Raw genomic sequence first — 141460 nt, forward strand, 5'->3', positions numbered from 1 at the left:
AAACTTTTTTTTTTTTGCTGGTGTGAGGAACTTTTAGTTTGTGTCGATTTTGGCGCCCCCTGTGGACAAAGCACGACCTCTTATCTCTTTGAGTTCTGTTTTCCGATTAAAACATATTCTGATCTCCTCAAACAAACTACTCATTGTTATTATTCGCTAAGAAAAACATACAAACGGCCGTCTCATCAGCGGGCTGTTCATCACCTCGTCTGACTCCTACCCCGTGGCAGCGGCTTCAAACGATAAAAAGAGGTGTCTTAAAATAGTTCATCTTCTGGATGATTGTCTTTTCTTTAACTTTGGTATCTTTTAAAGAAGCATCAGTGTTCATTTCAGTCTTTCACATAAACATTTTAAAACTCCTCTCAGGATCTTTAAGTATGTTCAGTTATTCAGCGAGTCTAAGTTTAGATTGTCTGTTTTTGATTAGATTAGGTTCTTAAGTTGATGTCTCTGTAATTTCCTTGTCGAGGAGTACATGCTGAAGACTCGGATGGCAGATGATGCTTGAAACCTTTGTAATTACCTGATGGGTTGCTGATTGGTTAACTGCTTTTCATGTATCCTCTGTATGTTAGCATGACTCTGCTGCTGTGTGTGGGTGGGGGGGGGGGGGGGGGGGGGGAGTGTTGACAGGCCTGCGGCGAGCTGCTCATTACGCCTCTGTGTGTTTTGTATGTAGGATATTGGGTTTGGTGACAGGAAGGCGCGTTCCACATGGCGTCTGACAGAGACGAGCAGAGTGGTTGGCCGATGCCCGCGCTCGCTTGTGAGTCTTTCCCAACGGTGCCAGGTGCTAACAGGTGAACACAGAGATATTGTTGCTGTTTTGTTGTGATCAGGGGGGGGGGACAAAAAGCAACCGGACACCCTCTCTGCACTCGGAGCGAGCCAGGGGTGAGGGTGAGCTCAGTGACGGCGCTGACAGCAGGAGGAGAACTCAGATGGTAGCCTGCACTCAGTGATGATGACGGTGATGATGATGATATAGGAGAATTACCCTCTAACAGAGGCTTGGGATGTCATATTATCATAGGCTCCTCATTGTGTGGCCATGGCAGCAGATGTAGGGGGTGTTAGCATGAGGATGATGACAGCAGAGGAGCAGGGGACACCGCAGCGCTAATGGAAGTAAGAGGAGCCTGACACACAAGTCCAAAAACACACGCAAACAAGCCGAGTCAGAGATGCTCACTTGTGCTTCTGTATCTTTCCGCCTCGGCTACTGCAATTTAATTTTCACCCTCCCCAACACGTCGTCGCTTAATCGACTGCAAATGAACCAAAACGCTGCTGCAAGATTGTTGATTATGGGCCCAGCTGTTTTATTTTCCATACATTGTCTTCTAATCAATTTCAGAATTATTTTTAAGATCCCTGTTTGTGTTTGTAAAGCCCTGCATGATCGGGTACCTGTCTTTATCTCTGACCTGCGTGGTCCACCTCCACATCACCAGGGGTTCTGTCCAGGGTCTTCTTGTTGTCCCTCATGTGAAAACAAAAGGTGACCTTTGAGTTTGTGGCTCCGACGCGTTGGAAAACCCTTCCACTGCAATTATGCTCTGCAGTTACCTTCAAACAGTCTAGGCCTGTGAAGACTGTTTCGTCATGAGCCGGGGATCCAGCCGAAGATTTCTGCCTTTTAATAAGGCAGTTTTTTCTTACCACTGAAACTTCTGCTGCTTTGCTAAAGTGCTCATGATGGATAGGCCGGATCTTTGTAACATAGCAATAAGTAAGGTCTTTTTACCTGCTTTTTGTAACATAACAATGAGTAAGGTATTTTTACCTGCTCTTTTGTAATGTTAACAGACAATAAGTAAGGTATTTTACCTGCTTCTTGTAAAGTGTCTCGAGATAACACTTGTTATGAGTTGACGCTATACAAATAAAAGTTGATTGATTGAAACAGCAGTTGTTAATTGACTATTTGCAAATAAGGTCAAAGGTCCCCAATAATATTAAAAACTAACTTCTCAAATATTCAAATGTCCGCAGCTGCTCTGCAACATGCTGTGACGATTCAATCTGTGACTTATCCCACAGAAGAACCTGTTAGAAGAAGACTGGTCCATGAGACACACAAAACAATTTCATTCATGCTTGAATTTTTTGATTCGTATCTATTTAGCAAGCCAAGAAAATACAATGCCATGTTAACTAATCTTCACCAGATTGCTAGTCTGCATATGTTGAATATTAAGAAGTACTGACGTGTGCTGCCTTCTGTTCTAACTTCATTGTTAAAAAAAAAAAAATTCAATGTAACAAAGAATGAGCTGACTACTTAGTAGCCTCTTCCTAGTCATTATCAGAAAGAAAATCAAAGTGACATAAAGGAAAAGTTCAACATTTGGGGCAGTAAAGTTATTTTTGTTGCTGGCAGTAATGATGCATTCATGTGGTATTGAACACATCGGAAAAAACGAGTTTCCAAGTTGGAAAATGCACGTGAACGTCTGCTCAAGTCAAAGCAAAAACGCGAAAAAAATGTGTGCATGATTTGCCGACTTGGCGTCATTTTCATCATCAACATGGCGGGCAAAAGATGTTTTGTTTATGATCAGAACATTTTATTAAGTCACATATTCTCAACTGTTTGCTCAAATATGATTTGTTACGTGTTATTACCACATATTCTTTGTAGCATCCAGGTTGTTTGTTGTTGTTACAACATTTTGAGTCGGCGAATTTAAAGCACGTAAACTCACTGAAGTCGGAAGAACGACTTCCCAACTCGTAAACTGGGACCATTAGAGGAGCACATGAATGCAGCATAAACCAGTTAGCTTAGCTTAGCTTAGCACACGATCTAGAAACTGAGGGTAAAAAGCAGGCTTTGTTCTATAACAAAATCTGAATCATCCTGACGCATCATGTTGTTGTTTTAATATTAATGTGATATGATAACATGAATAAACAACATAAAATCTGTTAACAAGCTTCAGCGGTGTCACAAGTCTTCCTTCGCTGTGCTCAGACTGACTGACTCCCCCCTGCGCCGTAACACAACGTGTATGTGTGTTTTTTGGTCTCATCTTTCAGAGCAAGAAAACCAACAAGCATATTCAAATATCACGGTTCTCCTTTGAGGCGTAACAGCTAAAATCGTCATCTCTTGATGTTTCTCATTCTCTAACCGATCACATTTTAGCCTGAACCCCAAACAAAAGAGACGGACTGTTTCAGTCATCTTTAGTTCTCTTGTCTGCTAAACATCCTCACAGAAGATGAAAGATGGAGCAGATTATTTATTATCAAAGCATTTGTCATTAAATAAAGTGCATGTGGTGTGTTTGAAGTTCAATTTAATGGGGGGAAAAACTCCTGTTAAGATCTCTATTTAGTGATAACAACTTCATTCTTGGAGAGTAACTTCTGTGAAGCAGTAATCAACGTTTCAAAAGGGACTCATTCATATTTAAGATGTATATTTCCTTTCAGTGTGTGATTCACATGGACTTCAAAAGATGTTCTGGGCAAGTTAATTATGCCTATAAATTATAGTATTTTTGTTGACCACAGAGGGGCTGAAAACTGGAACAAATGGGGGTTACATGCCTTGCTTAGGGGCTTTTCTGCACAAGCTTGAAATGGTGGGAATTGCCCTTTTGCTTTCATGCAGATTTCTCAGACCATCAGTGGATTCGAGTCAGCGCGACTGCTCTGCTCACACACCTACACCGCCGACGGGCAGATCCCTGTTCTTTCAAATGACTTATGATTGAGAAAAAAAAAAAAAAAAAAGGTTTCATTAAAATATATTTAAGGCGCTAACTTGTGTTTGTGTGAGAATGAGAGTGCAGTGCCTGTGATCTCAGCGCGGTGACAACCTGAACAAATATGCTGAGTTGATTCCTCGGAGATTACAAAAGGTTCCACGTCGTCTCCTGAAGCTCTGAAAGAGATGGGAGGGCACCGCGGAGGCCCCTGAATAAACAACCATTAAATTCTCCCTACGCCTCCCGGAGGAAAAAAATAAAAAAACCTTTAGAGTTGGCGCCGTGCTTTAAATAAACCACAACAAAAACAGAATCAAAAGTGAAATAGTTTGAATGAGGAAGCCCATTTTACCTTTACTTTTAAAAAAAAATAAAAAATCTTTGACGGTGAGGCATATTAGCGGGCAGGCAGCTAAAGCGAGGAAGATGTGTGGAGGGAGAGAAAGGGGGGATGAAGGAGATGAAGGAGAAGATGAAAGCTTTGTTGTGCTGATGCTTAATGAGCTGGAAAACACAATTGAACTTCTCTGACTGTGGAAATTGCTGTGAGGGCATCGTAAATTAGCGCCAGTGTGGGAGCTAGCCTGCTGACAGAAAAGGGGGCTTTTGTGTGTTGAAGGCTTCTTCACAGGCCCGCGGACACTGAGATCCTCACAGCGGTGTCAGAGCTCGATGTGTCGCCGGAACGAGCAGCTCTGCGTGTCGTTCTTGAACATGGACGAGGGAACGGTTCGGTAACATTGAAATGCACACCGTAAACTGAAAGTGATTCATTTCCTCACCGCCTCACCTTATGATCTGTGTTTGCTTAAAACTTCTTGAACTATTTGACCCCAATCCAACCCACCAGGAACCGCGGTCAGAATCCGATTCAAGGTTTGTTGAAATGAAGATTTACACTGAAATGTGTCTCGGTGTTTTTACTGTGAATAACCGTAAACAGAAATAGAAGAAACTTGAAGTGCAACTGCTTTACTCCCACTGTCAGGAAAACCTAAATATAATTAAGTAGACTGTATAAAATATGCACTTTTTGAAATAGCTGTAGATTTTGTACAAATACGGATTTTGTCTGTAGAAATACAGAGCCGATGTGCAATGAACAACTTGTATTTTTGCAGTCCAGGCGTTCTCTGAGTCCTGCTACCTGATGGTCATTATTGTCCCATAGACAGACAGTTAGACAAAGAACATACAGGCGGAGGTACAAGTGTCAGACAGGAGATGAGTTTGAGACTTTTCTGATATTTAGTGAACTCCAAAAGGGTGACTCTTCATTCTGTCTTTGCAGGCTTGGCACATGCCTTCTGTTACTAAGTGGCTTCACATTGAAAGGCTCCGCGGCCGCTATTCTCTCTCCCACTGGGTGCCAGCCTCTCTGCCCTGGCAGCTGCTGGGCTTCAGAATAGACCCATAGTCTCCCCTCTGCAGGTGAGCTGCACAGCCAAAACAGGGCCCCTCAAAGGCCCTTTCAGATCCTCAATAGGAAACTGACTCGGGGAGAGAGGAATGGGCACACAATGGCCGCCTTCTCTGGACACAGAGAAGATGGAGATGAGCTATTGGGGTGCCGCTTTAGTGTTTCTTATAGCCATGTCGAGGAGAGGTGATGAGAGAAGAGAGGAGTAAACTTTTTGAAGGCGTGGCTTTTTTCCCCTCAGTGTTTTTTTGTTGTTTTTTTTAAGCTCAGTTTAGGGATATCCTGTCATCCTGCGTCTCCGATGTAATTGCTCTGCCTTTGAAACCTGACGAAACAAAATGTTTTTTTTCCATGTCCTGGGGTGATGGAGCTCCTATACACTCCTCCCCCCTCTCTCTTTCCTCCCCCTTCCACTCCACTCCTCCACTCCTCCACCACCCCAATCTACTGGATCTCCCTTTCGCTCCGGCAAAAAAAAACAAAAAAAAAAAACGCTTCCCATGCAGCCAGGAAAGAATGCACCTCCCTCTGCTCCCTCTCACCTCCTTTTCATAGTTTTGCCTTTTTAACTTTTATTAGCAACAGCTTTCACTGACTTTTGAAGACTTGGCAGCGGAGGGATAGAGCGAGCGAGGGAGGGGATGAGAGATGGAGAGAGGGTTTAAAAGTAAGAGGATACAGAGGAGGAGTGATGAAGGAGAGACGGTTGTCCTCTCTCTCTTTGTTGGTTATAGCAGCATTTCCACATCACATCAAACCAGTACCAAATATAAAAAAACAGATATATAATCTGACAGACGGACTCTCTTTGTCTCTGTCTTTAATTAATGACTGTGCACTAATTCCCCAGTCATTTTTGTGAATTGGTTACTTAATGCTAATGTGACCTCCACAGTACGTTTTATCAAACAACCTGACTGTTTCTTCAGACAACTTTGCAGATCTGTAAAACTAAAATTCAACGTGCCCCAAACATTTAATCACCATGTGGACAAAGTAGCCATCTAGTAAGATTATAAAAATTCCCCAAAATGTATTAATTGCTGTTGAATTCCCTTCATTAAAACATTAAAACATCACTGTGAGTAACTTCTGCAGTGATTCTGTCACATAGTTTCATAGTGTTTCTTTTGTCTTATTGATTGATATCAAGTCAATGTGTCTCTTCTGTGAGTTCACACTCCCTGAATATCGTCTGCCCCGAGTGCTGGCTTTGTAAAAAAAAAAATGCAGCTGCCATAAGCTTGAAAAATTAAAGGCTCCACAAATAGAATCGTTAGCAAAGTTTTTCTGCATTTTTCGAATAGCATAGATCTCACCGAACACTTGTTTGGTGTCTTTTTGCCTTTATTTGATAGGACGGTGGATAGAAGGGAAACCGGTGAGAGAGAGAGAGAGAGAGTGGGAAATGACATGCGGGAAAGGAGCCACAGGTCGGACTCGAACCCAGGCCGTCCTCTTGGAGGACTTTAGCCTCTGTACAGTACAAGGGGTGTGACCAAACCATTAGGCCATCTGCGCCGCTTATCAAATATCTTTTGTCATTTATTTTCTTTCAGTGTCCTGTAGGGGGAGCATGTCTCTCCTGATTCCCACCAAAAAATAAAAATTTAAAACAATAATTTGTGATAAAAGTAACTTTCTTTTAATGGCTGTGTGGTTCTGGTTCAGTTCTTATTTGTTTGAAGAATTTGATTGTTGGACCTAATCCTTAACTAATTTATATTTTGTAAATAATAAAGCTTATGTTATCAAAAGTAAAAAAAAAAAAAAAAACATCTAGAAGAGTCAGGATGTTACACCAACATTTTTATTTTAGTTTAGTTTTCTTTTTTTTTGCAATGTAAAAACCACAATAAAATAATCCCAAGGTAAATGATCAAATGATTGAGGTAATATTTATTACTTTCCAGAGTCAAAGGGGAAATGGTTTTTAAAAAAATTGATACTGAAATACAATTACTGTCAGAATCAACAATGGTGATGTCGTTTCATTTTTTCTTCATATTTCCCGGCCTCTACTCTGAAATACAGGAACGTTTCTTCAGTGATTGTTTACATTTCACATGAGATTGTGAACTCAAAGTGGTCTGAGAGATTTTGGCGTCTTTAGCTGTCTAATATAATTACGTCGGGCATGAAGATGCTATCAGTCCCTGTCTCATTTTTCCCCTCTCTCTTCTTTCTCCATCCCTCCTTCCTCCGCCTCCTCCTCCTCCTCTAATCAGTTCCACTCTGTTATTGCTGGCCCCGGGCTGTTTACCTCTTTGCTAAACTGCTTTCACAAGCATGAGACTGAACCTGCTCAAATGTCTGAGGGACCCTTTAAAGCCCCCCCCCCCCCCCCCCCCCCCCCCCGCTCAGGCCTGCAGTCACTGTGTGGCTGACCCCGCGGCGGTCGTTGCTATCATAATGGAGTCAGTGCTCACTGATCCGGCGTTCCTCACACCTTTTTAAACCAGGAATCGTTTTTCCCTCTGAAGTTAGTCGACCACTTTTAAAAAGGTTAAGTGGTTAACGGGGGGGGGGGGGGGGGGGGGGACTCATGGCAGCACAGAGGGCTGAGCGGAGTGTGACCGCAGCCCTGGAGGACGTTAAACGCCCTGAAATCCAGGACAGACAGTTCAACATAAGTTAGTCCAGACATGCTCATGAATGCATCTCGCTTCATGTACTATTTGCTCTGAGGTTTTCAGAAGAAAGAAGCATTTCCTGCTGTCGGGCCAGCTGGGATTGATTTAGGCACATTAGTAAAATCCCATCCCGGGCCAGCGTCTTTCCTCGGGGATAAGTGCATACAGCTACGTAAACCAAGAATGTTGAAGTAACCGTCTTTAGTGAGAGTCGTTTGTGTTGGTTTGTTTGTAGAGGACACAGTGGGCTTCATTGTTGTGTTCTATTAATTTGCAAAAGGCACTGTGACTTTTGAGATTAACCTCTCCTGGTACAACATTTACTCTCTGCAAATGCTTTCTGACGTTTTCAGTACAGCGCCTCCGAGACCAAGCAGCTTCTACTGGGACGAAAAATGCTTCCTTTGGACGGGAGTGAGGCGCTTTCTGCTCTGAGGAAGTCAAAATTAGATTTGCTTCATATTAACCGTAATTAACTGTATTACTTGGTAGCCTAGTGGTTAGTGCACGCGCACCGCTTGTAGAGGCTGTAGACCTCCAAGCGGGCGGTCCCCCCCGGTTAGAATCCGAACTGTGGCTCCAAAACACACACAATAAAAAAAATAAAAAAAAGAGAAACAAACAAGAGGGGGGACTGTGGTACGATACAGTTTTGCAAGCAGATTTAGACAAAAACAAACAGACAAACAAAACAAAAGGAAAAGGGTCAGTAAATAAAATGAATGAATTAGAAAGAGGGACAAAATAAGTAAATGAGAAAACAGGACAAAGAAAAACATGGGGACAGTATCGTAACAAAATTCTGTAAAATAAAACTGGTGGGATAGGTTGTACACATGGTGACGATTTTTGGTGTTATTTGTTTGTTTTTGTTTTGAAATCTTTCCCGATTTCTGACTCTATCCACTTTCCTATATCTCTACAATAAAGGCACAAAAAGCCGGAGTATAAACCCATAAAAAGAGTTAATGTTTCCTCATTCATAAATATCAGCAACACCTACGATTCAGGTCCTGGAGGACGCTCAGCTTCTTTGATATGCAGTACCACTGGTGTAGATGATAAAAGGGAGCAACAGCTTGTGCATCAGTCAGTTTTCAATCAAATCAAGGAGTTATGTTGTTGAATGAAAACTAATTCAAGAAGTTCGTCTCAAACACTGAGAGGATTTCTGTGGTCAATGTGTCACAAGTGTCAGAGGCTTTCCTGCTTCTTCTACTCCATTTCAGTTTTTGGATTGTCTTACTGTACGATACAGGCAGTAAAGTTTTGATCACCCCTCTTTAAACATCAGCAGTAATCTTACCACAGGAGACACACTGGATGTGAAAGAGTCATACTGCTGAAGGAGAGAATCAAAGTAACTTTTATTTCTCTTTAGTTTATAACTAATCACTGATAAGGGATGTTTTTACAAGACTAACTTTTGAGTCATGTCGTTAAATAGAAGCTTAAAGAGCAGCAGGTTAAATGGCAGCAAGGGATCATACATCAGGAATGACTCTTCATTGGCATGTCTCTCTGTACTCCTCTGTTGTCTGCTTTCTGCAGGTATGTAATTATGGTGTGAAAAGGTCGGAGCCAGACTTTCCACAGGGCACAGCGTGGGAACAAAGGAAGGGTCCTGGAGGTCAGCGCAGGGAGCCCAGAGTGTGTGTGCGCGGCTCTTAAACTCCACAGAGGCAGACGTGCAGGGGACGTGTCACGATGATCAAATGAAAGTCTGTTAGCCGAGTCATTTCAGAGAGCTGACTCACATCCTCTGACTGAGCCAAGGATAGTTTACACACGGCACCGTACGGTTTGTAAAGAACGACTTTGCAATCTGACATGAATTAATCATCAGTTTTAGTATCTACAGCTGATGAAGGAAGCATTACATGTAACAAGATTCCTCTAATCCCATTACAGCTTGTGATGCAGAGCAGTTAAAGCACAGAAAAACAGAGAAAATAGATATTATAATCGACTCTGAGAGATTTTAATTCAACACAACCTGATTGTAAAGGAGCATTTTAGAATCAGAGTCAGAAATACTTTATTAATCCCCAGAGGGAAATATGCTCATTAAAGCTGCTCTTACACGATAAATCAGTAGAAATATAGTAATACACTCAGAAATATGAATAAAATAAGGATTGAAAATAAGATATAATAAAGATATACAATTCATATAATAGAAATCATAGATCACAGATTGCAAAAACAAAATAGGAACACATGAAAACCCTTATGTTACAAACTGTTTCCCCACATTTCCCAGTGAAGTGGCGTCACAGTAAAATACTTAAACAGAATTCTTCGACATGTTATTTCAAATCGAGAATCAAGAATCCCTTTTATCTCAAGTAACGCAGATTTCTAGAAGTTTTAGTCCTCATGATATTCACATTTTCCTAAAACTTTATATTTTAGGAAACAGAGCTTTTTTTTAAAGGTTTGTTTTTTGGGCTTTGTATACCTTCATTTAGAGATAGGACAGTGGATAGAGTCTGAAATCAGTTAGAGATAAAGAATGACATGTGGAAAAGGAGCCACAGGTTGGATTCAAACCCGGGCCGCCCGCCTGGAGGACTACAGCCTCCATACATGGGGCGCGAGTACTGACCAATAGGCTACCAGCGCCCCCGGAAACATCACTTTTGACGAGAAAATAAAAAACTTTTCTTATTCTCTCTATTTATAAAAAATAAGACAACATCATTGAACGTTACACTTTTACTGTTAAATCTATAAATCGCTCAGAGTCCTCTTCCAGCGTGACTCTCACCTGATCTGTTTTCTAAATAATGAGTGGTGCTGCTTTTTATTAAGAAGTTTTTTAAATGTTTCATACTGAGCAGTGTGAACCTGAATTTCCCCTTGTGTGGTATTCAGAGGCATGCTAACTCACACACATATAGGCCTTAAATACACACAGGATCCTGTGGACATGCTTTAATAAAGATATGTCAGAGGGAGGGGAGGGGGGGCTATACACAGGGGGGGGTGACCCTGAGCTGATGGGGGCTTGGATTAGTGACCTAGTACCTCTCCTGCAAACAGACTGATTTCCATACTTTGGTCCATACTGGGACCGGAACCAACGATCCATGTCCCTACTCGGACTGAACTACTGCTTTATCAATCAATTGGGAAATAGGAAATCTTTCATTCTAATTTTTGTCTTAGAATATATCCTAGATTTTCAAAATAAAAAAACTCACAGCTAACACAAGTTCCACTGAGGGGAAGTTAAAACAAACTGGTCCCTCAAACTGTTCTGAATGCAAAGCCTGCTCGTAATAAAAGCTCTCGCAGCAGCAGCAGCAGCGCTCCAATTAGTTGTGGGTAAATAATGAAGACGAAGGATTAAGTAATCATTTTATTAAACCAGCTGGCTGTGACATTCTTGGTCACCGGGGAGTCTGTAATTATCATTTTGACTGCGTAACAAAGAAACCAACGGCATGCGAAGTATTAGGATGCACACAAAGGAGGCTTTAGTTAAATTAACTCAGATACAAATAATCTTTTATTAATCCTTTTGTATCCTCGTAGGATAAGTGGGTTTTTTCGTCCCATAAATCAGCATGTAGAGGATGAGCCTTTGACCAGAACTCTATTTTATGTAGAGAAGAAAACAAAGCTAGAAGCCGACTGAAGAGTAAAACGTTGAATTTGCAGACATAACGGACACATGTTTCTTTAATAAGGATGAAAGCGCTGCTCTTTTGTAACTCGATCGCTCTGTAGCAGGCAGCTTTCCATCAAGAAACAGCAGGATTCTCTCTTGAACCCCGGGAGCGTCGGCCGTGATGGGACCGTGACATGCAAAGAACAGAGACAGCAATCAGAGCGTGACGAACACTGAGAGCATTTCCGTGGTCGTAAAGTGTGGTCAGTGTGTCACAAGTGTCAGAGGAAAGGGGCGGCGCAAAGAACATCTGTAACACCTGTCTCACGGTGAACACCTGTATTATCTGCCATCGCTGACGGTGTTTCATTGGATGTCGCCCCCCCCCCCCCTGCTGAGCGCTTTGAGCTGAAGGATCTGTGATGAATTCTGTGGTGCTGGGGGTCAAAGATTAAAGGTTAGGGGTACTCCAGCTGGCAGGCAGGGCCGCAGTGGACTCCAGTGAAGAGGCATTCAGTGGCTGGAGCAGGAGGGGGGGGGGGGGGAGAGAGGGACAAAGTAATTTATCTTTTTGTTTTCTTTGATGTTCTCCGCCCTCGAGGCGATCTTTCCCCCTCACACTTGTCAGAAGTTAGAAAAAACGCTGTACAGGAATCTTTAACTACTAAAGTTAAAGACTCTTTAATCTGGATTTTCACATCAACAGTGGATCACCTTGAGTCGTGTTATCTCTTTAGACCGAGCAGGATCAAAGTGTCTGTGGCTGAACGATGTCGGCTAACAGTGCTAGCACCTCCAGCCATCGGTCCCGCTTCCTGGTTATTGTCCACATGCCTTTGCTGAATCTGGTTGTGCATTGCTCCAGTCGTAATCTCTCTTTACAGATTCTACACAGAAAGGTATAATCTGTACACCGGGTCTGGATTTTCAGCATGGGAAGTGTTCTGGTTTCTGTCTGTGGTGCATTTGTAGTCCGAGCTGTATCGACCGATTATGTCAGCAGACAGCAAAAAGCTCTTTAAACGTATATAGAGAGATAGATTAATGTGATAGTAACATAAAAACGTGCAGCTGACCATCCATTACATTAAACATTTTAACTTGAGCCAATCAGTGTTTAGATTCCCCGACTACCAGAAATTATTGATCCAACCTCCATTCATCCATCAAGGATTTTAAAAGTTGTTTTCTTCTCCTCTAAAGGAAATCTGCATCCCATTAATTGCAAATAAATCACAAGAAAATCAGTTTTATTTTTCACCCATACTGCTGATGTAAAGCAGTTTGAAGCCGCTGTATAACTTATATTCTATTCTTGAACTGAGACTCAGCAGATGACCAGGTGCCAGTCTGGTAGATGTAATGGACCAAGAAATTAAAGTTGTCATTAATTGAAGCCAATGGGGAAGTCTGCAGTTCCTCGAGTGTCCACTTGAGGCTCGCTGCAGAAGCCCAAAACATTTTAAAGATATTTTTTTATATTGTTGTGTTTTTGGGATGTGTTCAATCTTTTCTCACTGTGTCAGGAGACGATATGTACTGCTGTGTTTAAAAGTGAGATTCCTCGGCGAGTGAGTGAATCAATTGCTGTTGTATTGTTGTTGTAAGTTGCCGCTTGTTCCAAAGTCAAGTTTCTGCAGTTCCCCGATTTCTCCTGTAGAGGGCAGATCTCTTCATGTATGAGCCACATGTGCGACGTGTTGCCATGATGTGTCTGTTCCAAAACATTAGTTCTCCTCAAGTGGAAAATGTGTTTAATGAGAAGCGTCCAAAACAGAGTAAATAGCCATTAAACGTTCTCTAACGGCTCCCACATGTTGACTGAGTTTATGAGGGGTGTGATTGAGGGAGGATGAGGGCGTAAAGTTTGTGCGTGTAAGTGTTTGTGTATGTGTAAAGAGAAAGCGAGAAAAAAAGCTTTTCCTCTCAGTTTGGGGCTTCAATATAATATATTCTATGGAAGATACCTAATCAAAGCAGCGTAATGTTCCTGCTCGAGCAGCGATAATGGCCATCTCAGATGATCTTTTCAGATTAGCTGCTTGGAACAAAAGGTCAATATTCCTCTGCGTCTCCTCTCAAACAGACAAAGGCGTCCCTGTCTTCTGTCGTCAGTTACACAACAGAGACACAGAGGAAAAAGTTCCTCTTTCCGTCCGTCTCCTGGGCTGCTGTTTAAGCTCCTGGTCAGCCTCTCTCTTCGTCTGCCTCAGCTGTCATCTGAGCTATTGTTGCTGGAAAACCATTATGGGCATTATAACCCAGTGGAGCCACAGAGTCAGATAAATCCGGGCCCCAGACCGCCTCACTCATCACACCTTTTATATTACCCCACTAAGTCCTATCTGTTCAGTGAAGAGACATTTGATTAATCTGATTAATAGAGTTGTAATGACACGGATAACAGTATCGGAAATGCTTCCAGCAGAGCCTGAAATGCAGGTGTAGGTGTCGTTGAGTACACTAGTCAGTGCTCATTCCCATACCGTTATTCCTACCCCCCGACAATGGTCTACTCTTCTCCAAAATGGTAGCCCAGACAGCAATAATAATTTTAACTGAAAGTGTAACATCATCAAGTGTAGCCTAACTTCAGCAGTCAGTGTTTTCCTGTTGAAGATCTGAAGCTGTATTTTTTATTTATTCAAAGTTACGATGATTAAAATCAGATAAACCCATTATAAATTAGTTTAATTTAAAATTAGTTTGACTCTCTTCGACAGTCATAGGGTGTTAGAGTCGCCTCCTAGCGAAAAGCAGTATCCGACACAGAAATGATGTCTGACTTTGGCAACATCCGATTTAGCAAAGAAGAGCAAATTTACAGGAAATGATCATCTGATAAACAGACAACAATGGTGCGATGCTAGGTAAATATCGTACATGCTTTTTGCAACTACAATATTCTTTAAGATCTGCAAGACAATGATTTCAGATTAGTTACCGGGTGACGTCAGCAAACATCTACAGTTTGGTGCTAGCAGAGTGTGACGTCAATCAAAGTTGGCTAAATGTCAGCAATGGGAGATTATTGAAAAATGTGATTAAAACCAGTTATAAATAATAATGCAGCATGTTCACATCATTCATCAGTGAGTCATCGGAGGCTGACTAAGATGATTCTAATGAGAACATGTTTGTAGACGCTCAGCTCATGTTTTCTTTATTATAATGAACAACGTTAGCAGTCACATCACATCTACAGAGAGTTATTATATCCAGATTTTAAAAACTATAAAGATAATCGCAGTGGTATTTATTACAAGGGTACATCTCCAATGAGCAGAGAGACATGTTGGTGTCAAAATCTGAAGTGCCTTCATGTAAGTGTGGAGAAGCTGGCTCACTTCTTCTTCTTCTTCTTCTTCTCTCTGCGGCCGCTTCACGAGTCTGACAGCTCCCCTGTTCACCAAAAACCATCGTCACAACATTTCATGTTCGTCTCCGCACTTCCACGGAGGTCCTTCCCCTCAGCCCTGTAATTCCCGCGGTTGAAGTCCTCAGTGAGATGTCTAATGTGTGTTTAATGGGTGTTGGTGAAGCAACAATTAAGTTAATTGTACATCATTGAGTTAATTTTAGTTATTAAGAAAACCCCAGCTTTCCTAAATGTTATGAGTGTGGGGGATATGACGGAAGGCAGTGAGTGAAGACAGAGGGGGCGGTTAGCCTCAAATACAGGCCTGCACTCTGAGGCGACCTTTATGGGATTTACTGATAGTAATGACGGTGATGATGAGGTTTTGGTGCTGATGATTGTTTTAGAGAACAATATGTTCATTATCACGTTTCAAACGGTGTTGAGGTTTCACCTGGAGTCAGATGTCTCCAGCTGGTAGTCGCCTCTTAAATATTCTGTTTTCTATTTGTTTCCTTGCCAGTCTCGGAAAGTCTTGATCAAGATGCCACTTTGAGTTCAAGTCGAAACATGACGGCTGGATTCCTCGCAGCCTTTACAGTAATAGGCAGTTATTGGTTTTGGGGTCGAGCCAGGACACTCTGCACGTATAAAGTCACAATTTGAAGACAGTGCTGTCATCAGTTGCAGTGACATATTAATCTACTGTAAATGACAACATATCTGAAAGTTATTGATATCGCAAACCCTGCACATATGAATTAATGCTTAGCTCCCTGCACAAAAAGAAGTAAGCAAAATGAAGCCAAAAGACTCATTTTCAAACGGGCGTTTAGCCAAATATTCCTTTTGGTGGTTTTCCTCATAAATTACTGCAGGCTGCAACATTTCGAGCATGTTTTCTACCGCAGATTTATGCTCATAAATCACGACTTAATGCTGCATTTAAATAGTTACAGACAGGCAATTTATTCTTGGCTCACTCTGTGCTTTTTGTGCAATAACATTGTTTGGCTGTGTGTGTGTGTGTGTGTGTGTGTGTGTGTGTGTGTGTGTGTGTGTGCATGTGTGTGTGTGTTTCAAGTTTTATTTGCAGCAATCATTCCCTCGCTGACAACTCACATGTGTTCTGCTCTTTATAGTCGGGCTTACATTTTTCTATAAGGCTCGTCATTCACATGAGCAATGCGTGTTCACAGACCACAACCAGCACACGTAACGGGAAAACGAGCAGACATGGTCGTTGTGACAGGAAGAGGGGAACATATTTACTCACACACTTGGCATGCTCAGAGCCAGCCTCTGATGGAACACTCTGTTCTCACCACACATCAAGATGAAATTACCCTCACGTTACCTGCAGTCAGTTTTGAGGCGTAAGGAGGCTCATTAGGGAATATTCCACCGTGTCTCGTGCTTCTTTGGCTTCAAGGCATCACAATTACACTACATTAACTTTTTCCACACCACAGTTGGAGGTAGAACTTAAATGGGCCATATATCATCCCAGTAAGATATGATATCTATTACTTTTTTTAATGCATGCCAGTGATCGTTTTTTTATGTTGATGAAGCATTTTTACGACTGCAAATTAATTGAGGGCTTTTACTGTATAATTAAAATGTGACTGTTTTAACCAAAGAGACAAAAGTGCAAGTAGCTACAAAATGAAACACTGGTTGACATAAAAAAAAAAATGGGGGGGAGGGGGAGGGTCTGCTTTTTAAGAATCAAATGAAAACAACACCACCACTTTAATTATCGGGCTGTGCAAAAAAAAAAAAAAATACAGCAAAGCACCGTGATTTTTTTCTCAAGATATTATACTGATTTTACTGCCCCACCACATGAATATCTGATATTAATTAAAAATATCCTTTTTGTTCCTTAAATGAGTCGACGCCTGTGAGCTAGTTCATGCAGACAACTCAGGCTGCACTGATTTCACATCTCTCCCTTCTGCTCTTTCATTGCCAGCTCTGACCTGCACCAGTACTCAGCCCCACCACCGCAGCATCCATAAAGACAGGAAAACAGTTGAGTCCATCCAAAGGCTATAAATTCCACCTGCCAGCGCCTCATAAAGTCTATAAGTTTTGTCTCATTTGTTGTGTATAAAAATGACAATTGGCCGTATAAATGTATTTTCTATCAGCTTTTTTCTGTCACCCACTTATTCTTTGAAAACCTTTAAAGTACCCACACAGGTAACTTAAACCTACCAGTGTTGCTCTGAAAAAAAAACAGCAGTTTCTATCTTTTTTTTAGTCGTAGTACTACTGCTTTTGAAACCTTCCAACACTTCATCACCTTCGTGGAGTGACGGAGACAAAATGCAGTCTAATGGAGAGTGGCTCATTTGCTGCGTAAACCACAGAGGAGTTTGTTTTCCTGTAAGCCTGTGGGACCATCAGACGTTCAGGGAGGAGAGTCTTGTGGTTGATCTGTGGTGGAAGCTGCTCGGCCTCAGAGCGTCACATGAAAGACGATTTTCCTGATGTGTTCGGGACACACTGGGGGCTGGATCGGTGGAAGTGTACGCGCACTTTATCCGTCAAAGCTCACTTTCAAGGCCCTGGAACAGTGAGCCCATGCTTCCCAAGGTTGTGGTTTCTGGGATCCAGACAGAGCACTTTACATGAAGGCTCCAATTCACCAGCCTCAATGTCAGTGTAGCAGCCATGTTTGATACCTGAAATGTTTCAAGTTTTCTTCAAAACTACAATTTAACTATAAGGAGTACATTGGGATATTTAGGAATATGCTGGTTAGCTTTATCGCTTTGACTAACATGGGAGGATTGAACCCACTCTCAGGCCTGTCCAATAATAAAAACATAGTGCAGAAAACAACTGGTTAGCTTAGCAGAGCATAACGACTGAGCAGGTAACAACATCAGCTAACCAGAGCCTCTAAAGCTCACATATTAACATTCTATAATTCACTCAGCAGACGCTTTTATCCAAAGCGACGTACATCAGAGAGTAAGAACAACACAAGCAAGGATCTAGAAAAAAGAGAACAATGTCAGTAAGAGCAAACGATCAGCTTTGAGTCTGATTGGACACACAGGTGCTGACAGGAAGTGACCAGAGGCAAAGCACAACATTGAGGGCAGTTCTTGAGAGCTCTAATCAGTATAGAAACCATCTTATAAGTCGTCGTTATCAAACAAAAACCATCGTCATTACCATCATCATCATCAATAATATGGAGACCATCATCATTAAGTTAGTAGGTATTCATGAAAGAGCTGGGTCTTTAGCTTTTTCTTAAAGGTGCAGAGGGACTCTGCAGATCCAATGGAGTTTGGAAGTTCATTCCACCACCGGGGGGCGACAGAGGAGAAGAGTCTAGTCAGAGACTTAGGACCCTGTTGTGAAGGTTGGATCAGACGCCACGTCAGGGCGGGAGGGGGAGTGTAGACCTGGATGAGTTAAAGTAAGGAGGAGACGTTTTTGTCGCTGTTTTGTAAGCGAGCAGCAGAGTTTTAGATTTGATGCGAGCAGTAACTGGGAGCCAGTGTGAGGAGATGAACAGCGGAGTGACATGTGCTCTTTTATATATAAAAGTTGGATGAAACCCACGTTACTCTTCTAATATATATTTCATTCTGTTGTCAATAAAGACAGTGACTCATAAAACCAAAACAAAATGGTACCAGACTGTAAACATGTTAATTCCTGCTGTCAAAACAGACATTTTAATATCGGGTTTGTAAGGGACTTCTGGGTCTTTTGGAGCCAGCACCCACAAGGAACTGCAGCTTTTTGCACTTCTGTTTTGGCTTCATTCAGAGGTTGCCGATTGGTATTTAAAGTGAGTCACAGTTGAAAGTTCACTTGCGCTCTAAGCAGCATTTTAAGCTTTAGTTGCTACAAGTATTAAGAAGGGAAAAAAAGTTGGTAGCGTACTGGAACATCTCTTCCCAATACAGAAGTGAAAGCTGAAATAAGCAGTCACTTGTTGAATACATTTCTATCTTACAGATGTCTGGCTTTTGCTTTTTTTTTTTTTTTTCGGAGAGCATTTTTAGTGTAGAAGACAGTAGGCCACTCAGTGACCTGGGGGTGGGGCTGGTCGAGGGGTAACCCTGAACTCGTACATATGGATCTGATAGAGAGGACAGGCAGACGCGGTGGAGCCATCCTTTAAACAGAGCAGGAAGTGTGGTGTTGCTGTCTGCTCCTGTTCTACTGTACCATGTGTGTGTATGTGTGCTGAATCCTGTTGTTATGAGACATTGTTAGCTTAGCCCATATGTTGACCCTCCCACTGCTGTATGAACAGAGGAGAGGAGAGGAGGGGAGAGGAGGGGAGAGGAGAGAGGAGGAGAGGGGAGGAGAGGAGAGGAGGAGAGAGGAGGGGAGAGGAGAGGAGGGGAGAGGAGAGGAGAGGAGGGGAGAGGAGTGGAGAGGAGAGGGGAGAGGAGAGGAGAGGAGAGGAGAGGGGAGGAGAGGAGAGGGGAGGAGAGGAGGGGAGAGGAGAGAGGAGGAGAAGAGAGGAGAGGAGGGGAGAGGAGAGAGGAGGAGAAGAGAGGAGAGGAGGGGAGAGGAGAGAGGAGGAGAAGAGAGGAGAAGAGAGGAGAGGAGAGGAGGAGAGGAGAGGAGGAGAGGAGAGGAGGAGAAGAGAGGAGAGGAGAGGAGAGGAGGAGCTGATTCACAGCAGCTTGATGGAGGGGGACCCCAGACACTGAGCGATAATCATATGGCATTAATTGTATAAATGTTATTTCACATCTGTTTAAATAATTCTGACTTCATTAACAAAGTCTCAGAGGGAAAGTTTTCTTTTCTCTGTCAGATACAAAGAGAGTTATTTTGTACATTAAACACAAAGGAGCTGTTTTATTTTTGAAACAACAGAGTTACGGGGGGGGGGGGGGGGTACAGGAAGTTTTGAACATATATAAGAGCTGACACTCGGTGAAGTTGCTTCTGGTGCCTGGCACTGAGATCACAGGCCGATCATCTGCCTCCAATCGGTCCTCGTGAGTGAATGTGTGTGTGTGTGTGTGGAGGTAATTAGTCTCTTTAAATGATTGAAGCTGTGCGCAGCGAGCAGCCTGTCTGCGTCTGACAAAGTTCCTGTGACAGTAAGCCGGGCACGTTGAGTTATTGTTGTGTCACAGTTCATATTTACATACACAAGACCTGATGTGTGAAACAACTTAAGATAGTTTACATTTTGATGCACAACATGTCACTTCTTTACATAAATACATAATATGATGCCATGAAGCAGAAATTTGAAAGCTATATGTTCAGCAGAATCATGTTCATAGCAACATACATCACATCAGTCTGACAGGTGTTGATGAAGTGATTGTGATTCTAAAATATAATATAGAGTTTCCCTGGAAAGTGTTGCCTGCAGGGGCGCCTGTAGTCTAGCGGTTAGTGCGCTTGCACCATGTAAAGAGGCTCGAGTGTGAGCGGCCCAGGCTCGAATCCGACCTGTGGCTCCTTTCCTGAATGTTGTTCCCCACTCTCTCTCTCTCTCTCTGTTGTCGCTCTCTTTCTCTCTCTCTCTTTCTCTCTCGTCTCTCTCACTCTCTCTCTCTCTCGTCCCTCTCTCTCTCCTCTCGCTCTCTCTCTCTCTCTTTTTCTCTCTCGCTCTCTCTCGTCCCTCTCTCTCTCCTCCCGCTCTCTCTCTTTTGTCTCTCTCTTTTTCTCTCTCTCTCGTCTCTCTCTCTGTTGTCGCTCTCTTGTCGCTCTCTTGTCGCTCTATCGTCTCTTTCTCTCTCGTCTCTCTCGCTCTCTCTCTCTTGTCCCTCTCTCTCTCGCTCCTCTCTCTCTCTCTCTTTTTTTCTCTCTCTCGTCCCTCTCTCTCTCCTCTCACTCTCTCTCTTTTGTCTCTCTCTTTTTCTCTCTCGTCTCTCTCGTCTCTCTCTCTCTCCTCTCTCTCTCGCTCTCTCTTTTTCTCTCTCTCTCGTCTCTCTCCTCTCTCTCTCGCTCTCTCTCTTTTTCTCTCTCTCTCGTCTCTCTCTCTCTCTCTCTCTCTGGTATCCTACTCTATCCACTGTCCTCTAAAATAAAAAATAAAAGGCATAACAGGGTGTAAGCTGCTTATTTATAACTGGGTTTGAAAACGAGTTAAATTGTATTAGTTTTGTTTGTTTTCATCAATTTGACATAAAAAGAGCCAACTCACTTTTCACTTTTCACTTATCACAATGTCATAGCTCTGAGATCCATATTGTGTAATAGTCAAACTTAATTGAGATTGCACTGTAGTTATGGACGCACAGGTAATAGGAAAAGCCCTTTTAAACGTGTACTGCATGTTAAAGTTTGAGTCATGATTAAATATCTCACACTCAGCTCTAAGGTCAAAGGTCGTCATAACATCAGGTTTAATCCCCACAGACGGAGTTGTCAGATGTATTTTGGCCACATCACGTGCAGTATAATAAAGCACATTCACACTTATTACACCAGACAACAGAATGCAGTTTTACCTGCTCACTGGATTAAGACACATACATGTACACTGTTACTAAAGTAGTGAATTACTTTTTTTAAATCAAAAACATTTTGTTGTGTGCAGCACAACACGGACCAGACGTGGATGATTACAGCTGACGTTTCTGTTTCCGTGGATACAAAGGTCGAGAAAATACGACTGTTTATTGCCGGGACTTTGGTCTTTAATTTCCACCACGAGTTAAAGATTTCCCATCGTTCAGATACAAAGCTGAGCTGAAAGCCGACACCATGTTCAGGTGAGAGATTTGTTTTTTTACCTGGTTTTATTTTCTACCTGTATACATACATGTTTGTTTCTTTCCCTGGATAATGATCTTTTCTCGACAGTAATCCTGAGTCTTTTCACTCGCAGGTTTTCTTTAATCGTCGGTGTTTCTCTGATTATCTGCGTCACGTCAAAGCCATATAAACCCTGGGTATGTATGAGTTCCTTTGTATGCTTTTCTCCACAAACTGAAGACTTTTTATTTTTGTATTAAAGGGAAATTTTGAATTTTGAATTCCTCAGTTGAAAAAGTATGAGTGTACCTGCATTTCAATTCACAGACAGAATGAACACAGAAACATATAAATAAAAAAATTGGGATGTTTGATATTGATGTTTCAGCCTGGCTCTTTAATAAGGCTCTAGTAGCATTAGCCTGAAAGTAAGCTTTCACCTAGATGCTACACGGTTTGAACTGTGAAGAATAAGAAAAGTAAAAAAGGAAACTAAATACAAAGTTCAACAATTCTGGACATGGATATATAATAATATATGTGACATTGCAGAGACCCAAAAATTCCATTTACCCCCAGATTATTTATTGTAGGTGACCGATCAGTTCTGTTGGGAGGGGATAAACACATTAAAAGTTGGGTCCAAACTAGCATTATGATAGGCAGGCAGATTCTTCTTTTTGTTTTGCTTTTTGATTGTTTTTGGATTTTCTTGTCTGTTTGTTTTAAGTGTATGTTTGGTGGGTATTGTATGCCTATTTTGTCATGTTATGTTTTGAAAATGCATGTTCTCTTACTTGTATTTTTCTTACTAAGTATTTTCAGTCACATAATATTTCTGCTCTCTTCTCAGAATAAATTTACAGATGAAACATTCCAGCACAGCGTTATGTAAGTTGTCATTTCCTTCAGCTAAAATAAAAGTGAATCGTTCTCTCTTTCTCTGGAGGAAATGCAGTCTCAGAGTGCTCACATTTCTTTTATCTCAGGTCCGTAGATAAGGATGGAAAAATGTCCTGGGGAGTGGAAGTGGAGCCTCCGGAGAACATGGATGAGACTGACCATGACGTCGACCCAAGTATGAAGATCTGGAAGAGCATGACGGGCGGTGGAGAAGTCAAACAGCACCTGAAGGCGGAGGAAGACTTGGACGACCTGTACCACCCCTCGATGGCCGATCTCCTCAGGGTTCAAATCCAAAACGTGGACACCCTCCCTGCGGACATCCCGGCGCATTTCATGCAGGCGGAGGAGGATAAAGACGACGTCCAGCACCCTGATTTTGAGGTGCTCCCTGTGGAACCTGAGCAGGATTGGGATGCAGTCTACTACAAAGCACGGGAGGAGCTGGCTGGATATTTGGCCCCCCTCGTGGCTGAACACCAGGCTGGTGCTGAGGTGCCTGCGTTATACTCTGAACCAGAGGAGGACATGGACGACCTGTACCACAAAGACTTCCTGCAGCCGGTCCCTCGCCAAGATGACGCTCCAGCCGCAGCTCTGGTTGATCTGCCGTTTCAGGGGAAGCACAGTGAACCAGAGGAAGACCTGGATGATATTTACCACCGGTAATCCTTCAACAACAGCCAGGTGTACGTCTCATTATAGATCAGATCATATAAAACAAAAAAGGTAAATAATCACAAGTGTCATCTGACTCATCCAACTGTCACTCAAATGTATCTTCATGATAAAAATACTTAAACAAACACTCCTAAAGACTTCATTTGTTTTATTTATTTAAATGTATGTACAATGCAGAGGATGTTAATAAAACTGACAACAAATTTCTGCTTCATGTAACCTGTAAATTCTAAATGATCGTAAATATTTACAGTATTACTTACAACAACAAATGTTTTTAATTCAGAGCTTCACCTGAAAAATGTACAAAGATAAAAAAAAATATTTCGCCTAAAAATCACCTGTCGCTGATTTTCACAAGAAGGAATTAAAGCTGTGATTGAAATGAATATTGCAACATCATTACTTTAAACGTGTAGCGTCTCAGTGTCTGTGCATCACTCCAGCCGCTCTGCAGGAATCACCCCCTTCTTCAGTATCAGGTTCCCGTACAGAGCTGTTTCCCTGCGAGGACAGAGCAGAGGGAACATCGGAAAGGGAGGAATATTTACGTTTCCCTTGCTGGTTTTCAATGACATGTTTGAACTGAAATCTAAATTGTAATCCAGTCTGATTATCAAGCAGAGAAACACGGTTATTTACCGCAAAAAAAAACACCCATTTTCATCATTTTACGACTTGATGTGATGTTTGCTTATTTCTAGAAATCTTTTTTCAAGTGATGCATTTGAAAACAATTTTCAAACACACACACACACACACACACACACACACACACACACACACACACACACAAATCAACAATTAAAAGCAAAGAAAGCACATACCCTGTTGCCACAACAGCGTAGGCTTTCTTGGCTCGTTCATAGAAAGCAAACCTTTCTATCTTTTCAAGAGATGTCTGAGTGTAAACAGAAATCCACAAGCAAACTGTCAAACATAAAGGTATTTTGAGTTACAGAAATCTTGTTTTATTGTTTGAAACTGGGTTTTTTTTTTTTATTACCAGAGGCTCAGCATCCCTAATAAGGTCAATGTAAGTGTCCCACACAATAGGGGCAGTAAAACCCCTCTCTTTGTCACTGTCCACCAGATCCATGACTGCAGCCTGTGGAGACACATCAGCACATGGTTAACAACTGATACCAAAAAAAGATGAATGAAAATGAAAGGACCGTATGGACAACTAAATGATTTGTACCGCAGAGCGGACATAGGTATCCAGGGGCAACAGCCTTAAAATGGCCTGTAAAAGCTGAGGGATTCCCAAACCTACAAGAAAATAAAATCAGGCAAAGTTGGAACAACAATCTGCAATAAAACAAATCTAAAAATGTTGTTTCCTGAAAATGTGTTTACATACCGTCAGCTCTAATCTCCTTTGGACCACAAGCACAAATGGAGGATGCTGGAAAGTTTGCATCAGCAAGAACTTAAAAAAAAAAAAAACATTATGAATGAGAATATGTTACGTTTCATTCATTTTCCAGTGAAGCTACAGGTTGATCATCCGGATTGATTCTTTTTTTTATGAGATCCCCATTAGCTTCTGTATTAAACTATGCTTCCTGGGGTCTCCAATCTTAAATGACAATGTTTCATTAGTTAGATTACATAAATACAAATCCATAACATTCAGACTCACACAGTGCAACAGAACACATGACGTAACCAATACAACACAATAAACAATACAAACTCAAAAACTGTCATACAGGAGCTTTATGAATATTATCTATATCTGCAAAAGTTGAGAAATAAAATATCCTACCTGACAGATCAAAATAACTGCATAGATAGCTCTAAATCCATGTCATGTCATCAAAAATATATATCATAAAAGGTGTTCTACACTGTCTGTCTGTCACACAGGTGTGAATATGAACCTGTAGTCTTTACCCTGCAGTGACTGTCTGTGCAAACATTGAATATTAGAACTGTCAACAATAACAACAGGATAAATTAAATTAAAGTGTGTGATTAAACTTCATACCCAGTTCATCCCCATGACCCATTTTAGCGAGAGTATACAGCAGTTCAGGTGACAGGATAGAGGGGATTCCTTTCAGGACGACCATTGCGGCGGATACACCGAAGAGAGTACAGGAAAGTATTCAAACCAAGCGAGAGCATTCTCTCCAACCTACTTCCGTTTTCGTTACGGTCTGCTTAATGTGCACGACGATCAAATCTGATTAGTAACAAAACGAGAAGACGTTTTGAGAATACGCATATTTATGTGCGGAAATCTCCTGTTTGTCCTTCAACACGTTTTCTTATTTTGAAGTTTCGGTCAGTGGGGAAGGACGTTTTTTTTTTTTTTTAGGTTAACTATCTTGTGTGAAACTTGGACGTCTTGGAGGACGTCACATGATTAGAAACCGCGCTCTGATTGGCTAGCAGGATGTTTCAACAGTTAACATTTGATTATGATTATTAAACCTACTGACTCCTCCTGGATTTTTTTTTTTTTTTTACAAAATAAGACGTTACCTTTCTCTTGTTGCCATTTTAATTATCTAGAAATGCATGAATGAAATAGATTTTTTTTTAAAAAGTAGAATAGAAAAAGTTGAAGCCCATATAGATCAGGTGAAGACAGAAGATTTTGTTAGTCTTTCAAGTGGCTCCTCAGCCAGGCAGCCAAATCAAACATCATATCAGGGAGAGAAGGTAGGACATCCCATGTGTTATTGGAATTTGAAACATGACATGTAAATATGTGGGAGGGGTGGGGGAGAATTGTGCGCTGATGTTTTTATGCTTTAATTAATGTGAATAAATAAGTGCATGTTTTTGTGATTATTTACAATTTTCAAAAATGTTCAGGCGCTTTTGTAAAAGTCATCAAGTGACTTTGAAGTATCCTGTAAAAAATGGACTTTGGTGTCATTAGTCCAGCAAACTTGCATAGTGGGTTATGCCTCGGCCTATGTTGTTCCTGACACCCTTGGGTGGGCATAATTCAAAGCAGACGCCGCTGAATGTGTTATTCTGGCACAGTCTCTGGTGCCAAGAATGTGAGATAATGAAAATATTTGTAAGATGAAAACCACTCCAGTGAAACTCTCAGCTGGATGGCTGAAAAATGCTGAGGAATCCTTTCCAAGACCGCAGATCCTGGTTGTGTAAAAAAAAAAAAGGCAGCAGATCTGCATATAAAAATGCTTTTATGGAAGTCAAGTCACCGTTTACAGCTGCAGGCTTTAGGGACTGTATAGTACATTTACAATCCTGTTACAGCTGCATTTAATAATACACATGAGAAAGATGTTTTTACTTTATTCCACGTTTTAACCTTCAGATATTTAAACATAGGCTATGTGTAGACTATAATATCCTCAACATTGATAAGTATCTTTCTTGTACTCACTAGTCTTCTACAAATTCTGCATGAAATAATCCACCCCATATATCACTTCAAAAATAGTTTATAGGGAACTTTTTTTTTTTACTGGAGTGAAGTTTCAAATTAAAAAAGGATTGCTTTCTTTTTCCATACATTACTTTTTAAGTTAAACAGATCCATGAGGAGATAAAAATTACCCTAATTGGATGCAGAAAAGTCCTGACTGAGTGTCACAGAGGCAGGGTAGTTTAAGAATATTTGAGGGGTTTTTGGAGAGGGGGGGGGGGGGGGGGGGGGGGCTGCTGGGCAGGAGAAAAGGCCCTCGCAGGAGCCAGGCCTGTCTGTCGGACTGAAAGCCCCCTTTCTCCCTCTCTGGACCCATGCTGCTCTGTCTTTATTTCAGCTTTTTTAAATGAGTTTATCACGCTATGAGGGTCCGCGCTGCCAGAATGTAACGTTTTGCCCCCTTTGTGCGTGCAGAGAGGCTCAATTGAGTCTACATTTATTATTTTGACCTTTCGGTAGCCTCAGAGAAGGAGCTTCTTTTCGCTGCCTCTCCGCAGACTTTTGTGCCTCCCCGCCGAGAGAGGAGACGAGTTTTCTTCTCTCCTCCTTTTTAAAGTTTTGTTCCAGGGGGCTGACAAGAAAAGCCAGCTCCAGGGGGAATATTGAATGAAAATAAAAATCAATTAGGCCATGGCCTTGTGGAGATATGGGGCGCCGCCGTGTGAAGATCAGAGAGAGAAAAAGGTGCCTCGCGATGATTGGAGCGGCACATGAAAGAGCACACTAACCAAATTTGTTCTGGTGTTTTCTTTGAAGTTAAAATTATGGTTTTCAGCCAATATGAGGAAAGTTTAACAGACTAAAGACCATCAAGCCGGTTTAGTGACTTAAGTCTAAGACTGAAGTTTATCTAAGTGCTTTCAGATAAACTTAAATCGTGCTGAAATAAAATCATTTTACCAATATCACAATCTAACCATTTGATTATTAATTTTTAATTAAGCTCTACGAATAACTGAGATTTTTTTTTTTGCCTAAATCAAAGTAAACATGAGAAGTCAGATTTCCTTTGTTACACTTAAAGAGGGTTTTTTTATGTAATTAACAAACACTAAAACTACAAATGTGTGTTTTTCTGATTTATTTCTAACAATATTTTAAAGACTCCACCAGTTAGTTGTCATAAACTGAGTTAATCTGAATACAACCCTGTGCTTGTCAACGCAACAGATCTATTTAATTTATGGTCTGCATGTCAACTTTCTGCACCGATGTTTGTGTAACAACACGAGGGCGCCATCTAGTGGTGGTAAGTATACACTGGTTTGAGTGTAAGGTGAACTGAACCATCACTTATGTTCATTTGATCTGTTTTAGATTTTGGAGCATTTAAATTAATTTTAATTGTTCAAATAAATAATAACCATTTGAAAACAGACTTCAAACAGGCAAATCATGTGGAATTAAAATGTGTGATAAAGGAAGACTCAAACACCTTTTCTCCTTCTCTCTCTTCATCTGTATACATTTATTCAATTCGGCTGTGGATCAGTGGTTGAGTCGGTCGTCTATTAACATAAAGGCTGAGATTTTGTTGCCCAGCTCCTGCAGGCACATGGCGAAGTGTCCTCGGGCAAGACACTGAACCCCAAATTGCTCCAGCCTCTATACGTCAGCAACGTGTGAATGTTTTTATAAATGAGATAACTGACTACATAGCATCCTCTGCCTTTAGTGTGTTAATGTGATGAGTAGTCAGAAGAGTTGAAAAGTGCCATACAAGTGGATCTACCTGACTCCTAAAGCTGAAATTATCTCTAATATCTAAAGAACATTTCAGCTTTTTATATATTTCAGTAACTATCAATGTTGGTTTTGCTTTCAGAAGTCTTCATCCTCCGTTGTTACCGCCAGTATATCTCCCTGTCTTGTAGCAGATGACTGTCCTGACCTGCTCTAAAGTTTAGTGTTTTGAGGTCCCTTTAGTTATTTTAAGTAATATTGTTGATTGATTAAGCAGTATCTTAACAAACACAGCAGACAAGACTTCTTATTTTAGTTCATGTTCCAGCTGCACAACTGAAAACCACTCTGGAGCTTTATTTGTAAAATGTCCACACAAAGTATTTGCCTACTAAAGTGCCGACCTGTTAAGAAAATGAAAATGAGAAGGCAAAGTCCGTACAAATCATCATTACTGATTCCTCTGATTCCACACACAGCGATCCAAGGTTTACACACATGAATCCACTCCTGCACATACACTGCATTTCATTTTAACACAGACCCTCTGCAGGCAGGGCGTCACGGTGACAAGGCACTCACTCAGTGCCGAATCCTAATTCAAACATATTGCATGTTCCACTACAGTCAGAATTTCTTGCATCATTCGACGTATTGCGGTTAAGGAAATGACCCACTGATATCATCTTTGTGTTCTTGTAGAGCTCTTTTTTTAATTGTCCTGGAAACTGGCTTTTCTCTTCTCCACAAATGCCGTCATGCCTTCTTTACGATCGTCCTGCAGGGATAAAAACACAGACACGTCATGACTGGACTGTGGAGATCAGAGTCGAAACCCCCCCCCCCCCCCCCCCTCACTTGCTCTAGGATGGACTCCAAGACTCACCGTGGCAAAGGTGGCGTGGAATAAACGCTTTTCCAAACGGTTACCCTCAGCCAAGGTCAGTTCAAAAGCTGTGATCACACAAAGGAACAAGTCAGAAACACATAAAAACTTATTGATATAGTAGATTTAAAAGTTTTTGTAATCAGAACACCGACCTGCATTTACAGCCTCTTTAGCCATAGCAGACACCAGCTTCGAGTTTGCAGCCATTTTCTCACCACATTTCACAGCTTCAGGCACCAACTGGTCCACGGGAAAAATTTTACTCACCAAACCTGGGAAACAAAATATTCTGAGTCAACTATATATATATAAAAAAGTATGAATTTAAGAGACACACGTCCACATTTTTATGAAAATAAATAGAGCTGATTACAGAGTGTCTCCTGTTCTAGATATATTATGAGTTATATATCATTTTTTTAAAGATTTTATTTAGGTTATTTGTCAAGTGGCTCCCAAATTACTAATCCAGTTTAGGGCCTGACTGATATGAGATTTTTCAGGCCAATATCGATAATGGGGAGAAAAATAATCAGATAACTATTAATCAGCCGATATCTTTCTTTGTAGAGATAGATACACACACATGTTGTGTTAGTCCCTCAAATGCAGATATCAAACATTTGTGGGAATATATATTTAATGAAGACAAGATGGTCATTAAACTGGAAAGTTACTGCGCATGTACATTCATCACCGCTCGACACTGGAGAGTGATAATGCTTTTTGTAATCCATACAGCAACCTCCACTGATAGACAGAGAACTGCCAGTGTAATACAATGAAACTGAAATGAAATGCTATGTGACTGGTATATAAATCTACAAATATCAGCACATATCTGCAATAAAATCTGCCAATACAATCACTGGACATGTTGATATCGGCCGATATGATCGTCTTGCCGATTGATCGGTTGGGCTCTGATCGAGTGACTTCCAGAGAGTCAGAGATTCAATCTGATGGAAAAACTGAAATACCTTCTTTCAGCTTCACACATAAACATTAAAGGAACAAAATGTAAGACGTCTACTGAATTAATTCATAAACTGACCTTACTATATGATCAGACATTAAGAAGAAGAAGAAGAAGAGATGACGTCAGAATAGAAAAGCTCAAGTTGAGTACAAATATTTAAAACTGGACTTAAGTACCAACACTTTTCAAACTCCGCTGTTACCTGACTGTTTGGCGTCCTGTGCGTTTATCTTGTCTCCTGTGAGAACCAGCTCCATAGCCAGAGACTTTCCGACAGCACGCGTCAGCCTCTGGGTGCCTCCAGAGCCTGCACAGAGACGGACGTCATCAACAGTCTGATCAAATGTGCAATAGGAAGTCTGAACTGAAAAGAAAAGAGCTTTTTTTTTTTTTTTTACCAGGAATGGTCCCCAGCAGGATCTCTGGTTGTCCAAATTGCGCCTTCTCTCCAGCATAGATGATGTCACACATCATGGCCAGCTCACAGCCTCCGCCCAGCTATACAGCAGAAAGACACAGAAAAAAAGCCGTTTTACTTAAGCCCCTCCTCTGATCTCACAAATCACTGACTCATGCCCAAACATTTTGTGCATCCCCAACTGATCAAATATTTTTTATGTATAGAGTTAAAGCTATATTATTGGTTTAAAGGTGTGAACATCCCTGTGTTTTTAATCTGGAGCTTTGTCCTTGGCCTCTTGTTACCGTTTGTTTACAGAATACCCGACACAGATTGTTATTACATGAGCGTGAGATAATGACTTAAAGTAAAGGGAAGAGCTTTAGTTCATATATGCATGAATGGGCATCGCTTAGACTCGATGTAGTTTTGCCTCGGTTGATGTTCTGTTGGTGCATCGACTTAGAATCCTTCATTAAGACTGCTCTCAGCTAAAACCAACTCAGGAGATAAGACACATCTGAGTTCAGCCCTGAATATAAAGGGAAGATGTTTAATTCACATTTGGAATCTATGCAGAAATTAAGTCTTAAATCTTGAGTAAAAACACGGGTTGCAGACTTGAATAAAGACACTCAGCGGTAGTTTATCATCTCTGTTAACTTTCTGGTTTTGCGTTCGAATCCTACACATTACCTCAAACACTTTCAGTTTGAGATTCACTGTTTTCTTCTGGCTAGACATTTTTCTTTTCTTGTTTTGTTCTTACTCATTTCCATGTGTTTTAATTTGTATATTTTTTTATCCTTATTTTGTGTAAATCAAACTACATACAGTACCATCCCCCCCTCAATTATAAAATAAATAATCCTGGGGGGGGGGGGGGGGGGCAGGGCCTTCTCCATTGCCGCTCCCACTCTCTGGAAGTCTCTCCCTAAAAACATCAGAGACTCCCCCACACTCACTTCCTTCAAGAAATCCCTAAAAACTCACATTTTCATCACCGCCTACAACCACTGACTCTCATCCTCTCCCCTTTACAAAACTTCTATGTTGTATTGTTCTCTTAGTTTTTGCTTTGATTTTTGTTGTTTCCCGTCAAAGCGTCTTTGAGTATTTAGAAAAGCGCTATATAAATCTAATTTATTATTATGATTAAGTATCAGTAATACAAAAGAAAAGAAAAAGGACACTCACAGCGAATCCATTGACAGCTGCAATCACAGGCTTCTTCACTGTGGACACTCTGTTCCAGTGAGCCAGGAAGTTTCCACCGTAACACTCCTGGAAGGTTCGATTCTGCATCTCCTTAATGTCCGCGCCCGCTGGGGAACACAAAAACCTCACACGTCACATTACTTCATACCCTCTACTCCTCGCTAAAAAGAAAAACTTCTCCATCAAACTACCTGCAAACGCTCTGTCGCTTCCTGTGATGACGATCGCTCCGACGTCCCCGTCAGCTTCGAAGGCGTCCAGGGCCTGACCCACCTCCCTCATCAGATCGTCACACAGGGCGTTAAGAGCCTTCGGCCGGTTCAGCTGGATGAAACCCACGTTACTCTTCTCACCTCGCTTTTCCACCAAAATATACTCGTACTGACCTCCTGCACGGAGAGAAAAAACCAAAGAGGTGGCTCTGAGTGTTGAGGGTTTCTGCAGGAGAGTTTAAGACTAAAACTGCAACGATAAGCAATTAATCCATTCAAAGAAAATAAATCAATTAATATGATAACAGATTCATCATGTCAATAACTAAATGGTTTATCATAAAAATAACAAGCTTACATATTGATAGTTAAATAAACATCACGTGCAGTTCTCGTTTAGACTTAACAGATCTTTTCAATCCCATAAAATGTGATAAAAAACGTGTTTAAATATCATACTGACCGAACTTTTATACAGTTCAGTCTTAAAAACCAGGTGATGAGTCATCATCTCTGTTGAGCCGTCTTATCCTCATATCACACGACAAAATGAAGTCAAGGTTAATCATTTCAGAAAGGGTGAAAGGTCAACTTTAACAGCCTGTGTGTCAAGGCCTTACTGAGACATCTGAGGCCTCTGACACCCGAGCAAAGATACAGAACCGAGACTCCTTCTTTACTCTAAGAAAATCAGGTTTTTTGGTGTTTCAAGTTCTAAGTAAAAATCTAACCAACCTCAAAAAACTATTACTCCAAGCTTGGACAAATAGTTTTTCATGTACAAGCATAAACATCTGTCTCAGGAAAACTTGAATTTAACTTAAGTGACACCTTGAGGAGAGGATTTATTGACATTAGGTCAGCCGCTCTGTTGATTAAAGACAGCATGGGCTTTTGATTGAGCAATGTTTTCACAGAACTACATAAACACATTTTCAATCACACTTCTCACTGTCAAGGAAATAATTAACTTAACTTGATCATTTTAAAATAAAAACCTTTTTAAGAGGCGCAGCTGTAATGTTTTCATTTTAGTGATGTCTTGAGGTTATCACTGCAAGCTTCAAGAAAGAACACCTGTGTGTGTGTGTGTGTGTGTGTGTGTGTGTGTGTGTGTGTGTGTGTGTGTGTGTGTGTGTGTGTGTGTGTGTGTGTGTGTACTTTATTTGACCAGAGCTGATCCTCATGTCAACAACTTGTCATGAAACTACCTTCCATCTAATTTCAGCACAACAGTAAACAAATTGTATATTTAGAGAGAGTATAAGGAACACAGGAAGTTAATTTAATTTAATAAATATTAATTATTGAGCTGTGGAAAAGGATTAAATAAGTTTTATACTTCTTCCTTTTCAGGCATATCAATTGAATATATGTAATTAGCTTTTTCTTTTTTTGTGAAATAATTTGAACATTGTTTTTTTGTTTATTGTATTTTCATGCTTTTCATTTTGTTTTGTATTTTTTATATGTTTGATTTTATTTGATACTTTTATTATTTTATTTGACGTTTTGAGGTGAACAAAGCTCATGTATGACGTAATGTCATAAAATAAACTACATAAAATAACAGTCTACCTGCTTCACCTGCGTCGCACATTCAGTGACGCAGGTTTCATGACATTGTAGCATAGCTGTGAGCTGGTGCAGAAACTGAACCTGAGCCGTTTGTTAAAACACACCTGAGCTGTAGAGACGAGCAGCAGACAGGACGGCCGGCGCTGCTCTGGAGTTCTTCAGGAGCAAAGCTGCGTTTCTGCAGAGGAAAGCCATGACGACAGAAAGAGGAGAAGAAGAAGAAGAAGGACTGCTGTCAGTGAACTTGCTCCAAGATCGCTTGCAACTCCTTCCTGTTCAGTCTTCTTCGTTGGTGTTTTCCATGAGGAGAAATGTTTGGGTGACTTGCATTAGCGCCACCTGGTGGATGCGGAGTGCACATGAGCGTGTAATTAGATTTGTCTAGTTTTTATTCTTTTCATTCTGATGCTTCAGTTATTTATTTTATTTTAACTAACACCTGCGTTCAAAGAGCACATTCATTGTGTACTCGAGTGTTTATTATTTAAAGATTAGGTCTACATAAATCCATTATCTGTTTCGAATTTTAATATTTATTTAACATACATTTTCTGTTTGAGGACGTCCACTGAGAACTGAACTCAAAATAAAAAGATTAATATTAATATGTATTTAAATGAACAACCACCAGATCAAACAGAGAAATAAGGCAAAACACAACATAACATTAACCTAATTAATACAGGCTATATTATTAGGATTATCATCTAACTGAACAGGATAACATCTTCAGTACAATGTTTATTTTTAGATTTTTTTTTAAACGGATGAACCAATACACATATTTAATCAAATGCAACAACAAAAATACCCATGTTCGATTATTAATTAAATTATTTAACAATTGTCCTTTACATGTAGATTTATTTTTGTACATAAAGCATTAAACCTACATTGTAATATTCATCAGAAGAGAAAAGAGAAACCTGTCATGTTAAACATTGTATCATCATAATAACCTGATCACAAAACGTGTGAAGGAGGTGGACAAATAAATCAGTCAGTGCATCTCTAATAATATATATATAAATAGATTTTAATAAGATTTGGACTGACAGCGGCTCATAAGAGAGACTGTTCGTGAGCGCGCTGCGCGTTCTCGTGGACATCTCTGTGAACGAGCCTACATCGTCTGTGATTATTCCCTTTTATCACCTCTCCTCCTGAAAAGACATTAGACAAGGATAAACCCAGACGGTTATAAGGTAAGCATCACCCATCAGATATGCTGATGAACACGATCGTGAGTGTTTATTCATACAGTATTTATTTTAAAGTGGTTCCTTCAGGATTCATCACAGTAACATATAAGCTAATTTATAAAATAAAAATGTATTCTAAGATATTAAGATCTTTATCATAAACATGCATGCGTTTGCTTTGTAGAGGAATTTGTAAAAAATCATAAATCATAAATAAAATGATGTTAATATTTCGTGCATTTCTACTGAATGGCCGACCTGCCTTCTAGATCTCTATAATCAAATGATGGCCTATCACATCTGAACATGGGCTGTAACAGATATTTAGCCTTTTCTTCACAATAATCCAAGAGCAAAATTTTATCTCCTTCATATTGAGGTTAAAGGCATTTTTCTCTTGTGTGCATACATATATTTTAAACTGACCTACTTTGATAGAGAGCGACAGTCTGCCTCACAGATGTTATGAAGATGATATTTTTTATGTTGTTCAGGAGAATAACCTGAGTTCTTCTTTTTGGTGAGAGGACATTATGTCACTATGGCTTAAGAGGATTTTATAGAGTATTGATCAGTGAGTAGTGAGCTCCAGTGTTCACCCACACAAAATCAAATGATTATTTCTGCAACAGCCAGATGTATAATTTCTTTATTTCACACATTTAAAGGAGCACAAACTTAAACGTGATTCTCCTTTAATTTCTTCTTCCTGCACAGATGTCAGGAATAAACCAGCTGGTTGCAACCTGCTGGACTTGCCTCCTGCTCACTGCTTTCCTGTGTGAGCCTGTGCTGTCCAAGGGCGGTCGTGGAGGCTCCCGGGGCTCCTCTCGGGGTTCCTCCTCCCGCAGCTCCACAGCGGGGAATTACAGGGGCGGGGGCGCTTACGGTGGGACGCGCTCCCGCTACAGGGCGGCAGGGCGGTCGTCCCCAGTGAGGGTCGCAGCAGCAGCAGCAGCAGGGGCAGCGGTGGCTTTATCAGCCGATAAATGGTACGCCTCTGCTTACCGCCGCAGCAAAGCTGATACCTCAGAGGAGGAGCTGGATTTCTTCAACAGGACCAATTACTTTGATGCACTAATGTCTGGCTCCACTCAAAATGGATCTTCTCTCGCTCAACTGGTTTCTATCATTATTGCAACATTTTCCCCAAAGTTTGGACTCTTATTGGACAGTTTACTGTAGACTTTCAGGTTGTATTTTTTTTTTAGGAAGAATCCCTGATTGGGTCGAAGATCTGACTACCATGTGAGGTTCTAGCTGGAATTTGTTCTGTGAAAACCAGTAAGAGGTGCAACGCAACATGTCGTGTTAAGACGAAACAATAATAACATCACTGTACTGTACATTTTTGCACATATATCATCCACACCAAACTGACCAATGCATTACCAGCAAGGTATTTTACGTGACCTTTCACCCCTCAAAGAGTGCACGTTTGTCAAACCTACGTCGGTCCCTGTGTTAGAAACGTGGGCTGAAGTCCAGAGTTAGTTTTCCCCCTTAAAGCCTCCGTCCCAAGTCGAACTGAGGAAAATGTGGAATCAGTCAAAAATGCCAATTTACCGCTTTCACATGGCGGCCTTTTTCTTTGACCTCCAGCTCAGGGTTGCACTGCTGTAGTCAAGGTTTGCAAATATTCTAAAGAAGGAAATACGACAAAGCCCTATATTCTTACTGCTTCTCGATCGATCAGCAAATGGGAAGACAAAATATGGTGAAATCAAGAGACATCAGGCCTTATCTTCAAGTAAAACAAACTTGAAACAGACAGTCAAGTCACAGCAACTAACATTAGCATTCAACCCATTATAGCTAGCTTATTGTACGATAACTAGCTCCACTGCTAACTCGTGGTTGGGGACTTTTCCTTTCTTATGATGTTGTGGGAAAGTTTTAACAGAATAAATAGCTGATTTATGAGATTCACAATGTAAAGTGAAAAAAGACAATAGGTTGTTAAAAAGAGAGGGACATTGGGCCTCAGGCTCTTCAAGACTTTATAACCCATTAGGTAACAGCTAACGTTACCTTAAAGTTAGCTTCCAAACTCTACAATTAGTTAGGAACTTGTGTATTTCCTTTCGTATTGTGTCCCTTAAACTATCAAACAGAAAAAAATGCTGATTAACCACTTTCACCAGATGAAAATGACAGATAGATAGTGATAAAGCAGGGCAATAATTGAGACAATACTGAGTTAACTTGGACCATGGTTTGAAGTGTAAATGTGGTTTTCCCAGTTAACTTGGGAAAACCACATTTACCACAAACCATTAGGTAATAGCTTAGCTAGAACAGCTAATCCTAGCTACCTTACTGTTAGCTAGCTACCTCTAGTTAGATTGCCAGTAATTTGGGCCTTCCCTTGCATATTGTCAAGATAACACTATTTGGTAATGATGAATGCTAAAGTTAGCTTATGTCCAACAGTAGCAGATGAGTTACTGAATATAATACCCTCCCAGATATTCAGATATTTGCCTGTAATTGTCTTCTTAGATGCTTGTCAACCCGGAGGCGGTGAAATGGCAAAGCTTTTTGAGATAACATTCTGTTTGGTTTTGCAAACGTTGAACACAGCAGGACGTGGTTAAAAAATAGTTTTAACTTCCCTCCCCGATTGTGACATCAGAGGAAAATTGCCGCCATGTGAATGTGAGCATTCACGATAAACTTCAATAAAATCTCTGGCTGCCAGTTTAATTGTAGTGCCAAACTCTAATGCATCCCAGAAAACGTTTATTTTTGTATGATAAAATGCAAAAGGAAATCACCATTATTGCTGCTCAGAACAGCTAGAATTATTGTTTTTGGACTTGCTGGAGGTCATGTAGACCATTAAAGTTCAGGTGACCAAGCATTCAAATATTTTCTCTTGTTGACAGAGTAAAAGTGCCAAGTTAAAACCAGCATAACCTCCTGAAACCAAACTGCCAAATCATTTAAAAAATACAAGTTCTCTATGATTTTAATGATGACAGACAAACGGTGAATCTCTGCCACAAGAATGGAACTGCATTTATCACAACCATTTCAAATATTTTGTACTATAAACACCCTTTCATAACACTTAAAATAACCCTGTGTGTGTTCTCAGACCTTGTACAAAACCCTTCATGGCTGGGGGAGGACACTAGAAAAAAAAACTGCTGCTCTCAACATTTTCCGTGTTTTTTAAGGTTTCCACAGTTTTGTCCCGGAAGGGATTTTTACCTGCAGCAGACACTCAGGAGCAACAGACTGTTCCACATCAAGTGCACTCTGTTATACGCTACAACACCTATGTACATAATAAAGAATTTGTTATAAGTGTCTATATGCTAATAAATATCCTGTTTACACCATGTCAGATGTTTGCGTCATGCATGCTCAAAGCTGAGAAAAACCTGAATCGAGGCAAAATCTTTTATTTACAAAGTGTACAGAGATTTGGAAGATCTCAAGTCGTTCATATAGAAAACAGACGTAATCTAGTCTTTATGATGTCTAAAGCACGAGGACAGAGAAAGACTATGTTCACTTTATGACACTTGTGTGTGAAATATAAATTCTTCCAGTCGAGGGCAAACCCACAAACAGTCTCTGATGATATAACCCACAAACAGTCTCTGATGATATTCGTCAAAAAGGCTCCATCAGTCCAGCATGACTTGTCCCAGCTCTCCTTTCCTGAAGGCTCGTATGAAATTGTACGCGGCTGCCGTGTAGTTTGGGACAGTGACGGTAATGTTACCTGAGGGAGATGAGGGGAAAACTGTCAGAGTGAAGTGAGAGTGCACATAAGCCTGTCTGGTTAGCATGTAAGTACTCATTAAATATGTATACATATAGTGCATAATAAGTTATGGGACAAATTATTTTAAGAAAAGTTTTGTTCTTTTAGGAAATATGTAAAAAAAAAAATACTGTGAGGATGGTTTTGAAACTTTAATTACCTCTTTTTGACTGAAAGCAAAGCAGCCACAAGATCAATATTTTCTAATTCCTCTTTCCAGCTCAGAGTCTCAGATGCAATTTATATCAAACATACATGATTTTTTAAATGAGATTATCACTTGTTTACTGGACAGCCTGTTTAGATGTACTGTTGTGTCCAGCATTTAATCATAGCAAAATTAAAGTTACTCACAGTTGATGGATTAAATCTGCTTTTTCAGGTTTAAAAATGAACATGGTTAATTGTGAAATGATGTTTAAAATAAGTTAGAAAGGGAAAGTTTTTCTTTTGACATAAACTAAGTCCAATTTAGATTTATTTATTGAAGACATCAGGCTAATTAAGATCTTCTCATCTATCTTTAAGAAAGACAGCTAAAAACGTTATTTCCCCAAATCAGAACCTTTAACTCTTAATATGAATCAAAGTGAGCCATTAACTTTGTATGTAGCAGGAGTATTTTTATAATAAGCAATTTCTTACCAACTCCAGTGATGGCTTTGACCCGTTGAGTCTTTCCAAGTTTCACAGCGATGCGTTTAAGGACATTCTGTATGTCATCGCTCGGCTCTTGGAGGTCGTATTTCTCGACATAACTGCACAAAAACACACACACACAGATTAATTAAAACAACAACAGTTATGAGAAGTAAGAGGAATACGCTTTTAATCTGAATGTGTATTTATTCATCATTCTTCATACCTGAACTTCTCAAGCCTGTTTAGAGAATAAAGTAAGTAGTCTGCAATAATGTCTTCACCCACTAAATGGTCCAGGATAGTTCCTGAAGTAAGAAAGAAAAACATATCCAAAACACCTCTTATGAAGACAAAAGTCCAAGACATTTTACAGAACACAGAACAACACGTTTTCTATAAGCTGTTTCCTGAATGACAGTAAATCATTTTTAGGAGTTAAAAAAATAACCTGTTTCTGCTCACCACATAAAGCCAGCTTCATGCCTGTTTCAATGCTCTCAATCTTAGGGGGCAAGACCCCAGGTGTGTCCAACAGGTGCATTATGGGTCGCTCACACACCTAAGGACAAAGACAGCTACAACACTGAATCCATGAACACATAAGTACACTTCAACAGAGACACTCATGTCCTCCACTCCTACCTGAATCCTAGTCAAGACTGCTTTAGTGATACCTGGTTCCCCTCCTACTCGAGATGCACGACCTAAGATGGTTACATAAGAATAATATTCATTGTTATATATTTTACCGGATCGATGTTCAACAACAGGTAACTACTTGACAACACAAACCTTTTTTCAAGTTTGTCCTTCTTAACGAGTTGATTAGAGATGATTTCCCTACGTTGGGCACCCCAATCACCATCATGCAATAATTTGTGTTCTGAAAAACACAATGACAAGCTTTGAGCAAAAATGTATTAATTAAATTACCATAAACATATGGTGAGAAAGATAAAGTAAATATCACAGTGGAGATAAACGATTGAAGATGTGTTTACATTAGTAAGTGAAATTACATTAGGTAGAATTTTTATTTGATATGTTGAATCACAGTTTGTGGAGGACATTACTTTTAAGAGGACATTTTTCTGATATTTTGATATCTTGTAATGTACGTTATGAAAGACTTAATGGTAATAGTGTATAAATATTGGGCGATATGTGACAGAAAAATAAGACTGAGGTTGTTCTGCCGTCAGCGACAAAAGTTAAATCTTCATCAAGCTGCCATTTATAGTTGTTTTTTGTCAAAGTAGAAACGAATCATGCAACAAAATAGAAAGATCAAACTGACTGGTGTAAGAATACCTCTTCTCTGTTAAATCGTGCTTCGCTCTCGATAACTTTCACGACCATTGGCACCAACTAAAACACAAATATACACAGACATGGATTGCATAATCATGCTCAGCTTTTCATCGAAGAGTAAACTTCTGCAAACGTTCAAAAGTTCAGTTTTCAGTGAAGATGAGACCTCTACCTTTTTGACGTTTTCATCTCTCTGCTTTAAACAGTCGGTGAAGAGAACATTTCTCACCCCACGTTTTTCCAGCTTCTTCAGGATGCTCTGAAAAAGTCATTGTTGAGATATTAGTTTCATTTTACTGATTTTTAAAAATCTGGTGACATGTGGCTCTTTACCTGCTTCTTGGAAAGATCAGCGAGGTCCATTTTGTTGAGAATGAGCAGATGTGGTCTGACGCTGAGACTCTCCTGAAACTCTGGGTTTCTTCCGGAGAGGGGGATGTTGCTCCATGTTAAAGAAGAAACTTTTTCCGATTTATCGCTCAAGAAAACCTCAGCATGGAAGGCAATAAAGACCCACTGGGCCTCTGATTTTTTTTTAAGCCATAACAATTCTATCTTCTATGAAGAAATTAAAACAAGAGATTGAAGCACTCTGTAAACTGAAGTCGTCTGCCTTTCCATATACTAATCAAGCCTTAAACTACACAAGGAAAAGGCATTGGTCAAGATCCCATACGTTAAATCACATTTACAAAAATGTCTGTGGTAGTAGGGCTGGGCGATATGGACCAAAACTCATATCTTGATATTGTTTAGCTGAATGGCGACACTCGATATATATCGATATGTATTTTATTAACAGTGAAAACACATGGAAAAATAAACTACCTGTTTATGAATTTAAAAAGTAATATTATAAATGTTCCTTAAATACAATAAAAGAGAGAGAGAGGAGGAGCAGGGTTAAGAGGAACAGACAGTCAGTCATCATCAGTGAGATGAGGAAAAGGCAACCTGGCACCTCGAGAACGTTATTTTAATGCAACATAAACTATATCCATATTAACAATATTGTCTTACCCTATATCTTGTTTGAAAATATATCGACATATCTTAAAAACTCGATATATTTCCGAGCCCTATGTGGTAGGAAACATAGTATACGAAACTTAGATTAATATATTCGACCACTAGGCCAGGTTTGATTTTAGTACGTCCAGTAAATCTCTGACGTCAGACCACTGATGTCCTCTGTGTAGAAAATTCTGCTGCAAGGATTTTAATTAACGAGGAGAAAATATAACGATGGCACTGACTACTTTTTAAACTACTTTAGATTTAAACGTTTTCTTTAATGACTGCCTGTTACATTAACAGAAGCTCTTTGTTAATTTAACACAAAATTAAACGTTTCTCTGCTGACTATCAATTTAGATTAAAGTGATTATTCAGTGATATTCAAGTCTTGCTTATCTGACAATGCATTTGATTATTCAATGCTGTGATGATCTATTTCTATCATTCATTTGTTGTAATTAACTTCAAAGGAAATGTATGGAAAAGTGTTTTTTATGATAACAGCAGGCACCCAGTAGCACTAGCAGAAGATTATACTGTTTCTATGATGATTAAATAATTACGATTTTAAACATTATTATTTATTAAATGAATGGACTGTATTGATTGTTTACTTTTATTATTATTTTTATTAAAAAAAAGGATATTCTGGCATCGTGGATCTCTATGATGCAGTCCACACTCTTCAGGCTGGCTCTCATCTGCCTCAGTCCTGCAAAGGTCACATCATGTAACCATGGCAACAGTAGCTACGCGACCACTAAATGTTACAAGCTCTTGTTACAGCAGGGAAAACAAAGTTTATATTCCAAATACATGTTTATTATTGTACATCACATTACAATAAGTATCACTGTGAGAGAAAAGAGAAAAGCTGTCACCTTTAGCCATGTGTCCGGGGAACCAGTGAGCCACTTCCCGTCCACCGAAGTCGAAAACGGATCTGAACTTGCTGACATTCCGGAGAGTCTGGTGCAATTTCATGACTGCTGTTTTTCTGACTTTGACCACAGTCGACGAACATTTGTATTAAAAGAAGACTGAATTTTTTAACGACCTGCTGCTCTGAATGCTCCTCTGGATGTGCTCATGCTGTGCTCCACTGTTTACATGCCGACTTGAAACAAAAGCCTGGTTATTTAAAAGGTTCCGCTTCTAAACGTGTGAAATTTATGTGTATTTATAATCGTCGAATTTTTGATAAAGGTCTTCTTTTATAAACCTAAAATGTTCATTCTCTCCCAGCAACATGATTCTGGGAGTCTTTTTTATTCAAGGCTCACTTGACTGTTTCATGTACATAGCCTACATAAATCTTTACACTTAATTATGGTGTCATCAAAGCCTGACCAGAGAAACAAACTATTCATTTTGCCGTGTTATTATTTGCTCTACGGATTCTTCCAGGATTACATAATCAGATGAATGTTCATCTATTAAAATAAATAGATTCAGACCTTGTCCTGTCCTAATGAGAAAGTTTTAGGCCAGCTTAGTTACTAAACAGACATTTAAAACTTATTTAACATGTTAATTTAGGTGATACTTTTTACAATTCAAACATGAATGCATTTTTTTTCCTTTGCCTAAACCTTCGGAAATGTCTTTTTTATATTTTATTCTCACTAGGCAAAGTTATCCTATAATTTGCAAATATTAACTCAGACATAACTCTTTAATCTTATCCCTTCTAAACTTTATCTAATGGCCAAATATGTTGTTCAAAACTGAACATCTGAGAAACAACTTGAGTAAACCACGGTGAGTAACAACCTGTACAACTATTACTTATCACAATTTTAAAAAAGTTATGTGGAGCTTTCATTATTTTTTGCACAGGCAAGAAGACATGATTCACTCACAGACTTCATGTTTGAATAATTTATAAATTAATTTCTTATCCCTTAAGAACATCTGATGGGAATCACGATCAGTGCGTGAAAGATAATATACAAGCAGAAGAGTAAACGTTGAAGACAGTAAGGAAATCAATCAGAAAAATAAAGGCTGTTTTCATGAAATCAATGCTTATTCTTGCATTTGAATCAAGATGATTCTTTTTAAAGATATCAACATGTCTAATGTCACATATTATTCATAATTTTTTCAAAAATACAATTTACAGAGGAGTCACATTAAATGTATAGTAATCCACATCATCATGTCATCAGTACATCACTTCAATAGCTGAGGGACTTCAGCTACCTTTCAGAAATCCTTCACATAAACCCGCCGATCATATTTCAAAGTGTCAGATTTGAGCAAAATTATCACAAATAATGATATTATAATTATGATAAATAATTATATATGAAAATTATTTTGAGTCACTCTGTGGATAGGGAAACATGTATATATTAAATCAGCAGACAACTCTAAGGCATTCTGTTCTTGAATCATTAAACTGTTAGACTTGTTTTTGCGGTTCACTTTTTTTTTTTAGATTTGAATCTCTGAAGACTTGATGCTGTGACATCATTATTTTGTAAAGTTGAACATAACCCTGCTGTGCACTCACAACATGAGAGTGCCTTATTATAGAAAAGCAACATTGTCTTAGAGGTTAGACTTGGGCAAAGATGGACTAACGTTGGAGTAGTGAGAGATGAGGCGGTCAGCTTCTCTCCACCCGGTGAGAACAGCTCCATGGACGGTGGAGTAGAAGCAGTGATGAGTCGCCTCTCCAGCAAACAACACCTGCAAGGGCTGAAACACACCAAGTAGTCAGACAGAGAGTCCTACCTCCTAGCTCCTATGTGTGAGCTGGTATGCATGCTCTGTGTGTTTTTTTTATAACGAACATGTAGATACCTGTGCCTGTGATCCCTTCTTAGGCAGGGGCTCCATCATGTTCTCCAGGTCCTGTGCTGAACACAGTTTTCCAGGAAAAGTGTACGATCCGCATGTCCAGGGGTCATGAAACCACTGGGAGCGCAGGATTCTCTTTGGTGTTAGGGTAGGATTTCCTAAACACAGACAGTGCCAACAAGGTTTTTAAAAAACAATCCGGCTCTTCGGCTGTAACTTGCATTTTTTCATCCATTTTTTCCTTTTCCGCTTATCTATCAATCTTTATAAGCCTCATGGTTGACTGTCATATCAGAGTTTTTTCCAAAAGCGACAGCTATTAGCCAGACTGACACGTTTACAGCGGACTACTCTCTTGGTGTTTGAAGTCACGCAACTGTTTCTTTTTAAATTACTGTAAAACTTAAATGAATAGCTCGGGCCTTTAGTTACTTTAGTCTATGGAAGAACATGCCTACATAAGACAATTTAAAAAAATGTTTTTGAACAAAACGTGTGCAAAGCAGAGATGGAAAGATTATTTTTTCACTAATTATTTTCTGGTAGGGCTGCACAGTGGTGCATTGGATATTGAGTTGCCTCAGCGCAAGTGTTCCTGGTACAGATCCCCCGTCGGGCAGGGGCCTTTCTGTGTGGAGTTTGTTCTCCCTGTGCATGCGTTGTTTATTTGGAGGCTAGTTTTTCAAGTGTACAGCCTGCTAGGCTCTTCCTCCGGCAATTCTCTATGTTTAATGATGCTTCTTAAAAACAAAAGTACACAGATTTGACTGTGAAAATGCAAATCAAAAACGGATACACATTAGATTACTATAATTTTGTGGTCTGGCCGTGTCAAGCTCAATTTCATATTTAAGATATGAGAAGGTCATTCTTAATGGAGAGGCTCTGTTGCAGTACGTTTGTGTCGTATTCAGACTGACCTGTAAACCTGCGGACCAGTTGTGTGACGCCGTGTGTGACCTCCTGTTCAGACAGCGTCTCCATATACTCGGACTCATGGCCAGCAATCCAGCCGCACAGAGCGTAGCCATACCTGGAAGTTAAACACAAACAGGACTGTAATCCAAATGGATCATTAACCACTTATTTTCTATTAAATAAATTACGTGCAAAACGTGGTTCCTGACCTCTCAGTGGGTTTGAGGACAGTAAAACCAAACAACTTCTTCATCCAGGAGGTCTGTATATCTGCGACCTGGTCCACGATTTCATCCTGAATCATTGAAAACACAGTTCAAGTATTCTCTATGTTTCATCTTTTACAAACTACATTTTTTTGATGCACAAGTTGGAGCATTAATATCTTCACTACCAAATACTGGATTTATTTAAAGACTTTTTTTTATTTACCTTTTATTATTAACTAATTGTTTGACGCTGTATGTGTTGATTTGTAGTTTTTGGTGCTGATCATGTATTATGGATGTTAATACAACCACTCAGCAAAGGTTTAATAAAGCTGCATGTGTTTCAAGAAGCTTCTATCTACATCTAGATCTAGATTTATCACAGCATTTTTTGAGCAGAGCTTTTATGACTCCAGTGTGTCTGCACGCACTTATTCATTGACTTAACATCTCACCTCATCGTCCCACACCAAGTGGATGACCTCACAGTCAGCATCCCACCACGGTGAATCAAACTCCACAAATATCTTATTGTTTGTTCCAAAGCCGAGTCTTTGGATGGAGTGCATCTTGTGTAGAGGCAGAGGAGGACAGAAGAGGGCCGAATGGTGCTTCTTCAGGTAACCTAATGAAACCAAACACTCGAGTTAGATTTAATCAAGTAGTGAAAAAAAAACGATTTATTCTGCTGAAGACGCAAAGCAGAAAAACCCTTGGGACACAAGGTCTTGCTTTTTGTCCACCATAAATGTTATACTGAGCAGGAGAGATAACACCTTTTATAATACAGGTTGCTTCACACAGTTTAGTGTTCTTATGTAATCCCAGCACAGAATAACAACATTAAAGGTTTACTAAAGCAGAAAATAAACCCATGTGGTCTTCTTTACTTTATCTTTGTGCATGGTCTAACTGGAGACTAAGAACTTGTGTCACACATGGATGTTGACATCATTCAAAGAATTATAGCACAACGTCAACATCCATGCTCTTAAATGTAAAAGAGCACATTAGGTTTGTAAATGTATGCATCTTGTCCTACCTAGAGGTACTGTGACGATAACATGATCAGCAGCTATCCTCTCCCCGTCGTCACACTCGACCGTCAAAGACTTGTCTCTCTTCTCTGTGTTGTTCCAGTGGACACATTTCACAGGCGTGTTGTAGCTCACTAAACCTTCGGGGAGCTCTGACTTCAGGTTTTCAATTAGACCTTCATAGCCCCTGCACCAGAAGGAAAATCACGTCTAAATTAATCTCACAAATATTGTTCACCACCAAGGACGCCTTGAATTAGATGACGTCATCGTTGATCAGGCTTTTAGTTTCGCTGACAGCTGCAGATTCCTCCCTTCAGTCAAGGGAGTATCTGAAAGTGGTGCATTTGGGATTGGGGGGGGGAGTGCGGGGGAGAAAATAGGCTTCTTAGGGGGGAGACAAAAGCTCAGTACTGCAGGCTTTGTTAGAGTACTGAGCAGGAAGAGTCTGTATAAACTCAGGTTTTGGTGTAAAGGTTGCAAAAAGAGTTTTGTGTTTGCTGCACATAAGTTAATAAAGCACCAGTTTTATGCAACAAAAACACATTTTTGGCAAATTACCTATCGCAAGATAAGAATAACAAACTATTACCTGGAACAACCGTTAGTTTTTAACCCCTTCAGGGCTGAGACAAGACCCCTCTGCATCCTGCTCGACCTGTCAGGTCCATGCAGCTGCAACAATTTGCTCATTTTACGTTATCCTTTACATGACAAATACTAAATCATAAGCCCGAGTTCATATGGCAACAGACTAATGAATGTAGTAGGTAGTGGTTGTATCAGGTACGTTTAAAACACCTGCAGGGTGAAGAAGAGACATGAAGAGATTGATTTACTTATTAAAATCTCCCTTAGTTGCTGCTCTTGTAAAACACTTCTCTTAATCATGAACTGACTAATATGTCATCTCAGTGGAGATACCGCTTTAACCACATTCATTCCCAAATGTTGCAGAAGTGTGAGAACACACCTCGGGAATGTGCAGTCCAGTCCAGGTAGAGTCTTGTACAAACCGTAGGCCCCGAGGCCCACCTCATCCAAGCTGTGAGTCCCGTTTACACAGCAGTTCACCTTAAACATGTTGCTGATGACACACAGTCTGGTGGATCTGGTCTTTGTATCAACATCTTTCCACTCCTCTGCCGCTTGTTGTTTCACCTGCACCAGAAAAACAGAACAAAATAAACTCTCTAATTTTGCCAGACGCAGATATTGGAAGAAAACAGACAGCATTCATATTTTAGTCACTGGAAGAAATGTACCTCTGACCGTATGTATTCTCCAACAGTGGCACTGGGCTCTCCTCCTTTGCTCTCAAATTCTGAACTTTCATCCAGCACTTTACCGAACATCTCCGCAGCCGGTTCAAATTCCTCAGGAGTCAGCCTCCGACCTGCATATTTGTACAACATAAGAAAAATACAAAATCACCAGCTTATATTAAATGCTGGGCTTATACACTCTAGTTTGTTACTTAAAAAGAACGTATGAGTTCATGGCAGAGGATTTCATTTGAGTCTAGTACCCTCCTAAATATTCTTTATGGACTCAACCAAGAGACAAAAGTATCACTCTGCCTCAGCCGTGTTTCTGAATACTGTTCTAACTAGTTGTGTTGGTGGAGCCAAATGAAAGTTATACTGCAGCTGTTTATTATTATATGGGGAATTTGGACCTGTTGAAGACCTGCCGTCGTACTGAATATCAGCACAGCCATGATTACTTTTGGCATAAGGCCACGCTCAGTTGGCTATTTTCCATTCTCTGGAGTGAAGCTTGAATATTTAAGAACATTGATTTGTGACTTGTGTAGCAAACTGCTGTAAAAACAACGAAGCCTATCTGAAATAAAATATATATTAAAGGGCATTGATGCCATTTGTGATGCACAGAACAGAAAGAAAACACAAAGTTAACCAGTGCTTCATATCATGCGGTCACATTATTTTGCTTAGTGTGTCTGAAAGGTTGTGGTGAACTTTAATATTATCTTCATGTTATTTTGAACCTTTGTCATAAAACAGACTGTGAATCATACAACGTTTGCTCACCTGAACTGCTGAACATATTGGGAACCCAGGGTGGGTTTCCCCCGATATCAAGGGCCTGATTCTCCGGGGTCAGGGCCTCTGGATCGAGGAGTCCATACTGACGGGCCAGACGAAACACTGGATTCTCCTCAGACGGTCCGTGGATCCAGTTTGCTCCTATCTCAACGACATTATCACCTGTAGACAGAAAACACATTATATCATTTAATTAATATGGTGCTATGGCACTCCCTATATTCAGAGTCGATGCTTGTCAACAAGCAAGGCAGGCTACCGCTTGGGGCCCCAGACCAGTAAGGGGCCCCGAGGGCTGACAAACATTAAAACATCACATGAGAGTTGATAAACCTTCTCAAGAGGGCCCCATCTGACAGCCACCCCCCTCATTGCACTGCTAATATATTATATAGTATATATTATAGCCTATATGTTTGTCAAAGTCACAGAAGAGAAGGAGGAATAATCCGACTGGGATTGGAAAAAAGCAAGACAACGCATCATGTGACCCCAGCAAAAGAGGAGGATAAAGGGCCCCTTGAAATGCTGATAATGGAAACTATTATTTATAACAGCTGGATGGGGGGGTCCATGTAAAGTTCTGCCTAAGGCCCCAGAAGACTCTAGAATCGCCACTGCCTGTATTTATTATTTACACGCATTGGACTATCATAGAAATACATTTAAAACAGGTGGTAAGGTAAGAGTAAACTGCATTAAAGTTACTTTCTAATCTTGCAGCCTCTCACCCAATCTGCCGGTTTTTACACGTCCTCCACTTCTCGCTGTCGATTCAAGAATCCGCACATTAGGAAATCCAGATTTAATGAGTTTGTGAGCAGCTGATAAACCGGATATTCCGCTTCCTACTATAACTATTCTAGTATCCACGACTGCGCGGTTCATAAGAGTAGACATAGCTGGCTGGTTCTGCACGAAAACGTGTTTCTAAGCTGATAACAGACTAACACACTGTCCGGTTAACTGTTTGTCTCTTCCTTGAGAGTGCCCGAGGAAAAGGGTTTCCGGTTTGACGTTTCAAAATAAATTTCGTTTTTAGCAGGGGTCATAGACTGTAAAAGTAACGGTACATCACCATAGACTGTAAAAATAACTAACTCATAAATTTGGACTATACTGACCTAAAAACTAAAGGTATGTTCTGCACAGACTTAACTGAGGTTATATTGAAAAATCTGTTTTTGGGGGTGAAGGATTTGATCGGCAAGCATGCCCTTTGTTTACTGTGTTGACCGTAATATTTACAGTCTATGGTTATGACACAGTGTAGTACATCGTAAATCGTTCCGTGTGTTCCTTCTCGGTTACTTGAGAACAAATTAAATATATATATATTTTAACAAACGTTTAAGAATTTTATATAATAACAAAAAAGCGAACATTCGTATTTCCTTTTGTAGTGCTTTAAAAAAAAAAAAAAAAAAAAAATATTATACCAAAAAATAAACGATGCAACATAATACTCGAAAAATGAGCTGACAAGCATCATGCATGTGTGGCGCATTGACAAAAAAAAAAAAATAAGATACGAAACCACTTACTAAATATTAATCTAACCACTGAGTCCAGACGGTCAAACTGAAAAGGGACGCTGTTGCTATGACAACACAAAAAGTGAGCAAGAATAGCATCCTTCGAAACAGCAGCGATATCCCTGCAGCTGAATCACAGACCAAAGGAGTTTCTGGTTTTATTTTGTTCAAATTGTCAGATTCAAAAAGATGATTCCACCAGCCGAATCTCTCCTCAAATACGACAATCCAGTTTTGATCAGGAAAAGCACTGACAGAAAATCACCAAAGGTAAGTTTAGTAACGCCAGCCGAGTTTAGTGGTCAAAGTTAGGCATGATGGCGAAAATTGTTTTGACCGTACAGATATTCCTGCTATAATGACTGGTGTTTCTATGTTTTTTTACCAACATCTTTCAACCCCCAAAGCTTTTTAAAGTTATTAAATGATGATGAATATACTGTATCATGTATTTCAGGCAAATAAAGTTGATTCATTGTGTAACAACTTTTCACAACAGGGGCGCCCTTTAAAAGTGAGTCCACAGCAGGTGGGGGAACAGCCTACCCCTGTTCCACCACCTCCAAAATCAAAACCCACCTCTACTGACACCGCCAAGCAGGAAGACGAGGAGATCCTAAACGCCATCCTTCCACCCAGGTACAGTTGCATCCATCTACAGTGTGTGTCATTCATTAAGTTCAATCCACTCAGTTTATCTAAACTTCTGTTATTGCAGGGAATGGACTGACGGGACCCAGCTGTGGGTGCAGCGAGTGTCCAGTGCACCTTGTACAAGAACAGATGTTATTCACCTAGGGGAGCTGCTGGACACAAAGCTGCAACAAAGGCAGGCCAAACAGACAGGAATCTGCACTGTCCGCAGGGAGCTCTATTCTCAGTGCTTTGGTGAGAAGGAGGCTCTGATATTTGTGATCACTGAGGCTATTGTGTTGACAAGGATTGAGGATCAAAGAACAAGAATTTGAACCAGTTTTTTGTGTACACATGGCTTAAATTGAATTTGCCATACAGCTTTCTTCTGAAGCATGTTGTATACCACTGAAAGCACATTTTTCTCCTCAAATATGTTACTGTTGCATTTACTCATTTTCTGTTTCTTTAAGATGAGCTCATCAGACAGGTGACCGTCAAGTGTGCTGAGAGGGGCCTGCTGCTCTCGCGGGTCAGAGATGAGATTCAAATGACTATTCCTGCCTACCAGACTCTGAATGAAAACAGTGTGGCCTTTGGGATGAGGAAAGCCCTTCAGTCAGAGTCAAAGGTTGACATGGAGAAACAAGTAAGGACATTCACTTTTTTGTTGTGTTTAGCAACAATAGATAGCATACAAATGTGGAATGTTTGCCAATATTGGCATCCATCGATAGTATAGAGAATATACAGTATTTGCCACAGAAGCTGAAGGAATAACTATCGACTGCTATTCGGTTTAGTATCCAGCGGAGGGCAGCATTCCTCTAAAATAATGTTTGGTCTTAACATCACTGATCCTGCATTTTAATAACCTTCAAACACCTAGATTACTGATCTTGACGACGAGAAACTGGAGCTGAAGAAGCAACTGAACAAACTCAAGTCTCAACGTGATGCCGTTGAAAAACGAGAAACTGAAAGGCGACAGATTGAAGAAAAGATGCACGTGGAAGAGATCCAGTTCCTCAAGAGAACCAACCTGCAGCTCAAGGTGACGTTTCAAGGCTTCATCTTCCCCCTGCACTTGTTCCTGTAGTGGATGTGGTTATGATGTTAATATTCTTATTGTGTTTTCCTCTTTAGACCCAAATGGAATTGATCCTCACACCAAAGAAGTAACACCACCATCAATAACAGAGGGGCCATTTGACTGCACACAATGTGACATTTGTCTTGTTTCTAAATATCGATCAATAAAACTTCCACACAGTGTAATCAGAGAGAGTTTCATTTATTCCAACAGCATGTCATGACAAGTACAGCTCAAGTACTGTACACATCTCTTGAACATCAAGAGAGCATCACACGTGTTTATGATGAATGAAAAGTCATTCAAACACAGTTCTTGGTTGAAGGGGAGAAAAAGTTGAGAAGGCAGTTTTTGTTCCGAGAGCGACACACGGTCAGGATGAGGCATCAAGTGGCTACTTGATAAAACCCTTTATACACACCTGTTATAAGTCCACCGTCTTTCAACGCCTTGATTCCATTAATATGTCCTTTTCATGGGCTAATTTAAATAAAAGAATCATTACATGTTGCCTTGACTGTCATATTTGACAATAGTGTAATGAAAAATGCGCTCCAGGAACCATTTTGAAGTAGATTTACTGTTCTTGAGTACTTCAAGTTGACAAGGTTCTCCCAAGTTAAGGAATTACATCTATGGGTGTTTAAAGAGACTCTTGTAAAACCCGATAATAACTGTTGATAGAACTTCACAGAAAGTTAAATCAAAGCTGTATCTTTTTTTTTTTATTGGTATCCTGATAAGTTGTTGAATCTTTCATGCAATAATATCAGTCAAGTCTCTCAAAATGTGGGAATTCAGATCTTCTGGTAAAAAGAATAATACTGCAAATAAAATAATTCAGAGGTTTTTGGACCATTGTTTAGATATGTTTCATTGTATTTGAATTTTAACAAGCTGAAAATAAAAAAATATTTAAACCTCAGTAGATTAATTAACCAAAAAAATCATTGATAATAAAACTATACCCTTAGATCCAGTTCAACCATTAACAGTTAAATGACAAATGGTTATCAAAATCATGTTAAAGTATATAAATTAAAGTTTTTTTTTTTTTTTAACAAGCAATACTTTTATTTTACTGGTAATACTCAAGTACTCTAACTTAGTTGACATTTGTAATGGGCTCTTGTATGATCTCAAATCTCATCCAACAGGGGTGCTAGCTTGTTTTTACAAATGCCCTCTGTAAACACTTTGATTTAAACTGATACTTCCACAAACTTTTGAAACACTTTGGCTCCTGTTTGTAAGATTGTTTTTCTTACATTATGTAAATGTCTGTCCGAGCTGTTCAAGATGCTTGAATGGTTTAAGATGGTAGAGAAGTTGACAGGGACTTTCCCCACTCCAGGAATATTCCCTTATGAGTTGTCATTATCTTAAAAACACCCTGGGGGGGAAACATAGCTGCATTATTATATTTCTGCACAAGATAGCAGCAGTGATACAACCACATAAAGTGAGGAGGGTCAGGTGTCCGTCCCACTTCTGGATGAGGACAAAAATAATGCAGACACCAGGAAGCAGAAGAGAGAGTAAGGAGAGGACAGCTGCAGGTGCTGTGGTCCAGTCAAGGAGAGACACATGACAGCTGGCTTATTGATGACTTATTCTTCAACCAAGACACACACACACACACACACAGCACTCCACACCAGTGAGCACTGTACAACTAGCATGTCTTTAGTCAGCATGTGAACTAAATTAAACAGTTAACTCCCAACACTTCATTGCTTAACAAAACAACTTGTTATAATCCATGACAAGTAGAAAAAAAAAACTTTAATAGATGTACCATGTTTGAGTACATTATGGTTTCGCTGTCAATCATTTTGAACCAGTAGCAGTGTTAGTAGATTAAGTCATTTGCATGAGGCCTGTTTCTGGACATTTTTTTTTTGTCTTGATGAATATAATGAGCTACATTAATCTTTTGTATAGCTATTTTTGCCTTCACATCAGCTCAGTGCTGGATGTGTTCACGACAGAGAACATGCTTTATTGCAGTGTTGCCAGATCTCGCGAGAGAAACAAGCACTTCTCGCTGTCGATTCAAGAATCCGCACATTAGGAAATCCAGATTTAATGAGTTTGTGAGCAGCTGATAAACCGGATATTCCGCTTCCTACTATAACTATTCTAGTATCCACGACTGCGTGGTTCATAAGAGTAGACATAGCTGGCTGGTTCTGCACGAAAACGTGTTTCTAAGCTGATAACAGACTAACACACTGTCCGGTTAACTGTTTGTCCCTTCCTTGTAAATAAAGAGTGCCCGAGGAAAAGGGTTTCCGGTTTGACGTTTCAAAATAAATTTCGTTTTTAGCAGGGGTCATAGACTGTAAAAGTAACGGTACATCACCATAGACTGTAAAAATAACTAACTCATAAATTTGGACTATACTGACCTAAAAACTAAAGGTATGTTCTGCACAGACTTAACTGAGGTTATATTGAAAAATCTGTTTTTGGGGGTGAAGGATTTGATCGGCAAGCATGCCCTTTGTTTACTGTGTTGACCGTAATATTTACAGTCTATGGTTATGACACAGTGTAGTACATCGTAAATCGTTCCGTGTGTTCCTTCTCGGTTACTTGAGAACAAATTAAATATATATATATTTTAACAAACGTTTAAGAATTTTATATAATAACAAAAAAGCGAACATTCGTATTTCCTTTTGTAGTGCTTTAAAAAAAAAAAAAAAAAAATATTATACCAAAAAATAAACGATGCAACATAATACTCGAAAAATGAGCTGACAAGCATCATGCATGTGTGGCGCATTGACAAAAAAAAAAAATAAGATACGAAACCACTTACTAAATATTAATCTAACCACTGAGTCCAGACGGTCAAACTGAAAAGGGACGCTGTTGCTATGACAACACAAAAAGTGAGCAAGAATAGCATCCTTCGAAACAGCAGCGATATCCCTGCAGCTGAATCACAGACCAAAGGAGTTTCTGGTTTTATTTTGTTCAAATTGTCAGATTCAAAAAGATGATTCCACCAGCCGAATCTCTCCTCAAATACGACAATCCAGTTTTGATCAGGAAAAGCACTGACAGAAAATCACCAAAGGTAAGTTTAGTAACGCCAGCCGAGTTTAGTGGTCAAAGTTAGGCATGATGGCGAAAATTGTTTTGACCGTACAGATATTCCTGCTATAATGACTGGTGTTTCTATGTTTTTTACCAACATCTTTCAACCCCCAAAGCTTTTTAAAGTTATTAAATGATGATGAATATACTGTATCATGTATTTCAGGCAAATAAAGTTGATTCATTGTGTAACAACTTTTCACAACAGGGGCGCCCTTTAAAAGTGAGTCCACAGCAGGTGGGGGAACAGCCTACCCCTGTTCCACCACCTCCAAAATCAAAACCCACCTCTACTGACACCGCCAAGCAGGAAGACGAGGAGATCCTAAACGCCATCCTTCCACCCAGGAATAAACCTATACCCTTAGATCCAGTTCAACCATTAACAGTTAAATGACAAATGGTTATCAAAATCATATTAAAATATATAAATTAAAGTTTTTTGTTTTTTTTAACAAGCAATACTTTTATTTTACTGGTAATACTCAAGTACTCTAACTTAGTTGACATTTGTAATGGGCTCTTGTATGATCTCAAATCTCATCCAACAGGGGTGCTAGCTTGTTTTTACAAATGCCCTCTGTAAACACTTTGATTTAAACTGATACTTCCACAAACTTTTGAAACACTTTGGCTCCTGTTTGTAAGATTGTTTTTCTTACATTATGTAAATGTCTGTCCGAGCTGTTCAAGATGCTTGAATGGTTTAAGATGGTAGAGAAGTTGACAGGGACTTTCCCCACTCCAGGAATATTCCCTTATGAGTTGTCATTATCTTAAAAACACCCTGGGGGGGAAACATAGCTGCATTATTATATTTCTGCACAAGATAGCAGCAGTGATACAACCACATAAAGTGAGGAGGGTCAGGTGTCCGTCCCACTTCTGGATGAGGACAAAAATAATGCAGACACCAGGAAGCAGAAGAGAGAGTAAGGAGAGGACAGCTGCAGGTGCTGTGGTCCAGTCAAGGAGAGACACATGACAGCTGGCTTATTGATGACTTATTCTTCAACCAAGACACACACACACACACACACAGCACTCCACACCAGTGAGCACTGTACAACTAGCATGTCTTTAGTCAGCATGTGAACTAAATTAAACAGTTAACTCCCAACACTTCATTGCTTAACAAAACAACTTGTTATAATCCATGACAAGTAGAAAAAAAAAACTTTAATAGATGTACCATGTTTGAGTACATTATGGTTTCGCTGTCAATCATTTTGAACCAGTAGCAGTGTTAGTAGATTAAGTCATTTGCATGAGGCCTGTTTCTGGACATTTTTTTTTTGTCTTGATGAATATAATGAGCTACATTAATCTTTTGTATAGCTATTTTTGCCTTCACATCAGCTCAGTGCTGGATGTGTTCACGACAGAGAACATGCTTTATTGCAGTGTTGCCAGATCTCGCGAGAGAAACAAGCAACCAGCTCTATGGAAACGAGCCCAAAACAAGCGACCTGGCTCCTCAAATAAATAAAATGAAGCCAAACAGGTTACTTAACCTACCACATGGTTTAAAAGAGAGGTCACCAGATGCATGTAGGCTACTTGACCTATGTCACTATTTCCTGCACACAAGTAATGTGGCCTAACTCATACATTTGTACGGTGGCCCTGAAGTGCAAAACACAACAACAAATAAGAAAACACAACGACAAATAAGAAAACACACAATCACCACAAAGCTTTCACTTTGTGGTGATTTGATATATAGAACTTTTTGAGTGAGGTATGTTTTTAATGCTCTTTCCACAAATAATCCCGCAGGAGAATACAATAAAGTCATTCAAGTAGTGTTTGTTTGTGTTTTTGAAACAGTGGTTAGAAATCATTTGTGGTTCTTTTACAATCATAGACAAACAGGAAAATTAAATTGTGTCAGCTTCTTTTGTTGTCCTCTATCGTTATTTTCATCAGAGAAGTTTAAGATTGAAAGAAAAATGAGAAAACAAAAAAAGAGGATCAACAAAAAAAAGGCAGTTGTTTAAAAAAAAAAAAAAGTGCAAAGTACATTGTGTGCTACTTTCTAAGATGATTCCATGAAATGGAAAAGTGTTTATGTCCTTTTGTTTGTCCTTTTTCTATGTGGTTGTCTTTGTGAACTGAAGGAGGCGTAGTGATTGATGAGTCGATCTGCCTCCCGCCGCCCGGTGAGGAGAGCTCCGTGAACGGTGGAGTAGAAGAAAGGATGAGTCGCCTCTCCTGCAAACAACACCTGCAAGGCCTGAAACAGACAGAAACTATTAGAGACGTGTTGATCAAGGCCACATATTAGGGGAGTACAGGTACTTTAGATGCACCTCAGTGTTTATGTGTTACTGTGTGTACCTGTACCTGTGACTGTGATTCACTCGTAGGCAGAGGCTCCATCATATTCTCCAGGTCCTTAGCTGAACAGCCTATCGCTGGGTGGCAGTAGGATCCGCAGGTCCAGGGGTCACTGAACCACTGTGTGCGCAGGACTCTGTTTGGTGTTATAGACGAGTCTCCTGAAAACACACACATCTGTTGAAAAGGATCTTCAAGCGATTGAGGAGCATTTTTAAAACTCGTCCTAGATATAAATAATTGAGAACCACTATTGATAACTCACTACGTTTTGAACTCAACACTGATGCTGCTTGGAAAAAGCAGCAGCAGCGACTGTATTTCTGAAGAAGCATCAGCAGCAGCCGTTCCGGAAATGCTGTCTCAGCTTAATTTTTAGTCAACCTAACGACAGGCTGAGAGCTGGAGCTGAGGCGGGTTTTAAGCCTCTTGGCGAACCGTTATATCGCGCCCACCTGTCAATCATGTCAGCTACACGCCTAACTATGAAAAATGCCTATCGTTTTCAAAATTGAAATGGAGTTGTTTTTTTAAAAATTCAACCCTGTAAAGTGTGTGGCGAATCAGACCTATTTAATTTTTTTGTACCAGGCTGTAAACATTTTTATTTCTGTTGTAAAAACGGCTTTTTTTCATGTGTATGTGACTCCTGTTGTTCCTGGAGTCAGCCTCAAGCGGAAACTCGAGGAACTGCAGGATTTGTCACTTCCTCCTTGGCTTCATTTTTCAAGACCGGAGGTTTCCGCTTGGCAGTTCTAGCATTAATGTTAGAAACACTTGTTTTTTTCTATCTGTACAGTACGATGTGATATTTTAGATACCTCTTAAGAAAAAATACTTTATGTTTCTCAAGGTGTTTTTTTCCCAGCTGACTTATTTCTTTGAAGTCCTTTAAAAGGATCATTTACTCAGCATCTATGTACACTTAATTTAGTACACATGGAAGTGTTTTGATGCTTTTCCATATATCTTAGGGGGGACAAACCTGTCACAAAATCAGGTGTACTGAGAATGTCTTTAACTTCTTGAGCTAAGTCTTAATTCCTTACTTTTAAAAGTATGCTTTGCATGTCTTGTTGTTTGCTGTAACTATCCTCTTTGGATATAAAGCAGATCCTGACTCTAATATAAAAATACTAAGCCACATAGTATGAAGCAGCTACAGGTTGTTACCAGAGACTCGATTCTCACCTGTGAATGTGCGGAAAAGCCCTGTGAGGGAGTGTTTGAGCTGCTGCTCAGTGAGCGTCTCCATGTGCTCCGCCTCATGCCCAGCGATCCAGCCACACAGAACATGGCCATTTGTCTTATATGTAGCCGATCGCTCAGAGCCTTTGAGCACAGTGAACGTTGACATCTTTCTTATCCACGATTTTTTTATGTCTGACACCTGATCCACAATATCCTTCTGCAGACACAAAGGGTGTAACACACATAACCATGTGTTAAGATGTCATGCTCACTAACATTTAGACACTGGTTGGATGCACGTTTCTAAACGTATTCCGTGATTTATGCTTGAACTACACACCTCGTCGTTCCACACCAGGTAGATAATTTCGCAGCCATCGTCCCACCACGGAGAGTCAAACTCTACAAATACTTTGTTGCACGTTCCAAATCCTAGTTTGTGGACAGAGTTCAGCTTGTGTGCCGGGAGAGGAGGACTGAACAGGGTTGAGTGATTCTTCTTCAGGTATCCTGGGGGGAAAAAAGAAGTCCAAAGTTACTCATTTGAAAATATGCACCTGTTAAAGGCACAGTGTGTAAATTCGGCCACCAGGGGGCTCTCAATCAAAACAATAATAAAAGATGACGTCGAGGCTGGCAGGGAATCATGGTAGTGATTCTCTCTGCTATGAATATTGGAAATGCTTTTGTAATGTTTTGTAAATGTTTTTGAATTTGGGTTGCAGTACCCATGTTAAACACTAGGTGTCAGAGTTACATATTGTTCCTTTAATCTCATTAACGCTCAAAGTGGTTTAAAAGTAATATTTAAAAAAGTGGTTCCTCTTCTTGAGCAATGCAATAAACAACAGGAGAGTATGTGTGTGGAGTCTACCTAGAGGCACTGTGACGATAACGTGATCAGCGGCGATCCTCTCCCCGTCGTCACACTCAACCGTCACAGCTTTCACTCTGCTCTGTGTGTCGTTCCAGTGGACACAGCGGACGGGACGATTGTATGAGACCAAATCTGCAGGGAGCTCCAACATCAGGTTCTTGACCAGGCCTTCAAAACCACTGCAAGGAACATACAAACATAAAAAAACGTCATTCAAGGGATGTTATTGGTTTATCAAGGGGACGTTTTCTGATTCCGCATCACAAGAAGATCGGTTTACAGGGAACACAAAAAATATCGCTGAAAACACACCGCTATAACACTCTCCCTAAAACAGAGGCTGTGTCACTCCTGTATATCTAAGAGTAAAGGTGGACGAATGATACCAAAGCTCATAAGCTTGTTCCCTCCTGTGAGGCGCGCTGTTTCAACACAATGTGTAAAAGTTTGTGGTGAAGGAATGTCACATGAACAACGACGTCAGAAGCTTCAAATGTTGCTGATTCTTGGAGAAATGTAATTCAGTTTAAAGTTTTGGAGCTAGTCCTCATAACTTAAAGGCTTAATATGCATTAGCATGCCAACACAACAATGCTAGTTGTTTTGGTTTCATGCTGGTGCTCAAGGGCGACATCTGCTGGATCGAAATAATCACATATTAAGCCTTTAAGGAGAGAAGATGTAAAGAAAATAACAGAAATGTGTTGATGTGTGTTAAAGAGGAATTATCAAAAATATTTAAAGATTTCCAATAGACGACAAGTAAAAACATAGTCAAAGTACTGAGCTCATTAATTCAATAATTATCTAAAAATATCACATGCAGCATTGAGACGTTACATTAATATCAGCCATGAAGTTTAAAAACATGAACTCACAAAGAAACTGGAACAAACTACATCTCAAAAGTTTGTATCTTTGTTTCAGTAAAAATATTTTTGATCTCGGCTGCTTAGATAAAGTTATCTCAGTGTGCCAAAATATCTGCAACTATACAGATTATTAAACTTAACAATGCACAGACTACACATGGTCAGTTATATTACAGCTACATACAAGACTTAAAACTAATGATATCAACCAGGTGTGGTGGTGTTTGGGTTCATAGTCCACTTAAATGAGAAGGAGTGCTGTTAGTTTTAAAAGCTTTCAAATGTGACCGAGTGTGAACGCCTGAAGCTACTATTCTTTTTTTTAAAGACTTGAATAAGCCCAAACGCTTCATAAGGCTTTATTTAACTATAGAGCTGCATTTAACTGTTTGCTACTTTAAGTTAAGTTTCACCGCTATGATACCACCTCTCCATTTCTAAGCTCTAAATCTATAAGCGACAAATACCACAATGAAATAAAAGAAGTACTGTCAACTTCTGAAAACCCCTCAGTGCACCGGGCTGTAAAAAGACAGCCGTTGGGTCCACACCTGTCAGCGATGACGCAAAAGGATGATGATAGTAAGTGTCTGAAGCGTCATTTCCTTCTCACTTCTTAGTCGTCTATTGAGTACGTGTGACTCTTTAGAATGAGTGAACAAGGTGTGATTTCTGAGAAGAGCAGGCTGATATTCTCTGGAGAAATGGCCTCTACTTAAACCACACAAAAGAAGGATTTCAACATAAACAACTGCACAACATTTAAAAGTGAACCTGTGTAGAATCAGACTGAAGCTCCTGCTGCTAACAGTTAGCCATGCTTATGTAGTGAGAAGAGCAAGACAGATATGGAGACTTTGAAATTGATACCTGCAACAATCATACTGGGGAAAATCCCCTAAAATTGCAGCAAATGATTCATATGTTCACGGCTTTTTGCACCAATTGAGCTAAAGCACTCTGACTGCTTTCATCACAGTCTATCCGCTAAATGTTATACATGTGTAAAGCTGCGGCACATGATGCAGACAGTGCTGAGATGATAATAAACTATGGAGATGGAGCGCACCCTGCTGGAGAAACTATGCAAAGGCATCATTTCTCAATCAGCTCAGTCATTGTTTTTCTGCATCAGAAGTCGTAGTGACTTGATTCTGCCTATCAAACCTACTGTGACAACAAGACATTACAACACAGACCACACATGCATTGGTTGAGAATTTTGAATACAAAAATGTATCTTAACATGTGTTATTTGATTACAGCACATACAGGGAAACAAAATGTACTGACACATCTGTTCAGGCCCATCATTGAATGTCATAGTTGGATTGGACAGCTTCATTTCTGTTTGAAAGGGTTAATGAGATGTTGGTGTACAAACCCTGGGAATGTGCAGTCCAGTCCAGGTAGACTCTTGTACATACAAAATCCCACCAGGTCAATGTTTTCCATGGTGTGAGTCGCACTGGTACAGCACTCGCCTTTCAACATGGCGCTGACGGCACACAGCAGCTGCTCCTGGGTGGTTATATCTTTATCTCTCCACCTCTCTGCTGCTCGTTTGCGTGCCTAAATTCAGCAACATTAAAAAAATCAACAGAGCTTCTTTTTTTTTTTTTTTTTTAAATTGGATTCAGTTTGTCATCGAGAATTTCTCAAATCTTGGCACCGGGAATTAACTTGACCTATTTAAACAAAACGTACCTCCGATTGAAGGAAATGTCCGACGCTGGGCCACGGACTTTCCTTTACGTTCCCAAACTGCGCTGTGTCATCCATCAGCTCGTTGTATAACTCCAAAGCAGGACTCATTTCTTCAGCGTTTAACCTCTGGCCTGCACATCACGCGCAAGTTAAAACATTATGTCATGAAATAGTTTATTGTTGGAACATTCAAGGTAAGGATACGAAGTGTGTGTTAAACGAATCAAGTGAGTTTTTATGGTTAAGTGTCGGTTCTTATTTGGTGATGCTATTTACATGCATGCATCATCGCAATGCCTTCATGCGCTGAATACCGTCTACCATGGAGCACTGAGGTTTTATCACCAATCTTAAAGCCCTAACTCACCACTGCTCTTTGTATGCTCGGGTTGGTTGGTCTGCCTGGAGACTAAACCACTGGCATGTTTTTATTCACAAGGGTATTCTCGGTCTGCTTCCACCCTACCTACAGAGCTACATACTTCAAAAAAGTAGTGGAAGCTTCACATCAAGGATTTATACCTTTTTAACTATACCTTAATCCCGTACTGAATTTGGGAAAAGGGCGTTCAAGTATGCTGCTCCTTCTTCCTGGAATCGGTTGCGAGAGACTCTAAATCTTTGGTAGCTGATTTCCTTCAATGTTTTTAAAGGCATATCTGCCTGTAGATGTCTTAAGTGACTCTTATTGATCCCTTGATGTTGTTGGTTTATGAAACATTTTGATGAATGTTTCTTATATTTTGTGATTCCTTTATTTATGTTTTATTATTTTTTTATTAAGTGTTTTAATGTCTGAAACCCAGAAAATTGTGCTGCTGCCTGTCTTGGCCAGGACGCTCAAGTAAAAGAGATTCTTTATCTCAATGAGACTTTTTCCTGGTTAAATAAAAATAAAATCACATATGTTGAAATAAATGTATCCCTTCTGTGTGTTAAGACATTATGTATTTGTATATGACAAAAAATGCAACAAAAAAAAAGTATTTAGGGCTCTGTTATAATTATCAGAGAATTAGTCAGAAGGAAAACAGATGTGTCTATGCATCAGCAACAAATGTTTGTGATTTCCCAACCACACGACCATTCGCTATTCGTCATTTGTTATTTCCCACCACTTTATGTCCCTAGCCACAAACGTGATGACCTCCACAGAAAGTACTGCTGACCTTATTTTTTATTCACTTGACAAGTGCTAATAAAGTTCAGTTTCAGTCTGTCTCCTTAACTGCAGCCTTTCCAATAAAGAAGAAATGAACAGCTTGCATTTTGAGCTGCTGGTATGAAGTAGCCCATGACATGTATAATAATGATGAGTCCTCTTTGTGTTGGATGAAGGCTAATATATGGATGTCTTATATTTATCTGATTGTGCACTATTTAGAGGTCACTACTTTTAATCTGTTAATTGATTAATGTTTACTTTATTGTTTTACCTGTCTCGTTTGATCACTCTCCACCTTTAACTTTCATTATTGTGTATTTTCTCTGATATTTGTGTCTGCTCTTTTGTTTTCTGAACACCATTGTAAAGTGTGTTTCAGGGTAATTCAATAAACACATTGTAAAAAAAAAATGTGTTTGTTACCTGAACTGCTGAAAAAGTTAGGGACCCTGGGGGGACGTTCATCGATGTCCATAGCCTGGTTTTCTGGACTCGCAGCTTCTGGATCCAGGAGGCCATAATCCTGAGCCAGACAAAATAAAGGGTTTTCCTCCGACGGACCATGGATATAACTCGCACCTATTTCCGCAATCGTATTACCTGTAGAGACATAAACATAAACACAGAATAAGAATAATAACCAATCAAACAACCTAACCAAAATGTAGTTCTTCCCAAAGCTGCAACATTTGAGCGTCTGTCTTTAACACATTGAAAGTGAAAGTACAGCAGGCAGAAGGAACATCTCACCCAGTTTGGCTGTTTTAATTCGTCCTCCGCTTCTGGACGTCGCTTCCAGTATTCGCACATTTTGAAAACCTGCGTTAACGAGTTTGCATGCAGCAGATATACCTGATATCCCACCGCCTATAATGACTATCTGTACGTCCGCTCTCACCGCCATGCTCGCGTAAACACGCAACAAAAACAACTGTTCTACTTTTCCGCGACTCGCCCACAGCGTCTCCAAAACCGGGCTGGTTACGTAACGCACAAGGTTGTGTTCTCTGGTTCACCCCCTGTGTGCTTTCATATCATAATAACACACACCTAAACACATGAACACTGATAAGAAATGCGCCTGCCTGTCTCCACGACTCGGCCCTATTTTTCTTTTTGGGTGCGGTGCAGACAGCAGCTATAATTTTATCAAAAGAACAACATTACGAAAGACTTGACAACATTTCGATGCATTCGGCTTTCACAAAATCTCTTTAAACAGCATATTGCGCATCCTACAACTGTTTTAAACTGCAGTTGGATTTAGCTCGGTTGGATTTAGATGCGTGCCTAGTTGTTAACGTTTACGGTACGGGTGCCTGCAGCGGCCAAAAACGGGACAAAGCAAAACAAATAATTTCTCAAATTGCTGTTTCACTCCTCACCAAACTTAAAGGTTTGACTCCAAATGCACAATAAATAGGTCGTATTTTAAATTGTACACGTGCCTATATAGCATTAATGATAAATGATTATTTATAACATGTAAGAAAAATTCAAAAAAAAAAAAAAGAATAGGCAACATGAAATTATATAGACTACTTTTTAAATCTTTATTATTCTTTTCTTAGAAATGAGCACTTAAATAACATCACATATGACATTATTGATATTTCCTTTTCAATATTTTACCTTAGTTTGCTACCACTTCATTTACATCACTTTATAATCTCGTTATCAAATAGACTAAAGGTCATATGCATGGGTCATATTTTTTTATATTCGTGAGTTAATGATTTGCTATTGTTACATAAAATTGTGCCAACACACAGATACACACACACACACACACACACACACACACACACACACACACACACAGAAGATGATAGGGCCTCTCAGAGGACTGTGTGTGCCAGTTGTGGTTCAAAGGCCGTTTTATGGACCAAATACAAATATTTCCTTAGAATGTATAATTTGATTCAGAAAACATATATATAGGCTATAGATCAAAACAATTAAGTATTCTAACTTCTCAGATGCTGATTTTTTTCTGATGCCTTTATCAACTAAGAACATTTACTGTTTACTCTTTTTTCTTATCGCTCGTATGTAAATCGTACTTTGTGTCAGTATAGTACACAAGTTTTATTAATTTCATGTTAAACTAAATTTCTGATTTCTTCTTTTTATTGTTACTCTACATCAGAACTTTGAGGCTTCTGACTTGAGATACACATCAAGTTAACCTTTGCACACTGCTATTACAGTTTTACTTTGAAAAGCTAACAGCCTTCTGTCTCCTGAACCCTTTCTTGGCCCTTCGCCCTAAAAAGTCTCTAAAACGAGTAATATTGCTTACTAAAGTCTTATATTACTTACCTTACGATAGCTTAGAAAATGAGTATTGTCCTGTAGGTGTGTTATCTACAACCCTCCTACAGGACCTGGTGATAGATGATATCTTGTGCTATATATTTCACATGACATCATTCATCACCAGGTAGGACTTTTTCCTCTCTTTTATTTTTTGATTAAGTTGTGTAAGGTTAAAAGCGAACAGGTTACCAAACCAAACTAAACTCCAATAAGAGCAATTTTAGAAATAGTGTAGTCATGCCAATTTAGAAACTGCCGGTATAACAGCCCCTCAGTGGCTCATAGGTTTATTTTGTTTGCCAAATTAAGTCACTACAGCAAGTTAAAAAAAACTGTGTGCTTCCCCCTGTAAACTGCTCACCTCCCTATCTCCCAACTGATTACCTCTCCCTCTTCCTCTACTTGTACCTTCACCTCACATACTCAGTATGCCATCTACTGTGTCAACAAGGGAATTACAGCAAATAACACATACTGTATATTGCACACTCAAAAAAAAAAAAGAATATAAAAATGGCTCTAACAAATTAAGTTGATCAATATGACAGTGTTTGAAATCTCTGTACTAAATTCTTAAAGATGTCAATAACTATATTTTTTTATTTAGAGAGGTTGTTCTCCACAGGTAACGCTCCTTTGCCGCTCCACTTCTGAGCTGCACATCATTTATTAGACCAGCCAAGGTTGTGACAATTCATAATTATCACAGCAGTCATGGAAAAAGGCTTTCTCACAATGACCTAAAAAAAAGCAACCATTAACAGTGGAGGAAAATTCCTTTCACACCGTCTGTGACATCTCTTTCAAAAAATACCTCCAACCTGTGAATCATGTAAATACAGACTGAATTAACTAGTTAATTTAATCCACCAGATTAGCTGACATTGGCAGTCTGACCTGCTGAGTGATAAGTAGAAACCTGGCAGACTTACTGTTTGCAATTTAGATGTTCTGAGAGAGAGAGAGAGAGAGAGAGAGAGAGAGAGAGAGGAAGGATCAGTTGCTGAGAAAACTCAAGTGGGTCAAGGCTATGAACTTAACTGTTTGGATGTGAACAAAGCAGTAACTGATAACATATAAATGCTCAAACCAAGCAGATACCAAAAAGTAAATAATCTGTTTTTTCTGTAACATCCACCAGCCACTTTAATAATAAACAGAATTTGACCTGTAGCTGGTGCCAAACTCCAACTCTGGCGCTGTGGAGAATAAAATACACTTTTTAAAGCATCCAAAGCTTTTTTAGTAAACATCTAATGCTTAAAGCCATTAGATATTTTATCTGACATTTTGCAGGTAGGACCAGTATAAGTTTAAGGTAGACATGTAAGGACATGTTTTGCACAGGTTGTGAGGTTGTAACTGATGCAAAAGAAAGCGGCGCCCACTTTTAATCACAGTTACAAAGATACAAAAGTAAGGTCATCTAAATGCTGTGATGTTTTATTAAACATATATCCCTTTGTCTTATTTAATAGTTTGGCCTTTGTGGCTTACGTAACAATGTTCAGACTGCAAAAGCCTTTCTTCTTGTTGGCCTACTTTCTGGGCCAGTCACAAATAAAACAATACGGAGAAACACCTTTCTGCAAACACTGAACAAAAAACTTACTTTCAAGCTTTTTCCAATTGGACTGTTTTGTTTGTGTGTGTGTGCAGAGGGAGCCTGTGCACAATGAAGTTTGCATGTACTTGTGTCTTTAAGAGGGAGGTTTTATTATTGTTATTATTATCTGATTAATCAAATCGTAATTGTCAACTGACTAGGAGTCAATGTTTAAGGTCAAGGCTGATACAACAGACTTTCTGTTTGTGAGACTGTGGGAACAAGGAACAGCACTCCTCTCTCAGGATACCACCATTGTGTAATGTTGATAGGCACACACATATACACTCACACACACACACGAGTAAAACACACAAACACACAGAGCTCATGGGAACTAGCTGGCACAGAGGGTCACTCAGTAAAACAATGCTAATCTGGGCTCCCGTCTCAGTGGAAATACAGGAAATAATAAAAACGGTCTGTTTTCTTTTTGGGATGTTAAAGTTGTGTTTGTTGTCAGCAGAGATCCAACAGCATTTTTTTTAAAGGCCACACTTAGATTTATTACAAAAAAGGTCCAAGTCTTAGAAAACATTGCAGAAAAAAACAGCTTGTATAAATATTAAAAGTTGCAGTAAGAATTGTACATGAAACGTGAATAATAGCAGAGATATCAAAGCAGTGATAAACTTCTAACGTTAAAAAACAGATCTTACAAAATGTTGAGATTTGTAATTCTAAAAGAGAAGCACATCGGTGTCTGATATGGTTCTATTGCGGCCTTTATCATTTTGCCTTTACCTGTACATTCACTACAGCAGTGGTTCTCAACAGGTGGATTGGGACCCAAAAGTGGGTCGCGGAGCTGTTTTCATTGGGTCGCAACGTGTGCCTGGAAAAAAAAAAAGTTGCAGCTTCTTTTTCTGTAACATTTAGTTCTGTCTGAGGTCCAAACTGCATTATCTTTCATTAAATAAATCTGAGTGGGGGCGTTGGTGGCGCAGTGGTTAGTGAGTGCGCCCCATGTATGGAGGCTATAGTCCTCAAAAGCGGGCGGCCCAGTTTCAAATCCAACCTGTGGCTCCTTTCCCGCATGTCATTCCCCACTCTCTCTCCCTGATTTCCAGCTCTATCCACTCTTCTATCTCTCCATTAAAGGCACAAAAAGCGCCAAAATTAATCTTCAAAAATAAATCTGAGTGGTTGAATATTTTCAGAAATTTGAGTCACGACTTCTAATTAAGGAGGTGGTGGTGGGTCCTGAGGCTAGACCAGTTGAGAACCACTGCACTACAGTTTACATATATTACCATCGTAAATCAACAGTCCTAGTGTTGCATCTAACCCGTCCCCTCACACACATTCAAACAGGTCACCATCCGTACACGTATACAGACACATTCATACTCTGTCGCTGGTGTGGTCTTTGCCTTCCAGTTGATGTTGAATCATTGACTTCAGAGCACTGTACCTGCAGGGATGGAATAAAAAAAACACACAGATGATTGACTGGTACACACAAACAGTCGCATACAAACATTTGAATGCATTTAATTGGCATTCATACAAAAACATCTCATGTAAACCAGATAATAAATATGAAACTGGCAAAACTTTAAAACACATCAGGTGCTTCTGTTCATTTAAAGCAGGGATCCCAATGTGTGGTCCATGGCCCCCTTGTGGGCATTGACAGTATTGTATGTTGACAGTGATAGGTCAATATTATTTACTTGTAACTATTTCTTATTTTAACGATTACAAACTATGAGGTGTACATGTGTGGGTTTTTGTTTGACACAGTCCTTGGCCCACTTTGAACGTTATTTTTTTTTCTGTTTATGACAAAAAAAGTGAAGACTTCACATTGTCTTAAAGTGGTGATCAGGATGTGTGACTAAACTTTTTGATTGACTCTGTAATATTTACGGATTTAATTTGTGACTACTCAAGTCTTCATTTGGAAAAACAAGCCCTGAAGTATTCGTTTTGTTATTGTCAAAAAATGTCATTGATGTGGTTTTTTTTCTTGTATCTTTCCTTCCCTGATTGCTGCTCGAAGCCAAGGTCACTGAAGTTGATATGATTCACGTCTTATCGTCATAAAAAGGTAAAAACAAGATGTAGAAGCAGACACACATGTAGTTCATTTTTGATAAAGGGATAAGTTATCTCCATAAAACAGCTGAGCACAAGTTTGTGGTTAAGATAACTCAAAGAGGAGAGAACGTTTGTTCAGAAATAGTGTTCATTAGTGAGTATTTGTCCCAGCAGTAATATGTATGTTGGAATATCTACAACAGGAAGTACAGTGCCCATGTTTATTGCAGTAAAGAAGCACGTCAACCAGCAGACATTGGTCAACACCAACAATGCTCGATGGAAAGATGATTTTGGATGCAATTTCTTTGCAATTTAAGAAATCGCTTGGTCTATCAATGACACGTTTGTGATGATTTTTACGATTACACAATATTCTAAACACTAAGAGAGGAGTGTTTCATACAGACTCACTGAAGGGGCCTGTTTTCATCCAGTAATGAGCCAGCAGGAGACACGCACATTGGCCTCACATAATGAAATAGGCATGTCATCAAAGAGCGCTTTGTCAGTGGTTTTGTAACTCTGTTTTGCTGAGTAGGGAAACTCTCGACTTACTTTTTGGTTAGTTTGTTTATCTCGCGCTCCTCTTCCTCTTTCAGTTTCTCCACAAAGCTGTCTAAAACAGGAATCTCAAACTTTATGTATTGGGCCACCTGGGGAGACAAAGTTTCAAAACCTATCAGAAAGATAAAGGCCTCACATGCCCTGGATGATATGAAATACAGACAATAACAATTACATTTCAAATATCGAATCTTAAGAATGGAGTCAGGTTTACTGTCAGGAGCTCACAATGATATCTCTCCATTAGAAGAAAAACACAGCAGGGATGTGTTATCGGATCAGTTCACCAGACTTACACGTAAAAACCCGATAAAACAAACAAAAAGCCCGTTATACATACAGGTGAAGAGGACTATCTTTTATAGAAAGAACTTTCAAGTTATTCTGAGTCATACACAGAAGTCACTACACGCTAAAAAAAAAAAAAAATCACACAATGGTTAAGTAGTTCAGATAACAGCCTAAAGCGATTTCTCTGTTTGATCCCTAGTAAACAAGAGTTTATTCCTGGAAAGAAACGTTACTGATGAATAGTTCAAATGTAATCTTTTGACGCCCTGAGCAACACAAACAAACATCTATTCACCTCCACTGTGTTTGGGTTGAGTCTGAAATATGGACAAACATAAACAAAACTTAGGCTTAATACTAGTGAAGGAGAATCATGACTGTCTTTAGTTGTGATTTAGACAAACTGATCCTTTAACTTGTAAAGCTGAAAATAATCACAGACATTCAGAAAAGTTCTGCTACAACAATCGGGTTTTATTTTTATCCCTGAGTCCAGTCATAACACACAGTCGTTCATCTATTGTTACATCAGTCCTGAAACAGGAGCGCTTTCCTCAGCTCACTAAATTTAACCAAACACTTTATTCTTTTTCATTGTATCATTGTGTGTCTATATTGAGGATTGTACAAAAAAAAAATCTAAAAGGGAGTCACTGATTGAACAAATGGAAAGAACAGAGGGAGGTGTGGCAGGAGGCCCAGACTCACATCATAAGTGACTTCCTCTCCCAGGTCGACCTCCGTGATTAAGATCTTGGAGATTTTCTCACAGGGTCCGTAAAGCACACGAGCAACCAGCGGGTATTCGCCATCCCTCAGTCGGGTCCTCTCTACAAGGTCAAAAACAAAGACGACAACTGACCACCAATGCACTCACACAAAAACAAACACAACTATTGACAAAACCACACTTCACTACGTTCCCATGGCAGCCATTAGCCTCTGACATCATGCTCAATGTGGGAAACTCAATTTACGACCTCGCTAATGCAATTTTCCAAGGTTGCAAGATGAATAAAAGAAGTGAATGTGGAAAAATATGCTTTCATTTTACTGCTTAAAGATGATCAGAAACTGAAAATTGATTTTTTTTTACAAATCTGATATGGGACCATTTTTCCACAAGTAGGGATGTGCGGTTTAGTCGATTAAATGGTTAAATGTCATCACCCTCGCTAGTTGGCACCAGAAATACCAGTTGGTGAAATGAAGTGTTAATATTAATATTTTGGCACTGGTCGAATGGTATGCCCAAACTGTAATGCAGCCACATGCCACTAGTGGGGTCTGTACTGCTATAGACTGGCTGTAGCTCTTGTTAAAGGGCCTGCACTCCACGCCCTACTACCTGGATGTAAACAAGCACAATCCTATAACGTCAGAGAAAATGGGTTTACAACTTACCACCAGACTCGTGCACCATGTAGAGGACAAACTCTTCAGCTTTATTCTCCACCTGAAACAAAAAAAAAAACACTGATTTATGTATTGCTTAAGGTTTCACTTGACAACACTTGAGGGGCTACATGTGTCTCAGTGCTTACCCTAAACTTGTGTAGCAGCAGGTGGAGGACTTGTATAGTCGTCATTGAGCTGTTCACTCGTACATTAGTCACCGAGCCGAACGCCGGTGTAAATACAGATGTCTGGAGGCATAAAAGAAAAAAAAACAGAGAAATCAAAAGAGGACAAAAAGTACTTTGGACTTTACTTTATCAACACTTCCAACTCCATTTGAGATTCCTGGATTTCAACACCTTGCACATTTTTAACCGGATGTCTAATACACAAAGGAAATCCCTCAATCTGCAGCTGGAATAAGTTCAATAACACACACACATGTGCGCACACTCACACACACACACACACACACAGGCTGTATCCAGGAGAAACTAATGAGTGGCACATTAATGTAATCCGCTCACAGCAGGCTATTGGGAAACTCAGAATGAGCACAGTGGCATCCGAACAGGAAACTTCTGCCCTCCCCCCCCTGCACCTGGACATCGGTCAACAACGGGATGCACTCGTGTGTGTGTGTGTGTGTGCTTGTACATCTGGTAATGGTACCTTGTGGTTGTAAAAGTGTCCGTTGATTGAGAACCTATGTGAGCGCAGGCGGTGCAGGTCTCTGGCGGTGCGCGTGTTTGACCTTCTCTGCACACGCATGAAGGAAGCATCACTTCTTGTCCTCAGCAGCTGCGGTGAATCCTCGTCCTCCAGACCGCCGACGTCATCGCCTACACAGAAACAAAAAAAAAATACAATCCTCTGTCAGCATTTGCATCAGAGCATCACAAATTTCTGGAAGGGCAACATCCACAAGAAAAAGTACACAGTGTGAATTTTTTTCAGTCTCCTCTTTCACTGATATGACCACCAATAGTTGCATGGTTTTTCATTTATTAACATTTCAATCAAGGTATAATGCATTACAAAACAATGTGTCAGACTAGAAGCCAAAGCAAGGCCAATTGTGCAGTTTACCTAAAATCGTTTTGATATGACATACAGAGTTAATATGCCATAATGCACCCAGTGTGTGAATGATAAACCCTGATATCTGTGAGGCCTCAGCATTTCCATTAGATATTTAAATCCTATTAGACAGTATTAAATCAACACGTGGCAAACTGTTTAGTGAAACTCAGACCCATGATCCCGGTCTGATGGGGGGGAGGGATTAGACAAAATGACCAAGAAAAGCTGTGGTCTAGAAAAACCCAGCGACATGTGAGCGGTTAAAAAAAGTCCTTCAAAAAGGCAAATATCGCTAACCCTGGACATTTATACCCCTCTCAGGGGTAATCTGTGCCCAACACGTCAGCAAACCTCTCCAGTGGAAATGCTCGATCGAGCACGTTTGGAGCTCTAATCCTTTGCAGCATGTGTGTGGTGAGTACAGTAATCCGTATTACTCCAGCAGGTGTGTGTGTGACTCCACGTGAAGGCTACTTACCGGCTGCTCTGCTTTCACTGCCAACTGAATTATTATTGGCCTCCTCTGAAAACTGCTTTATCAAGGAGGACATGTCATTTCTGTGGGGAAGACAGAAAAGACAATTGGCTATCTGTTACCACATTAAACAGTTTACACTTTATTCCATGCCTTTATTGAGAGCACAGACCAGGGATGAGAGAGTGGGGGATCACTTGAGGTGAAGGTGAAGGGTGTGTGTTCAACTTTGGGGACGCCACTTCGAGGGCAGTAGCAGCCTCAGCTTTGTCTTTGTTTCTTTAGACAGCTCCTCTTTGTTGGTCAGTCTTTTCTAATTTTGTCAATCTAATGTCGATTTCCTCTGATTTTTTCTAAACGTTATAGCAGATGGGGTCAAACTCTGCTACTGTATAAGAGGACCAAGATGACAACATTGACCTATATACTGTATATATATATATTTTTTTTTTTCTTTTGGTCCATGAAGGCCTCTGTGTGTGAGTCTTCATCAGGTTATCTTACCGGTTGAGACGAAATCTTTCATTGTCGTCGTGCATCTGAAGTCTGATTGGTCGACGCAGACCCCAGTAGATGTTCAGCAACCCTTCAAGGATAAGCTCTCCATCCTCCTGCACACACACACACACACACACACACACACAATAATAATCATCAGAACTCATTGTCAGAGGGGATATCCTGCTGGCTGTCTGCCATTGCGGCTCAGTATCAGGTGTACGTGCAGAAGCAGTCGCTCACAGCTTCAGAGTGACCTCTGCGTTCTTTGGGAGACCCCGCCAGGTTTGACCCGCCCTTTTTCACACTGGAGCATGGCTGAAGTCATGAAGTCAGCAATAATGAGAACAAAGAACGACTGCCATGGGTCACGTACACTTTTGATTTCACAAAAATGAAACCCCTAGTCTAGGAGAAAATGTAAATACTGCTGTGCTGAGTACAGAGATGAAACTGTGACACCATGTTTAAGAATATTAGACAGCTGGCTTTAAAATGTGAAAAGTAGGTTGTAGCATGTTGTATGGAATTGCACAGTATGTCATTTTTTGTGCATGTATTATAACAAAACGAGTATTAAATGAAATATTTCACCACAGCTGTGACCGTTTTTAAATCCCAGACCGTCCCAGATCATAATTCCTTCATCAAAAAGTCTCCTTAGATCATCTCTGTTAATGTGACATCCCGTAATACAATGCAGATCTTTGAAGCCAGCTTTCCTGCTGATGGAAAAGTGCAACAATCAATGTCATTAAAGGTTTTCACATAAGAGCAATAAATAAGTCATTATTTTTGACTTTTAAACTGGAGCGGTCCGATTGGTCAGCTGATGAGCTGCCAGCTTTGGGGGTCTGTGGTCACCCTGATAACTAGAGTGGAACTGCCCTGCAGGCAGATGGATACAAATATACGTCATGGAGAAGGGATACAAATACTACAAACACTGGATGTTAAGTAATTCCTATATATTCTTGAAACCTTTCTGAAGTTAATGACATACTGTTTATGTATGTGTGTGTAGGCAAACATAAAAACACTAAGATGTAAGAAGTGGAGCCCAAAAAGCGGAAATGTTGTATTTTTGAGCTGGGATAATAAAGACGTATTGTATTTGTATTTGTAAGATGTATTTAATATATTTCCACACTGTTTTGAAAACATGACTTACACACACACACACACACACACACACACACAGGCTTAACATGTGGGCACGTGCAGAAACACACCTCTATGCATTAGTGGAGAGATCTCAGATTGATGTGGGGGGGGGGGGGGGGGGGGGGGGGGGGGGTAAGCACACAGACGAACTCCTGAGCAGATCAGGGTTTGGTTAGGTGACTGGCACCTTCCCACCGCTAACACTTTGGGACTTGAACCACTAACCCTCCGGTTCCCAAAGCAAGCCCCCCACAGTCTGAGCCACAGCCACCCAATCGGCCTGATTTTGTACCAGATTTACAACAGGAAGACTTATTAAAACAAGCTGCCTTCTAAAATAAATAACTAAAGTAAAGAATGCTATTCTGAATTGTCAACCACTTACGATGCCCAGCTGAGATGCTCTGCCAATGAGCAGCAGGCGGTGCTGAGAGTATTGTGACCTTAAGGGTCTGAACATGCCCCGCTGGAGAAACCACATGAGAATATATTTTCTAAACCTCCTAAAGCTGCTGTTTGCTGCTGCTGCTGTTCGCTTCACTTTAAGTTAACATATGATGAAATATTACAATATAAACATTGAGAATGACACATAGCTGTGATTAATGAATGAAACCTTTATTGCCCCCAGGGAATTTGCCTTGCACCGAGAGCATAAAACACTATACAAACAAACATTTACAGGACAGTACATAAAAACACACTAAAGCATCACATGATTAAATGAGGGATGCACCTGTATCTGCCGGATAAAAACGGGACAGTAGAGAATTCAACGGTTGCCATTTTACCAAAATGTTGGAAGCAAGTAAATGAATTCCTTAAATAAAAACATTTTACTGTACTCAACTCATGACACATGAATACAAATACTAATAATGATAATAAATTGAATTTATAAAGCGCCATTGAAGTGACCCAGAGACAGTTATGGTGAATTATTCCGAAAAACTAGTCCAATAAAAGTAATACAAGGTTTGTTTGTAATTTATTTTTTAAAGAAAAGATACCTCCTGTTTCCCAGAACATACTTTACTAATATCATTAAACAACCTTTTAAAAGTTAGGTAAACAGATTTGATATGATTTGTTTTTAAAACTGTGAAAATGATGATTAAGGCGGTCACGTTGAATAGTTTTCCAGTCAGCCTGTTGGAGCATGTGATCACTGACGACTCACATATGGAAACAGAGTTATGACAATTTATGACTTTATGTTTATACAGAAACAACATGTTCTGAATACAGTCTGAATGTGAGCCTGTTCATGTTTATGGACTGTTGCTGGGTAGATAAGAGAGGATACCCTTTGGCTGAAATGTTCTTTACTTTACGCTTTTAATCGTAATGTCATAGTTTCTGAATAAAGAACACGGCGGCTGAAAACAGTTTTAGAAAAACAGTAAAATAAATGATTAAATACTAATGCGTCAGTGGAATTTTTTTTCTTTTGGAAAAATCACAACCGTTTTATTAGTGAAACTTCAAAGGAATGGGGGCAGAAGAAGAAGAGAGTGGAAATTTTAGAGTTGGGACAGATTGCTCCCAGGGCTTCATTGTTTCAGGAACGTAAACATTCAGAGCAGCTGCACCACTGAACCTTTCCAACCCGCCACTCCTCTGCTTCCTGAACACACCCTCACATACACAAACACACTCACACTCACACACACATGATCGCTCAGATGTAAGTAAGGTCAGCAGTTATTTTTAGAGCGAGCGGCTAATCGCTCAGCCTCTGCCTGCCTCTATAAAGCCTGAACACACACTCTGGTCCAGTCAGACTCACAGACAGACTCTGAACGGACGACACATCACATCACTCTGTTTCTCTCTGCGTGTGTCAATCATACACCTGCGGCATCAAAGGTGAGAGCGCTTCTTCTTCATCTCCTTCTTCATCATCAGCTACTACTATTCAGACATTTTTATACAAGTTAACTTTACGAAAGCTAAAAGGATAGAAGAGAAACTATGACATCGTTTCTCAGCTTTTTCCTCATTACACTCACCTCACAGGTCCAGGAACGACATTTTATTTCAAGATATTGTGAGCAAAAACTAAGATCTGAGCTGCTTGTTATTAGTTTTAAAAAAAATCTGCAAGTGCTGAAAGCAATTCTTACTCGTTAAACTTCTTGATATAGGAATATTGATTTTATTCAGTAGCTATTTTTACCTCTTACAAGAGAATCAGGCTTTATTTTAAAGGAGTTATATCTTAAACAAAGGGACTGTCCTTGGACTTGTCAGGTAAAAGTGGCTGATATTTAGTGTTGTGAAACTTTTTGACTATAAATTGGACGAATACACTTTCAAAGATTTGGCTTTATCTTTGGTCAAAGTCAGAAAATTAGACAATTAGACATTTAGAAACACAATCTTTTCGAGTTTTTTTTTCTTCTTGTCGCTGAAGTTGGTAGAGAACGATTATCTAAATGTTTTTTTTCAATCTCTCCCTGCAGAATGAAACACAGACGTCTGCTGCTCTCACTGCCTCTCTTACCCACCATCACTGAGACGCTCGAGGACCTGGCCACTCATCCCTCATCTGCCCAGTCTACCCAGAGCTCCCAGTCTCTGGAGGACTACATGAGCAGTATCCAGGCTCTCGCCTGCCCCGTGGAGCTCCCGAGCTGCGGCCACGTCCGGCTCCAGAGGACCCCCTGGCTGAGGAACCTCTCAAAGCTTCAGATGAAGCTCTCTGTGTCTGCGTCACTTCCTCGAGGGTCGCCTCGCGCACTCAGGACTTCCAGACTTTACAGTTTGAGTCTGAACAGCTCGGAGGACTTGTCTCCCAGGATGAGCAGAGAAAAAGACTGCAGAGGCAAAGACCCTGTAGACTGGCTCTTTGGACAGATACGGACTTGAGAGAGCCCTGATGGCTGTATGGTGGATTTTTTTTTTATACGCAGTTTGAAGAACCAGCTCTGGTTCAGATTGATAAAAAAGGATGAAGTGTGATGGGACTCTTCTTGACGGCTCTAGGAGGAGTGAAGATCTATTTATACTTTTTTTGTTTGCACTGAGGACTCAAGTCTACATGTTTACATAGTTTTATATTTCTAAAGATGTAAATTAGGTTGTTTTAATTAAAAAAAACTAAAATAATCATGAACATTTTTCTTCCTTTTCTGTTTCTAAAGTAACTTTGTTTTATCCTTCAAGTCAATTTTCAAGCAAAACAAAATATTGAAGTATTTCAATATTTTGAAGTGCTGCTTGTTACATGTTTTCTCTCATTAACTGAACCTCTTTAGTTTGTTGTGAGACAAAACAAAACTTATGAAGATGTTGAACAGGGATTTGAGAAAAGGGGATAGACATTTAACTTTTTTTCTATCATTTTATATACTAAACTATTGATTCAAACATTTTTAACAGATTAAAGGAGCGTTATTTACCTCTGACACCTTGTGTTTAAAATGGGTACTGCAGTCCAGATTCTAAACATTAGAGAGAGCTGTTTCCCCTCGCCCCCTCCCCTCTATAGTCGATATGAACGCAGGTTGTCCTGTCACAGAAACTGAAGCTTCAGTATAACCAGCTCTGCATCGGTCTTGAAACCTTTCTGCGTTCTGATCTCTTTCAAAAGCAACTCCAATATTGATCCTAGATTTACAAAGTTTCTGGTCGTGGAGCTTATTAGAAAAATGCCGGATAAGGAGGTTGAGGTTGTTTCTACAGACCAGAGGGGGAATGTAACGCAATACATTTAGTCAAATGCTGTCAATGCTAATTATTGATAGTTTGTGGGTAGACTATATAACAATGTATATTTAAATTTACTTCAAATATGCCCCATTTCAGATGGAAACATTGTACTTTTTACTCTGCTATATCACTATGAGTTTTAATTTTCCGATCATATTTTACTTGCAAATCATTTTATGAGCCAGTTTTTCAAAGTAGAAATTTACATTTACTCACAAGCACAGATCTACAATTCAACAATTTCATTTAGCAGACACTTTTGTCCAAAGCGACGTACATCTGAGTATGTACAACTCAAGGATCTAAAAAAAAAACAGGAAAAGAAACATCAGTAAGTGCCAATGAACATCTTCAAGTCTAATCAGACACAAGGGCTGAGATGCAAAGCACAGAGGGAAAGAACGGGGTGTGTAGCATAAATGTTTTTTTTTTCCAAATGTCATCAACAACAACATCAACAGCTTCATCATCAACAACATCCTCAGTATCCTCATCATCAGCATCACCAATCATTAAGTGCGTATCAATCAATCATTATTTATTTGTAGAGCGCCCCTTCATAACAAATGCCACCTCATGAGACTTCACAAAAGAGCCAATAAAAGACCTTACTCTTTGTTATATGATCTACAAAGACCCAACATGAATCCATCCTGATCACTGAGCAACATTTAAAAAAAGTTACAGAGACGAGGACAAACTTCCTTTAAGAGTCAGAAACCTCGAACAGAACCAGACTCTTGTTGAACAGACGTCTGCTGAAACTGTGTTGGGCTTGGAAAGTGGGATAGAGGGAGATGCTGGTGTGTTCATGAGATGGGTCATCAACTTTTTTCTCCAAGGGGAGGGGACTGTGCAGAAGCAGATCAAATGGAGTTTGGTATTGAGATTACAGGTTGCGGCTCAGGGCCCTGTTGTCGTGAGGGGAAGTGGGCGGGAGGGGGTTGAAGACCTGGATGATTGTGATCAGGTTGGCAAAAGCCGTTTCTGTCACTGTTTTTTAAGCGCGCAACTGGGTTTTGAATTTGATAGAAGCAGCAACTGGAGCCAGTGGAGGGAAATGAACAGTGCAGTGACACTTTTGCACCTTTATTTTCAGTAAAACTACAGTTAAGTAAAGAAATGTATTCAAAATAACCAACTAAATAATTTCTACCTTTACTATTTAGCCACTCTTTCTAATATTTTACAAATCACAACCCTACAATTCAGCCCGTCAATGGGCCTATATAACAAAGTTAAAATGAGCTCTGATGACTTTTTACAACACAATGTTAGAGTGTGATGTTAAGATAAAAGATGTCAGAAATAATAATCCAATGAAATAATGTTAATATTTCACTCACAGGGGGCCTTTTAAAGACAAAACTCTGTTTAAATTACTTTTTTTTCTTCTTACTTTTAGATGAGGTTATAACCACAGGTCTTGTAAAATAAGGATTTCTACTGCAGTATACCAGCTCTGAATCCGTCTGTTACTGTTTCTCAACATCTCAATACTTCCTTTTGCTAATGAGCCAAACTATCCAGAGCCTCAAATCAAAAAGAAAAAAAGCACTATCCTGCAATCTAGTGGTAATAAGTGGTACTACACATTGGCCATAATAACTAAAACTACCTAAAACAGCCATTAGAGGGAGCTGCATTCATAGAGGTTTTTCAATACAGCCAGCACAGACAAATGCATTCAGCCGCTCCTGAGTTTTGATCTGACTGACGCTTTCTGTCTAAACCACATTATAATCCGAACAGATTATTTCAAAGCAGGAGGCTTAACGTTTCTACCCTTCAGCACAAACAAACCATTGAAATGCCCCTCAGCATGAAGGTGAATCAGTGCAGGCTTCAGCAAACATCTTCCTCTGAGTAGTGAAAGTTGAACAACACCGGCGAGCACAAGCATCACACACCTGATTCAGTTATTCTCTCATTAGGCACACGTCAGGGCATGTTTGCTCCTCAACTATTTGGATGGCGCTGAACCTTAAAGCACCTGATCTGTCCTCCCACACAATGACTAACACCCATCACCTGACTACACCTGTAGAGCAAGACCATGATGTCATCACAAAGGTCTCCTTACCTTCTCAAACGGCCTCCCATAGAAGCATAATCCAACAACGCAAACATTGCTCGTTTTCATCAGTCACACGTTCACATCAGGAGTCCGTGTGTCTCAGGTGAGCTTCCAACTGCTGAGTAATGCTTGTCTCTCATACCCACAAAATATTTATTCTACAATTCACACGGGCATCAGAGAGTCATTTATGCGGAGTATTTTCTGAGTCAGTCTTCAGTAACCTTAGAATAACACCCTCTATGATGTCAAGCTTAACATATTAGAGCAATAGAATTGTACATTTTACATAATTAATAGATTCAACCATCTCAACACTGCTAACATTAGCACCCAGCAGAGCAGATTAAATGTGTACCCGCTGAACATTTTGAATAAACTGTGATCCGTTTTGACTGTTTTCTGAGTGTTTTATTACCTTTAGACCACGTCTGGATTTCAATTTTCGTTAAACTGACCAGGAAATGAGTCACCTATGCTGTAGGAACTTCCTTAAGTTATAATTGTGTGACTAAAGTCGTTTTCACAAATGCACGCCTGAAAACTTCTTGAGAATTTGAACTGAACTGAACTGAAAGAACTCTGCTTTCTCACATCAGCTCACTTGGACTTTCTGCGGGGAAAAAAATCTAGGGGGCTGGAAAGAGAAACTCTGGATGAAGTCACAGTGAACTTTGGCTCTTTGTGTTCACCTCTCTTACTGAAAATAGGAGGAGTTTTGTGCAACAAAACCTTTTTGTGCCTTTTATGGAGAGATAGGACAGTGGATAGAGTTTGAAATCAGGGAGAGAGAGAGAGTGGGGAATGACATGCGGGAAAAGGGCCACAGGCGGGATTCGAACCTGGGATGCCCTCTTGGAGGAGCACAGTCACAAGTTGCACAGAACTTTGAAAGCACTCAAGCCAAAATTGGCTGCAGAAGTGCGAAAAAAAAACTGCAGTTCCCAATGTGGCCACGTCAGGTCGTCCAAAACTGAGTGAATCCCCTTTAAAGCCAATGTTAAAACCCCTGACCTTACAGCTAAATTTAACATGTTTTAGCTTGGTAAAAAAAAAAAATGGTGTCAACACTTTAGTTTTTATTCATTACAACTGATCAGGGGTCACATTTCAATAATATGAAAAAACATTTAAGGTATAATGCCTTTCAGTAATGCAGAATTAGTGGTGCTGATAACTATCTGCTAGGTGTCACAGCATTTCCTCAAACTGGCCATTGCTTTGTTGTAGTTTCTTTTTCTGAATTTTATTTGATACTAATACAGGACACACTTTATGGCTTGCTTTGCTGCTAATCACACTGAGAGGTCATCCCAAAAAATCTGTGCTCTATTGTAATTTGTTCTTGGTTTTTGCGAGTTAGATTCTAGTGTTTTATCAATATACGCACTACTTCACAACTATCTGTTTCTGCACTCACCCTGTCTTGTGAGTTTAGTGTCTGTCCCGCATGTGTTTATTTGTGGCAGGCCGTGCACATGGGTGAGGATTTGTCGTTTGTTTTTAACCACGTGGAGATGACAACAGGCTGGAGTGATGAGAAGTCTGGTTCTGATCAGTTTTCTGGCTCCTCTTGTTAACACACACTGCGTGCTCTCCAATGTGCTGGTGAGCAAGCTGCAAGTCTCTTATGATCCACAGCTATTTTATTTAGATTTTGTTTGTCTGAAGAATGAATAACTCCAGTCAGCTGGCACCACAACGGCATCTGTGATAACAACAGCATCAATTAGCTAGTTTGCCAGCTAATGAATTCGCCACAGACAAAGACTTTAGCTTTAATTCCTTGGTTTTTCCCAACCCCTCCGCCTCCTCTTTCTCCAGCTCCTACTCGTACTTCACATGTGGTCACATCTGGCTGCAGAAAACACACTTGGCGGCCAAAATGCCAAAACTCCAGGCTTCATAAAGGAAGTCAACCAGCTAATCTGTGACGTTACTGTGGCACGGTTCATTATTTACACAGTTCCATGTAATGACCACAGTAAAGCTCTGTTTTGGAAACAATAGTCATTTCTGCAGGCTGTTTTTAGCTGCAGTCATTCGTACAGTCACTGTTTTTTATCTAGAAATTCACATTAGGAGTTTCCATTTGCTGATCTCCGGCCAGCTTCAGTCCCGAGAATTTCAATGCTTTGTCTGTCATCGCCACAAATATCCGATGAGTCACTTTTACAGGAGTCAGCAGTCAAGAAGCTCTTCACCCAATTCGACCAGATAATGTCTCATAGTCTGTCACCATGGTTAAGGAAATGTCTTTTCTTGGAAGGCTTTTCACAAACACACATCATTAATACTGTAACTAGACCGATGTTTCGGTCACTGTTGATGTTTTTTGAGTGTGTTAAAAGGCACCTCATACTCATTGGTTTTAAAAAATGAGATTTAACTTCATTCTTACCATTGTAAATATTTGCAGGCAAGCAATTATCTCCAAGAAGTGAATATATTATCTCTTTTTTAACATTTCAAACAAAAAGCTGAAGCAAATGTAGTTTTTTAGGGCTTCAAGAAATGTGGACCATGGCACCCTCCCTGTCACTGATATGATCGACTTTTAATGCTTATTCATGTCTGAGGCCTTCCTGCGTTCCCTCCAAAAAACAAAGTTGAGGAATCATTGGTCAAACCACAAACCTAAGTCCCAAGGTTTCTGACCGCTCCAACCACTGACTTGACCCCCTTTCATTTCCTCACATAAAACCCATTTCATCCCACAGTGCCTTCTCCCCAGATCATCCCATGTACACCGTCCACATTCATCCCTTTCCGGACCCACCTGCCAACCCAAACAAACTTCCCTTTATGCCGTACAATCGCTGGTTTTGTCAGTGAACATGTCCTGAATGACCTTTGCAGTCAGTTTATCTGTAATTTAATGATTCAAAGGCCCAAAAAAAAGCTTCTGTAGCCTCACAGGGTGATTCAATCGTCATGTTTTCCTGTCACCAAAGACAATTGTGCTTGGATTTTTGCCAGAATTTGTAGTTCTTGCCTCTGCTCGAGTCGACTGTACTTACATCACAGTTGTGGTGCAACATGGCGCAACAGGCCTTAGTGGGAGGAGATGAAAGTAGCCTTCAAGCAAAGACAGTAAAACAACAAGCTGAGATAACTCTTCTCACGGGTAGATCATTTATCAGAACAAGAAACACAGAGATAAGACTTCACATCAACAGGGATGTACGGACCATTAGGCTGGAAATCTGTGCGGCTCATTCTTGTACTACAAACTACAGACATGTAAATGAGTCCGAGGAATAAAGAACAACTACTCTGAACAAGCTGAACTGTAAATTTAAGTGTCATCATTTGCTTTTTTAATTGTTAGTCATCAGGATATTATATCATCCCCCGGATGAGATTATTTTTGACAACAGATGCTGCTTTTAAGTAAAACTAGATCCTGTGAGCAACGGTATCTTGGAAAAGGGAAATTGATTTTCTCATATCAACCCAAAGTAATGGACAAGTGTAATGCTCTAAGAACAGCTGCTACTTTATGGTCTTGATGTTAGATCATGTAAGAGATAACAGATACTTGTGAAAACTATCTACTCTGTGGACGATTTTCTGTTTGCAATAACCGATGTGAAAAGCCTCATGTGCAATAATCGATGTACAAAATGATCAAGACAAGAGAGCGTCGGTGGCCTAGTGGCTGGTGCATGCGCCCCATTTCTCTCTCTGAGCCAAACAGAGAGACTAATGCACGCTTTTATCACTAGCAGGCTGGACTATTGTAACGCTCTCCTTTCTGGTCTTCCAAAAAACACAACAAATCGGCTTCAGATACTACAAAACTCTGCCGCACGAGTACTGACAAAGACCAGAAGGAGAGCACACATCACACCTGGTTTAAAATCTTTACACTGGCTGCCTGTTAGTTTCCATGTTGATTTTAAAATTATTTTATTAGTTTATAAAGCATTACATGGCCTTGCACCAGACTACCTATCGGATATGATTTTAGTTCATGAACCAGTACGGCCCCCTCAGATCCTCCAGTTCCTCTCTCTTAGTTGTTCCACAGAGCAGGACAAAAACCTTTGGCGATGCTGCTTTCAGCTGTTACGCTCCGAGACTGTGGAACGACCTTCCTGAGGGTCTGAGAGGAGCCCAGAATATCGAGATTTTTTAAACGCAGTCTTAAAACTCATTTATTCAGTCTGGCTTTCATATCAATTCAAATCAAGTCTTTTTATCCTACTACAATTTTAAATATTTTCCTCTTGTGTATTTATTTTAATATCTTGTTGCTTTTATGTGTCGTATTTTATTTTTATATATATTTTTTTTAATTCTTATTGGTGTGCATTAGTCTCTCAATGATTTTATAAACTACTTTTCGTCAACAACTTTTCTGCACTCTTGTAAAGCACTTTGAACTGTAGTTTAATTTGTCTGAAAGGTGCTGTATAAATAAAGTTTGATTGATTGATTGATTGATTGATGTATGGAGGCTATTGTCCTTAAAGCGGGTGGCCCAGGTTCAAATCCAACCTGGGGTTCCTTACCTGGTTTCTGACTCTATCCAGTGTCCTGTCTCTTCAAAGATATGGCAGATAAGGCATAAAAAATAAACCTTTACAAAAAATGATCAGTACAAGAACATTTTTTTTTCTTTACAATTGTATCTTAAAGTGTTCTGTACAGTTTATATTTGTCTTCTAGTTTTTATATTTTATATGGTGTAAAGATGACTCTAGGTGCAATACCTGTGATAATGACACGAGGGCTCAAATGCAAAGCGGATGATCTTCTCACATATGTTTTCTTACACATTGTCCAAAAAATGTGTCACTCACTAGACATGTTTGTCCAAAGGGACGTAAGAGTAAGTACAACACACACACACAGGTGTAGTTCTAGACAGGAAGAAACAACGTCAGTAAGTGCTAACAAACAGCTTCAAGTGTGATGGGACACAGGTGAGTGAGACTGAAGTTGTTTCTACAGACCAGCGGGGGAAGGTAACTCAGTACATTTATTCAAATACTGTGGTTTGATTGAGGTTTTTGTGTCGGCTATACTTTACAACGTATGCTTCTATTTACTTCAAATGTGCCCCATTTCAGATGGAAACATTGTACTTTTTAATCCACTAAAATGATTATTGTGAATGCTTATTTTACAACGTCAGTGAGTGCTAACTAACAGCCTCCTGTGTCCAGATTCAACCTAATCTACATCAACAACATCTTCAATATCATCGTCATATAAGTAAGTGTGTACTTGTTCATGACAGAGCTGGGTCTTTAGCTTTTTTCTTAAAAGTGGAAAAAGGACTCTGCAGATCGATTGGAGTTTGGTGACTTAAAATCCAACACAGCCGTGCTACAGTAATATGGAAAGTGAAAATAAAGAGCAGATAACATGTACTGTTTTTGTACCCAGAAATGAGAATGTTATAAAAGTTCAAACTGAGCTTGTTGAACCAGAGGGGACTCAGAAGGGTTCAACTGAATTCTGCAACACTGTGTTTATACAAATGTTGAGGTCAACCGGTTTAACACTGAAAACTATCTACGGCTCAAATCTGTCCCGTCTAAAGCTTCAGTAGGTCAGTGTACTGCTGCATGTTGAGTCATTCTCTGTCATAAAAACAAACGGCTCCTCCTCATCAAAGAGAATTATTTAGTGAAGGGAACATTTTACTTTTTTTTTCAAAGCTCTTCATTATTGAAGGTTAATGTTTGTGTGAAGGAGTGAAGTGTGACCTCACAGATCCGTCTTTTCAACATGTGTATGTTACATGTGTCTGTATCATGTCTGCGGGCCTGAGGGAGGATTTTCCCAGTCTGAGACAATGTAGTGGGTCTGTCTGAGTGGACAAAAAAAAAAACAGGGACATATCTTACCCACCCTGCTCTGCACTCACTGACACACACACACACACACACACTCAACCACATACACACAATGTAAAAAACATGCTGGTGGACACAAAGGGGAACTCCAGACCATAAAGCCATAGAATGATTATCAAACAAATATCCAACTCCTGCAAACAGCAGCGCAGACACACCACAGCAGCAAAACGTTTACTGTGGAATTACTTCACTAAGCGATTATTGTATGAAAGAAAAACCTGGAGTCTCTCCCGCCTTTCATTCCAGTTTCATTTTGAGGGAGAAGGGGGCTTTTTGTGGTCTGCCAGCCTCCTGGCATGTTGGAAAAAATCCAAAGACTCGCAGGTCTGCACTGCAGCCACGATCACGGCTTGTATGGTCAAAGTGCTGGTTTAACTGGTTCCAGTTTTGGTCAGCGTGTGACCCATTTTACAATACTGCATGTCCTGCAATCTGGCACACCCACGCTCACAAACACTCTCCCTGTTTTTCTCTTATTATTTCCGCCACAACCTTCTCCTGTCAGGTGATGGCGTCTGTGTCTGAGCGTTGTTTTACCTCCCGAGTCCTCAGCTGGAAGTTTTTCCCTTCGTGGTAACAGTTGTAGGTCCTCAGCAGCGACAGGATGTCAGACCTGAATGTGAACACAAAACCACAAAGACAAGATTAGCACTCACAGCTCTGACACAATGCAAACAAGGAAGACATTTAATACATGTAATCCCCACTTTGAGTTTACTTTACTGTGCCTGAAAACTGTGCAGTGAGTGAACTTAAAGGTCTTACTTTAGTATCAGCTTCTCCTCGCTGAGCTTCACGTGGGTCTGACGCTCATTCATTTTGACTCAAGCACAGCTGTGGCAAAAAAAAAAGAGACAAACATTATACATGACATAAAGATATTGACTTAGTATGAGTATTACATGTTGATTTCATTATTCCAAGACAGAAAATTAATTTGAACTTGAGAAAGAGACGGAAAAGCCGATAACAAAAACAGTGATTGATAAAAATCTTTATGCCCAAAAGGGGGGGGGGGGGGTGTAACATGTCATTACTGGTGAAATTTGAGCCCTGAAATATTTCTTTGATTGAATGCTGTTGAATAAACTGCTCCTGTGGGAAAATCAGGGATGCGCATTGAGATGAAATCACATGATGTTGTTGACACAGCGCCAGCGGAGCAATAGAGGTAACATGTTGTGGCAAAGCCCCACACACTCAGTTCCACTTTATTTACACATCACGTTTCTTACAAACACGCAGCACAAAGAGCTCCAGTTAGGAATAAAGATGGAAAATTGAAACTAAAAAGAAATTCCACCTAAGATGCAATTTTGCAAGACTAAAGACATAAACAATATAAAGTAAGAAGTTCATAAAAATTCGATCATGTCAAGTCAAACTTCTTTATAAAGCATGTTTCTAAACAACTCACTTTGGACAAAGTGCTGTACAAACAAGGCAGCAATCTAATATAAGAATAAAACAGATAAGAACAACAGTAAAACTATAAACAAGAATTATAATTCAAGAATTTCCGGACGACATAAAAAGTAGGAAGTCTTGAATTTAACACAATCAAGGAGAGATCTCGCCACTGTGCAGTTCTTATAAATGCGAAGTTATGCTCTATGCTGATGACAATGTCGTTAGTTTATCAAGTGGTTGGTCCTTGAAATCATCCTTTGGGCAACATGAATGGATTATTGCAATCAACATTTGAGTTGCTTTGAGTCTGCTCCTGTAGTGTGGGACTGACAGATTTTTTATTCTCAGAGCCTTTAAAGTCCTTTTTTATTACAATTTTAGCGATCTAAACAAACATCTAGACGTCTGTCATTATTATGCTTTTCTACCAACACTCTCTCAGACAGCAGGATTCAATTCAATCACAGTAAACAAACCACAGTTAAAGACTACTGCTGCTGGACTATTTCATATCCTATAGTGAGCAGCGAAGGTTCGATCCCCTCTGTTTTTAAAAGTCTGGATCTAGGACTTTTAAATGGTAAAAGTCCACCTCCACATTTACACACTGCAGAGGATGCAGCAAGGTCAACTTGAGATTAAGTGTCTTGCCAAAGGACACATCGGACCCGTAGGTGCATGAGCTTGGGATCAAACTTCTTCACCTCAATGCGCATCCCTGATTTTTCTACACTCTACCACTGAGCCACAGCCGCAGTGGTAGAGTGTTTTAACAGGAGTGTGACACTGTTAGGAGACCAACAAGATAAGAATGTGGATTTCCATTTAAAACCTTAAAAACAAAAATCAACATAATCTTAAAATCAATCCTGATTGACTTAGAAGTGTTTGATTCAATTGAACACCGGGGAAAAAAAAACTTCAAAAATAGTCTGACTCAGGTTGTAGCATTCCTTTCGATTTTAACGCCGGATTAGAAAGCATTTTTGTGGCTCAGTGGTGGAGTTGGTTGTCCTTCAATCTGAAGATTAGCCGTTCGATCTCCATTTCCTGCACTTCCACATGTTTATCCCTTGGGCGACACGTTGAACCCTAAAACTCCAGATTGCATGTCGGCGTGTGTGATTGGGTTCATGTGACATGTAGTGTAAAAGCTCTTTAAGTGGTCAGAGGACTAAAAGAGTGCCGCATAAGACAGTCCATTTACCATGGATCAAATCATTCATTTCCTTGTAAAATTAAATAAACGAGAGCCTAGAGCACTTTTGTTTTCATTCAAGGATTACTCTTTCAATTCGGATGGTCATCTTGTAGACAGTTCGCATCATACAAATTATTAGAAACATGACTCAGCCAAGTGTAGCCTCTGACAACATTTCAGAGGAAAAGTCTGCAGAGTCAGTTTCCATTGTCTGCATGTTGCACACTAAAAGAAAAAGGAAACCTATTAATCACTGTTGTGTCCTTCTGGGTGTCAAGACAAGAGAGTTCCAGAGCAACGGGGTCCCTGCATCCCAAATTCCTGAGTCCTGAAATTTTGAAGGGAAAGTGCTGGGGAATTTCCTGGTTTGGAAAGCCCGTCGTGAGTGTGTGGGAGGAGGGGGGGATGGGGGCGGAGCATGGCATGTATAAAGGAGCACACATGTGGCTGAGGGGCTCAGTGTGAACGCTCTGCTCGAATCCAGGATGAAGCTGTATCTCCAGTCTGTGTGTCCGCTCGCCTTCCTGAGCCTCTGCTGTGTGCTCATCACAGGTAAGGACCCACGGATTATTCTTACACCTGTTTTTTTCATAATGGACAAAGGAGTGCTTCATAAACACAAGGGGGAGATAAGAGACAGCTCAGACAACTTAAATATGACTGATTAAGGGAAACATAAGTAGTAAAAGGTGTAATTACTGTAACACATTCTTATAAAGGGGATGGCTGATACACATAATCAGTGAGAAGTTTCAGGCACTTTAATACTTTTTTGTTTTTCTGAAAACTACGAGTTCAAACAGATACATAAAGCTACTTTTAAAGGGAATATCTGCTATGAAATGAAATAATTAGTACAAGTTTGATACACTAGGGGTTGGGATTGAAGTTTTTATTTCTGCAAAGCTGTCTGAGCATGTGAACCTGCAGTAACTAAACCCCTGCTCGTGTCGCACTGTATCTAATTAACCTGTTAATCCTGTTATCGTGTCTGTGTGTGTGTGTGTGTGTGCAGTGAGAGAGTCAGACAGCACGTTCGTCCCTGGGAGATGTCTGTGTCCAGAAACGCAAAACGGAGTCAGGGGGCAGCTGAAAGATCTCAGTGTGTACCAGATGAGCGCCAGCTGTAATAGAATCACAGTGATGTGAGTATCACATCCTGCGCACACACACACACACACACACACACACACACACAATTAAAACAACACACGTGCACACCTGAGTGAGATTTAATGTGATGCCGCACGTGTTTTTCAGAGTGACACTGAAGAGCAACAATGAGACGAGGTGTCTGAATCCAGACTCTCCGGTCGGCAAACAGCTGGTCCGCTGCTGGAACAGGTAAGAGCACTTACCAATTAAACTATTGTTAACGTGTAGACAAGATTATTAAGAGAATATACGGCAACTTTGTCATGAAATCTTTTCTCATTTAAGGGTCTTTTTATAAGCACAAGAGATTCAGGATACCATGCAATCTTTAAATTCAGGTTACAAAATGAAAAACACCAAAAGGCAGTATTCTTATTACGGAAATGTTGCACAATAGTGGAGGAGAGTGTCCTTGTCGGTTTAAGAGGGGATCATATTTCCTGTAAATACAGCCAGCATTGTCATATTTGTTGCCAAGCCAGCTCTTGTCCCAACAAAACACCTAACTGGGCGGTTATCTTTCCACCAAATTTTTTTGCTGCTCCTGAAACAGAGAACAACGTCAGCTATAGTGCTTTTAACTGGGAGCTCATTTTATGTTACATCGTTAATTATCTTTTTTCTTTAAAGTTTCCGGTCTCTATTTATGAAATTAGGTGCAGAATATTAAAGCTCTATGAGCCATTTCTAGCATAAACCAAATATTTAACCATTTTACCTGTGAGTAACTCTGGTTTTGTGTTGATTTTTGTCACTCCTGTGGTCAGAGAGCTAAATCTTATCTCTTGTATGATGTGTGTGTTTTTCTTTTGTCAATCAAATGCATCACTCATTGTGAATATTTACAATACTATGAAACAATTTCAAGACAGACAGTTTCTGCAGTGTGCCATAAATTATCGCCTGACACCTACCCCGTGACGGCAGTAAGAGGCATTTCAAATTGCGATTATAGAAATAGATATCACGCCTCTGATGGTCTCGTTTGTTTTTGTAGATCCTATAGAGGCCTCAGTTTTAATTTCAGTTAGTTTCATGACTATGGTAAAACTTGTCAAAGGGGCTTAGAAGTGTGTTAACTTGTTTCAATCAACAAGTGATCCTCGTCTGGCTGCAGGAGGATCATACCACAGCTCTACCTTCAGGCTAAGTGTTTGTTCCCCTCTTTGTTTTCTAGATCTCAGAAGTTGGGAAGGGATGCAAAACTGTGCCTGAAGAGGAGAAGAAAAGGAAGAGGAGGTCAGCACCAGAGGAGTCGACAGAGGAGCCGAGGTCTTGGCAGGAAATCCTCATCCTCTAACTCTCAGTAGTCGACCCGCCTGACACCCGATCCAAAGCTACTGCGAGGAGAGAAGTGTGCACACGCTGACTGTTGCTATACTCTTTTGGGAGTCCGGGCCCTCAGTGGCCGATAAAAGGAACAGCACGCTACCACTTTTTTCTTCCTATAAATGTCACTCTGCTCCAGCATCAGGCTCCCCTAAAGTTTTTTTTTTTCTGGGGTGTAAATCAAAGTCTCCTTCTGTGCAGGGAGCAGGGGAGTGATTGTCTCAAATGACTGATGTGATGTTAAACACTAAGCCCTGGAGGCTAGTCATAAATGTTAACAGTTATAACACTGTTGAATGGTCAATGTAATGTCTACGCAAAGCTAACAGAAGACACTATGTTTTTGTATTTATTTTTATATGCATAAAGACTTTGTTTTGTTAATAAATACGACAGAAAAAACGTTTTCGACTCTTTGTGCCATTTCTTGTAAAACGCTCCTGATTCCCTTTAGAAGCAGAGGATGGGAGACATGATTTCTTGGCAGGATATGAGAGGTCACCTAAGCCACAGCCTCAGCTTTAGTTAATAAACTACAGGATGTGAGTCAGCGTCGGTCACCGAGCAAAGAAGTCTCACTGAAAACATCTGAACAAATATGTCACAGCTAAAACAGTGACTAACTATTGGCTCTGTTATCAAATACATGTCGCTGTTACATCTTTACATTTAAGCAGACATCACCACTTAATGTAAAATAATTAGCTTGATGTGTTTTGTAAAACTTAACCACATTAACTGACTTTGCATACCAGAGGTTATAGTTTCATGCTTTTATGGCCTTTCATTGTCGCTCAGTTAAGATCGATCGCCTTGGTGATGAGGGCGAGGAGAGGTGAGTGTTTTATGATGCCGACTCACCAGCTGAGATTTCTTGTAAATCATGTGACAAGACAGAGAGAGAGAGAGAGAAAAAAAAGACAGAAAACACAAACACTGAGGCTTCTCCTGAGCACACATATCAATTCTGGGTAATGGAAAGTTAACAGTCAGTGCATGTGCTAACCTGCTTTGTGTGGTTTTTTCACCTTAAACCGCCTTTGGCAAAGACTTGGACTCTTGCAAAACTGATATGTGATCCTTTATCAGTGAAAGCTTGACTGCACACGGTGGTAAAATGGAAAGTGAAAGTAAACTGCTTAACAAAGGGCACCTTTGAAGACGGTCAGTCAAGATCTTCAAGGGACTTTTTCCATATTTGGTTTGTTATCAGGATTACAATCAGAGCAAATAGGAGCCTTTCAGGTCACATGTTTATCTTGTATTATTATGAGGATCAGTTGACAGCTGTACGGACATGTGCTGCTGGTATGTGAGCAAACGGTACCTCCTTAGAAAACAACCTAACTAGTACTTTGTATTTAACATTTGGCAGCTATTTACTCTGCAGATTTCTACAAGCCACAACAATCTAGACCTGTTCTGAGTTGTTCTATAAGAACTTCTTATCAATAATGACGAATGAAATGTCATTTTAATGGATAACAGTATCAAAATGATCGTATCCAGTCACGATACAAAAAAACTTAAATATATAGAGCACCAGGCGCGGTGATTCTGCTGCCAAATGAATACTTTACTATTAATTTTAACGATCTTTTTTGGGCATATAAGCCTTTATAGAGAGGCAGGGCAGTGGATAGAGTCAGAAATCAGAAGGAGAGAGAGTCAGGACGACATGCAGGAAAGGAGCCACAGGTCAGATTTGAACCCGGGACATGGCTATAGCCTCTGTACATGTGTGTGCTGACTAACTGCTCAGCCATCGGCACCCTGACTACTTTTAATTCAGATAGTTTTGAATCTTTTCAGCACATGGGGTTTTCAGCACGGGTACATCTTTATATATACTCTGTCCATATTCCTAGAAAAGGAGAAGAGAAGCAGGAGGATGTTTCTGTTATCTTTCATGGTTTTCTTTTTTTCAAATTAGTCCATAAAAGATTGCCTTATTGCTACATTTACCTTCTCTCTTAATGACAATTTATCTTGTTCTTATCTGATGTAGTTCATTACATCTCTCAGCAAGTTAAAGATAGAGTCAGAAGCATTTTCCTAAAAAAAATAAGTAGTGTATAACATGAGAAATGCTGTTTATTTGATAGATTGCCCCTTGAGATGAACCATCTCGTTTTCAAGGGGGGGGGGGGGGGGGGGGGGGGGGTCCAACACAAAAACAAAAACACAACAGTACAGTGTGATACAGACAGTCAATACACACATAAACATAAAGGCTCTCAAACACCCATCCGCCCACTTATCCCTCCCGCAAAGCCACAGCACCCCACACAAAGTCATCAGAGGTAGATGCACATAGTGACATAAGATATTAGAGGGGTAAGAAGACATCACCATGAGAAGCAGCAACATGGTTTTGTGAGAAACGGTAGCAGTGACTTCTTAAAAATGTGTAGTGAATTTATTGTTCTGATGTTTACAGGTAGATTGTTCCAGTCAGAGGGAGCTTTGTAGTTGCTCGTCTGCCGATTTCTTTATTGGTTTTGGGAACAAGAAAAAAAGGCTGCTGAGTATGTCTTAAAGAGCCCATATTCTGCCCTTTTTGGGGTTCGTATATTTAATCTATGTTCCTACTTTTGTACGTTCACAATAGCTAAAGTCTGAAAAAAAAGTGTCTGTTTTCATGTACTGCTCCTCCTTGCTCCCTCTCCGCTCTGAGTCCGTCAGCTACGCTCTGCTGAGCCCCCACTGTTAGATCCCACGTGGGCCAAGTCTGCTCTGATTGGTCTGCCGATCCGCTCTGTCGTTACTGGTCAGTTGCTCAGCACGGTTCTCGGAAATGTCCCGCCTCTTTTACCATATTGGGAATGCAGCCACTGGCTCCGTCCGAGGGGAGCATAAACATTAGCACCTTAGCACTACTGTGCTACCGCAGGCGACGGCATATCGTGGGCGTGCTACAGAAGTTAACGGGCGTGCAACATGAGCTGCTGGGCTTGCCACAACGAGCCAATGGACTTAGATCAGTGATCTCACACTGACAATGACGTCGGACTGACACATTTTTATCGAGGGTGGCTAGAACCGAGCGCTACATGCAGCTAATGCTACAGCTAACAGGAGGACGTAGGAGAAGCCGTGTTTCCGCAGACTTTGAATTTTTGCACATAGATGTGCCTAAACATGCACAGGACACATGGAAAACACACTAAAGAGCATATCAAACCAGAAGAAGAAGAATATGGGACCTTTAAAGAATATGAGGAATTGTGTGGTGTTAAATGTTGTTTTAAATAAAGAGGGAAAATTGAAGTGGATACATTTGAAAATATATACAAAAATATAAGTCTTTATGTTACAAAAAACTAACATAAAGACTGCCTGGATTTTCACGTTTCGTTGTGGCGGCGGGGAGTGGATGTGTTTCTCTCAGCCAATGACAGTGCACAGATGAGTTTCGGAGTGGATACATTCAGCCATTTGATGCCATTCAAAGTGGAAAATATTGCAGACTCGGATGTAGCGGCAAAGAAGAGAAAAAATAATCATATTGAGGCCGTGGAGTTGGCCTGCGTACTGTTGGACAGGCAGGTGCCAAACTGGTGGCTACCGTGCTAAATGATCAGATTTTCTATTACAGTAAACGTAATATTCTCAGGTCGCTTACAATGTAGGTCAGCATATATGCTAACCGCTTCAATGAGCCCAGGAGGAGGGGTCCAATTTGAATGTTGTGTTTTCAGACTGTAATGAACATTTCTACTGACTTCCTTTAAGTGAGCCGGTTGATTTTTCTGTTTTTAACTTTAAGGTAAATTTATCTTTGTGCTAACAATGTCATAAAGTGTATCACTTTGTTTTGTGTGTCGCTCCACAGCTGCCTTCACTCCAAATACCACTGTGTCGGGTTTCATGTGGTACTTGTTGATACTCTGAAGAATATTTTTTTAATAATAATGATTTAACTACAGAATATTTTCGCATGCAGGACAGGATTGTTTTGAGTATTTTTAAACCTTGATATAGCTAAGTGAAGAGAAAAAACTAACATTTAGAGAACAGGTTTTCATTATCACACACGACCTCGCTCACAAAAATTGTGATGAAGACTTGAAGACTTGACCTAACCTAACTGTCACACAAACGGCCCACTTTCTCGACCTTATCAAAACACACACACACACACACACACACACACACACACACACACCTCTTTATGCTCTGCACAGCCGGACCATTTACTAAATTTAGAACCAAAAATAAATGTGCACGAGTTAATGATTAACACACTTTTTATAGAAGTTTAAAGATTAAAGTATATTGCTTTAATCAGTGTGATGAAACTGATCTGTGGTCATCTTGTCTTTGTGGTTGAAAGATGAAACACAATGTCAAATATATTTATTGACATTATCAGTCTGAACTGAAGGTTTTTTTTTTAAATCTACTCGAAGACTCAAACAGTAGGAGTACAAAGGGAAATAAAAACTCCTGAACTCTAACAGTCACTGACAGTTTCACAGGATTTGTTTGCACAGTATCTAAAAAATCTCTAACCGTCTACAGTCAGGTTGTTGGTGCTGTAATGCTGCCATCTGCTGTTGAAAACACTCTCTACAGGAACATCAACTGTGAAGTCAAGCAGCACTGCTCAGCCTGCTTCAGAGAGACTCTCATCTCACTTTTAAAGGATTATGATCTCTGACACCACCTGCAGGAAAAAAGGTGAATAAATGTATTTACTTACCCTTAGCTGCAGTGCATCATTTGATCATGTGATACAAAAATTAGGTTTATCAGTTAAAGTAATAACATTATTACACAGTGGCTGAATACCTGAGCGCGCTGTGACTGATCCCAAACTGAGGAAATGTTTGACGATGTTAAGACTCAGTGAGAACGGTCTCGCCATCGAGAGACGGCGCCACAGACAGACTCTGCACCTGAACAGAACTGCAACTTTTTAACTACCTGTCCGCTGTACCAGGACATCAGAGACACTTACGCACAAAAATAATGTAACTTCAAGAACACTGACCTCGTCTACCTGCTGTGTGAGGTGCATGGATGTGCAAACACTGCAGCACGTTACGCGTGCTGCTGGGAACGCCAAAGAGCGACAAACAGCTCGAAACCACAATCAACAACACGGTGAGTATCCGTGTATCACTGCACCATCATCTGCACTGCTCTGTATACAACTGAACATGAACACAGGCCAAAAAGCTGTAAATACACTTTTGTTTAAACTAGAAAACAACGGAAAAAAATTGACACTATTTTCACGTTTTAAAAATATGTTTTTTTTCCATCTTATCCAAAGTTATCCGTACACATATGTATATATTCAAAGAGCAAAGTTACATTTTCAACGTACAGTATATTTTTTAAGTCAAACACACTGTTTTTATTTATACACCTTTTGTAAAACTGTAATCCTGCACAGCTTTGTTACTTTAATATTTCATTTGTGTTATTCTGTGGTTGTACTAAATCTTGTTTTTGATTTTCACTTTTGCTCTAGCAATGCAAGCGTATGTTTCCCATTCCAATAAAGCCCTTTTGAATTTAATTGTAATGATATGTGACCAATTGAATTCCCCCGCTCCATTTTTTTCTTTTACTCCGCTACAGTCACAGTCATAACGATATTGACTTCAGTTCCTCAAACACTTGATGGTTGATGTTGAGCTCTGATTCTGAGGGGGGGGGGTTCAAAGCTGCCTTTGAGCGGTATATAGTCTGTCGTCTCTCAACCAGAAGGTCGGGGGTTCCATCCCCTGCTCCTGCAGCACGTGTCAAAGTGACCTTGGGTATGTCACTGAATCCCAGATTTGTCCTGCTGATAAATCAGCAGCATGTGAATGTGTACGACTGGACTGGTTAAAAAAACAGAAAATAGATTGCTGGACATTATAGCAGCCTCTGCCATCAGTGTGTGAACGTGTAGGTGTGACCTGCGATGTTAAAAGCGCTTTGATCAGTCAGAAGACTTTAAAGCGGTACAAGCTCAAGTCCATACCATTCTCTTGCATTTCCTGCAGCTGAAAAAGAAGTTACTGAAAGAAAGAAAAATGCTTGCGTGAGCAGACATCCTCGCCACAAAAACCAGGAAACACAGACTGCCCGCTGCAGACCACAGCAGTCTGACTGGGAAGTGATCTCACAGAGATGAGCTGCAATTTACTGAGCACAATATGCAGACTTTAGGTCGCTCATACTTTGTTTTGTCAGATTATTTTTCCTGCACAGCTGCACATATTACATTCACACAGCTACTTAGCTTTAGACCTCTAGCCAGACATAAAAACTCCAAGATGTTTGCATTAATTACTGGTGTTATAGCTTTAATTATTGGTAGCCCTCCCTTCCTTTAATGACCTGTGTCCACCTCCACTTCCATCCAGGGAAAGTGCTGACAATGTGGCCGCATAATGGGACGGTCAGTCTATCTCTAATACATATTCATACACAATAATGGCTGCATAAATATTCCATTACTTAAAGATTCCCTGTCTCTCACCATTAATATGAATTATTCAGCCCTGCACATGGCTGCACAGGAGATGGACCAAAGGCTTAGAGAAGATAGGGGTCACTCTATTGAGAGGGGGGTGGGGGGGGGGGAGCGCTCAGATTTGGGCTCATTTACATAATCTTCCCCTCTCTTCCCTTCTCCTTTCTTGTGACTAAATTGCGGCTGTACCTCTGAGTGTAAGCGCCCTCCATGGACAAAGAAGCTCCATTGCTTCTTGGTCTGCTAATTGGTTTGATCATCGCGAGATTCGTATCCAATTATCGCACCTAATCTGGCAGCTGCGCCCCAAAGACAATCCATCCCCATGCGTAAAAATGCAGCAGGAGTGCACAATCCCAAATGTGGCACAACCCATTTTTCATATTGAAAGAAAACAAGATAAATATATTTAACAGCAAACCCTCTCCTGAAGATGTATCTACCTCTATCGCAGCTATACAGTGACCGTGTAGTTTTTTTTTTAGGGGTACAGCAGGTTAAATTGCACGAAAAATAAAAGTTTACAACCCGGTCACAACTGCATCAACATCCCTCAATACACAACACTCATACACCGTTAGAAACCAACTTCAAACATCTAGTTACCAAGGCATTGTGTTGATTTCAGTGTTAATACGCATGATTCCCTCGCTTAAGTTCTTCGCTTCTTGATCTTAAAAAACACATTTTGTAAATGTGTTCAGTTTGATTCTTACCATATCAGAGAGCGTCCTCTCGTGCTCTTCTTCCGTGTATCCAGCAGCGATGTATCCCGTTTATCTTCCAGTCTTCATGCCTCCCCGGCCGAGCGGTATTCAGAGCTGGAAGATAAAACTGACAACCGGACGATCCAGTAGCAATCAGCGCTGACACGTCTCGGCCAATCAGCGTTGAGGAAGGGCGGGGCGAACAGAGCCATGGTTGTATATTACCTCTCCCTCTCCTCCTGAGGGATCAAGGTGCCTCTCAGAGCTGCTGCTCCTCCTCGTCCTTATAAACCTCTGAAGGGTCTTTAAATCTTTTAACGACACAAAGAAAGAAACAAATGATCATCTCAGAAAAAACCTGTTTAACCGACTTTGTTAGTTTGACGAACAATTTGCAGGAAAACTTAAGTAAGGTTATGTTGGATTGTTTTCTTTGGATGCAATTAAACGTCCAATTTTGTATCTTGGAAATCTAATTTTGTCATTTTTATATTACTGTGTACAAGCAATATAAGTGAATTGCATTGGACTAGATAGGGACAGAGTGAATTACAGAATAATTGGACATCATCAAAGCAGATATAAAACACACACTGAGAGAAAGAAGAACTAAATTGAAAATAGGACCCCTTGAAAATGAGATGATGCATCTCAAGGTTGTTGGTTTTTTTAAAATTCAGATTCAAATGTATTTTCCTCCTGCACAGCTGCACGCTGAGAACAAAATATTCTGAAACTACACCCATGTCACGTCTTGAAACATTAGTTAATAGATGTTTTCTGTGGTTAAAGGATTTCTCTAATCTTATTTAGTACGATACTGATTTAAATTGAATTTTTGTGTTAACTGGTAAGGTTTTATATTCTGTACACTACCTGAGTTTTTTTTTTTTTTTGCATTATGTGCTTTAAACAGCTTTTGTGTTGTATCTCATTTTATAATCCCACCTTCATGAAAAAACAGCAAACAGAGCTTCCTTATTGAATCTCCCTTCACATCTTCAGTGACCACAAACGGTCACAAACACTCAGGACAAAGAGGTTTAAAAAAGACAATGTAATGTTTTGTTTTATGTCATAATTCTAGATAGTTGATTATTCTGTTGTGGACAGGGGCGTAAAGGACTAACCTAACTTTAAATGTTCTTTAAGGGCTGATTTGACTTATATATTACAGTAGTGTATACTATAACTTCATTTATTTACTTATTTTGTTCTTTTCTTCCTTCTGTTCGATGCTTCATTTTATATCCTCGTCCATTTGTGCTTTTTGAATAGTTTAAAGTGTTTTAAGTAAAAGTCATTTAAACAACAGTAATTGTCATAATAAATATTAAACTCTCCACATTTTGTACCTTTTGCTTATTCAGTGATAATAAAATCTCATTTCTTAAGCACAGCCTCCTCTCAAGCACCTATCCTGTTTTTTTCCATCTCAGCACTAAAGGAAGAAGCCCATTCGACCTGATAAGATTTATCCCCCCATCCTGTTTTTGAGCCTGGACCTGCCATCTAGGAAACTATTGTAGGGTGGAAACACAAACTGTAGGAAGTCTCTCTCTCTCTCGCTCTCTCTCTCTCCGTCTGTCTGTATGAATAGGATTTATGATTTTCAACCTGCATAAAGAGGAAGTAAGTCGCTCCAGCAGCTGAACAACTTCCCCCCACAGAGAACAGCTCATTCTGAAGGATGAGGATATGAACATTTATGGAAGTGGACTGGAACAACTGACGCTCTTTTCCTGTCTTTTGTTTGTAATCGGTCACTGTGCTAATCGACCAGAGATCTTTGTGAAGAGGATAATACGCTCCTGATTATGGCCCAATGAGCAACAAAACTGTGGACAAAGACTCCCTGTTCTCCCCATTAAACACCAGAACATCTTCAGAGGACTCACATGTCCTTGCATCTGAAGAATATAAGACACCACATCGCCGCCGGGATTCTAATGTGTGTCAACTATATGGAGAATAACCCAGTTGTTTAACCTTAAGGCTATTTATGTGCGTGTCTGCCGTCTGACCCCGGCTCGCACTGAGGTGCCCTCTGATGAATGAGCCTCTCTGCTTCTATTGATTCTCTCTTTAGCTTTGATGCTGCAGACAGATTGCCTCTTAAGGCTACATACAGTTTTATATCTGCAGCTCAGTGAACAAAAGAATGAGGAATACTGTGTGTGTGTGTGTGTGTGTGTGTGTGTGTGTGTGTGTGTGTGTGTGTGTGTGTGTGTGTGTGTGTGTGTGTGTTGACAGAAAACAGTATTGATTTACAACATGAACAAAAGAGGATTGTCTGTATGGAGAAGTGTTTTCTTGGTCACATGATAAAAAAAAAGGAAAAACAAATGCAAATGCAGGGTTTTTTCTTATCACAAATATGTTAATTTTAAGGTGATTTAAAGAGCTGGACTCTTAAAAAAAACACCTTATAAACATGATCAATGTGTAATTGCACAATATGAATTGATTATTTGTGCATATTTTACATTTTTGATGTGCTTTTCCCCTTGAAACGTAGGTCTATGGTGGGTGATCTGATCTTCCTTTTCTCATCACCATAATACATGAGCACTCCTCCCCGAGCTTCGTTTCCATGGTCACCGCTCTCACACGACAAACGCACAAAAGAGGAGACTTGAATGTGGCTAACACAAGCACCTGCACCGGGCTCCAATGCCTACTTCTCTCAGCCACACATTTGATTTCCTCTGACGCTGAACGAGTGAAACAGTTGATCTAATTTATCGCCTCATGAATAATGCATGCAGCCGTAACTGGATTGGATTGTCCTCTGCATTCACTGTCTGCTTGTCAATCAGTGCCGGCTTTGCATAAAAAAAAAAAAAAAAGAAGAAGAACAGGCAATCTGACTAAAAGCAACCACATGCATGCACATGTAGGCACAAATGCTTTAATTTTTCTGAATTATTTTGTACAAATAGATCTTTTTGGAGTAGAAAAATATAAAAATCAGTAGAAAATTTACTTCCAAAATCTAATAATCTTCATATTTCTGTTGTGCAATTACATAAAAAGATACAGAACCTTATTTCTCAACACATTTAAAAATGATCAAAAATCTCAATTTGTCTGGTTAAATGTTCTATAAATGTCTTTTCAGCTTTAAGTCCACCCTGAGGTAGCACCAGTGAGAGGTATGAGGACATTTCACACACTTTCCTTTATGTGATGTTGGTAAGAAGCAGAGAAACGTTCAGGCAGAAATCATAGGCGCAGTGTCTGAGGTGGTGTCTGCCTCTGGCTCACAGTATCCGTCCATCTCCTCCATCTCTCTCTCCACCGGCTCCTCCCTCCCTCTGAAGCACGCCAGTCCCCTCTCCTTCCACCGCCTCCTCTCTCTGTCTGAGTCTTTAGGTGCCGTCGTCTGCTGCAGCTCCAGCATGGCCTGCGCGCTCTCTTCTCTCTCTGCCGGGCCGAGGCAGCGGCCTCTGGTCGCGAGAGCCGGTCCTCCTCCTTTCCTCCCCGTCATCATGTGGAAGAATGAGAAAGAGGTCGCGTCTGTGGCTGCTCCCTCCGTCACACACACCGTGGTCGGGACTTGGTCGCTGTGATTCTCCTGTGACCTTTTGGCACACTTGTTCTTCGTTTTCTTGCTCAGAATGAAGTTGAAAGAGGCCGTCACCAGAAGCATTGTCCCTGCAATCAGAAACACTATTTTATTTCTATTCTCTTTTTACCTTTTTACACAGAAGACATTTGGAGACATGATGGAGTTGGAAAAGCACAGCTGCAAATATTACACTGCTGCATTCCTTGTAGCTGCTTTGGCTCTTCGACCCCGGTGCTGTTCAGCCCTGTCACTGTCTGACTGTCATGGATTATTTCACGAGTTAAATAAATCACAGCTGTCATCATAATGTTCATCATCTACACCTGTAATATCTACTCCTATAAGTCAGACTGTCTGCTGCTGGAAATGAAACACAACAACTTTAAGAAACATCACATAATAGTGAGTGCTGCTGTACTGAATATCAGGACGGCTTTGCTGAAGCTAAACACAGCCATGCTGACGTTCTGTACAATGACTCAACCTCAGTGGGATATTGCTTACATACAGTGTAACACATACCTTTTTCTACACAGGCACAACTAGTTACACAAAATGACTTGCTGATATGTGTGTGTGCCCACATCTATCATGACCAGCTGTTTTTTTGTGTATAAATATCTGAACATTTTGATTTATCATGCAGTCAGTGACAAATTACCTGTTTCTTTTTTGGCATGTGTGATTCTGAGGTATCAACTTGATTAGTTTAAATGTATTAAAACACGTCCGGAAAGGCGTCACATATTGTAAGAAAGGCTGATTTTGAACTTTTTTATCAGCCCTCATCTTGTCCAATCAATTTACTTGGTCAGAGGCGCTGCTTGTCAACAGGAAAGGCAGGCAACTGCTTGGGGCCCCAGGCCAGTATGGGGCCCCGAGGGCTGACAAACTTTAAACCAAAGCAGTGTCTCAAAAGGTTCAAAGTTTGCAATGACAGTAGGAAACCCCCCCCTAAGTGACCCCATCTGACAGCACTCACTCATATAATACTAAATGACTGAATGAATATGGGGGAGAGACACTTTTATAGCTTAACTTCCACTAAAAAATTGTGTTGTGCTGTTTGGAGGGGCCCCCTGTACATTTTTTCCTCAGGCCCCTGCAGACTCCAGAATCGCCACTGGACTTGGTTTGAACTATCTGTTGTGTAATTATCAATACTGGACCAGAAGGCATTATTTCACCTGGGATGACGGCATGCCACACCAGCACGGGGTGCAGGAAACAGACCACTGACATTATGGAGTAGTAGAGGAACTTATGGAAGCCTCCGACGTGAGCCATCTTCCCCCACAGCACAAAGATCTGCCAGTCTGGAGGACAGCTGGAGAGGAGAAACAAGAACACATAGAAATGCTTTCACCACATCACAAAGCCAGGGTTCACATTAAAATCTATTTCACCCACACCTTTATACAACTTAGAAGCAAAAAACTCTTTTTAATGCAATTTTTGATTAAACCATGTGAGTTTTATGTTTCTCACTGTAAAAAGAAAGTCGCTGTATTGCCGTGTCGTCACAATTTGGTTTGTGATCCGTCCTTCGAAACCTCAAATTCTGCATTTTAAATGTCAACATCTTTGTGTTATTTTTGGAAACAGAAGTGAACATTTTTGAACAACATGGTGGATATTCATCTTGATGTCCTTATCTTGATTAGTCAGCTAAGTTAGCCTTTCCTAAATCACAGGTTTCAAACCTGAATGAACACCCTGCATTGTCCTCTTTACTCCAAATGTGACTGATTTTTGTTTTAATCATCTGTCTGTTTTAAAGAAGACTTGTAACTAGTGATAGAGTCCATAAACCCATCAGGAACACTGACTACTTGATAGATCTACTGAGAAGTGGAGTCATTTGCTCATCTGGTTTTAAACAATTGGCATCTCTTTGCATCCAGTGGTGACGCGCCCCCTGCTGGCCAAAACAAAGAATGCAGAATAAAGGCACATCTGCATTCACTTTGAAAACTAGAGGCTACATAGGCTGTTTATACAAATCAAATCCATCTTTGGATCAAAGTTTGGGACCTGATTTGCACCTGACAAAGTTCACAGTTTGTTAAAAACAAATGTTGACAATTATAGCTTCTGTTCGTGAACATCCCTCCATGCAGTCATGCTGCAGATGTTGTGATGAGTGTTGTGTACTCACGGCAAACACATGAACAGAAGAGTATCCAGGAAATAGGCCAGCTCGAACAACATGATGCCAACAGACGACACGCTGGAGGAGAAACAAGTTCAGAGTCAGATGAAAGTGATAAAGTCTGTTTCTAAATTCTGTAAACTTTGTGTAAATATGTCAGCTTCTGTGTATTTTATTAAGAGCTGTGGGTGAAGGTTGAATTCCCTTAATGTGGAAAATGTGGGTAGAAGGAGGAAACTCGAGAGGGTTTTTTCTTTGCCCGGTTGTTGCTGCAGTAGATGCCCCCTCTGTTTACATAATCTGATAACCATCTCATCCAGTGATCCAGAAAAATAAATAACCAGAGGACTGCGCTGCCCTCTCTCTGGAGAGTTATCTCTGAGTTGTGCGTTTTTTGTTTGTGTGTTTGTGAGTGTAGCGTTCATCTGAATTTGTGTGAACTCTCAGAGTAAACAGTCACACATCTCTGGGTCTCCTCTGGGAGATGTTTTTTCCTGTCGCTCTGTGGGAGTTTGGATGTGAGCTTCATGAGATGATAAGAGGAAGGAGTGAAGGAGTCGTCTCCTCTTTGCCCTCTGCACCTCGCTCCATCTCTCTGACTCCTTCCAGACATCTCCTCCTCACATCTCCTTACTTTAGTGCGTTACACATTCCTTACCATATTACATCCAAAGAGGTTTGTTTGTGGCTCAGGTTTACTTTTAAGTAGGTTGGAGTCAGGAATGCTTTTGTGATTTAAATCCAAACAGGAGAGTCTGTAATACTCAGCTCAACTGTATAAACCTTGAGCTCCTTACATACATTCAGCCTACTTCATATAGGTGTAAACAGAAGGTGTATGACTATGAACACAAGGGGTTGTGGATATCCTTCTGGTTATGTTGTACAGAGGCCCCCAAAAAAAAATAACCACAAGACCAAAATTCACAACAGTAAATACAATTTTGAAAGACTGAAGAAATACAACAATGTGACATTGCCACAATGTTTAGAGAGGAGATTACAAATTATTTATCATGGGCTTTTTTTTTTTTTAGAGATAGGACAATGGATAGAGTCAGCAATGGGTGAGAGAGAGTTTGGGGAATGACATGCGGGAAAGGAGCCACAGGTCAGGTTCAAACCCGGCCACTAGCCTCCATACACAGGGTGCGCGCTCTAACCACTACGCTCCCGGGCGCCCCGACAAATGATTTTTAAATAACGGTGGTTTGATTATGAATAAATCCCTGCAGGGTTTCTTGTCCCACTTGTTGGGCCTTTCTCAAACTGCTCCCTCCACACTCGCACTCGGGCAGGACGTTTACTACGTCTGACGACACGCCCACAGCTGAACGCGGCACCAACCGTTAAGGTGGAGGAGATAAAAACAGCAGCAAGCTTTGACATGAACTCGCCTCACTCCCACAGACATTGTCCATGTTTTTAAGTTAAGGCAGACTCTTTAAAATGCCTCCACAATACAATTAAAAAAATGACATATTTGGTGGTTTAACATCTTGTGGTTTTAAACTGCTGTTTACAAGATGATTATAGTTTCTGTTAGTCTCTGTATAAAACACTTCACAGTCAACAAAACCACATACCGTTTTCAAGACTAGAAAATTGTCAACTAGATCCTGATTATGATGAAAACATTTTTTGATTTTAGGGTTTAACAACCCACTCTCACTCCTCCCTCAGAGGTTTGGGACAGCAGTCAATGTGGCGGACCTTTCACCAGAACATGCAAACTGAGTGGAAGTGTGCAGGGAGAAGGAGAAGGGAGTGTTTTGAGAAAGGCTCAGTTGTCTCTGTCCCTGTCAACCACGTGTCTGTGTGATGTCATGTTTAGTTTGCAGTCAAGACTGTTCAGGTGAGCTGCATCAGCCCAGGTTGACACAGGTGTGCAGGGGGCGTCGTGTGAAGAGGCCAGAGGAGCTCTGTGAGAAGCTCCTGTTTATGATATGTCCTCCTCCACATGAGAAGGAAAAGGAGATCTGTGATTTGGATGACAGTAACTATTGAGCTCATTTAAGGGGAACTCTCAAGTCCAGACTTAAAGAACCTTAATATTCGGACGATTAGGACTAGTGAGGTTGATTCTTTTTGGATATCTTTATTTTCCTTTTTGTATTATAATTAGTATTGTTATTATTAGAAATGCATTTCTTAGGACCTTTTTTTAAAACCTGGATTACACCATTTTGTGTTTGAAACGTTTCCATCGGACCCTTGTGGATTTTTCCCACAGACTGGAGTGCATCCTTAAAGGGGAACATTTATTTTTATTTTTTTATAGTGAGCATTTAGTTTTTAACTATAGTGAGTTGTTTGGTATAATTTATTGTTACCATGGTTATCAAGGCTTCACAACAAATGTACTACTTCCTTCCTTGTTTAAATACCAAACCAGATTTTATGAATGAAAGATGGTATAGCTTTTTATAAAATGTTAGAAATAAAGAAATTAAAATCTGAAAAAAGTAAATAAAAAAAGACAGAAGACAAAAGGATAAAGATTCAGAATTATAGACATTGACTAAAGACATAACTTCAAATCAGAGTCAGATTATAATCACACTTACAGTAAGTAGATGCCGAGGCTGCTGAATTCTCCTACTTGCAGGGTTTCCACTCCTACAGCACACAGCACTGACAAACAAACAAACAAAGATAAGTTACCTTTCTTTACTCTGGGAGAGAACAGTGAGCAGATCGTCCACCAGGTGTCAGGCTTGGTTCAGTTTTATAATGTTATTTGAAGGCAGGTATTTCCAGAAGAAGTTACAGTGATCTTAACTTTGGTGATTGAGTTGAACCTTTTAAAATCTTGTGTTGCATCTTATTCCTGTGACCTGGTCTGATTGCTTTAAAGGATGTCGTTATTAAATTCATGCTTTGGTCGTTCTTGTTGCTGTGATGTTTGAGGCAGTTGTGCGTGACTAATTTAAGTCCTGGCTGGAAACCATCGTCCTCTCATCATGCTTCAAAAAGTGACTGGAGCTGACCTGAAGTCACCCGCACTCCGGGGAACTGAAGTACTGAACTGATGACACACGGTATATGAAGATGTCAGAGGAACGCTTTAATGGCCGTAATTGTTTCCATCGTCTTTACAAAATTTTAGTAATGGCTTTCTCATGCATGTAATTATGGTATCACTGCTGGCAGGCTGGTAAAATTAATTAAGTGGACATGTAACAAATCACAGACCTCACATCACCAACACACACACAGACACACACAGTGCAGTATCTTTTCATTCAGTGCAACATACAGTTTATATGTCTGCATGTTACTCAATATATTCTGATCTGCTATGCACTGTATTTTAAGCTGTGCAATATCTACATCTTTTTATTACTTGAAAAGCTGGGGACGCTGGATAGCCTAGCCGTTATGTCACACACCCACTATGTGTGAGACTACAGAGGTCTATAGTCCTCATCACAGCAGCCTCAGCCCATCGCTGCATCTCAACATTTCCTGTCTCTCTTCAGCTCTCCCATCCAAAGAAGGCAAAATGGCCAAATATACCTTTGTTGATTGAAAGCACGTCTTTATGTGTGAACGAGGATGCCTGAACGTCCTGCACTAAAGAGGTAACATATCTTAACTTTATTGTACTTTGTATACAGGGGTTCAGCAGCCTCCGAAGCAGAACTTCCAGGTTCTGTAACAGCTTCTTCCCACAGGCCATAAGACTCTTGAACATGAAAAAATAATCCCTCCATTCCCCCTCAAACCCCCACACAGGACTACCTAACTGGACTGTAAAATACAATACAACATACATCACAAACGTGCAATATATTTATCTGTATAGTAATTTTTACCCATAGCTTTTCTTTTTTACATCTATTTATATCTGCACCTTATTTTTCTATGTAAATGCTTGCTGCTGTTTTTTTATCCTGCACTACAACGAGCCAAATGCGACGAAATTTCGTTCTTATCTGCACTGTAAAGTACAAGTTTGAATGACAATAAAGAAAGTCTAAGTCTAAGTCTCATAATACAATAAAGTAGGGCTGGGAAATATATCAAGTTTTTACGATATATCAATATATTTCCAAACAAGATATAAGGTAAGACGATATAATTTATATCGATATAGTTTATGTTGCTGTAAAATAACGTCATATGTTTCTTCAGTAGAGCCGCAAGTTCACCTATTTCTCCTCTCAATGTCTGAGTGAAAGTCAAAAACCGCCTAAATAACAAAATACACAGCTCTGTGACATTATTTAAAAATCATTTTATCTTAGTATTTTATTTTACGGGGAGTGTATTTTCAAGTCATTTTTCATTACCATGATGACATTGTGCAGCAGGCTGTTTACAAAAGTGCCTGTGTGACGTTTGGCATTAGAAGTGACTTTGTTTTTGTTCTTCCTTCAAAGAAAGAAAATTCTGCCATGTATGTCGTGTATCATCATCCAGCTAAAAAAATATTGAGATTTTTGTCCAGCCCTACAGTGAAGACTTTCTATTTCTGACTTCTAGAGCAGAAACATTTCCTTTTTAGAAGCCTTAGTATTTATGGATGAAGAGGTCACTTGACGTCAAGGTTTATTGGTAGAGCTTCCTTTAGACTTAATTAATCACACAGGACAATATTATTTTTATTCTTTTATCTAAATATATTTTATGTAATGAAGGCACAGAGATGCACAGCTGCAATGAGGACTGTTGATTTATTTATGTTTTTCTGTAAGATCTATTTTTACTGAATCCCTTCTGCCCTTCACCTCTGACCACTCTGTGATGGAAGAAGCCAGGACAAATGATAGAGATGTATGAAGTGGTTTTATTCAATTAAAGCTAGTGGTTACATTAAATCAAGAAGCATTATTATATTAGTTTAAACGTTCCATATACCACGACAGCGATCAATAAATCAATTGAACTAAAAATTCAATTCAGGTCATCAGAAAGAGGTGACCTTTCTGCTTTTGGACAATCAGCATTTTCTGTGAGAGCTAGTGTCAAGACCGGACTAACCGAGACCGAGACATAACCAAGACCAGAGGGCCCTGAGACCGAGACAAGACCGAGACATTTAGGGATCGAGACGGAGTTAAGACCAAGACCAAGGCAGGGCGAGACCAAGACAAGACCGAGACCATAAATATCACTGAAAAATCGTCATCTTGAATGACGTCGGACAGATCCAGTCGAGCTCATCTTCTCTATTTTCAGTTTTTAAGCTAATCTAAGCTAAGCTAACAAGCTGCTAGAAAGTAGGACGGTAGGCAGATTTAAAGTAAGTGCTGACAGCACACATGTAACACCGGATGGAACAATAGAAAAAGAGATGACAACAAATATAAAGAAAAGCCTGTTTAATTAACCTGTGACGTATAAAAGAGGTAAACATGATGAAGTGGTGATTGCCACTTAAACACATGGAAGCCATTTTTCTGTCCTGCTTAGAAGAATCTCAAAGATAAACATCTACACCAGAGGGAAATCAAGGAGAGTGTAGCTTAAAGGTTTCTGCTAGTTTATGGCGTGTGAGAGGAATTAACGCTGCATATAGACCGGCTGGATCTTAACATATACACGCTCGTGCCTCGCAGCATGTTGGTCTGTGTGCAGAACACACACAGGGGCAGACAGGCCGACGCAGACATGCAGACAGACGCACACGTAGACATCCCATAAACATACACACACACACACACACACACACACACACACACACACACACACACACACACACACACGTATAGAAACAATGCACTTAAAGCTCCTGTAAGTGTGAACGTACCACAGCTTGTGCTCACATAAGCTCAGTAACCCAGCTGGATGCACAGACTCGGTTTTGGTGTGATGTGAGGCACATGTCTCTGGGTAAATGTTCAGTGTCTGCAGCTGTTTGAATTAAAGTGGGGGGGTCCCACATTTTTTAAAAACAGGCTACAACAAGAGAGCAATCCCCCCCAGTTATGATTTAATGTGGAGAAGAGAGCTGCGTGCGACGTGTCCCTGTGTGCACAAGGAAAACGCAGGAGGAGGGACAACACTGGAGAGGTAATGCTTATGATATATACTATTTATCAGAAAAGACGTGATTTTATGTTCTTCCAGGTCGGATATACAGTTGGCACGCATCATAATCTGACCTTTCAACATCTTGGGTTTGTGAAATATTTTTAAAAAGACCAGCTGGATAACCCCCTTCCCATGCATGACAGCTTAAAAAAATTACAGATCCCGGGTGACAAAAGCTAATTCATCACAGACAAAGAGGCATAAATCAGCTTTAAAACAACAGGCTGCAACACTTCATAACAGATTTAGTTCATAAATAAAACTCCTTCCAAAACATAAGTTGAATTTCAAGTCCTGTTTGGTATTTTTTGGATTTGTTTTATTCTCTGTCTGCAGAACTTAACAGATGGAGTCTGTTCTGCGTCTGCCTGTTTAAGCATTAAACCAAATCCCACTCATGCTGAAACAATTTGTGATTTATTTTTTGTATTCTTTTGTTTTTGTTTGTGCTTATTTCCTACCTGTTGCCGTAGAAACACCGAGAATCCTGCAGGAAAACTCCACAACAATCCAACAGACGCTCTCCAACTTCCCCATGACCTCGACCACTTTCCCTCGTCACTGTTTAAAGACGTAACCGTCACGCTGCAACACAACTATCAGAAATAGGTTGGGACCTAGTAGATGCGAAAACAGCATTCAAGACGCACGGTTACATGTCTGTTGGATGGATGATTGTTGGAGGAAAAAGCCAAAGTCTGAAAATCCACGAGTGCCATGGTGTGGAGAGGCTGAAAGACTGGACCGGTTTACTTCAGAAAGGTTTGTGACTCAATGCCCCAAACGCGGCATTAACTGCTAATCAGTGTTACACATACACACAGAAAACACACACACACACACACACACACACACACACACACACACACACACACACACACACACACACACACACACACACACACACACACACACACAGAGTACCACTTTCAGCTGGCTTCTCAATCCGCCCTGTATGTCAAGGTGAAACTGTGCAGTTCCAGGTCATTTGTCTTTAGAGCTGGTTAAAGATTATCAGAGGAGATTTAATACACATCTCACTCTCTCACTCACATGCCTGCATTAACTGTACTCACAAATACTCAAAATTAGCAGGACTTTTCTTCCCAACCAACATTCGTTTTGTGATTCCATCTTGATGTGAGGGGTTGGGTATTTCTGTGGAATAAAACCTTCACTCACACCGTTTTTTTGGCAGGTCAAAGTCACACGTGCAGCTTCCAGTTTGGCATCATTTTATCAGAACAGTTTCAGTGAGAACGAGGGGTCATGATACAGGCTGCAGTTTGAGTGAGAAACCACAGGAATGCATGTCATATATAGAAGTATATACCAATTCCACTTAGTTTGCCGATCACTGTAGTGCAACAATGACTCTCTCACTTTTGCAGAAGTTGAACAATGCACTTCGATATGTGACTAAAGTGGCACAAGGAGCCGACAGAGACCCTTTGACACACTTCCACAGGCGTTAATATAAGCCCACATAATCGTTTAGCTGAGGTGTAAGCTTGTTCAGGCACAACAGAGGCCTCCAGGAACAAGCAGTCAGAGTCACACACACACACACACACACACACACACACACACACTAACACATGCACACACACACTAACTTTGGTAGAGGCCAAAGTAAGCAACGTAAATCTCCCTAAATCTCTTACAAAGACACTGCTGTGTTCTGGTTCTACTTGTTTCCGGCTTAGAATTCAGGGTATTTGTGGCATTTATAAAGAGCATGTTTAGTATAAGTGTGTATGAGTGAGGCTGCAGATGTTGGATTAGTAATGAGATATATTTATATATATATCGTTATGAGTTATATTTGTTTGAACTTTGTTTTTGAGGTAAGTTCCTAAATGAGGTAACTTTCATCGCCTGTTTTTTTAACCAAGTCAAAATTTTAAAACTTTCTGTGTTTTTACCAAATATCTGCAGACTTTGGTGCACCATGTTTTAATGGTTATTAACAAGTGTAAGCAAAGTCACTGTGAGCATTTTAAGCAGTGTTTCCAATGCAGGAACTTTCTCTGTGGACTGGCTGCTTAAAGCTAGAGGTGCACCGATTGACCTGCTGGTGACTGGAATCAGATGATTTTCATCCTGTTCGGCCTTAATCAGTGTCTGGCTGGTCCTCTCAAATAAATGCTGATCTCAGATTCACACACACGAGCTGAGAGCTTTATGCCATCTGCAGAGGCTGCTCGCTCTGCCCCTCCTGCACAGTTCTCTCTGACACACAAACACACACAACGTGCAAAAAAGCGCTCTTATTAGAAGGTCCCTCCTGTAAATGCTCTAGTTTTAGACGTCTCCTGTTAAATGTCAATATATGCCATGTTTAGGAAGTGCAGCTGTTTCTACATATTGCAATTACTACTTGAGTGTGATCACTGTAATACACCTCGTAATTACTGTAACACCAAGTATGCATTTCTACTTTAGGCTGTACTTGCGTCCTTACCATGTGGACTTAGGTCTGGTTTTTAAATTTAGCATCTTGTGCCCATTCGTACACGCTCACACACAGATAGGAGCAGATGTACCATGCAGGGCAAGTCAGCTCAGTGTGATATTGTGGACAACAGGAGCTCTTGATTGATCCAAAAATAACGTGTTAAATGGACAACTTTGTCAACCTCCTGTGTCACAATGCCTTTAAAATAAAAGCCTCTAGCCAGGGACAGGGGATGCAAAATAGCCACAGCTAGAAACCTGTATGCATGGCATCTACTTTGTATTTTACACATGAATTCAATGTGTCCCTAAATAAACCAATAAATATACAAACATACATAATATCACTGAGACAAAGGTTACTGTAAAAGATACAAAAAAACAACTTTTGACCACCCACATTGTGTGATTTAATTACTGCAAGAGAGAAGAAGTCTGAATAAATCTTAATTAGATCACATGTCCTTTATGTTTGAACCAACCCGGACATACATGAGCTGTAGGAATGTACACTGAGCATGTTAACTGAGCCGTGCCAACATGGCCGCTGCGGGCTGTATGTTTGTGTTTATTTGACGTGTTCGACCCTCACGATGACACAAAAACAGCCTTATAAAAACCTCATTGCTTATAATAATAATTGGCTTTGTGTATAGCGAAAGGATCACTGCTGACAATTATAGGCGATTATGAGTTTTATGGTGATTGTCAGTGAATGCCAGAGGGCGGAGCTCTTTAAGTGATTGAGACTGATTGCCATATGAGACTGTAGATCTAATATTACAGAAACAATACAGTCTCATGTTTTCATTCGGTCTGTGAAGCTTTACAGACGTTTCCACATCTCCTGTCAACACAACCTCAAACCTGACCCCGGACCCCTCACCCTCTACTCAAACTCTCACTGCCTGCTCACATGTTCCCCCTTACCCTAATCATCCCTGTGTTACCCCTCATCATCACACTTTTCTCCCCCATTGTTTCCCCTCTGCCCATGGGCATGATACCAGAGATTAGCCAAGCGTCTCTCTCCCGTCTTCCTCATCCGGCCTCTCTCTCTCTCGAGCCAGCCTGGGTGTCTGGTGCCTGACAAAACCAGTGAAAACAACTCTAATCTTAATTACTCCAGCAGCTTTATGAGCCTGCTTCATTGCTTCGCTCTGCATGTCTCTCCATGATCACTTCCTACAGGTGTCAGTTTGATCTATCTGAGTGAAGTCCGTTAATGAAACCTGAAAGACTCAACTCGTTTTTTTGCAGAATCATTTAATATTTAAACATGAAGATATAATCCTGGAGGTTAAAACCCTTACTAAAGTCCTTAACACCCAGTACCCTGCTGTGGTGGAATCTGATTATTACATTGAAAAAAATCAGGGAGCCCCCAAGTGGTGGAGAGGTGTCAGTACATTCACACTAAAGTAACTTTTTGCTCATCAAGGAAGCTGATTTGTGATACAGATACACAACACAGCTGTTCTTTATAATAATGAGCATTTGTTTCTTGAGTTTTTCTCACTCTGAGTAGTTACACACACTAAGATTATTTTTTCTCATAGTCCACTGCACAGCTCCTACATTGCACCTTTTGTACATTTTGTGTTTTTTATTTTTTTTTTCAATTCTATTTTATATTTTTTTGTTATAGCTTCTTATACTGTATTATTTAAGTTGTTGCTAGTTCTGCTTTATTTCCCTGTTAAGTGTTTAGCACCAATACACCAAGTCAAATTCCTTGTATGTGTAAATGTACTTGGCAATAAACCCCGATTCTGATTCTGCTTCTGATAAACGCTGAACTCTGGCCCCAAACAAAAAGTGAAATACGTTTGTCAAACTTTTGAATAACATGTGTATAATAATGCATGCATGGTTTTAGAATTGATTTTAAGATTGTATTGCTTGTTTTTAAAGACTTAAATTGACAGGCCTTACCCTAAATCTGTGACCTGGAATCTCCCTGCTGCCTGAGATCCTCCTGCACGGCTCTCACTGGTCACAGAGGATGACCGAGACTTTGCTGTTCGATCCCCACAGCTGTGGCGCTCACTGCTGGGAGATGTCAGGTACAGACAAACTTAGTGTCCTTTTCAGTATCTCTTCTGAAAACTCACTTTTATCAATGATATCGTCTTAGAAGCAGGCGTTCTTGTGTAGTTCTGTACCTGGTCTTATATTGATGTAAATGTTTAATTGATATTTGGGTCTCATTTACTGTAGAGAAATAAGAGCATAGGCTTCTTGCTCTGGTTCTGTCTTCTCTGTCCTCTTTCTAACATCTCCCTGTAGACTGTCCTTTCTGTTTTCCCTTTTCTTTTTACACGTGTGGGTGTGGTGGGTGGTGAGGGGAGCCGTATAACTCGCTGTCCGGCCTTCCTGAAGTGTTGTGGGGCTGCATGGACAAGACTCCAGGGAAGAGGGGGTTCCCCCTTCGCAGCCCCAGGGATGTCTTGCCCACTGGTCTGCATGGTTTGACTGGGCTGATGGGGAGCCTGTGCAAAAACTATTTTATTCAGAGTGCAATATGCATTTTAAACAAGGCCAGATAAACACTTTTTAGCGTGCTTATACTAATTTATGGAACTTTTGGTATGATTTTAAGTGAGTCTAATGGGTGTGAATGTTTTGTGTTATTTCAACCTCTAACCAAAGGTAACTTTCTGTCACTTTGTGATGGACTATAATGTTTTAAAAATCTTTCTAGTGTATCATATTTTGACATCAAAGATGATCAGGCCAAAGCAGCCCTTTTCTCAAATCTTTTTCCTTGAACACCATTTTTAATTTATACCAAAAATACATCAACCAGGGTGATGAAACACAGACATGGGGAGAAAGCATGAAAAATATGTGGTTGTGAAACTGAGATGAATTATGATGAACGTTCTGGAAGATGGAGAGGACGTGTAATGTCTGCCTGTTTAGTGTCTTATGATGAACACAGATGTAAACACCACTACAAGGTGCTGATATGTGTTTCACAGTGTCAGAGCCCCCACAGTTTAAAGGAAGAGTAATGGTGTTTGCGGGGCGCTGTATAAATCAAAACAGGTTTGTGGATCATAGATCACGCTGCTGCTTTGCTTTAAAGTCTCCACAACAATTATGGGACTAATGACTTTGAGCTTGAAAAATGATGTGGACAAATTATTTCAAACACTGCGGTTTGTTTGTCACCTTTTGTGTGCATGTGAAAAAACAATCATGCACATATCACTGACACATAGCACTGATGTGATTTGCAAAACGTTGGAACGGAGTTTTCAGATCGCAGGAACTTTTTCATAGTTCTAGGAACCGTTGGAACTCTCCCCCTTTTTTTTAAATTTATTCCACACCGCACCACATCAAACTATCAACTATTTAAGTTCCTAGAACCCCGTTTAGAGGAACTTTTTTAGCTCCTGCTTCAGGGTAGGTACTGTGGCGATGTGAATGCAGAAATTAAGAAAGTCATCGTTGTGTGTAGTTCTCAGGGAACTCAGGTTTACCAGCGTTAATATTGCCCCACATTCATGCCTTACGTAAACAACCTAGCATATGGCTGCAGTCAAACATGTTTTAATGCCATTTTTTTAAGACTGCGTCCGACCATTACTATGTCTTTCAGAAATGCAATATCTCACACACCTCATGCTGTTTGTCCAGCTGTGTCGAGGTAAGAAAGGACGAAGGTGTGGAACTTTTTTGTTTTCTTTTTTAGCGCCAAACATTTAAATACCTTAAATGGAATAGTTGCATTTCTGCAGGAGAACATTTGTATCAAACATGTTAACTTTTGGTCAGATTGGAAAATGTAATGTAGAGATACAAACTTTTTTTTTTTTAAAACAGTAGTTTTGTTTTGTGTTACACGGAGCCCACGAAGACAATTGGTGCCTTCAGTGTGGTCTGGACGTTGTCAGGTACAGCACCCATCAGAAGCTAAGCCAATGTTTTCCCCTCAAGGTCTGTGCTGAATTCACAAAACTATAACTGAACAGACAATGCCTCTAAAGTTTATTTCTACCATTTTCAGATCTTTAATGGCAATAAAAAAAAAAAAAAGCACATTCATCAGCGGACTGGCATCAAAAAAAAATCAACCTCAGAACGCACTCTCTGCCTGGGCTGTTTGAAGATAACAGCCAGATAGTAAGTAAACTGGTTTCATGGTTTGTTGTTTGACCTCCTGCTGTTAGTTTCTTCTCTGTGTACAGACCATCGACTGTTGTAAAGGTGAACAGCAGCATATGAAAAGCAGGGAAAAAGGCAGTCATTACACCAATCTTTAAAACGGGTGACTGCGATTTGGTGAGCAACTACCACCCTATCTCTATTCTCCCTGTAATGTCAAAGGTACTTGAAAAGGTTGTGGCGGCACAGGTTTTTGACCATCTGGAGACAAATCAACTCTTACATCCTCAACAATTCGGTTTCAGACCAAAATATTCAACAGAAACTGCAAATTGTTTTTTCATTGAGAATGTAAAGCATTCACTTGACGGTGGTTATGTTGTCGGAGCTGTGCTTCTTGACTTAAAGTAGGCATTTGACACTGTCAACCATGACATTCTCCTGTCTAAGTTACCATCTTTCAATTTCTCGAAAAAAATCAATTTCATGCTTTGTATTGAAATTATGTTAAATTGCATTGTCCCTATTAAATAAATAAATTCAAATTCAGGACCTGCGCTGCGCTCACGTGCTTCATTTGGTCGCTTAGAGTTTGACTTGGCTGACGGGTGAGACGTCTGGATTCCTGTTCACACAGGATGCAAATGAGCTGGCTGAGTAACGTGGAAAAGTCCATTTAGCGTCCATCAAACCCGATTCTCACATACCAGCGATGTCTGCATGTTGAACTTTAAGGGTAAAGTTTGGGCAAAGATAACAAATTCATGCTGAAATAAATCATAATCTCCAGTTCCTCTTCCAAATCCGATGTCAAACTGTCACGTCTCCTCTGTTTGATTCGGGCAGAGCCGAGTCAGGAAGTTTCCATCTTCCTCAATAAGGAAATGTGACTTTGATCTGCTGTGTGTGTTCAGCTTCTACCGCAGAGGTCACGGGCTGTTCATGTAGTGACTGTTTTCCATTTCTGTCCTTTCGCTTGAAATGTCAGCAGATAATGATGAATGAAAACAAGGTTTCCATATTTTCAGTCTCCTCTTTCCCGTAAAGCATTTCAGTCCGTTTGTGTCTCATCTGTCCTTTTTGTCTTCTCACCAGCGCACAGACCGGCCGGATGAACAGACACAACTTAAGATTCTGACGAATGTCATCAGAGGACTTGTTCGCATGAGTGAGGAATGTATTTTTTTAGTCAGGTAAGAGTTTGACAAATGGCGTCCTGTCAGACCAGTCGGATGTTTTTAGTCCTGGTCTTTATCTTGAGCAGTCACAGGGCTGCGCTGCACTCACACATTGTCTAGCAGAACTCAGGTTAAAGAGATAGTTATGATTGTTTTAAGCGGGGTTGTATGAGGTAATTTTTAACACACAGTGAATTACACAAAGCAGATTGCAGCCTGAGTGACCCCCTGTTTGGAAAAGAGCATGAAAATAAAGACAAGTCATGTCCTGTTAAAAAACATTCCCGCCAAACAAAAAAAGAATATCACATTAATTGGACTTATATTTAAATATATATTTTTTTTTTTTCAGATGCCCTTTCCTTTGGACTCCTACATGCCTCACACTGTATCAGATCAGCTGTCAGGGTCATCCATTTTTACAAGTGAGGACAAATACGCAGGAAACGTTTATAGATGCTGTTCATGGTATAGACGGGGGTATAAATATTTAGCTTCAGAAAAATTACAACTTAAAACAAAGGCTGAACATTATTTGTTAATTCTAGTTGAGTCAGACCTGTGAACAAGTGCAGCCAGGGGAAAGGACATTTCTTCAATGCGCCCGTTGAGTTTTTGAATTACAACATATGTGGAGTTGTCTAAGTGTTGCTGGTAAGTGTTGCTGTTCATTATCAGTGCTGCGATCCACAGCTGCCTTTTTTTCCTTAAATAAAGCATCATGATGATCAGCACACCGTTTGGTGGAACACACCAGAAAAACAGAAGCATGAACTGTATTTGAAATCTTGATAAAACTCTTGATTTCAGTTTGGCCTCACTTTCTGACCTGAACAGCTGATCTACAGAGTAACAAGTTGTGAGACTTGTGGGACTTCTACTGATGAGAAACGGGCTGTGAAAACAATCAAAACATAGCATTCTTTAACCTGGTATTGATTTATTTTAAAGATTTCTTTGGGCTTTAATTAGATAGAAAAGCTGAAGAGAGACAGGAAATGTATAAGAGAGAGGGGGGGTGGACAATCATTAAAGGTCATCCAATATAACCAGCTACCACTGCGTCCAGGACTACAGCCTGTATATGTGGTACCGACTGAGCTCAACCAGCGACACCCCTGTTATTGAGTGAGAATCTTATTAAGTGGCTTTAAAGACATTTTGTTCTGGATTGCTTCCACGTTGGTAATCCTGTCCTTCTGACCTCCATCCTTTCACTATGTGCCTCATACAATGCCACTTGAAAAACCGGAACTGTCCCTTTAAGAAACTTCAATATAAAATGAGTGGGCAATCCCTCTCGAGTGTTGGCACAAACACACACAGAAACACACACACACTGCGACATTTGCGCACAAAATTGGATTCATTGATAGCGAACAGAGAGGAGAACTGTTTGTAATTCAGAGTTTGGCCTTGGTACTGAGGAGCTCTCATGTTTTTCTCCTTAATTTTTTTATTTCTGTATGAAACGACATTTCGGTCCCACGAGTTGTTATTCTGTGGTCGGAGTGAAAAGTCTTTAAAGATGGAGTATTTGCCCTGTAACCAAGAGGTTGCAGCACAAACCAGGCCTCAGTGTTCCCTGTGGACTGATGGCAGCCTCCCACACCGCTCGGCTGATGGCACACATGGTCTTCTACGGCAATTCAAAAAAACCCAACCGAAGGAAGTGGATCTAAACTGATTCAAGAACATGAATAAAAGATTCAAGAAAAAAAACCCGCAGTATTCTTCCTTCAAAACATATAGCTGTGTAGCGTCATCTCCCCCCTGATAATATCTAAGATGGTGCAGTATTTCATCGTACAGGGAGAAAAAAAAAACCATAGCTCAGCATTCTTTTAATGTCATCCAAACTTGCAGACATAAAAATCTGCTCTTCATTTCTTCCTTGTTCAAACTCCGGAGCAGAAAAAAAAAAAAAATCTTTCACGGTAATCCGGTCTGGCTGTAAAGATTTTTCTGATGAGGTCCTCAGAGACAGAAGTCAGACTTTAAAAGAGGTTTAAGAGGAAAGAAGAAGAGAAGTCACCAACCCCGAACACACCAGGGAGAGCAGAAAGAGCGTGTCAGTGGAAACGGAGAGTACACTGTTGTATATCGTGGTATAGAGTCTCCACGTCGGCTGATGGTCCGAGCTGTCCTGCTGGTTTTCAGTGACCTCTCGTCATTGAGCACTTTGAAGGTCTGTTCAGAATGGAGTTTAATTTAGGAGCAGTACGTTACACAACTACTAAATATAGTCACAGGTGTTGAAAAATGTCTTGACGTTTCTGTTACACTATCTATAGTTATATCATGTTGGAGAACAATCGCACACCATAGCTAAAGCTTATTACTTTATTTAACCCACTTTGGAAGCACAGAGTTTTAGCATTTTGTCAATAGGTATCCTGTTTTTATTTGGAATCGGATCATATTTAGACAACAAGGTGGACACTCAGCGCCTCATGTCTTTCCTAACTGAGAGGTCAATACAATAGCAACTTGTCAATCACAAATATGATACAACATGATACGATATGAAACACTTGATTGTCCCCTTGGTGAAATTTGTCTTGGACTCCAAATGCTGCACACATTCAGCTGCTTCCACAATAGAATACGACAATAAAAACAGTAAACACACGATCCACATGTAAACAGAGAAGCACACTTTCAAATATACTGCATTGCAATATAACATTGTTCAGTGCATTTACCAAATCCTGAAAGAGGGACTTCAACTCTTAATCACATTTAATAGTACTTCTGCAAATGTGTGGAAACAACTTATTTTTAGTGCACCTTGTGAGAACCACGACAGGCCCAAGTTTGAGGTGCGCTATAGTCAAAATATTTACCACATAAAAATCACAATTCATAATAAAATGCATAAAATCTGAAAAATGATTCCAGCCAAAAGAGTGATGAGTAACACCTGACCAGCAGGGACACAATGGACTCACACAGCACACACAAACAGGGCCAACAGGTTACATCTAGTATTATTTAATGATTAAGTATTTCAGTATTTATCTGTTGTTAGACAAGGCAAACGATCCAGCAGAGAATATAACCTCCACTGAGGCTCAAACAGAAGTTTTGTGTTTCTATATTTCTGGTTCCCAAGAAACTACGAGCGAGGAGAGAAAGCTCCTGTTTGACCATCATTGAGATACAGGATTCCGGAAAATTTAATTCCTGGGGAGTGTTTCTTTGTCCTTCAGGAGGTGGAAAAAGACCTTGCAGCGTTTTGTCCAAAGTAACAAATTCCAAGCTCCGTCATAAAGGAAGCTAATAAAGTGGATGATTTAGTTCAAGATCAGGTTAAGAAGGAGGAATTATGTCTCATTACATGTCACATTATAAACACCATGTGATTAGTCAGGCCTACACTGGCCTCATACTGAATATCAAAAGAGGAGCCATCATCCTCCAAACTGTTACACATGGGTGTGTTTAATGAGTGGTCGGGGTGAGGGCCATCCTTCAGTCTGGGTAAATGTTTCCATGCAGAAGAGTTTTGCTAACAGCAGCTGATTGCACAATTACACCAATAAGAAGAGGCCCCGGGCAAGGACGACCTGCAGGAGGATTATTCACACTCCGGCTGATAATACAAGGTCCATGCATACAGTGTGTGTGTGTGTGTGAATGGATGCATCAAGGCAGACCTTTGGCGCACGTCAGGGGGGCAGGTTAATTTTCTAAAGGGCATAATCAGTGGCCAGAAAGTAGATCGAATGTTTTTCTACAATTTGAGAAGCAACCGGAGTTGAGGGGGAAACAACCTACCGAGACAGATTTGTTCACTTGATTATACAGAAGAAAATTTGGGCTGCAGTTCAGCTGAATCCTCTCAGGGTTCTCTGAAAGTTGGCCAAGATCTGAATTCCCGAAACATGAATTTAAATGTCTTCATCATGAAAGTAATTATCCGCAGCGTTATGAGAAAAGACAGATTCGATGGCAAAAATTCAAAAAAGTGTTTATCCTGGCAGCTGAAAACTTGTTGGGCCAGTGAGACGAGAGAGAAGTTTTATTTTAGTAAGATTATGACTTTGACTTTAAGCTAATAAGAGCTTCAGCCTGTCTGAACACCTGTTGCACACATAAATCACATCAGACTCATGAGAGGACACACAGGAAGAAAGCTCCCTAATTATTCTGTTGCCATAGTTGGTTATGCTAACAAGCTTTGAGTGACAACAGATGGGATTTAACCACAGAAGAACATTGTGTATTATTATTTTTATGCATAGTTTATCCACAGACTGACATTTTTTTTAGCTTTTGGAAGATCAGGTTAATCAGCACCAAATAAAAGTGCATTAAAGCTGTTTCAAGTCTTTGTGTCTATAACAGGCTCCTTTATCTCCGGCTGTCTTGTTGTTATAAATACATCAAATCTACCTGGTAAGAGTGAAATATTTAATATCTTTTCTTAACTGTGCGGATGGTCAAACTCTGAAATGCACATGTTTTTTTAGTTCAGGGCTTCTTCTGTGGTACACTCTATAAAAAAAAAAATAAAAATAAAAACTTAAAGCTTTCAATTGTAGAAGACAAAACAAATTTATGTTTGTTCAGAAGATAAGAATTTCCGTGTTCAAGATATGACTGCCTTTTTTTCCTGGGATGGTTGTGGATTACCAGTCCTCTTCCGTGGCAGCTTTTTAGTTTCAATACAAGTTGAAATGTTTTGTGGCTTTTGGCAATCAAAATAAGCTGATGCATATAAATACTGAGAAAGGTAGATGCAGCGGTGGTTAGTGTTGGTAGATTTATGAAGCAAAAAGGCTCTGCTTTGCAAAACTTCTGAAGAAACACATCTCTTTTTGTTAATAAAGAAGTGCCCTTGCATCTTTCAAACATTCACTGCACTGCAGAGACAATTCTGGCCAAATCATTTCATTCCAATTTTATGCTGACCTTTTCCTTGCCGGTGTCTCCGAGTAAAAAGTCTGAGCTGATGTGTGAATGCAGCAGGTAATGGTCTGGAACATTTACATCGAGCGTGTGGCCAGGGGGGGGGGGGATGACATAGTTCACACTGAATAGAGTTTATCTGCTTCACTCCTCACCTCAGCTGTCTGTATATTGTTTTCTAATATTGAGTTTGTATTGTGGAAACAGCCTTACAGATGTTGACAATGTTCCTGCTCGTCCGCACGCCGCAGGCTCCCCCTCTCACCTAAACCAAGCCAAGCACTTCAGGTTGTGAGAGCAAGTCTGACTCCGACACGTCATGCTGTGCGGGATGTGAGTGTCCTGAATATGTTAGGAAAATGAAAGGTGATCATGTGTGAAAGTGACTTTTTGCCGTCTGCACCATTTGAATGGTTCTACTTGTTATTTGGTTTGCTGCGCTGGTGCATGTCAATTGTGAGATTCCTGTTGGATGATCTTTAAGCTGGTGGTTCTGTTTTTGCAATGTTTTTATTAAAAAAACACGCTGGTCGACAATAAAAATGACCTGGTGTCAAAGCATCTTTCCTGTGACATATAACCAAACACAAAAGTCCATCGGCCACAAGAACACAGAGGAGAAACAGGAAAGGAAGTGGTGAATAGGACGGAGTCCAGAGGAAAGGATAAGTGGGTTTTTGAGCCAAAATGGATGAAAACCGTGACTGCTGTCAGTGACATGTTTTGCCTTGGTTTGTAAAAGATGTGCTGCCTGCATGCTGCTCTCCTGTCACTTCTTCCTCACCTTTAGCTGCTCCGCTCTGACCCTGTTTGACCACACAGAAGCCCTCCATCAGCAGGGTCATGGCCGAACTTTAACCCCTCTCTGCGGCCTTGTGTGGAAGTGCAAGGATGTCCTCAGTGGGCTCCATGTGACCCTGACGTCATGGGTCATACATGCATGGGCAAAGGTTCACAGTAAGGATCAATGATTATAACAGATGATTCAAATATTGGATTCTCTGAGTTGAAAGCAGAGAGGAGGGATGACGAGAAGCAGAATGAAAAATCGAAGACGGATATTAGAGTAACAGATCCATGTAAGTGATCGCTGGAAGGTTAACGGGCGAGGTCACAGAGATTTCATTAAGCAGAGTGTGAAAATGCAAAGTGGTCATTTTGAGGTTTGAGGGTAAAGTGGTGAACATGAGGTGTGAGATCCCAAGAGTCCGCTTTCAGCCGCCGTCATTTGTCTAAATGGAAACAGTCAGCACAGCCATAAGTCACGCATGAAACGTGTGTTGATACTTAACAAGACGCGGCGGCAAAACACAAGAGCTGAACGCGTCCTCGATGCAAACGGTTATAAAAATATGAAGGAGTACGGTTCTGTTACTGTACAAACATGAGTGTGATGACTTTAATTGTTGCAGTTTAACACTTGGCATTTAAAGGGTTGAGGTGTAATTCACTGGAGGGGTGGAAGACTTAACCTGAAAGTAAAAGAAAAACAAAAGAAAACCATAAAATGAATCTGCAGGCATTAACTCCTAACCTCTAAATCTTCTGTGCAGAAATGTCAGCGCCTGATTAGCCCTGCTCTGCTCATCGTCCGTACAAACGGTCTGGATTTCCCCCCCCGAAAAGCACTGCAGCAGTTATAAATTTCATCACCTCTCGAAGACACCTGTATCCAAATTACCCTCATTATAAATACCAAAAAAGCAGTTTCTCAAAGTGCATGAACACCTGATGACTTTATTGCACTCATCCAAACCTGCTCCGTCCAGGGTCAGGGTCAGAGGGTGGTCTGTGATTCCGCAGAGCTGTTAACCTCCTGCATCTGCTCCACAACACGTCAACCTGACTCGGAGCAATAAACATTCCTAAAGGCCGACGGATACATAACGTCTGAAATTCCACTTAAGAGATAATATTTCAGCTGCCTTGAAGCTCCCATGAGGATTTTTTTTTTGCCGATTATAAAAGAAAACTGATATTAAATCCAAGTTTACAAGAAACGATCGGAATCATTTTTCATTTGGTTTTACTAAAAAGTTCTGCTCCCGCCTATGATACCCTGCGGAGAGGTCTTCCCCGCTATAAGATCAGGAAGATGACATCGCTGCGCCGCAGGAGGAACCCCACTCGCCTCGCTTTCCAACTGGCCACGGCGCCACGTTTCCATTGTTAATCTGTTCTTAGTTTGTTTTGTGTTGGAAGGGGGTTGAATGCTTAATTACTTTAACCTGTTTTCTCATGTCTTTGGTTTGTTGGTTGTCTTTTGTTTTCCTTGATTTATCAGGTTAGTTCATTTCAACAGTTAGACTAAGTTTTGATTTGTTATGTTTGGACACCGATTCCCCCTTGTCCTTAGTTATTCATATTGGCACTATTATATCCATCTTTATTATTCATGTATAAAAATAAATAACGTTCTGGTTGAAAGATTAAACTGTTCTCCGAGGCTGCTTGGAAAGTCAGGGATTTGGGCCTTTGTGGGGAATAAAGACACCATTGTTGTTGTTTTTTTTTTTTAAGTTTTACTTTTATGCCTTTATTAGAGAGACAGGACAGTGGATCGAGTTTGAAATCGGGAGAGAGCGAAAGTGGGAAATGACGAGCCAGAGGTCAGATTTAAACCCAGGCTGCCCGCTCTGTAGCATGACTTTAGGGAGGGGGGGGGTAATCAATCTCACCCTGAATTATTTCCTAGAAATCCTCTGGAGAATACTTTCCACGATCTTAGGGGAAATCCCTGCTCCGTTCAATCTGCACATACCACTCTCAGAAAACATTTGCCGATTAGCTGACCAGCGACACCGCACCTTGTCCAGATTTCACGGTCACTTTATTTGATGGAGGTCGCACTATGATATATCCTCACAGCCCTGACCTTTAAGCACCGCGGCTTCGGGGGACCGCACACCATCTGAGAGTGAGCGATCTGAACACGATGTGAGTTTACGGCGCGAGGCCTTCAAATCATGACTGAACGCTGCAACTCTCACGGGTCTCACTGCAGGAGGTTTGACTTTAATTTAGAATAATTTATTCCACGTTTAAGTGCAAAACAAGCGTCACAAATACAGTACAACAAACATAGACCTAGTCACTGGGACTATAATCAAGTTCTAGAGATGCAGACGGATTGCAACCTTAATGAGCCCGTTTATTCTTTGTAAAAACAGAAAACACACTCAAACAAAGCCGACCACTGATGATGACGGTGACACTAAGCCGAGAGCTGGGTCAATTCTAGTTATCAGCTGTTTGTGTTACGATGTAGATATCCAAATTTAATTTTTTCCCACCCATACACCTTTTATTCCAATCATCGGTCTGTTTTTTTTCCCCTATGTGTGACAAACGCCATGATGCATGTACCAATTAGCACTCATGTTTTTATAGGAGAAACCATGACCTCTACACCGGTTAACACAAGTCTGACACATGTTACTGTGTGTGTGTAACGGAGGGTTTGGAGTGTACCTTTTGCTGATTTGGTAGATTTTTTTTCATTACTTCTTCATGATTCTGTTTCAAATGAACTATGTGATTTGATGAAATAGTTGTCAGCAGTCCTTCCTCTTGCCATGTCACAGAAACATATCTTACAAACTTTTTTGCTGATCTTTCCCAGAGACGTTTTAAGACTTCCACACTGCTGACATTTTCTCTCATGTTTAACCATGACACAGGTTAACGTCTTCTGCCCAATTAAAAACCTCGTCTCTGAATCAGCAGTTAGATACACAAGCCTGCCAGCATTAAATTCATGCAACACAACACACATCAGCTGCTGACATCGGTGCATGTCAAATCGTTTGCAGTTGGACTGATGGATGATCGGTCACCAGCGACGATATCAGCAGATACATCCTTATGCAGTTCATCGGAGGATCATGGTGCAGGTCAATGCTGTATTACATTTTATAACTTTCCCCAGGGACGTGGTTGTACATCAGATACAGGACATACTGTAACCCCCTGGATGCTGCAATGAATATTTTGACAACCTCAAGAAGTCTGCAGTCGAGCTGAGCACAGGTTTTTATGTTGTTTTTTTTTGTTTCTGAATAAAGCTGCAGGGTTACGTGCACAAGCCTCCCTGGCACTAAAGAAAACACACATGTACACACCAAACCCTCCGTTACACACACACACAGTAACATGTGTCAGACTTGTGCTAACCGGTGTAGAGGTCATGGTTTCTCCTATAAAAACATGAGTGCTAATTGGTATATGCATCATGGCGTTTGTCACACAAGAAGAAAAAAAAAAACACAACAATGATTATAATAAAATGACATTTTTAAGTTTCTGACCTGTTAGCACAGGGGAAAAAAAATACAATTTGGATATCTACATCGTAACACAAACAGCTGATAACTAGAATTGACCCAGCTCTCCGCCTTGCGTCACCGTCATGATCAGTTGTCGGCTTTGTTTAAGTGTGTTTTCTGTTTTTACAAAGGGTAAACGGGCTCATTAAGGCTGTAATGCGTCTGTTAAACTAAATTAAAGTCCATTTGATTTTTAAATGTGCCTCATTTAATGATTGCATCTGGCATTGCAGGCCTGTGGACTGATAAGTTTAAAAAAAAAAAAAAAGAAGCAAAATGCATGGCAACCACAACAACAGCTGCTGGTAACTTACGGTAAAGTTGAACTAATTTAAAATACCGTTATATATCATACAGATGTACCTTTTTTATATCTCACCGTAAAAAGGTTTACATTCTAACTTATTCTTTACAACAAATTACCGTAAAAAGTTTAGAATTATTCATAAAATCAGTAACTGCACAGGGGGACTAGGCAAGGATGCCCACTCTCCCCCTCTCTGTTCACACTCTTCATCAAACCATTAGCAGCAGCCAACCGTCAGAACACCAACATAGGAATTCAAAACTCCAAACATCGTCGTAAGATAACTGTGTATGACCTTCAGTCCTCACTTCAAGAAACAATTCAAGTTATTCTCTGGATTTCTCCCGCAGCCGCCCTTTCCCACCGTCAAAAGCAGAAACAGAGCAAAATACGAAAGCAGAAACAAAGCAAAAATTTTATTGCATATTTTGTACGTACATAAAAAACACTAATGCAATCAAATCAACTTTGTTGCTAATCTTTCACATATCCTCTAATCACTATTCTATACTAATAACCTAGCATTTAAAGGGTTACAATCCTGAAAATTTGGTAGTTTGAGGAGGGCACAAGGGTTAATGTTCCAGCAGTGGTGTTGTCTTACCTTGATATACTGTAGAAGAAGCTCATCATGATGCAGGATACTGCTCTCCACTGTGATGCCGAGCGGCTCTTTGTCCAGCATGAAGAACGCCACACTCTGTACACTTCCCTGTCAAAGTAAGTTCAATTAGAATGATTAGACAAAACCAACTTAAAATGCAGTCTGTAAAACATCAGTGATAAACATATAAGACGGACGAGGCAGCAAAGATATATTCCAATACAGTTTAATTCCTGATATACCACCACAAAGCATTATCTCTGTCTTAAAATAAAACTTGTAAACTAAAAGTGGTACTAGTATGGATAGAGAATATATCAACGTACTAATTCGTGCCAATATGACTTATCGCATCCCCACAGTGGCGCTTATGACATTAGCCTATCTATTTACATAGCTTACATGTGTATCCCATTTTGTGTTCTTTTTGAAGCCAAAAGCATTGTTCAATTTAACCCTACAGAAAAGTAAAAAGATCACTCTGGAAGCCGTCTCACTAATGATGATTGTAAAACCATTTTTTAAATACAGTGTGATTCAAAATAAAGTAGAAATGAATGTGAATCGGAAAATATCTTTCTTCCCAGAATAACACATCAATAAAAATTTGATTACAGTGTACAATAAGGCCAAGATAGACAGATATACAGGCGGACAGCTAAATCCAGCTCAAATGTGATGACAAACTTTTCAGCCTGTCTGCTAGGTCTGGGAATCAAAGAGAAGTCAACTAAGTCAAAAATAATAATACAAATATTTAACAAAATGGAAGAAACATAGAAATGCATCCAAATAAAGTCAAGTACCTGTTCTCGGACAAAGCCTCTGTGAAGCATCAGACGACAACAGAAGAAATAGGCTCTCTTCAATATTGTTGAAAACTAAGAGAAAACACAGAAAAATCTCAGGATATTTCCAGGAGGAGCTGAATGTGTGAACGAAGAGCCAAATTTGTTGTTTGATAACACAATACTGCGAGTTACTGCCCAAAGATGTGAGCCCATTAATGTGTCACTTTTTGTTTCTAAATGTTAAAAAGACGATAATAAATGTTCAGGAGTTGAAAGGGCATTTAAAGTGTTCAGCTGTGTATATACTGTTCTTGTAAACAAGACCGTACCTGGAATTAAGTCATCGCTGACAGTGAGTGAGCAGATCTTGGCCTGATGAGGGTCCATCATCCATTGAGTCAGAACATTTTCTTTATCACCCTGCGAAGAGATTAGTGTTATAAAAATCTACATCAAGACATACAGCATGGTTTTCAATCTCTCCAACATTTACAAGAAAGATTTTACTTAAAAGCATACATTTAAATTAATTGAGAGGATGAGAGGAACTTAGGGAGATGACCAAAGTGAAGAAGTAGCAGGATGGTTTGATAACCGATTAAAACAGGATAACCACCTTTCAGCAACAACCATACTACAGTTTGAACCACTGGAGGAGGAGAGACTGGAAAAAAAAACAAAAAAAAAAACAGAATTTCCACAATTATAAATCGGCACACTGGTGTTCACATTGATCGATTGCTCTTTATTGTCAGAATAAGTCTGAGTCCCTGCAAACCAAAGCTTGGAATTTGGAGAGGTGCCATGTCACTTCCTAAGGTGCCTCTGAGCAAGGCATCAACCCTTGTGTGTGTAATTCGGTCCAATCTGTGTGAGAAGCATGTCTCTCAATTACACAGGGGGATTAATAGAGTTTAAGTTAATAAAACATTTGGGTGTAACATTGTGTTGTACTACAGTAGTATTTTTTTAAACTCAGTGAAAGATGCCCCATAAAGTCTCACTACAAGTCATGTTAATACTGACATGCATTACCTCAGTGGCAGTGGAGACATCGACCAGCGTGTCCACCTGGTACAGGGCGCTCCCATTCTCATCCCTAGACACAAACCGAGACAGACAGTGTTGGTATCCTCGTTGGTGAGAAGGTCGGCGTCGCTCCACGCCGCCATTTCACAGAGCTAGATACATGGAGAGAAATCTCAATGTTTGTAAAGTAGTTAGCACGAGTGTCCAGGAAGGTGGTAGAAAGGCAACTCAACAGTTGACATTTTTCCAAGAGGTGAGCATTTACTTGCAGTGATTAAACCAACACATGTTAACTTAATAAAACAACAAAAGTTCAATGTAACTAAATCATACTTCAATCAGACTAAGAAACATGTTAAAGGTAGTATATCCTCACCTCTCCTGATGCAAGAACAAATGTCTCCTGGCTTTATATACGGGCCCATTAACAAAATGGCTGCCGCTTGGTGCAGCACAACTCAAACAGTGGGTTTACACTTTTCTCTTAAAGCAAAGAAATTTAAATAAATCCTTAAATTAACCTCAGATCATTTACTCAACTAAATGAACTTTAAATGATTAAATTAAATTCTACCAGTAACTTAAACATGAAAGAAATGATTAGAAAGAAAATATTTCTCAGAAATAAAAACCCCTTCAGATGGTCTGCCCCAGTGAAGATAGCGATGACATCATCAATCTGATAAATACCCAGGAAGTGCTGGGCTAGCCCCTTTTAGCTGCATGGGACCACATGGTGAACTGAACAAAAGAACAAACAGGGGTAAGTATGGATAAGAGATACAATGATATTTTGCAATTCCTGAAGCTAAATAAAAATGTCTGAACTAAATCAAGACTGTGTGTTTGCTTTAAGTTAATTAATACTTTTATGTGAACTATAACTTAATGCTATCACAAACAAACAGGGATAGTAAGTTGCTGCAATGTTTAAGAATGTGATTTGATGTCAAGTGAAGATTTAAGTGTTACCACAGGGCTAATAATGCATCAAATTCAGCCGAGAGACTAACGTCATTAGCTGCTTATGTCTATGGAAACATTTGTAAACTTGAAGAATACAATGTGGATAACAGAGTAGATAGTAACTCACCTCTTATATACTTATAATGTAATATTCAGACAGCTTACATTACAACCCGAGAACAGTGTAATCCATGTAGGAAAATAGACTACTTGTGGAAAAAAAGAGAAAAAGATACCGTTACATTGTTAATTATTAAATAACTACTAATAATTCTACTTAAGAAATAGTGTGAAATATAATCTTTCTATTGCCTATTTTATATTGGGTTTGTTTTTATCAGATATTCGTTGTTGTAATTTCACCCAATAGAAACGTTTGAGAACAGGGTGATAATGTTATTGCAGCCAATCAGAAGCCGACAACGGCAATTAGTCCTGCCCACCTGTTCAGGTTTGTGGGTAGCAGGGTTGCTAAACGTTGGAGCTGAGTTGATTAAAAAGTTAATTAAACGACAGAAAAAACGGGAGGAAACTAGGAGATGCATTTAAAACGGATGCTACTGAAGATGACAGCAGTATTACCAGAGTGGTCGCTTTGTTAAAGTATTTAATCGTGAGTTAATTCAACTCGGTAGCTGTCTGTACTTGTTGTTGTTTTTTGCACGTTCTTGGGTGGAAATGTTGTTCCCAACAAGCCAGCACAGCACTTTAAGGAAAAACATTTGTAAATGTTCGGATGTGCTGTTTGATCTGATCTGCTATTAAAGGTTGAAGAACTTAAGTTGGTTGGTTTCTATGATAAAACTAATAACCTGTAGAGATGATACCTTTTTTTTAAATTGTTGTTTGAAATGAAGTTGGGAGTTTCCACAAAAGCAAAGAGAATCACTAAAAATGTATAAACTAAACTGATTTACGTTGACTGAAAGAGAAATATTCAATTTTAATTAATTAATTTAACTCAAGATTTTAGGTGGATTAAACTTTTGAAAAAGTATTTTTGATTTCAAGTCACAAGAAATTGAAAGACCATTTTGCCTTAACTAGATAATTTCACAGGAACTGAATTGTGATTTAAAGTTTTGGTAACTTAAAAATGTAAACACAACTGACTTGATGTCAAGTTTATTTGACTTTTTTGTGACTATAAGAAATTTTATTTCTTTGCAATAATCACAAATTTATCTCGACTTATCTTTATAAGTTCAGTCAACTTAAAATTTTATGGCAGCCCGGACACTAACTTTTTAAAGTCATAACAACTATAACAACTTTGTTCTTACAGTGCAGAGAGAGGCAAACAATTCCCTTTCATGTGAAAAGTGCAGAATTGCTTCACAAATTGAGTCTGTGTTCGAAATGTTTCCCAGAGGAGCCCAAAAAACGAGCCTGACCACAGTCTAAACACAAGCCAGACAGATAAACCTGCAGCGAACATCTCGCGCTCACACAGAGACTCAGAGAAAAGTAAACACGCTGAACACACACATTCTGTATTTTATAGAGATCTAGTGAAAAAAGACATGTTGTGAATAACACAAGAGGATAAGCAAAAGTCATTTAAAAGGAGCATTAGGACTTCTACTCTATTGAAAAAAACATGAAATCCTTATTTGACCTGAAACACATGCAGCATTTTAATACAAAAACAAGATATGAAAAATATAATGTAATATTTGAAGTGACAATATTAGCAATAGTTTCAGTGTTAACCCTGATGCCCCCAACAGACATTAGGTCGATCCAAATAAATAATACTTGATTAACTAAAATTCACTTAAATGTATCATCTGTCATGCAGTTGGATTTTCTCAAAGTTGAACAGTTTAAAATGGGCTATCAAACGATAATTTTTTTTAATCGCCATTAAAATCTGAATTTCAGTAGTTAGTAGTGATTAATCGAATATTTGATCTCATGATTAAAGTTGCTTGATTTTGCATTTCAAAAGGTTTTTGCCAGGCTTTTATTTTGAAAGGTTGTGCTTTCTTTAGACTGAGGTAACCTTACCTCCTCTTTGAATAAATCCTGCTCTTATTTTGAAATAAAAGAAAATAAGGAACCTTGGTTATATCGAAGCTTATGTTATTTACTACTAAATACGGAAAAGGGAACTCGTTACAGATCGAAAACTAAATGAAAACAGCTCAAAGGAACGGTAAAAAAGTGGAACATTTGATGTCATAAGGTAGATATACGGTTAACTCTGTAAAATTGAGCATACCGTTTGTTCATCAATCATTAAAGTAAAATAAATATCAACAGAGTAAAGGTAAAAATTGAGATGACAAATATTTCAGACCTGAAATAAAATCCAAAGAATAACACAATTTAAAAAAAAAAAATAATAATAAAAAAAAAAATTTAAAATCATAAAAAAAACTTGCAGATTAAAGTAAAAAATTAAGAAGCGACTTAAGAGAGAAAATAGTGACTGGAGTGTTTTGTTGTATTAACTAACTCTGTCAGTCCGTGCAGTGACTCCGATGTTTCTTTCAGGACTCTCTTCATAAATCATGCAGGGCGACGCTCGAGCCCTGAGCTGTGGTGTGAGGCCGGACTGCGATCCCAGAAGCCCTGAACTGCTGCACGTGTGTGAAAGCTGCGTCTGACAGCGTCGGCCCTTCAGGGACACGATGGATTATGACTGCAGAAAAAGGCCTCAGGCGGAGTTTACAAGTCATAACTGTTTGAGTGGAGCGCTTAGTGTGTTTGTTAGGGAGGGGGGGGGGACAGGAAACCAGCCTAATCCATCAGGATCAGTCCATTAAGCCTCAGACAGATTCAATTAAAGGGAAAAATAATTGCATGTGCCACAATAACATAAAGCAAAAAAACAAACAACACTGCTCGGACAGTTAACCACCCACAGCCGGCAAATATTTAAACACGAGACACAAAACTGAAGCTCCGTCATTGTTTTTCCTCTCCACAGTTCTTCCTGAGATCCGTGCTCCGGGGTCCTTGCATGGTGATTGTGATTTCACGCATAAAAATGTTGAGCCGGTCTCCTCAACTGAAAACAAATGCTGCTCTCTGCGCTTGTTAAGTGTTGAAAATATCTCCCTCAACCCGAACCGAAGCAGAATGTTAATAGGTTTCAAATTAACATTGTTTAGTTGTCAAAATACTTCTTAAGTCTTTGGACGCTGCTCCGGCCAGCTGAGCAAATATGAGCGATTTACCCACAGGGAGTATACGTTTCATTTCATACAAAGAGCCCTGTGGCACACGCAGACAGACAGACATGCAATGCGGAAATAAAATATGTAAAGGGGACACCTCGTATGTCAGCACAACAGAATCTGCCAAGTAGAGCCTGAACCACAGATATGGAACATGTAGACGCTCTCTAATCTCTCCCAGAGCCGTCTTCACATGAAATAATTTCTGTTTATTTTGGATCGAGATAAGAGAGATGTAGATATGATAATGAGGCTGATATCATAAGGTCTGAGATATATGGAAAAGTGGAGATCATGAGGACGGGATCATTACAGCTTCTTTGATGCGTCACTGAAAATCCTAAGAAATAATAATTCAATATTTCATAAATGATGCTTAAAGCCAAGAGTTAGATTAAAATCATTATAAGTCTGCCAGCAGTTAGCTTAGCTTTGCGTAAAAACACGAAACAGATGATGAGGAGGTTTCTGCCCCAGATGTAAATTATATAATGTGGTAATTTTAAGCTTTTTTTACACTTAGTTTAAACGTTCAATGCGCTTATTGGTCAAATCCAGAGGAGCTGATGATATATTCTGTAACCTTTAAACAGAGCCATGCTAGCTGTTTTTTTTTATTTATTTTTTTTAGAAAAGCTAAGCTAATTTGCTTTAACTCCTTCCGTAAGAGACACAAAAATAAACTGTTTTTTTGTTTTTGCTGAAATGACACAAGGCTCATAATCCAAAAAAATCACTTTTACCCTTAAACAGTAAACATTGAAACCTTCAGATGTTTAATCCAGACTGACTTCAGGTGTCAGCAGAGATGCTATAATCTTGTGATGGATCAGATGTGAAGCAGCTCTTATTATTTTCTTGTTTTTTTTTTAATTGGTAGACTGCACAGATAAAATAGAACATCCTGTTATAATTATAAATATTATGGAGGCTTGAGTTTAACTCAGTTTTTAGAGCGGGCGCTCCATGCATAGAGACTACAGTCGTATGGTCGCAGGTTGGTTTCCCAATCCTGATGCTGTTTGGTGCATGTGACCCCCCACTCTCTCTCTCCCCACACCTCCTGTCCATCTGAATAAAGACCTAATATGATCATTATGACTCAGTTATTGTAATACGAGCATTCCCATTAAACAAATCTCGATAGACTAATTCATCCCAAGGAATAGGAAAAATGATTTTATGTAAGCAATGCTTTCTCACTCAGCATGTGTACATTTGAACTATTAGATAGAGGCCGGTTAGTATAATTAAAATACTTGAAATCACTGACGGTCAGCTTCCCTCTGATTAAACGGTGCCAATTAAGTGGTGAAACAAACCTGTTATTTAGAATTGATGTTGGATCAGGAGGGACGTATTGCAAACACAGGTATTTTTGTAAAACATGAAGGACATCAGAAAGACAAGATAAAGACTGAGTTAAAACTGATGTGCACTCCAACAGTCTTGTTTATCACACTTTGTTATCGCACATCGACGTTTTTCTCATATCTTGCAGGCCAACGTAGAACAGTCTCACCTTGATAAAAGTTAAGTATTATAATGAGGATCAATATAAACATCTCTCAAGATCAGAGTAATCCAGCACACACCAGGATTGTTCAGATAGACTCCATAGACACATCTGGTGTGCTCTGATCTTGAAAGCTGCACCCTGGATGAGTAACACAGGGCACCCATTGATCATCATTATATACATGTTTAATTGAATATGTTTAAAAGAAAAATTAAGTAGTTTTTAAAATGTTTAAGTTTAGTATAATATCATTTAATGTTTAAGTTATACATGTGCACAAATTTAGTTGTTAAATTTAGCAGAATTCTAAAGTGAGAATGTTTCTAATCAAGGAGCCATTTGAGATGTATTAAGACCTTAATCTTCCTGTTTATTGCTCTGTTTGAAAAAGCCAACAAACCGTTCATCCATGTTTCCTCTGTGCCCACTCATCCCGTCACACAGAGGGTCACAGACTCAGCCCTGCTCCACAATGCCAAATCAAATCCCCTTTTATCTCCTTTTAACTCTTTCACAGCCACTAAAAGTGTTAAAAAAATGTAAGCCAAACAAAACAAAGCTCTTCCTCTGCCCAATTCCATCTTATCAGGTTTTATACGGCTAGAGATAGCGCCTCAAAGCTCAGACATTTCCCAGAAAGCCCCCTGCGGTCTGGTCAGGAAAGATCGACAGCAGGCGGCCAATCAAAGTTAACCTGGCTCTGCTCTCTGCAGGCCTGGGAACTAGTCATGCCTTATCAAAATCACAGCGCGACACAGACCTGCTAACCGACCTCACCTGATAACAGAGATCCAGAACGAGCGGAGGAAGAGAAGGAGGGAGGAAGAGGAGTTAAAAGGACTGTAAAATATGGAGGGGAAGAGACACATCAAAGAGGGGGGATTTTTTTTTTTTTTTTATCGGGGTGCTAAATTCTTTATTTAATTATGAGGTGTTAACAATGCAAGACTATCTTTTAACTAAACCCTGCATCCCCAGAAAAACAAACCAAACTTCCTGTAAAATGTGGCATGTGGAGGCCGGCTGAGATCGTTAGGGATGTCTGGAAAGTTCACTGTGTTCACCGCAGGGTCCTTGTAGTGAAGACTCACCATCACCGCTGGCTCGCTCTATCACAGGCCAGTTAAGAGTTCAACAGAATCACCATTAAGATGTTGCCCATGTAGCTCTGCGGCTTAAATTGTTGTACCCAAGTGTGTGTAAAATCAGAAAAATATGGTATATCCCAGGTTTATATCATTATCACTTAATGAAAGTAGAACTGTTTCACTGATTTTAAGTGTTGTGACTTGAAAAACTAACTGAAAGAGGGACAGGTGGAGCAAGGAGCAAAACGGTTCGCTTCACTGATTGGTCTCTTTACTGTTATTCTGCGGGTTTCTTTAGAGAGATTCAAGTCTGAATAGTTGCCACACACACCCACAGACAGACAAGACAGACAGACAGTTGTACAGTTTCAGTCAAAGCCAAGCTCACATTTCAACAGCACAGACATCTGAACAGCGGATTATCGCAGCTTCTTGACCATTATACACCTCCTGAATGGTCTTGATTCCCCGTTAATGGCGCCCGTGCATTTGTAAAGCGAGGAAGTGAAAGAAACGGTTGCAGACGGAAGAAAAGAGAGAAACCTTGTTCCGCATTCACCTCCTGAAACCTTTTCAGTGCGCACACACACACGGAGCTCGCAGACAAAGATGTTTTTGTCCGGGGGTTAACAGAGGCCTGTTAGGGTCCAGAGGCAGGGACACTGGGAACCTTCCGAGGCCTTCTCAAGCCGTTTTCACATACGCACTCGAGAGACTTTAAGGAGGACTGCTCCTGAAATCCTCCTGATCTGGTTGTTCACACATGCACCTCACAGCGGGAGACAACCCCTGTCGGACAGGAGGCGGGGCGGAGGCGGGGCGGGGGGGGTCTCCTGAGGCAACACATGACTAGAAACAACAACGCTGAAGTGGTGGACGAAGCAACAGAGTGTGCAATACGATGCTACAACGAGAATATCTGCCTTTATGTCGATGCTGGGTGTAGTTTTACTGAATCACAATGTCAACAAAAGAGCGAAGAACATACTGGAGAAGAGAAAACATAATGCATCAGTTTAATGACTGAGTTCCTACTGACTGTCGTGTGGACGCATTATTCATTAATTCCCCACCAGCTCTGGTGAAAATGTTTTTCACTCACATCTTGGTCTGAGCTACAGATTCACTCTAAACTAGATTTTTAAAAAAGTAAAACAGGATGAAGGATTATTAGCATCAGTGAATGTACATATGTTATTAGTGAAAACTGCTTATTTAGTGTTTGATCACATTTCTGTTTTGGTTACGGTCTGTTTCTTATTTTTAGTAAGAAACGTATTCATGCTGCTGCTGTGCAGGACTCCCGCACAAAAGACGTGTTGTGTCTCCATGGAAATAATGAAAATAAAGGATAAATATTTAAAGCAAAAATGTTTTTTATTGTGTTTATTTTTCACACCTGCCTTTTCAGATTGTTTTCAAAACTGTTTTGGTCTCCACACACGCACTCAAACGCACAACAGAAAGGCTGATGTTTTCTCTTCTTTTTTTTTGGTCCTTTAGTTCATTTGTGGTAGGAAAAATCTGAGATGGGGAATCATAACTAACAAATGGAAAGAACCATGACTAAAAGGATTGGACGTGTGACAAATAAAAGCTGATTTTTAAGCTCTCTCTCTCTCTCTTTGTCTGCACCAGTCTTAAACACAGATTGATTTTTAGGCTAACAATGACTTAAGCTATGCCATGTTGAGACTATTGATCAAACCATTTGTGTAGTTGTCCTGAACAGAAGCAGAAACAAATGTCAACAATAAAAAAAACTCTACAGGAGGACTGAAGGCAAGTTGACCTTCTGTGTGGGAAAAGGCTCAAACAGATCATTTGATGCTTCGTGCTCCTTCTGATTGGAATCAGTTACCTTTAATCATCCGTTCTTTGTCATCATTTTGCTTATTTAAAAATGTTTTGTTTTCTCATTATAACACATATTGCTTATGTTTTCAGGCATGTCAGCACTGTTCATTTTCCTCTATGTACATGTACAGACTGAGTCTTTCTCATTTATGTGTCTAGTCCTTACACTGTAAATATGAATGGATGAAGCCTGAGTGACGTCACCCATCTGTTACTGCAGCGGGCTGAGGAGGCTCATCGGCAGCAGCCACCATGTTGGAAATCCTGACTGGAGCTGAGGCGGGTTTTAAGCCTCCTAACAAACTGTTATATCTTATCGTTCTCAAAATCAAACAGAGCTGTTATAAAAAATTCAGCCCCCTGTACAGTGTGTGCCAGTGATGATAATAACGTGTTCTTTGGACTGTCCTCTGTTTCTTTTTGTTGTTTTTGTATCACTCTGTTTTTTTTTGGGTCCATTGTGTTATGAATGGTTTTTGTATTGCTGTGTTGTAATCTTGATTTTGTAAATGTCTGTTTGGGACCCCCTTTGAAAATCGAGGTGATACACCTCAAGATATCACAAATGTCTAATTTCAAATAAAATAGCCACAATGAATATGAAGTGATTTAAAACTGAATTCAGTTTAACCTTCAGTCCAAATGAAAAAAAACTGAAAAACAAAGGAGTTAGATTAGAAAAAAAAGAGGTTTTCCTCACATCATTTCATAACTCACATTCTCACAGAAGATATAACACAGTTGTACGTTGTAAAACAATATTGAAGGCTATTGCAAAGTGGAAAACACTCCCTCTGTTCTGTTGGGTGAAAAGACAAAGTCAGGAGTGTGAAATCACTGTTGGAGGACAAAAGTGTGGAGAAGATGGATGAGGACGGACAGGAAGTAAAACTGGTGAATAAGCTGCTAAACCCTGGAAACTTCCCTATACTGGTCCTGTTTCTCTTCCCCCCCCCCCCCCCCCCCCCCCCCCCATGTGAAAAACAGCCCTTCACTGTTGGCAAAGAGAAAGCAGAACACAGAAAAGAATTAAAGCCCCACATGAAGTGCCCCACTGTGGGTTTGGAGAGTCAGAAGCAGAAATGTGACTATTTTTCATCTGTCATTTTGTCCTCTGATGTAGGAGACCAACAGATCGTATTTCACCACCAGACAAAGGAACTATTTATCTCCGGATTTTTATTCCAAAAATGTGTTTAATCCTCAGAGTATGAACTTCATTCAGTCGCTTTTCCTGTTACGACAGAAAACAAATGAGCTACTGAGTTCAGTTGAACAGCGTCTGTTGCACTTCACTGCAATGTTTGGCGACACCTTCAGATACCAGCAGACCGCTGACTGTGAAGTGTGTCAGCAAGGGCAGGCACGCTGTGTGTGTGTGTGTGTGTGTGTGTGTGTGTGTGTGTGTGTGTGTGTGTGTGTGTGTGTGTGTGTGTGTGTGTGTGTGTGTCATGTTAGAGGTTTATGACCTTTTAAGCATAAAAACACTGGTCAGTGCCGCTCAAGTGGTCCGGCCACATGTGGAGAAAGTTGAAAAGAGCACTTGTGATTGACTACTTCAAAGACCACCCATAGTCGGACTTCATATAATTAGCGTAATACCTTGAATATAAGATGAATATTAGAATAAGAAGATGCCCTTTTCCCTCAGAGGTGCTTGTCCAGTACATCCAGGATGTCGTTGCAGATTGATTTCAGCTCTTTCTCAACCGTTTTTTTCCTGGATTCTCGGATCATCTTCAGTTTGTCCTCGCCGCCGTTGTTTTCTTCTTTCTGTTCGATGGCCGCTGATTATCCTCCAGGAGGCTCTCCTGGCTCCGATCACGTTCTTGTACGCTACAGACAGCAGGTTCCTCTCCTCCACCGACGGCTCCGCGTCCATACTGGCCACGTTCTTCATCGACTCCACCATTTCGTCGCATCTCTCCGCTTGCTCGGCGAGTTTCGCCTGGTAAACTAGGTCGGTTCGGTCTGTCATGGTGCTCGGGGTGTGTAGACTTTCATACAGAGCAGAAGGAGAATAAAAGATAAACTTCAAATAGGCCATCCCGTCGGTACCTCCGTAGAAGTGCGACATAAACCCCAAAGTGTCACTTGCTCTGTTTTGAAGGAAAGATTTTTTTAGGCTTGGCAGGAATTTCTTTCCTCCATGGCGGCATTAACTGTTCCATGAGTCGCATTGGAGAGTCTTTTATGTTAAACTGGGCTGATTAAACACGATTAAAGCTGACTTACTCTAACACACACATGAAATAACTACTCTCACTGCTGGCCAAGAAATATTCAAGCTACAAACATCCCTTAATGCAACACAATCCATTGGACCTGCTGTTTCTCTCTCCGTTCAAGTTGTGATCTGATGTTGTAACATTTTCCACAGCTGAAAATGTCAAATTTATCCTATTGGTTGAAGGCCATTTATAGAACAAATGTGTCTTATATTCGGGACATCATGGTGTGCTTATCCAAATGCATGTCTGATCAGATGAAGGACCAAAAACTGTTTCTTTGTTGAGCATCAACTTTCTGTAAACTGGCCAGAAAATATGAGCACCTTATCTTTAGCGGCCTAGGAACTGAGGGGCACGCGCAGAAGGTCTAGTCCAGTTTGGGTCCATGAAAGAGTTAACGGATCCCCAACCATTATCTAAGTTCAACTATGGCTTCAGTGGGACTCACATACATGCATTTAGAAGGTCCAGCTTTAGTCGGACTAACACAATAAATTGACTTTTTCTAACTGCATGTAAACGTACTCACTTGGGGTTCAGTCTTACCCCGAATGTCAACCTCCTGGTGGCGCTGCAGCGAGTGCGGGAATCACAAAGTCATTACGAGTTATCCCCTGGACACTACATGTATAAATGTCTGCATAAAATTTACAGTCATTCATTTTAGAATTTCTGAGATATTTCAGTCTGGACCAACGTGGTTAACCGACCTACAGACCAATATTGCCTTCCAGTGCAGCTCTAAGTCATAAATCAATATCCAGAACTGTGCACGATTCAGCGCTGAGAGGAGAAAATAAAGATTTCTTTGTTCAGACA

General features: G+C 40.1%; 11 protein-coding genes, 2 long non-coding RNA genes and 1 pseudogene across 15 annotated transcripts; 5 read left to right on the forward strand and 9 right to left on the reverse strand.

Annotated features, from left to right (window-relative positions):
* Positions 1–21333: 21333 nt before the first annotated feature.
* On the forward strand, positions 21334–23351 carry si:ch211-217g15.3 (uncharacterized protein LOC368914 homolog). Its single transcript, XM_061039669.1, has 4 exons — positions 21334–21474; positions 21591–21654; positions 22311–22348; positions 22447–23351. The coding sequence occupies exons 1-4, from the start codon at positions 21467–21469 to the stop codon at positions 23027–23029; spliced, it is 693 nt and encodes a 230-aa protein (XP_060895652.1). The 5' UTR covers positions 21334–21466; the 3' UTR covers positions 23030–23351.
* fuom (fucose mutarotase) lies at positions 23175–25184 on the reverse strand. The gene is made up of 6 exons (XM_061039670.1): positions 25035–25184; positions 24405–24473; positions 24243–24313; positions 24048–24149; positions 23869–23942; positions 23175–23545 (listed from the first exon to the last, which is right to left on the reverse strand). The coding sequence occupies exons 1-6, from the start codon at positions 25117–25119 to the stop codon at positions 23479–23481; spliced, it is 468 nt and encodes a 155-aa protein (XP_060895653.1). The 5' UTR covers positions 25120–25184; the 3' UTR covers positions 23175–23478.
* Positions 25185–28443: 3259 nt separating this feature from the next.
* Positions 28444–33692, reverse strand: echs1 (enoyl CoA hydratase, short chain, 1, mitochondrial). The gene is made up of 8 exons (XM_061039685.1): positions 33520–33692; positions 31817–32014; positions 31605–31732; positions 30406–30505; positions 30210–30314; positions 29181–29300; positions 29026–29093; positions 28444–28917 (listed from the first exon to the last, which is right to left on the reverse strand). The coding sequence occupies exons 1-8, from the start codon at positions 33608–33610 to the stop codon at positions 28852–28854; spliced, it is 876 nt and encodes a 291-aa protein (XP_060895668.1). The 5' UTR covers positions 33611–33692; the 3' UTR covers positions 28444–28851.
* Positions 33693–35334: 1642 nt separating this feature from the next.
* Positions 35335–35802, forward strand: sprn (shadow of prion protein). The gene has a single exon (XM_061041004.1). The coding sequence runs from the start codon at positions 35335–35337 to the stop codon at positions 35800–35802; it is 468 nt and encodes a 155-aa protein (XP_060896987.1).
* Positions 35803–38243: 2441 nt separating this feature from the next.
* mtg1 (mitochondrial ribosome-associated GTPase 1) lies at positions 38244–42452 on the reverse strand. The gene is made up of 11 exons (XM_061039671.1): positions 42247–42452; positions 42013–42077; positions 40682–40786; positions 40521–40607; positions 40349–40405; positions 39830–39920; positions 39680–39741; positions 39500–39596; positions 39261–39342; positions 39041–39153; positions 38244–38353 (listed from the first exon to the last, which is right to left on the reverse strand). The coding sequence occupies exons 1-11, from the start codon at positions 42347–42349 to the stop codon at positions 38256–38258; spliced, it is 960 nt and encodes a 319-aa protein (XP_060895654.1). The 5' UTR covers positions 42350–42452; the 3' UTR covers positions 38244–38255.
* A 990-nt stretch (positions 42453–43442) lies between these two features.
* On the reverse strand, positions 43443–49342 carry LOC132975247 (peroxisomal N(1)-acetyl-spermine/spermidine oxidase-like). Its single transcript, XM_061039672.1, has 10 exons — positions 49138–49342; positions 48392–48568; positions 47603–47733; positions 47311–47498; positions 46343–46524; positions 45756–45925; positions 45301–45386; positions 45094–45206; positions 44177–44331; positions 43443–44071 (listed from the first exon to the last, which is right to left on the reverse strand). Exons 1-10 carry the CDS (start codon positions 49304–49306, stop codon positions 43922–43924), a joined length of 1521 nt encoding a protein of 506 aa, XP_060895655.1. The 5' UTR covers positions 49307–49342; the 3' UTR covers positions 43443–43921.
* A 131-nt stretch (positions 49343–49473) lies between these two features.
* Positions 49474–52064, forward strand: LOC132976023 (axonemal dynein light intermediate polypeptide 1-like). Of its 2 annotated transcripts, XM_061040967.1 has the most exons (7): positions 49474–49543; positions 50121–50211; positions 50441–50580; positions 50660–50829; positions 51048–51223; positions 51464–51628; positions 51721–52064. In XM_061040967.1, exons 2-7 carry the CDS (start codon positions 50131–50133, stop codon positions 51754–51756), a joined length of 768 nt encoding a protein of 255 aa, XP_060896950.1. In that variant the 5' UTR covers positions 49474–49543; positions 50121–50130; the 3' UTR covers positions 51757–52064. The 2 variants fall into 2 exon arrangements, with proteins under 2 accessions (XP_060896950.1, XP_060896951.1); XM_061040968.1 differs by lacking the exon at positions 49474–49543 and having other exon boundaries at positions 49892–50211.
* Positions 52065–54021: 1957 nt separating this feature from the next.
* On the forward strand, positions 54022–55111 carry LOC132976024 (uncharacterized). Its single transcript, XR_009673357.1, has 3 exons — positions 54022–54091; positions 54665–54755; positions 54984–55111. It is a non-coding gene; the product is annotated as an uncharacterized LOC132976024 (long non-coding RNA).
* Positions 55112–56810: 1699 nt separating this feature from the next.
* Positions 56811–63899, reverse strand: LOC132975248 (peroxisomal N(1)-acetyl-spermine/spermidine oxidase-like). The gene is made up of 9 exons (XM_061039673.1): positions 63678–63899; positions 63351–63527; positions 61763–61893; positions 61440–61627; positions 59181–59362; positions 58647–58816; positions 58307–58523; positions 57122–57276; positions 56811–57011 (listed from the first exon to the last, which is right to left on the reverse strand). The coding sequence occupies exons 1-9, from the start codon at positions 63829–63831 to the stop codon at positions 56844–56846; spliced, it is 1542 nt and encodes a 513-aa protein (XP_060895656.1). The 5' UTR covers positions 63832–63899; the 3' UTR covers positions 56811–56843.
* A 3039-nt stretch (positions 63900–66938) lies between these two features.
* On the reverse strand, positions 66939–98521 carry rassf4a (Ras association domain family member 4a). 2 transcript variants are annotated; one of them, XM_061039675.1, is made up of 11 exons: positions 98322–98521; positions 86801–86869; positions 86573–86648; positions 73214–73320; positions 72713–72792; positions 71824–71993; positions 71298–71399; positions 71158–71209; positions 70462–70583; positions 69454–69551; positions 66939–68266 (listed from the first exon to the last, which is right to left on the reverse strand). In XM_061039675.1, the coding sequence occupies exons 2-11, from the start codon at positions 86851–86853 to the stop codon at positions 68197–68199; spliced, it is 930 nt and encodes a 309-aa protein (XP_060895658.1). In that variant the 5' UTR covers positions 86854–86869; positions 98322–98521; the 3' UTR covers positions 66939–68196. The 2 variants fall into 2 exon arrangements, with proteins under 2 accessions (XP_060895658.1, XP_060895659.1); XM_061039676.1 differs by lacking the exons at positions 86573–86648; positions 86801–86869; positions 98322–98521 and adding an exon at positions 80169–80243.
* Positions 76199–78390, reverse strand: LOC132975253 (uncharacterized). Its single transcript, XR_009673252.1, has 2 exons — positions 76845–78390; positions 76199–76249 (listed from the first exon to the last, which is right to left on the reverse strand). It is a non-coding gene; the product is annotated as an uncharacterized LOC132975253 (long non-coding RNA).
* On the forward strand, positions 89099–91121 carry LOC132975249 (C-X-C motif chemokine 11-like). Its single transcript, XM_061039674.1, has 4 exons — positions 89099–89198; positions 89662–89791; positions 89907–89990; positions 90979–91121. The coding sequence occupies exons 1-4, from the start codon at positions 89132–89134 to the stop codon at positions 91109–91111; spliced, it is 414 nt and encodes a 137-aa protein (XP_060895657.1). The 5' UTR covers positions 89099–89131; the 3' UTR covers positions 91112–91121.
* Positions 98522–101268: 2747 nt separating the features above from the next.
* On the reverse strand, positions 101269–110990 carry tmem72 (transmembrane protein 72). Its single transcript, XM_061039677.1, has 5 exons — positions 110536–110990; positions 106603–106669; positions 104042–104113; positions 103071–103210; positions 101269–101969 (listed from the first exon to the last, which is right to left on the reverse strand). The coding sequence occupies exons 1-5, from the start codon at positions 110609–110611 to the stop codon at positions 101527–101529; spliced, it is 798 nt and encodes a 265-aa protein (XP_060895660.1). The 5' UTR covers positions 110612–110990; the 3' UTR covers positions 101269–101526.
* Positions 110991–140057: 29067 nt separating this feature from the next.
* Positions 140058–140388, reverse strand: LOC132976025 (14-3-3 protein epsilon-like; annotated as a pseudogene).
* Between the last annotated feature and the right edge of the window lie 1072 nt (positions 140389–141460).

This window comes from Labrus mixtus, chromosome 6, assembly GCF_963584025.1.
Source record: "Labrus mixtus chromosome 6, fLabMix1.1, whole genome shotgun sequence".
Classification (NCBI taxonomy): domain Eukaryota; kingdom Metazoa; phylum Chordata; class Actinopteri; order Labriformes; family Labridae; genus Labrus; species Labrus mixtus.

Coding starts and splice junctions, on each gene's coding strand:
- si:ch211-217g15.3 (XM_061039669.1), top strand. Junction 21,655..22,310: donor CAAAGCCATATAAACCCTGG/GTATGTATGAGT, acceptor CTCTCTTCTCAG/AATAAATTTACAGATGAAAC. Junction 22,349..22,446: donor ACATTCCAGCACAGCGTTAT/GTAAGTTGTCAT, acceptor CTTTTATCTCAG/GTCCGTAGATAAGGATGGAA.
- fuom (XM_061039670.1), bottom strand. CDS start 25,119: ATGGTCGTCCTGAAAGGAATCCCCTCTATCCTGTCACCTGAACTGCTG. Junction 23,943..24,047: donor TTAGGGATGCTGAGCCTCTG/GTAATAAAAAAA, acceptor GTTTACACTCAG/ACATCTCTTGAAAAGATAGA. Junction 23,546..23,868: donor TACGCTGTTGTGGCAACAGG/GTATGTGCTTTC, acceptor CTGTCCTCGCAG/GGAAACAGCTCTGTACGGGA.
- echs1 (XM_061039685.1), bottom strand. CDS start 33,610: ATGGCTTTCCTCTGCAGAAACGCAGCTTTGCTCCTGAAGAACTCCAGA. Junction 31,733..31,816: donor AAGCGACAGAGCGTTTGCAG/GTAGTTTGATGG, acceptor TGTGTTCCCCAG/CGGGCGCGGACATTAAGGAG. Junction 28,918..29,025: donor TCCACGCCACCTTTGCCACG/GTGAGTCTTGGA, acceptor TTATCCCTGCAG/GACGATCGTAAAGAAGGCAT.
- sprn (XM_061041004.1), top strand. CDS start 35,335: ATGTCAGGAATAAACCAGCTGGTTGCAACCTGCTGGACTTGCCTCCTG.
- mtg1 (XM_061039671.1), bottom strand. CDS start 42,349: ATGAAATTGCACCAGACTCTCCGGAATGTCAGCAAGTTCAGATCCGTT. Junction 40,787..42,012: donor TAGAGATCCACGATGCCAGA/ATATCCTTTTTT, acceptor ACATGGAGCAAC/ATCCCCCTCTCCGGAAGAAA. Junction 40,608..40,681: donor CTGATCTTTCCAAGAAGCAG/GTAAAGAGCCAC, acceptor TGACTTTTTCAG/AGCATCCTGAAGAAGCTGGA.
- LOC132975247 (XM_061039672.1), bottom strand. CDS start 49,306: ATGTCTACTCTTATGAACCGCGCAGTCGTGGATACTAGAATAGTTATA. Junction 47,734..48,391: donor CAATATGTTCAGCAGTTCAG/GTGAGCAAACGT, acceptor ACAAATATGCAG/GTCGGAGGCTGACTCCTGAG. Junction 46,525..47,310: donor CTGGACTGCACATTCCCGAG/GTGTGTTCTCAC, acceptor CTTCTGGTGCAG/GGGCTATGAAGGTCTAATTG.
- LOC132976023 (XM_061040967.1), top strand. CDS start 50,131: ATGATTCCACCAGCCGAATCTCTCCTCAAATACGACAATCCAGTTTTG. Junction 50,212..50,440: donor CTGACAGAAAATCACCAAAG/GTAAGTTTAGTA, acceptor TTTTCACAACAG/GGGCGCCCTTTAAAAGTGAG. Junction 50,830..51,047: donor GCTCTATTCTCAGTGCTTTG/GTGAGAAGGAGG, acceptor TGTTTCTTTAAG/ATGAGCTCATCAGACAGGTG.
- LOC132975248 (XM_061039673.1), bottom strand. CDS start 63,831: ATGGCGGTGAGAGCGGACGTACAGATAGTCATTATAGGCGGTGGGATA. Junction 58,817..59,180: donor TATCGTCACAGTGCCTCTAG/GTAGACTCCACA, acceptor TTTTCCCCCCAG/GATACCTGAAGAAGAATCAC. Junction 57,012..57,121: donor CGAGTGAATCACAGTCACAG/GTACAGGTACAC, acceptor TGTCTGTTTCAG/GCCTTGCAGGTGTTGTTTGC.
- rassf4a (XM_061039675.1), bottom strand. CDS start 86,853: ATGAATGAGCGTCAGACCCACGTGAAGCTCAGCGAGGAGAAGCTGATA. Junction 70,584..71,157: donor CATGGTGCACGAGTCTGGTG/GTAAGTTGTAAA, acceptor TTGACCTTGTAG/AGAGGACCCGACTGAGGGAT. Junction 68,267..69,453: donor ATAAACAAACTAACCAAAAA/GTAAGTCGAGAG, acceptor CCATCCCTGCAG/GTACAGTGCTCTGAAGTCAA.
- LOC132975249 (XM_061039674.1), top strand. CDS start 89,132: ATGAAGCTGTATCTCCAGTCTGTGTGTCCGCTCGCCTTCCTGAGCCTC. Junction 89,199..89,661: donor CTGCTGTGTGCTCATCACAG/GTAAGGACCCAC, acceptor GTGTGTGTGCAG/TGAGAGAGTCAGACAGCACG. Junction 89,792..89,906: donor TGTAATAGAATCACAGTGAT/GTGAGTATCACA, acceptor CGTGTTTTTCAG/AGTGACACTGAAGAGCAACA.
- tmem72 (XM_061039677.1), bottom strand. CDS start 110,611: ATGGGGAAGTTGGAGAGCGTCTGTTGGATTGTTGTGGAGTTTTCCTGC. Junction 106,670..110,535: donor CGGTGTTTCTACGGCAACAG/GTAGGAAATAAG, acceptor TTTGTTTGTCAG/TGCTGTGTGCTGTAGGAGTG. Junction 101,970..103,070: donor GTGGCATGCCGTCATCCCAG/GTGAAATAATGC, acceptor TTCTGATTGCAG/GGACAATGCTTCTGGTGACG.